The following is a 144,179-nucleotide window of genomic DNA, read 5'->3' as shown; positions in this document are numbered from 1 at the left end:
GTATTGAGACTATAATTAGTGCAGTAGGCATACGATAAAGTCTGACTTATTAAAGAAAGAATCAGTGCAGCTCAAAGTCGGCATAAAAGCTACGCAGATACTTACCGCTAAAAGTTAGAATTCAAAGTGAGAGACCATATATTTCTGAAAATAACGCCAGTAAAAGATACTCTGAGGTTTGGGAGGAAGGGTAAGCTGAGCCCTAGGTTTATTGGCCCATTCGAGATACTTAAGGTGGTGGGGTCAGTTGCCTACCGGCTAGCTTTACCACCAATTTTACTTAGGATACATGATGTATTTCATGTTTGATAGAGTTGGTGCTACTCCAAGAGGAGGGGTGAATTGGGTATTTAAAATTTATCGCCTAGGTTAACTGGTTTTCTCAACAATACAATCCAACCTAGGGTCAATCTACACAATCAACAGATAAACATACACGTGGAATAAAGGTAAAGTGCGAAAATGTAAAGAACATGCATGATATGTTTTCAGGGTCCGGCCAACAGTGCCTATGTCCCCGCCTTGGCCACACCAACACAAGGATTACCACTATAATGCTCACTTGAATGGGTGGAACAACATCTAATACAACCAGGTCAATTCAAGGGGCTGACCTCAACCAACACGCCTTAACAGGATGGCGCACCTAGCTTTCCTAACTGGGTCTAAGCCAATCTGGGATTATTCCACAGGGCTAGTCTCCTTCTTCAGGTTCGTGCCTAGAATACAACCGATGTGTATAAAATGTGTACACAGAAATTTGCTTCTAGACAAGCAGATGTGTGCACCAATACAGTTCAATCAATAATGCAAGTACGAATGATATGTAAATATGCTCAGTGCTCTAATGTGTGCTAAAAACTCAATCAAGTATAAGTTTTCAGTTCAGATCTAGAGTGTATATCCATGCAATATTTGAAAAACACTATGTGAATAATACAATATCATATTAGGGTTTCAAAATATGTTAAGCAAGCTCAAACAAACAAACTCAATAATGTATTCTAATATTCAAGGTATAATGGAGTTGTTTAAAGTACTAGCTTTTTGAAAAGGATTTTGCATACAAAATTTTGGTTTAGGTAACTTGCAACAACAATGCAAGAACCAGAACCCTCAAAGTCTTTCCATACCAGATTTATCAAATGAAATCGGTGGAAGAACTTTAATGCTAAAGTCTTAAATAAAAACAATCAAACAATAACACAAGTAAGAGATTTAGCAACAAAGATTAAGCATAGTAGCCTTAAAAAATACTCACAATGCTTGGAGAAATCAAGAATGAGGAGTATGTGAGTGTTTGGAAGTATTATTTGACTAATATAGGGTTTTGAGTGTTGAGAGAATTTTGCCGTAATCAAGTTTGCTAATTCTTGCTAATTATGACAAATGAATAGGTATATATAGGCAAGGAGGAATTTTTGACCGTTGGGGACACAATGGGTATAATTAAAATTGTTTAAAAAGCCATTAATAAAATTAACCCAGCTTACCTCATTTAAAAATTCAGTAAAAATTATTTTAATCCACAAGGTTCGGGTGTCCGACCAAAGGTTTGGGTGTCCGAACAGACACAGTTAAAAATTCAACTTTTAAAGGTTCGGGTACCTAAAGGATGAGTCGGTCAGCTAAAACAAAGTCAGTAACAATTTTTCGATAGTTCAGGTGCCCGACTCACAGTTCGGTTAACCAAACTAGGCAGTTCGGTCGTTCAACCCCTCTTTTGAATGTAATCGTTCGGTCACCCGAGTAGTTGAAAAGTGCCCTGACATAGCTTCGAGTGCCCAAGGAAGATAAGTTCAAAATAGATTCGGCTGCATTTTTGCATGCAAGTCTCTCTCTCTCTAAGTTTCATCTCCCACTCCTCTTTAGATTTTTGACTTTGTTCTTCGCTGGTTCGATGATCGGAAGCCACCATATTACTCCTGGAAAGATTCTCTACAAGTCTGCTGGAGTAGTTTGTTGGTTAGGCCAACTTGGGCACCATCCCAAAATCAGGGTAAGTTGGTTATTTTAAGTTTTATAAGGTATTTGGTATTTCTAGACTGAGAAAAATGTAGTAGATGGAATAATGCTAAAGTTATGTTGGGGAAAAACGTAAATTTTAGGGTGTTGAGCTAGGAACACCACGGGTGTAGGTTTGGAGTAATTTGTTGGCTTCTCAGTAAGTTAGGTAAGGGGATAAATTAAGTTAACATTTTTCATGAAATTATTTACGGCATTTATTTTCAAGAAAATATGTATGTTATAGAATTATGTTTGGGAATACTGCTGTTAAATAGGAAAATGGTTTGAACACATTTTATAAGAAAATATGATTTCAGAACAAATTATGAGTTTAGAAGGTTACTTACATTTGTGTGACATGAGTATAATATTTCCATGAAAATTATGTTATATTAAAATATTGTGATTTTTTCAAGATAAGCATGTTATAATATTTTTTTAGGAAAACCATAAAAACAGTACAGGAACTATGGTTTTAGAATATTATGTTAAATAGTGTAAGAATTCCATATTTATTATGTTATGAATTATGCTAGCATAGATGCCGTGATTTTTATGTTATGAATTATGCCGATGTAGATGCCATGATTTTTACATTATGAATTATGCTAGCATAGATGTCGTAACTCTTACGTTATAAATTATGTCAGCATAGATGTCGTGACTATGTATGTTATGTCAGAATTTACGAAAATATGAATATGTCAGATATTTCTATGAAATATGAAACAACTACGTATAAGTATATAAAACGTACTATATGATATCAGAATCCAGACAGCTTAGTTTAGTTTTATGAAGCACGATACCGTAGCTATATGTTCACGATTATGTTTATGTTAGTGCTACCACACATCTTAAATAGAGTGTGGGAGATGGCAGTCGATGTGGCTTTATAGGAGTGTCGTAGTTCCCATGGTAGCTCGCCACAGGTGGAACAAGCCCATCGTACTTACACACCTATGTTTGACTTAGCATGGTGGGCCAGCCATTGTTAGGTCCCGCCTACGGGCCACACAACCCTGTCATGTGGGGGGTAAGACATGACAACAACTAGCTATCTATCCTGGGTAATATTTTAGTGTGGTATAGTCCTATAAAATGATTTTCCTATACAGAAATTTAGTATGTTAACCTATGTTATGACAAATCATGTTTTATTCAGTTATGATACAAATTTCTTTTACCATATATAAACTATGCATTGTTTATATGTATAACACGAAAATAGTCATGTTGTCACACACTGATATTAGTTTATCTCCCTTACTGAAAGATGTCTCACCCTACCATTACAAACATTTCAGGATATCCAGGTAGGAAGGCGGATAAAGCCCCGTAGCAGTAGAAGTTGACCAGGCCACCCTGTCAGTAGGGTAAGTGGTTAAGCTAGGGTCAGATGGGTTTTTGGATTGAGACCCTAGGATACTTTTTGATCTTTTTGTGGATGATTGTATGTATATGACAGCTTTAGTAGAACTCGGGTACTATGTTTGGTGTTTGATGGTATGCATGTAATTTATGTTTTCCGTTGCTTAGGTATCAGAGATGTATGACAGGTATATCCCTGGTACCTATGGATCAAGGTTGATCATGACTTTGGCAGTTTAGTAAGTTATTAGAATTTTTACAAATGTTATAATATGGAAAAAATATATATGCAAAGATAGGCAGGGCGTTACTTTCATTACAACTAGAGAATCGAGGGAGATAAGCTACTCATTATGCTTGCAATCAAACATACAGAGAAGATGATCAGCACAAATGTAAACTATTAATCGTCCCACCTGGGAGTATATAGAGTCAAAGGGGGTGAATGGACTCTTTTCACATATTTGGGCTTTCTCTATGAAATAAAATCTTGGCAAGATTGCAAGCAATTATATCATAATAGATAAAATAAAATCAAGCACAAGACATAAATAAAGAGTATAGGGAGAGAAAAACTTAACACCGGTATTTAACGTGGTTCAGCACCAAGCCTACATCCACACCCTAGCACCAAGCCAAGGATTCCGCAATCCACTAAGGATACTCCTTCACCGATGAAGAAGCCTTACAACTTGGGAACAAATCCCTACCACGTTCACAAAGAACCTTCACTTTGGTTCACAAAGAACCTTCATCAAACAGTTCACAAAGAACCTTTACAACAAGAAGATGATTACAATGAAATGCTCCTTCAACTCGAGCTGATATCAAATACAATCAACCTCACACTACTCTCTCAAGGATGGATTGAATCACACAAGATTAAAGAGTAAGAGAGATTGAGCACTTGTGAATGAATAACTAAAATGCAAAGTGCTAGGTTTTGAATACAAAAGATATTTTTCACTATAGAACTTGTAAAATCACCAAAACCATATTAAACAAGTCTAAGGACTTGTATTTATAGCCAAAAACCCTTTCTAGCCATTATTGGACTGTTGGGAGCAAATCCTAAAAGAAATTATCTATTTTCTAGCCATTGGTGTGTTGTTCATGATGTGAATCGTCGACGAGTCCTCACCAGTCGTCGACGAGTGAACCTCATTCATCGATGAGTCACCTAGGCTAAGAACTCATTTTGGCTATTGGAATCTCTCGTCAATGAGTCAATACTTGGTCGTCGATGAGTCACTACCATTCATCAATGAGTCTATGACATTCGTCGACGATTTTTATCTAGGCAAAACTCAATTAAGGCTACTGGAAACATTAGTCGATGAGTGCATGGCCCTAGTCAATGATTGCTTTGTTTTTCCCAACCAAAAATCCTTTTAATTGCTTAAAACATTGTTGGACAAAAGTATATACAAGATATTAAGTTTAATAAAGATTAAAACTTGTCCAAGTGAGTTTCCCCCTAAATATAAGATATCTTCTTTATGAAATCACATTTGAAAGCTCATTTGATATCTTATATGCTTAGTATGACCTTTATGAAAATATACTTGACTTTCTTGGGCTTTAAGACATAAAGCTTGTTTTGACAAAACCGGGACAAAGTATGTAGAAGTTTGTAAAACCAAGATGTTAAAAACTTGTCCCTTATGAAAACATATTTGAGTTTAGGATTCGTTTGACAAACTCTTTGTTTTATATTTGAAAACTATAAATGTGAGTTTGTGACTTAAGTGAAAAGCTATAAAATCAAGTGTCCTAAGATACATATGCATTTTGCTCAACTCTTGCTCAAAAATCATGCATGAAACAAAACCGCAAGAGTTATGGTAGGCTCACCAAGGCTTGAGTCCTTAACTACAAAAGATAAAATTTATACTACCTAACAATCCCAAGTTCAGTAGAAAGTGGGGAAGTTCGAGTGTCGATCCTCAGAGACTTAAAGCACAGTTATTAAGCTACTCCCAAATTAGTTTACTACAGCTTTGTATAAAAGAGAAGTAAAAAGGGGGTATTTTCAATGGGTGAAATCTAACCAACTACTGGAAAGCGATTAAATGAAAGCAAGTAAATATAAATTAACCTTACTCCTACAAAGTAGTGTTTAGACATGAGTATAGTTTAGGATGTTGTTTTGCATAATCTAAGTTTAGTGAGTTTACCGTATTAAATTAACCAGAACATGGCTAAACAATCCATGGAGCCGTTCGATGGCATAGAGTAGCAAGGGTGCACCTGCCGTCCGAAATACAATCAAAAACTAGAGTATACTCTATCACAAACGATCACAAGAACCTCTATGGAATACTGTAGCCTAATACGTGAACTTGACCAAAGAAATAAAGGTGCTAATCTTGTCACTAAACATCATCACCATCCAAACAATAAATGAAAGCAGGAAAGGAAAGCAGTGTTGACCTTATAGGTCATATCCCGTTTTGATCATGACAAATACCTTGGTATTTAATGATTGATAAGTTTGTGTGTAGGATCAAGTGGGGATTTCTGTATGATGCACATGGACTTGAAGAATGAAAACCCCAGCATTCTTATCTATTGTATTTTCTATTATTGGGTCTATAATATCTAAAGTAGTATGGTCTGTAATATTTAATGCATTTGCATGCATGATAGGGTTTAAAGCTCAATGACCTTAGACTAACTTTAGGACTCTCCATACTACACATAATTTTCTCTATTGCCTTAAAATTATAACACTATATGAGTTGGGTATTTCTAATAGAGAGAAAAAAACTGAAATGCCCAAAGATGGCATGTCTGATCGACCGAACTCAGTTATACTGAGTTCTTTGGCTGACCGAACCCCCAAGGGTTGAATTTTGATCGTTCGGTTGACTGAACGAAGACCAGTTCAATTGTGCTAGTCGACCAAACTTCCACTAGTCAACACTTTGACCTTTCGGTTGACCAATTAGAAAAGCACTTCAGTGCCCTGGTCGACCGAAGCTCCTCAGGAGATGCCCCAGTGCCCTGGTCGACTGAACTTCTTAGTTTAAAGTGTCCCAATCAACCAAACCGCGCCAGAATGAAAAATCACCTTAAAAATCTTAAGTACGGTCGACCGAACTCTTAAATCATTTTTTCCTTGGTCAATCGAACCTTAAGTTCAGTCGACTGACCCTCTCGGGTTGTTGAAATTTTACCGAGAGTTAAACTGGGTTAATTTTAATTAAACTCACTTAAACTTTTTCAAAAACTACCCAGCGTGTCCCCAACGGCTACAATTTTTCCAACCTCTATATATAGCCTATCATTTGCAAAGATTAGCAAGTGATTAGGGTTTATGATTAAGAAAAATCCTTAAAAAATATTTTTGGCCAAAATCCTCATACTCCTATAATCCTTCAAATCTATTCCTAAAGTTCTACCCCTTGTGTTCATCTATCTACTTAACTTGAAAGGTAGTATTTCTTATATCTCTTACATAGGTTATTCTCTCCCTTATTTCAAATTGTTTCATGTATTGATTTTTGGAGAGATACCTAAAGTTTTTCCCATTACATTTCACTCATAAATATTTGATTGGGAAAAACCATTGAGTGGCTGGGAACCTTGCATCCTCATTGCAAGTGTTCATAAGCTTGATTTGTGTTTTAATGAAAATCTTTTGAGCAAGTGTAGAAACCCTATTATCCACTGTGCTTATTACTTGAGAAATATTATTTGAGATATGTGTTAGGGTTATTAAGATATTTTGATTAAACACATCACAAGCATATTGGCTTGACATCAAAAGTCTCACTCTCACATACACACATTGATTCACATCCTGTTGAGAGTTACCACATCGGATAACTGAGTCTCGCTAGAGCTTAATATCCTATCATTTGTGAGTGCATCATTTAGTTGAGCATATTGGTACATATTTGATTAGTGTAAGAAGCACTTTATTTGTACACAAATCTCTATATCATTTGTATTCTAGGCATGGGCCTGAAAAGGGAGACTAGCCAGGCTTAGACCCGGTTAGAAAAGCTAGGTGTGTCATCCTCATAAGGCGTGTTGGTTGAGGTCAGCCCCTTTAAATGACTTGGTTGTAACCGGTGTCGCTCCACCCTTTAAGTGAGCTTATAGTGGTAATCCTTGTGCTGGTAACCCAAGGTGGGGACATAGGCACAGTTGGCTGAACCCGATAACATTTCATGCGTGTTCTTTACATTTCCTCAATTTACATTTCTGCACATGTATATTATAGTGTGAATGAAGCATGTGATATAATTTACGTTCCTTGTATCTATATACGCATTTGGGACTGTATAGAATGACCCTAAGTTGCCAAATCATATTGACGTCTAACTTAACCTAGGAGAAAATTTTAAAATTTCATTTCACCCCCCTATTGGGATTACACTGACTCACTCGAAAAATGAGCAGCTTGGAAGCTATCCCAAGTATAGGAGTTCTGTCGTGTAATATTAAGCTCAAGGGCTAGATCATCTCCTTAGGGAATGTGTTTAATCTCAGATTTTATGTTCTTCCTCGAAATTAAAAATGCATTGAACTTGGTTCAGATTCAGGGTCTCAAGTTTGTTCAATTTCACTTTTAACGAATTAAATAACATGTAAATTGAAATCCTAGACTAACATGTATTGAACTAAAGAACAAAAACAGGAAACCCTACCCTACTCAAGGAAACTTCAAAGCACGCATTAATTAAGGATGATAACCTAGAACATGGAATTAAAAACACACAATAGAAGCTAAACCAAACACACACACGCGCAATAAAAACCGAACCTTTAACTAAAGAAAACTTCGAACCAAAATTAAACTATTAACGATGAAGACAAAACACGATAAAAATTAAATAATTAAAAATTTACCAAACTAATTAAATAATTCAAATATTAATTAAATCTATGGCAAAAGTCAACTAAGAGAATATTAAATAAACAATCAAAGTTCAACAATAATAAAACACCCTAACTAATGTTCAAAATCTAAAATTTCACTAGTTAATTAATAATAAGTAATGATAGAGAGAAGATGAGAGAGAGAGAGAGAGAGAGAGAGAGAGAGAGAAGAAGAAGAAGAAAAGTAGGAGCTAGCTGCTAGAAAAAGGCGCTGCGGAGGCTGTTCGGTGTTGCTATAGACGGGAACTGCTGGTCTGGCTTTACTGGTGTGGTGAGGCAGTTGTGGAGTGGCTTCGGGGAGCTGGCATGGCTGCTGGAATTGCAGAGGTATGGGTGGTCTCAGCAGAGGCCTTTGGGTGCTGTTGTGTTGCTGATGTGCTCGAGGAATGGAGGCTGGCCGAGGAAGAAGGAAGTTGTTCTGCTGGTGTTTTGCTGGGACTGTAGAAGACAAGCGACTGCTATAGCTTGGAGAGGTTGTAGAGGGTAGAGCAGAGGGGGCCATATAGGTCTGCTAGTGTAAGGGAAAACAGAGGAGAAGAAAGAGAAGGAGAGAGAACAGAAGGGAAAAGAGAAAGCTCGGGAGAGGAGAGAAATAAAATAAAAACAAAGGGGAAGGGAAGAGAATAGGGTGAGGGAATAAGGGAGAATGAAAAAAATAAAGGATCAAAGGAAGAGAGGGAAGAGAGTTGGTGTGCAAGGCACACCCAGAATAGGGGAAAAAGAAAGAATAAACAGGGGAGGAGGCTTGCCCTAACCCACGACCCGAATAGGAGACCCGACCCGAATTGTTATATTTTTTCATTTTTTTCCTTCTCTGTTCCTTGCAAATCTGACTCTTCTAGAGACCGTTTCTCACAAAACTCAAAACACAAAAGTTGTATATAGTCCTTTTTTCTTTCTCCAAAAATTTGAATCGTCTCAATCAGAGCTCGGACGGAAAAGTTATGCATGAAATACGAACAGGTGTCGGTTTTGGTTTCTGAGATTTTTCCTGCAACAAAAAATTATCAAAACTTCATAAATAGTGCAATAAAGTTCAAGAATGATGATTTTGGCACTTTATTAAAATATTGGACAATTTTAGACATTTAATTAAAAATATAAACTGTAAAGACCGAGTTAAGATGCCCAATTACGCAGTTTTGACACATAATCACACCCCCCAACTAACGTTTTGCTAGTCTCTAGCAAATGACGTGAATGAATCTTAGGGTGGTATCTACAACTACATACTCCAGTAATCATGAAATCAATGCATATGCGACATAATTATACCACTTCACATATAAGAACATAACTAAATTTCACACAAGCTTGTTCATATTCAATGCACACGACTCCAAAGCACGTTACTCATGCAAGTTTCATCATTTATATGTCATTCAAGAACATTATACTCACATGAGGTTAATCAGTGGCACATTCAGAGTTAATGCAATCATATAAGTTCGAGTATAAACAGATAAACTTTCAAGGTGTATTTGATGTGTGTGACTCAGTACACCTAGGATACTAGTGGACACCTACAGAACGATCGCTTTGACTCGGCCTAACTGGTATACCCTCAAGAACACTCAAAGAAAATAGGTTCACTCATCATATGTGAGGAGGAGTGTCGCGATCAAACATCCCACATATTAAAAGGAACAATGCTAAGTATATGGAGTGGACTAGTCTGGAAAGGATCTAGCCTATCTATGAGGTGTCGGGTCCTTCACCCTAGCATCTTCTCACCTACTCGCCATATCCAACTGAGACCACCCTAGATCAACTTACTCACAAACTTGTCGTGAATACATCTGAGGCATTAACCGGTTGAAGAATCTTCATACGTGGAAAATATGTGTCATGTCCTTGTGATATGTATTTGGACCGGCATTGACTTTTCATTTAATGCGCATGTGTATTGCTTATTCTTTATTTTGCTCATTCTTCATTTTCTGTCTTTTCTTGATCAATTAGGATAATCATAACACTTCTTTTGTAATCTTCATACCATCAATGGGAATTGAGCTCGAATAGGAGTTCATGAATTAAGTCTATCTCTAGGGGTGGCTCAGCCTTCACATATTGAGTAGGATACAAGACCTAGGTTTTTATCTCCCCACTAGGTGTCACCTCTAGGCTAGCAAATCAAAAATAAAGATTAGTGTACAAGGAATCATCCAAAAAAAGAGAATTGAGTTCTATGAACTCTGATTTGATATTAACACTCAAAAGGATGATAAATAGCTCAAGGATATCTCACAAGGTGTCATAGTCGCCACGGGTGTTCTCTCAGTGCTCACAAGGAACCCTAAGTGCAATGAATCACGTGAATGTGTTTATTCATTCTCGTGAGATGTCGTGTAAATATAGGAAATTATATAGTCAAATTAACATGAATGTACTACCAATCGATTCTTCATGGAGTCATAAGATCATATAGAGAGAAACTACGCATGATTGACTCAAGTGTGTCATTCTTAAGTTATACATGAGTATGTAAAAGGGTATGAATCAGTGTTAAGCATGGCATAATGCAGTGTAATTCCTCAGTGCTCCTCCTTTCTTTCTCTCTCTTTTTGATTTTTTGATTTTTTGATTTTTTAAACCCAATACCTGTACATGCACAGTGTCACATGCGAATGCTCATCCCCCCCAACTAAAGTGGAACATTGTCCTCAATGTGAAAGCATAGGGGAAATAGAAAATACTGTGCACGGGAAAAGTAAGGCATACCTAAGTGGCGAAATAATGGAAAATAAAGATCGAACTACGAGAAAATAGACCTGAAAACTAACTAAAAATAAAATAAGATAAAATAAAAGGAAGATAAGGGAAAGAAAAACATCACAATTGTCTTGGTGAAGGCTCAGGAGGAATTTCATCTAGTGGCCATAGGTCTATAAATTGCACCGGCGATTCTCCAAATTTGAGCTACCACAATCGATTAGTCGTTATACCTGCACGAAAATCAACCTCAAATGAATTAATGCTCATCAACATACCAAACAATACATGTGCAGGTCGACCCTCGTGTGTGGACAAGAAAGGTTCTTTATTCAACATTGTGTCCAAGAAATGTGCTTCTTTACGAACTAACGGTTGAGAGAAAGTGATCGGAATAATTACCTGCAGTTCTTCAGAAGCATTAACATTAAAGGTTTTACCTGGTTCTTTGAAAATTATATGCTCACCAGACTGGTCACCCTCTTTATCAGGTGTACATATCATCATACCACTGCAAGAGTCTGCCTCCACATTAGGCTCCTTAACATCTGATTCAGGTGGGAGTGACGGTTTCACGGTTTCTGCGCTCAGAGTATGAGGTACCACAAGTTGGTACTCCGTATGGGTATTAGTCTCCTCATCAACTAACTGCTCCACTTCTGGCCTCGTTTCCTCTTATTTTTCTTTGACCTCTTCTGGTTTAGCCGTGACTTCTAGTGCTGGGACAACTGGTCGTCCAATGATGAGCATCTCAGGTTGGGGGACTTCTTTCTCACTTCTCAAAGTGATGGCGGCCTCTACTGTCTCAAAGAGATCATCATGCATTTGTTGTTGTGGTTGCTGGTACTCTTGAGGACTAAGCTGAGGTTCTGCGAGCAATTCTTCGTTTTCTAAGATGTCCAACTGTGTGCTTATCGCATTAATGGTATCCCGCAATTTATTATTATGATCAACTTGAGTTTGCATGAATTGCTGGAGCATGTTCGCCATATTTATTATGCTATCCCTGAAAAGGTCTGACCACGTACAACTCGGAGGGATCTATTGTGGATGATATTGAAGTGGAGGGTTGTTTTGAAAGTTTTGTGGCTCGTATACATCACCACCACTAATTGTGCTGATAGGGTGTGCAGTTATGAGTGCCTGAGTGCATCGTGTGTTCCACTGTGGGACATTGTCAGCTAAGTAATCAAAGAATGATAATACCTAATCTGGATCCTCGCTAACGGGCTCTCCATTAGACATAGTCTGAACAAAACACTTGCAATCAGGAGTAAGAGTAGTATAAAAACAATCAGCTAACCTCCATGAGTCGAACCCGTGATGTGGACAAGTGCTTAGTAGATCCTTGAATCGCTCCCAGCAAGCCCGAAATGTCTCGTCATCTTGCTGCACAAAATTAAGAATCTGTTCTTACAAAAATTAAGTTTTCTGTGAGGGACAAAATGCATACAAGAATTCACGCTCCATATCAACCCAATTAGTGATAGAATAAGGTCTCATAGAATGAAACCAAATCAGTGCCCTATCCTACAAAGTAGCAAGAAATAAATTCAGTCTAGTAGATTCGTCAGCTCTAGCATGAGAGAAAAACATGTTGCAGGTTAACTCAAACTCTGCTAGGTGTTAATAAGGGCACTCAGATTCCATCCCGTAGAACTAGGGTAGCAATGACGTCCTCCCGCACTGCATCATGAAATTAAGCTCGTCATAAGGCAAAACAGTGGAAGAGGATGCAGTGGCATATTCAAGTTGCAAAAAGTCCATTATCGTGCGCGGTGCAGGTGCAGCCATTTTTCAAAACGCAAAAATTTTTTCTATTTTTCTTTTATGCTTTTCTTTTTCTTTTTTATAAACTAATAAAAATGATGGGAAAAACACAAAATTGAAACTAAGAACAACATTCCCCAGCAACGGCGCCAAAAACTTGACTCAATTGAAAAATGAGCAGCTCGGAAGCTATCCCAAGTATAGGAGTCCTGTCGTGTAATATTAAGCTCAAGGGCTAGATCGTCTCCTCAGGGAATGCATTTAATCTCAGATTTTACATTCTTTCAATCGAAATTAAAAATGCACTGAACTTGGTTCAGATTCGGGGTCTCAAGTTTGTTCAATTTCACTTTTAACGAATTAAATAACATGTAAATTGAAATCCTAAACTAACATGTATTGAACTAAAGAACAAAAATAGGAAACCCTAACCTACTCAAGGAAACATCAAAGCACGCATTAATTAAGGATGGTAACCTAGAACATGGAATTAAAAACACACAATGAAAGCTAAACCAAACACACACACGCGCAATAAAAACCGAACCTTTAACTAAAGAAAACTTCAAACCAAAATTAAATTATTAATGATGAAGACAAAACACGATAAAAATTAAATAATTAAAACTTTACCAAACTAGTTAAATAATTCAAATATTAATTAAATCTATGGCAAAAGTCAACTAAGAGAATATTAAATAAACAATCAAAGTTCAACAATAATAAAACACCCTAACTAATGTTCAAAATCCAAAATTTCACTAGTTAATTAATAATAAGTAATGATAGAGAGAAGATGAGAGAGAGAGAGAGAGAGAGAGAGAGAGAGAGAGAGAGAGAGAGAGAAAAGAAGAAGAAGAAGAAGAAGGAAAGCAGAATCTAGCTGCTGGAAAAAGGCGCTGCGGAGGCTATTCGGTGCTACTGCAGACTGGAGTTGGCATGGCCGCTGGCTTTACTAGTGTGGTGAGGCAGCTGTGGAGTGGCTTCGAGGAGCTAGCATGGCTGCTGGAATTGTAGAGGTATGGGTGGTCTCAGCAGAGGCATTTGGGTGCTGTTGTGTTGCTGATGTGCTCGAGGAATGGAGGCTGGCCGAGGAAGAAGGAAGTTGTTCTGCTGGTGTTTTGCTGGGAGTGGAGAAGACAAGCGACTGCTGTGGCTTGGAGAGGTTGCAGAGGGTAGAGCAGAGGGGGCCATATAGATCTTCTGGTGTGAGGGAAAACAGAGGAGAAGAAAGAGAAGGAGAGAGAACAGAGGGGAAAAGAGAAAGCTCAAGAGAGAAGAGAAATAAAATAAAAACAGAGGGGAAGAGAAGAGAATAGGGTGAGGGAATAGGGGAGAATGAAAAAAATAAAGGATCAAAGAAAGAGAGGGAGGAGATTTGGTGTGCAGGGCACACCCAGAACAGGGGAAAAAGAAAGAATAAATAGGGGAGGAGGCTTGCCCTAACCCACGACCCGGATAGGAGACCCGACCAGAATTGTTATATTTTTTCATTTTTTTCATTCTCTGTTCATCCCAAATCTGACTCTTCTAGAGCCCATTTCTTGCAAAACTCAAAATACAAAAGTTGTAGATAATTCTTTTCTCTTTCTCTAGAAATTTTAATTGTCTTGATCGGAGCTTGGACGAAAAAGTTATGCACGAAATACGAACAGGTGTTGGTTTTAGTTTCCGAGATTTTTCCTGCAACAAAAAACTACCAAAACTTCATAAATAGTGCAATAAAGTTCAAGAATGATGATTTTGGCACTTTATTAAAATATTGGACAATTTTAGACATTTAATTAAAAATATAAACCGTAAAGACCGAGTTAAGATGCCCAATTACGCAGTTTTGACGCGTAATCATACACCAATTCTAACAATTGGTATCAGAGCCTCGTTGCACTAGACTTAAACATTTTTGCAGAAAGATCGCAATGGCTCAATTTGGTGTATCCCTATTGGCCTAACTGGGCTTTTCAATCAGTTTTGGTGGTAACAAACAAAGGATATTCTAACTTGGAATGGTTGAGTAATGATGTTTCAAATTTGACAAGAAAACAAGGATCATTGTGGACCATCAAGAAACATTAATTAACAGGTGATCCAAGAGAAGCTCAAAGCAACACTAGATTGATCAAAGCATGGGAAACTAAAACCAACTCAAGCTAAACTCCAAGGGATTCTAAAGTAACCATGAAATGGAAGATTTCAAGCTTAGAGTATAAAGTTTTAGGAAGAACAATGTAAGTACTTCAAAGTTAAATATCTATTGAAATATCATTTGAAGCTCTTTAAGGGAAATATATGGACTTAGAGGCCTATTTTAAAACCTCAGAAAATATTTTACAAAAGATCAAAGAAAGAAAGCAAAACATGTTTTTGAAACTGAAATAAAGAAATCAAAAAGGATAATGTTCGGAAGACTGAAATATCAGTTCAGAAGACTGAAGTGTCAACTTCAGAAGACTGAACTTTAAGCTCAGTCATTTGAAGAATTACTTCAAAAGACCGAAGATTAAGTTCAGTCGCCTGAAGAATTATTGGTGAAACACAGAAACTGGCAGAAGCACATCAAAAGACTGAACTCAAACTTCAGTTGTCTGAACTTGACACTTCAAAAGTCTGAACCTCGAGATCAAACAACTGATCCTATGTCTAGTTCAATACTTTCAAAGCATAAAAGGACCTCAGTCGTTTGACCCCAATACTTCAGACAACCGAACACTATTAACGGGTAAATTTTTTGAATGTTTTAAATTTTAAATATCAGTTGTTTGTGCCCCAAAATTTCTAAAAACTTGGAAAATACTCCAAGTAAACTTTGGCAACACGAAAAAACTTTTGAAAGCCTACAAATACATGGTTTTACAAATCAAAAGACACCAAGAATTGAAAAATCTACTCTAAGCTCTCTTGCATACAAAGTTCCTATTTGCTCAACTACTTGCAATCTGAAAGTGCTGGCATTCTGAAAGTGTTGATCATCAATCCCTAAGTTCTACATATAGATTTCTTATCTGGATAAAAGGGAACTTGGTGAATTCTAATCTTGGGCTTCGAATTGTATTTCATTCTTGATATTTAAATTCTGAAGTATATAGATTTGAATTGTACTAACTTGCTCTGTGTGTGAGCACTCTTTGTACACATCCACTTGCTGTTTCTCTTGTAGTTATTGGACGATTCCAGGTCTGTTGGATTGTTGACTGAACGAGAGTACATCATTTGGAGAGGTGGGCTCTAGCCTACTTAAAGGAGCGGTTGTAAAGGTGCTGTTCGGCCCGGTAAAGAGAGTACTATAATGGAATCCTTTGGTGGTTTTCCAAAGGCGAGGACGTATGCTATGTTGAAGTCAAACCTCGTAAAATCTCCGTGTCTCTCTCTCTTCCTTACTTTTTATTTTCTACACAATATATTCTTATGTATGCTAAGTGCAGGTTGCAGGGCTTAAAATACATATTAAAAGAAGACTCTTGATTTTTAGAAAGAACATTTTAATTAACCGTTTGCGGAAACCCACAAGGGAGTATGTTGGTTAATTTGCGGAAATCTTGATCAAGAGAAGTGCAATACAAATTTCATTCAAAGTAGGTTTGCAAACAACTATAGGGCAGCTGATAAAAAGCATAAAAAATCTTGAATGATTGTTTAACTTTCATACTTTGGTTGATTGAATTGTATATTTAATTTTTTAGTACCTTGTGGTGTGATTTGATTGTAATTATAAATTGATTAATTTACTTTCTTGTTGTTACATTTAGACAAGAAAAAAATTAAAAAGAGGATAAATTTTTAAATAATCCAATTCACCCCCCTCTTGGGAAAGCTATTCTAATTTCAATTGGTATCAGGGCCTAGTTATAGTAAATCTTAACAAGAAGCTATAAAAAGATCTAATGGCACATATAGGTGTAGCTCCCTTCGGAGAGGGCCAATCCTCAACTCATCTACCAATCTTTTGTGGACATGACTATACTTTTTAGAAAAAACGTATGCAAATCTATCTTCAACATATGGATTGGAAAACTTGGGAAGTAGTTATGGATGGAGATCTAATTCCTACTAAGACAGTAGATGGAAAACAAATTCCTAAAGAGAAAAAGGATATGACCGATATAGACTACAAAATGCTTCAAATAAATTCAAGTGCTATAAATGTCTTATATTGTGCTTTAGATGCTAATGAATTCAATAGGGTCATAGCCTGCAAAACGGCCAAAGAAATTTGGAACAAATTAGAAGTAACGTATGAAGGAATGGTAGACGTTAGAGACAATAAGATAGATATATTAACAAGTGAGTATAAAGCGCTCAAAATGAATTCAAATGAAACAATCTCTAGTATGTATACATGATTTACTCACATAATAAATTCTTTGAGTTCCTTAGGAAAGACCTACACAACCTATGAAATGATTAGGAAAATACTAAGAGGTCTTCCCTCCATATGGGAACCAAAGGCCACTGCAATTACGGAAGGTACAAATCTAAAGACTACCTCATTAGATGAACTTATAGGTTCACTACTCACCTATGAAATGGCATTAAAAGAGAGAAATCTTGAACCTAAGCATAAGAAGTCCATTGCCTTAAAAGCATCTAGTAAAAGCTCAAGTGAATATTAAAGTAAATCAAGTGACTTAGACCAAGAAGAATTAGCATTCATCACTAAAAGACTTGGAAAGTTCTATAGGAGAAATAAAAGGTTCTCTAGAAAGTTTAGTAAAAAAAATCTGAAAAAGGGGAAACAAGTAAGAAAGAAAACAAAAGTAAAAAACGATCCTCCTTTATGTTATCATTACAAGAAACCAGGACACATCAAGTCGGTCTGCCCTTTACCCAAGAAGGACAAAAAGAAGAAGAAGGAAGTCATAAAAGCTACTTGGGATGATTCAAGCTCAAGCGAAATGGAGAATGAGTCAAGTGGACAAGAGATAGCGAATATGTGCTTCATGAAAAATGATGAAGAGGTAAATTCTTACTACTCTTCAACGAAATCTAGTAATGAGTCTTGTGATGAATCTTGCGATAGCATGCCCTCCTATAAAGAACTACAAGCTGAGTTATTTGCTTTACATAAAAGATTTATCAATGTCTCTAAAAGAAAAATAACTTTGAAAGAGCAAAATGAAAAACTAGTAAAACAACTTGAAACCTCTAAATCCATTGAAAAGGAGAAAGAATCGCGTATTGAAAAGGTAGGAGAGGAAATGAAAAATATGACTCAAGAGATAGGCAAAACACAAGTAGATGATCTAAATAAGAAGGATTTATAAATAATTGAACTTAAGAAATCAATAGAGAATAAAAAGAAAACAATTTATAACTTTATCAAAAGAAAAGAAAATTTTGAAAAAATGATTGGACAACAAAATACATGGAAATAGAGAAGGAATAGGATATAATGGAAAAACAAATAAAAGAAGTAAGAAGTTATTCATGGGATATTTTGTTAAAGAAGAAAAGCACTATGCTAGTACTTCTTCAAACAATAAACATGAACACACTACTTGCTACATGTGCAAGAATAATGGATATGTGATGTTTAATTGCCCACTCAAAAGAAAATATGTTAAAATTCAAGGTGAATGGAAAGTAAATAATAGAACTAAAAATAATTCAAAGAAATTTAAGAAAATTTGGGTTCCAAAAACTAACACTAAGAATCCTTCATTGTAGGTGTGCTTTAGGACAACACCATCAAGAGAAAAGTGGTACTGGGACAGTGGGTGTTTAAGACACATGACCGGTGATAGGACCAAGTTCACCACGCTAAAACAAAAATATGGGGGATACATGACCTTCGGTGACAATGCCAAAGGTAAAATTGTTGGCATCGGTAAAATAGGTAAAGAACCCTCTCTTACAATTGATGATGTGTTGTTGGTAGAAGGATTAAAACATAATTTTTTGAGCATTAGTCAATTAAGTGACAAAGGTTTTGAAATAATTTTTAAGAAATAAAAATCTGTTATTCAAAACCCTAAGAATAATGAAACGTTATTCCCTGCTTATAGGGTAAATAATGTATATTGTATAAATCTTGAGAACTTAGTAAATTAAAATGTGAGTTCTTTGGCTGCCATGAATGAAATGAGTTGGCTTTGGCATAGGAAACTCGGACATGCAAGCATGGACCTATTATCTAAACCATCTAAGAAAAATTTAGTAAAAGGATTACCAAATACAAAATTTATAAAAGACAAGATTTGTGATGCATGCCAAAAAGGAAAGCAAGTCAAAACAAGTTTTAAAAAGAAAAAGTACATATCAACTAGTAGACCTTTAGAACTCTTGCACCTAGACTTATTTGGTCCTACTAGAACCCAAAGCCTAGGAGGCAAACAATATGCCTTTGTGATTGTAGATGATTATTCAAGATTCACTTGGGTATTGTTCTTAGCAAATAAAAATGAAGCTTATAACATGTTAATCACTCTATGCAAGAAACTACAAAACGAAAAAGGCCATAATGTAACTAACTTTAGGAGTGATCAAGGTAGAGAGTTCAAAAAAAAGATGTTGATAAATTTTGTGATGATCATGGAATAAACCATAACTTTTCAGCACCAAGGACTCCACAACAAAATGAAGTTGTTGAAAAAAAAAATAGAACCCTCCAAGAAATAGCAAGAACCATTTACCTAAATACTTTTGGGCGGAAGCCATAAATACAGCTTGTTATATTATAAATAGGGTATCTATTAGTTCAAGTCTAGATAAAACACCTTATGAACTATGGAAAGGTAAAAGACCCAACATATCATACTTCCATGTATTTGGGTGCAAATGCTTTATTCTCAATACTAAAGATGATTTAGGAAAATTTGATGCAAAATCTAATGAAGGTATCTTCTTAGGATATTCCACAAATAGTAAAGTCTATAGGGTTTATAATAAAAGAACTCTTACTATTGTTGAATCCATACATATAACTTTTGATGAATCAAATCACTATGTCAAAGAAATAAAGAATGATGAAAGAGAAGATATCTCACAAAAAAATAAAAAAGATAATCTTCAAATAAAAGAAGAAAACAATAATACAACCTCAAATGAAAAAGAAAACCAAGAACTACCAAAAGAGTGGAAATATGTTAAAAGTCATCCAAAAGAGCAAATTCTTGGAGAACCATCAAAAGGAGTAACCACTAGAGCATCATTGAAAAATATATGCAACTATTATAATTTTTTATCTCAAGATGAACCCAAGAATATTGAAGAAGCCTTAAAAAACATTTCTTGGATTTTGCCTATGTAGGAAGAACTAAATCAGTTTGAAAGGAGTCAAGTATGGCAACTAGTACCTAAACCCAAAGAATATTCAATCATAGGAACCAAATGGGTGTTTAGAAACAAGAAAGATGAAAATGGGGTAGTTGTAAGAAATAAAATTAGGCTAGTAGCACAAGGATATAACCAAGAAGAAGGTGTTGATTATGATGAAACCTTTGCCCCTGTAGCTAGAATGGAAGCAATTAGAATGCTCCTAGCCTATGCAACCCATAGGGATTTTAAACTATACCAAATGGATGTAAAAAGTGTGTTCTTAAATGGATATATAAATGAAGAAGTTTATGTTAAACAACCTCCAGGTTTTGAAGACACAAAAAATCCAAATCAGATATTCAAGTTAACAAAAGCTTTGTGTGGTTTAAAACAAGCTCCTAGAGCTTGGCATGAAAGACTAAGCAAATTTCTACTTTATAATAATTTTTCAAGAGGAAAATTTGACAACACTTTATTTATAAAAAATGAAAATAAACACATGCTAATAGTACAAATATATGTAGGCGACATCATTTTTTGGAGCTACAAATGAAGAATTATGTAAAGAATTTGCAAATTGTATGCAAAAAGAATTTGAAATGAGTATGATGGGAGAGTTGTATTATTTCCTAGGGTTACAAATCAAACAAGACAAAAGTGAAACTTTTATAAATCAAACAAAATACATTAAAGATATGTTGAAAAAGTTTGACATGGAAGGAAGTAAACCCATAGGAACTCCTATGAGCACCTCAATAAGCCTTGATAAAGATGAAAAGGAAAAATTCATAGACACAAAACATTATCGAGGAATGATAAGAAGCCTCTTGTATTTGACATCTAGTAGACCCGATATTATGTTTAGTGTATGCATGTGTGCTAGATTTCAATCAGCACCTAAAGAATCTCATCAAGTCGCGGTTAAAAGAATACTAAGGTACTTAGTAGGCACCCTTGATTTAGGATTGTGGTATCCCAAGGAGACTAATTTTGAAATGATTAGCTATTCGGATGTGGATTATGTTGGATGTAAAATAGATAGAAAAAGTACTAGTGGCACTTGTCACTTTCTAAGATGCTCACTAGTATCTTGGTTTTCAAAGAAGCAAAATTTCATAGCATTATCCATAGCCGAAGCCGAATACCTAGCCGAAGCCAAATACATAGAATGCGATCAAAAAACTAAACCTGGAACTTCAGTTGTCTGGGAGGCTACTGACTTTTCAAATTCCAAATCTGAAAATTTTCATACGACTAAAGATAATCCTCAGTCTTCTGAAGTCGTGGAATTTAAATATAACAACTCTTTTAAAACCCTAATTTTAGACATCTGAAGTCTGGTTTATTACTCTTCCGAACTCACCTCTCTCTATTTCTCTCCACTCTGAACCAGAAATCATTCAATCCGAAGCTCATTTCACTTCTTCAAGGTCAATCTCACCAAGTCTAGGGTTATTTCAATCAAGTTCTTTCGTCTCTCCAAACATGCCTCGCACCAAACAAACAACAAATCACGGTTCTTCTTCAGGAAGGAATGAAAAAAATATTGAAAATGGCTTGTTGCACCACAAGCTAAACTTTTTTATCATACCTCTCTCAGCTCTATAGATCCTATTCTGGGTAAGGTGTTGGATATCTCCTTCCTTACTAATGAATTTCCTGAAATTCTCCCATTATTTAAAAACATAGGATGGTATGATTTCATTGTTCAACAACCCAAAGGCATCTTCCCTCATCTCATTAAAATATTCCATACAAATTTGACTTATGAAAATGGCATTTTTTCATTGAAGTTAAAGGGAAGAAAAGTCTTTTGAATTCTGAAATTTTATCTCCTATCTTCAAAATTACTCCAAGAGAATTTGAATATCCTACTCCCACTCAATCCTGGATTTTAGAACAAGGATTTACTCCTGAAACCTTTCTCCTATTAATTATGGACAACAAACCCATCTACTTTGGGCATCCTCCTTTATATAAGCAACTCAGTTTGAAAGCTCAAATTTTACATAAAATTATTGCCTATAATATTCTCCCCAAACAAGGTTCATTTGATCATCTTTCATATATGGAATGCTTTGTTCTTTGGTGTCTTCTCAAAGGTAAAAAACTAGATTTGGCCAGACTGATTATAAAATGGATGTGGGCCAAACTAGAATCCTCCAGAGTTGTTCTCCCCTATGGTGGTGTTCTCACTCTTCTCTTTGCCCATCTTAATGTCTCCAGTAGTTCTAAATTCTTCGTTAAAAGAACCTAATATGATCTTTTCAATGTTACCACCCTAAAACAAATGGGGTATGACAAAGGCAATGCAAGTTGGTACTTTAAAATGGGCAGACCTCAGCATGCTCCAGCATCCTTAGTAGCAGCTCCTCCACCTCCTACACGTGACCAAGGATCTTCCCAAGATACACCCTCGTGGTTTTTATCCTTTTAGCAATACTTCTCCACTTTTTCATCTGAAGTGCGATCTGAGATTCAGAGTATCAAGGAGAAAGTTACCTCACTTGATCAACGCGTAACTCGGATTAAGGAATATCAAGAAAAATCTTTTAGGGGTGGTGATCCCATGGACATCAACTTAGCTCCTCACAGTGAAGCTGATAGCTCTGATGCAGAAACTAAGGAGGAAGAAGAAGGATCTGAGGAAGAAGGAGGATAATAAGAAGAAGAAGGTCAAGAAGAAAGTCACAAAGAAGAAGAACACTATGAAGAAACTAGAGTAGATAACTATCTAATACTGAAATTATAAGTTATTTGTTTTGTATGCCACTATTTGAATGTTTGTTTTGAGATGTTTGTTTTTTTGCCACTTTTTGATTGTAAATTCCCTCTGTGTAACTCATTCCTAGCTGATTATAATATAAATCTCTTTCCTATTACTTGTTTCTTTTTGAATAATGACAAAGGGGGAGAAAAAATATTGTTAGCAAAGATAAATACAAAATGAAAGTAAAAAGGTAATATGCTAAAGTGAAACAATATGCTAAAGTGAAATAATATGCTAAAGTGAAATATGACACATAAACTTATAAGGATGCTAGTGAAAATAAATAAGTTATACAAATATGCAAGTAAGAAAACATACTTTATGAGCTAAAAGATTTATATTGAATAGAGTATGACATACTTGGATGATATGCTATTTGTTTACTTTTTTTTTTTTTTTTTCTCTTATGTGAAAAGGATGCTTATAGTAAGGGGGAGTCTTTTTCAAAGAAACTCTTATCTTTGCTCCTTGTTTGTCATCATCAAAAAGGGGGAGATTGTTGGCCTAATTGGGTTTTTCAATCAATTTTGGTGATAACAAACAAAGGATATTCTAACTTGGAATGGTTGAGTAATGGTGTTTCAGGTTTGATAAGAAAACAAGGATCATTGTGGACCATCAAGCAACATTAATTAACAAGTGATCCAAGAGAAGCTCAAAGCAACACTAGATTGATCAAAGCATAGGAAACTAAAACCAACTCAAGCTAAAGTCCAAGGGATTTAAAGTAACCATGAAATGGAAGATTTCAAGCTTAGAGTATAAAGTTTTAGGAAGAAGATTGTAAGTACTTCAAAGTTAAATATCTATTGAAATATCATTTGAAGCTCTTTAGGGGAAATATATGGACTAAGAGACCTATTTTAAAACCCTGGAAAATGTTTTACAAAAGATCAAAGAAAGAGAGCAAAACATGTTTTTGAAACTGAAATAAAGAAATTAGAAAGTACACTATTCAGAAGACTGAAATATCTGTTTAGAAGACTGAAGTCTCAACTTCAGAAGACTAAACTTTAAGCTCAATCGTATGAAGAATTACTTCAGATGTAACATCCTCAATCTTTTCTCTGTTTTTTTTTTTAAACAAATTACTCTAATATTTGAATATAATGGGCACCCCTATGCAGTGGAAAACATAAATCACATAACCACAAATACATGTATATACAATACCAGAATTCAGTATTTTCAACCATAGCTACATAATACATCTCTCTCTCCATTGTCAACTACCCAAAAATACAAAACCCTACACAAAACTTACCCTATAACTACGGTGACCAAGTGAGCTCTATTCGCGAGCCTGATCTGCTCCCCTAGCTGGCTTACCTAAAAAATGTTAAAGTAATGGGGTGAGTTGACGCTCAGTAAGTGGAAATATACTATTACTAGGGTGTGGCGACTGAGTCATAAAATTATAATAATAATATTTAAAACTACATGATCTCGAAATCTCTAAAACACATGTGTAAAAGCTTAAAACATTTGTATCATCTGAGTTTTCTATCATTCATACTGCTATAACATACTACATACAATAAAAACTATAAAACTGTATACATATATATAACTGTGTTCTTTCCTTGGGACTCTGTATGTCATGATTTGACCCCTTATGAAAGGGTTGTGCGGCCCATAGGCAGGACTTAACCTGGTCGGCCCTCCAGGTAGGTCACTATACTCTACACTACCTCAACCCGACCAAATTGCATACTCTCCTAGGTGCGGGACTGGCTGCTACCTCATCAAACTGGCTCCCTCCACCCAGCGAACTAGGGAGCTGCATACTCTCTAAGTAAGGTCAACGATACCCACACACTATCTGAGATATGTGGTTGCACTCTATCTGTATTAGCAATGGTACCGTGCTCTGTATTCTATATCTGTACTGTATATTTCTATAATCTTTCCACAGGGATCTAATAGTTTATATATAGATACTATACTCTTTATACTGTTTTCATTATATTTCCAAAACAACCATAACACTATATTGCTGTATTGTAAATACTGTAATATCTGTAGCATCTTGATGTTATAACTGTGTAATCTGTCTGTACTTCCTTTCTATATAATCTGTCTGTACTTCCTTTCTATATAATCTGTCTGTACATCCTTTCTATATAATCTGTCTCTACTTCCTTTCTGTATAATCTAAGTATTATGGCATTTAGGAAAACATAACTTTTTATATACACTGTATATACTGTTCTGAATAAATATATGTATGTTGATATATATATATATATATATATATATATATGCAAATTATGTCTGTATAAAATCTGGTATACATGCATATATATATAAAATTTCTAATAATGTAAGTAAATCTCCTAGCATAGCATATTTCCCTTACCTCAACTCTAAAAAGCCCCTATAAAATTTTGGCTCTATACTTGCAGGGTTCCTAACTCAACATCCTGAAAACAATATCCCCCAGAACAAAATATCAGTACTTTCTTACCTACAACATTTCTCATAACTACAAGGAAGGCATAATCTAAATAAAATACCTTACCCTGGATTTGGGATGAATTTCAAATCAACTTTTCCCACGATCTGCTCTGGTAGACTTGCAGAGAATTTTGCTAGCAGCAAAAGAGAGAGAGAAGAGAATGGCGCTGAAATTCTATGTAAAACTGAGTTTAAGCAATATTTATACTGCGGGATTCATCGACAAGCCACGTCACCTCATCAACGAGTCCTTCAAAAATTTCGTCGACAAACTTCCTCCCTCGTCGACGAATTTCAGTCTATCCCAAAAACCCTTCTCGGTATCTTCTCATCAACGAATCTTCGCTTCGTCGACGAGGCTCTCTTATACCCTCATCAATGAATCCTCTATGTTTGTCAACAAAGTTGACTGCCTCCTTCAGCTACTATTTCCATTTCCCTTCCTCTTTATTATTCAAATACTATTTTTATTATTCAGGTCCTTACATTCTCCCCTCCTTATAAAATTTCATCCTTGAAATTTACTATCTGTATTTCCTTCGATCATCCCATAAAGGCAAAATGGTCAACTTATTTTATTACTTACCCTCACTTATGGCGAAACAAAACCATGGTTACATTTATGTTCTAGGAGATTACATATATAAAACTGAAACTATCTACTCACTAGATCCATACATGTACCTGCAAAAGAAACTTATCTAACTATTATACTTTACCTGAATACCTCTATACCTCTTGGAACAATTGTGGGTATTTCTATCTGATCTACTCCTTGAGCTCCCAAGAAGCTTCCTCTATGGCATGATTCCTCCACAAAACTTTAACTAACTGTATTTCTTTAGTGCATAAAGTCTAAACCTTTTTTGTCCAAAATTTGTATTGGTACTTCTTCATATGCTAATGAATCCTTAAGCTCTATCTCTGCATAGCTAATGATGTGGGAGGGGTTTGGGACATATTTCCTTAAGATGGCAACATGAAACACGTCATGAATTTGAGCCAAAGCTGGTGGCAAAGCTAGTATGTAGGCAACTGACTCTATTCTCTCAAGTATCTCAAAAGGACCAACATACCTAGGGCTCAACTTGCCCTTCTTTCCAAACCTCATAACTTCTTTCAGAGGAGCTATGTTCAAAAATACTTGATCTACCACATCAAATTCCAACTCTCAGCGGCGAGTATCTGCGTAGCTTTTCTGCTGACTCTGTGCGGTACTAATTCTTTCTCTAATTAATTGGACTTTGTCGGACGCCTGTTGTATTATCTCGGGACCCAAAACTTGCCTTTCACCTACTTCATCCCAGAAAATAAGAGAATGACATCTCCTGCCATATAATGCCTCGTAAGGTGCCATGCCGATGCTAGCCTGATAGCTATTATTGTAAGCAAACTCAACTAATGGCATATACTGAATCCAACTACCTCCAAAATCAAGCACATAAGCATGAAGCATATTCTCTAGTGTATGAATTGTTCTCTCAGTCTGACCATCTATCTGGGGATGGAAAGCAGTGCTAAGAGCTAACTATATACCCATAGCCTCTTGAAAACTTTTCCGGAATCGTGAAGTAAACCGAGGATCTCGATCGGAGACTATGGATACCAGCACACCATGGACGCGAACTATCTCCTGAACATATATTTCTACCAATCTATCCATGGAATAGCCGATTTTAATAGGGATGAAATGAGCGGTTTTCGTTAGACGATCAACAACCACCCAAATCGCATTCAATCCCTGTCACACTAGTGGTAACCCCATAACGAAGTCCATCGAAACGTGGTCCCATTTCCATTCTAGAATGAATAGTGGCTGCAACTATCATGTCGGTCTCTAGTGCTCAGCTTTAACCTACTGAAATGTCAAGCATTGCTGAACAAATTTGGCTATCTCCCTCTTCATTCCACTCCACTAGAAATACTCTCGCAGGTCCCTGTACATTTTAGTACTACCAAGATGGACCGTGTATAGGGATCTGTGAGCCTCCTCCAGTATAGTTCTTCTGATCTTAGTATCTATAGGAACACATAGCCTAGTATGGAATCACAAAGCTCCGTTATCTAATATGCTGAACTCCTCTCCCCGACCATCCCGCACTTTAACCATCACCTCTGCCAACTCTGCATCATCGTCCTGAGCTGCTTTAATCCTCTCGTATAGTGTAGGTTAAACCACTAGACTGGAAATAACTGTCTAAGGACTCTTCTCTACCAATTCTATACTGAGCCTCTCCAAATCCATCAGAATTGAGTGCTGAATCTCCATAGTTGCCAGTACGGGTCCCCCTGATTTCCTGCTCAGAGCATCTGCCACTACATTTTCTTTTCCTGGGTGGTAACAAATCGTGCAATCATAGTCTTTAATAAGCTCTAACTACCTTATTTTCCTTATATTCAACTCTTTCTGGGTAAAGAAATATTTCAAACTCTTATGATTCGTGAAAATCTTGCACTTTCCACCATATAAATAATGTCTCCAGATCTTGAGAGCATACACCACTGTAGTAAGCTCTAAATCATGGACATGATAATTCTTCTCATATTCTTTAAGCTGTCTGGACGCGTACGCAATGACCCTGCTGTACTGCATCAACGCGCATCCAAGACCTTTCAAAGAGGCATCACCCTAACCACTGCTTTAACTCTTGAAAACTCTGCTCATAGTCATCAGTCCATTCAAATTTTACATTTTTTCTCGTAAGTCGTGTTAATGGACCTGATAGCCTAGAGAAACCGTCCACAAAGCGTCGGTAATAACCTGCTAATCCCAAAAAGCTCCTGACTTCTTGAATACTTATTGGCCTTTCCGAACTCACCACAACCTCTATCTTACTTGGATCAACTGATACTCCTGCTTTTGAGATCACATGGCCGAGAAAAGTAACCTGCCTTAACCAGAACTCACATTTCTTGAGTTTTGCATATAATTTCCATTCCTTTAATACCTGCAACACCAATCTCAAATGATGCTCATGGTCCTCAAAACTTCTTGAATAAACCAGTATATCATCGATGAACACAACCACAAACTGATTAAAGTATTGATGGAATACCTGATTAATCAAATCCATGAACATCGTTGGTGCATTAGTCAACCCAAATGGCATCACTAAAAACTCGTAATGCCCATATCTAGTACAGAAAGCTGTCTTCGAAATGTCCTCTGCTCTAACTTTCACCTGATGGTAACCCGACCGCAGGTTAATTTTAGAGTAAACCTGGGTCCCCTGGAGCTGATCAAATAAATTATCGATCCTAGGGAGAGGATATTTATTCTTGACTGTCAATTTATTTATCTCCCTATAATCAATGCACAACCTCATGGTTCCTTCTTTCTTTTTCACAAGCAGAACTGGCACTCCCCGGGCGACACACTGGGCCTAATAAAACCCTTATCCAGTAATTCCTATAAATGATCTTTTAGTTCTTTCAACTCGACTGGAGCCATACGGTATGGTGCTTTCGATATTAGTGCAGATCCGGGCAACAAGTCTATAGTGAACTCAATTTCATGATCTAGTGGCAAACCAGGCAATTCTTTTAGATATACATCTGGGAGTTCCCTCACTACTGGCATGTCAGCTTGTCCCAATTCTTATTTTGGCAATTCTTTTATGTATGCGAGATACCCCTAACAACCATCCTGTAGCAGTCTCCTCACCTGAATAGCCGACACTAGTTGTGGTGAGGCACGCATGCGTGAACCCATAAATCTAAATTCTAGCTTACCCGGGGGTCTTAAAATTACTTCTTTTTTATGGTAATCAATACTAGCGTGATAAATAGCTAACCAATCCATACCCAGTATCACACCAAATCCCTGCATATCCAGGACCACAAGATCTGCTAAAAGCACTCACTCCTGAATACTTACTGGAAAATTCCGAAGTACCCTCCTGCATCTAACCACAGATCTCATCAGTGTACCCACATACAATTCTATATCTAATGGTTGTGTCTCTATTCTAGCTATCTTCACATATCCCGCTAATATAAAAGAGTGGGTGGCACCTATATCAAACAAAACAATCATTTTATATGGTAAAGTAGTAAGACTACCTGTGACCACATCTCCAGCCGTCTTAGCGTCTCCTGGTGTCAACGCATAGACCCTCGCCGACGTAGTGTTCCTCTTCTGACCACCGTGGGGCGCCTGATATCCACCTCGAAATGGTTTGGGAGCATGTGCATAATTCAATGGCATCTGACATGATCGAGCCATAGGACTGGGCCTCCCGCATCGATAACAAACATTTTCCCCTAGTCGGCACTCACTAAAATGTCTCTGTTCGCATCCAGGACAAATGGTAGGAAGCTGTCTGCCCTGAAATCCACCATGCTCTACCATCTATCTCTGACCTCTGCCAAATCTACCCCCTCTCCAAGGGCCTCAGTTGGGACCTACCTGAAAGCTCGAGGGTGCGGTCCTTTTCTTCTAACTTTGTGTCTTAATCTCTTTCGGTAGACTCTCCTCTGCTATAATGGCCCTGTCAACCAACTCTGTAAAATCTCGGATCCTTAATACCGCCACCTGCCTATAGAAATCTAGCCTCAAATTCCTCTCGAACATTCTGCCCTTCTTTACTTCATCGGGGACGATATATGGGCAGAAACGCGAGAGCTCGATAAATCTCGCCGCGTACTGGCTGGACTGTCATCGACCCCTGGGACAGGCTCAGGAACTCCTGAATTCAGGCCTCTTTAACCAAAGCAAGATAGTATCTGTCAAAGAATATATCCCTGAAACGGGCCTAGGTCATCTGTACTGAAGTCGTCCTCTGCTCCTCCAATAGTCTAGTGGCCGTCCACCATCTCTCAACCTCCCCTGCCAGTCTATAAGTAGTGTACATAACTCTCTACTCGTCGATGCAGTGAAGTATTTTCAGGAGCTTCTCTACCTCCTACACCCAATTCTCAGCAACTGCAGGCTCAGTCGCTCAAGAAAATGCTAGCGGATTCATCTTCATGAATTTCTCTATGGTACATCCCTAAACTGGAGATGGACCTTCCAGCTCTCTAGAACTCCATGCTATCTCAGCCATAACTTGCTGAGCCACACTACATAGCACAGCATCTGAATCCCCACCTATTGCGCCCGAAGGACCAACACCATCATCCCCACTAGCGTGCGTGCTATTGCCTCCTGGGTCCATCCTGCAAACATATAGAACACCGTTTCAGAATTCTATTTCCCTACAGACCCAACTTATTCAACTAAAACTCCAAATTATCTATTAACCATCCCTCTAGATCCTAACCCCAAAATCCACTCCTGCAACCCAAACACATGACTCGTCGACAGTTTAATTTGGTTTTTCTGAAATCGTCACGCTAGGAAAAACACATAAACTACCACAAAATCTTGTATCCAAATCACAGAATAAAATGTCAAATTTTTTTCCTATATTCTAGTATTGTTTTCCGCTGCACTCTAGAGTCTACAGAACCTAGCAACCTAGGCTCTGATACCAAAAATGTAACATCCTCAATGTTTTCTCCATTTTTTTTTTAAACAAATTACTCTAATATTTGAATATAATAGGCACCCCTATGCAGCGGAAAACATAAATCACATAACCACAAATACATGTATACACAATACCAGAATTCAGTATTTTCAACCATAGTTACATAATACATCTCTCTCTCCATTGTCAACTACCCAAAAATACAAAACCCTACAAAAAACTTACCCTATAACTAGGGTGACCAAGTGATCCCTATCCGCAAGCCCGATCTACTCGCCTAGCTGGCTCACCTGAAAAATGTTAAAGTAATGGGGTGAGTCGACGTTCGGTAAGTGGAAATATGTTATTACTAGTGTGTGGCGACTGAGTCATAAAATTATAATAATAATATTTAAAACTGCATGATCTGGAAAATCTATAAAACACATGTATAAAAGCTTAAAACATTCATATCATCTAAGCTTTCTATCATTTATACTGCTATAACATACTACATACAATAAAAACTATAAAACTATATACATATATATAACTGTGTTCTTTCCCTGGGACTCCGTATGTCATGATTTGACCCCTCATAACAGGGTTGTGCCGCCCGTAGGTGGGACTTAACCTGGTCAGCCCTCCAGGTAAGTCACTATACTCTACACTACCTTAACCCAGCCAAACTGCATACTCTCCTAAATGCGGGACTAGTTGCTACCTCGTCAAACTAGCCCCCTCCACCCAGTGAACTGGGGAGCTACATACTCTCTGAGTACAGTTGATGGTACCCACACACTATATGAGATATGTGGTTGCACTCTATCTGTATTAGCAATGGTACCGTGCTCTGTGTTCTATATCTGTACTATATCTGTCTATAATCTTTCCACAGGGATCTGATAGTTTATATATACATACTATACTCTTTATACTATTTTCATTATATTTCCAAAAAAACCATAACACTATATTGTTGTATTGTAATATCTGTAGCATCTTGATGCTATAACTGTGTAATCTGTCTGTATTTCCTTTCTATATAATCTGTCTGTACCCTTTCTGCATAATCTAAGTGTTATGGCATTTAAGAAAAAATAACTTTCTATATACATTGTATATACTGTTCTGAATAAATATTTGTATGCTAATATATATATATATATGCAAATTATGTCTATATAAAATCTGGTATACATGCATACATATATAAAATTTCTGATAACATAAGTAAATCTCCTAACATAGTATATTTCCCTTACCTTAACTCTGAAAAGCCCCTATAAAAATTCTGGCTCTATACCCGCAGGGTTCCTAACTCAACATCCTGAAAACAATATCCCCTAGAACAAAATATCAGTATTTTCTTACCTACAACATTTCTTATAACTACAAGGAAGGCATAATCTGAATAAAATACCTTACCCTGGATTTAGGATGAATTTCAAATCAACTTTCCCCATAATCTGCTTCGGCAAACTTGTAGAGAACTTTTCCAAAAGCGTCGTGGTGGCCTCAGATCGTCGATCTGGTGACTGATGGGGCCAAAAATGAAGAGAGAAAAGGGAGAGGCCGTAGGAGAGAGAGAGAGAGAGAAGAGAAGGGCGCTAAAATTATGTGTAAAACTGAATTTAAGCAATATTTATATTGCGGGATTCGTCGACTAGCCACGTCACCTCGTCGACAAGCCCTTCAATAATTTCGTCAACGAACTTCCTCCCTCGTCGATAAATTTCAGTCTGTCCAAAAACCCTTCTTGGTATCTTCTCGTCGACGAATCTTGGCATCGTCAATGAGGCCCTCTTATACCCTTGTTGACGAATCCTCTATGTTCGTCGATGAGGACCTGATGATTTCCCTTGATTAATACTCCCAAAGTGCAATGTCATCGACGAACGCTTCACGTTCGTCAACAAAGTTGACTGCCTCCTTCAGCTACTGTTTCCATTTCCCTTCCTCTTTATTATTTAAATACCATTTTTATTATTCAGGTCCTTACATCAGAAGACCAAAGATTATGTTCAGTCATCTGAAGAATTATTGGTGAAACACAGAAACTGGTAGAAGCACATCAAAAGATTGAACTCAGACTTCAGTCATCTGAACTCAACACTTCATAAGTCTGAACCCCGAGATCAGACGTCTGACCCTGTGTCTAGTTCAATATTTTCAAAGCATAAAAGGACTTCATTCATCTGACCTTAATACTTCAGACAACCGAACACTGTTAACAAGCAAATTTTTTAAATGTTTTAAATTTTAAATATTAGTTGCTTATGCTCCAAAATTTCTAAAAACTTAGGAAATACTCCAAGTAAGCTTGGGCAACCCGAAAACACTTTTGAAAGCCTATAAATACATGGTTTTACAAATCAAAACATACCAAGAATTGAAAAATCTGCTGTAAGCTCTCTTGCATACAAAGTTCCTACTTGCAATCATAAAGGGTTGGCATTCTAAAAGTGTTGATCATCAATCCCTGAGTTCTACATACTGATTTCTCATATGAAGAAAAGGGAACTTGGTGAATTCTAATCTTGGGCTTCGAATTGTATTTCATTCTTGATATTTAAATTCTGGAGTATATAGATTTGAATTGTACTAACTTGCTCTGTGTGTAAGCACTCTTTGTACACATCCACTTGTTGTTTCTCTTGTAGTTATTGGACGATTCTAGGTTTGTTGGATCGTTGACCGAATGAGAGTACATCGTTTGGAGAGGCAGGCTTTAGCCTACTTAAAATAGTGGTTGTAAAGGTGTTGTTTCTCCCGGTAAAGGAACTACGATAGTGGAATCCTTTTAATGGTTTGTCAAAGGCAAGGATATAGGCTATGTTGAAGTCGAACCTTGTAAAATCTTTGTGTCTCTCTCTTTTCCTTACTTTTTATTTGCTGCACAATATATTCTTGTGTATGCTAAGTGCTGGTTGCGGGGCTTAAAATCCATGTTTAAAGAAGACTCTTGATATCTAGAAAGTACATTTTAATTAACCATTTGCGAAAACCCACAAGGGAGTACGTTGGTTAATTTGTGAAAATCTTGATCAAGAGAAGTGCAATACAAATTTCATTCAAAGCAGGTTAGCAAACAACTACAAGGCAGCTAACAAAAAGCATAGAAAATCTTGAATGATTGTTTGACTTTCATACTTTGGTTGATTGAATTGTGTGTTTAATTTTTCAGTACCTTGTGGTGTGATTTGGTTGTAATTATAAGTTGATTAAGTTACTTTCTTGTTGTTACATTTAGACAAGAAAAAAGTTAAAAAAGGATAAATTTTTAAATAATCCAATTCACCCCCCCCCTCTCTTGGGAAAGCTATTCTAATTTCAATCCCCATTCGGCGAGCGACAATCACCCACCAGTCCTCCATTGTTTTGTGGTGTTAACTACACCCACTGGAAAATTCGAATGAGCATGTTTATAAAATCTATGAACTGGAGGGTCTTGCATGTGATTGATAAGGGAATTTGTATGCTAGTAGAAAATGATATCAATTTGATGCATGCAAATTCACATGCCATGGATGTACTTTATTGTTCCTTAAATTCTAATATCTTGTTTGAGATTATTGCATGTATAAATGCGAGAGAGATCTGGGTTGAGCTGGAAAAGAGATATGGAGAGACCTAGGAAATGGAGGTTGCCACTCCAAATGTTCCATGCCGCAATCATAATCAAACTGCATTGGTAGACGATGAGGTATATGTTTCTGACTCTACATCATTTACTGAATTATGCAATGAACTATGCGGTGATTCTCATTTTAAAGATTGTAATACATTGTATGTTGAATCATCTGTTGCCTCTAATGATAGCTTTGATGATAATACATATATTGTTTCATATAATGATTGTTATGACATACTACATGATGGATCATGCACCGATAATTGTGATAGTTCAATTGAGAATGCATGTAACGGTTCTTATGCTGAAGGTTGTGACACATCATTTACTAATCCTTGTGATGATACTGTTGGACAAGCCTGCAATGATTCATGTAATAGCTATAATATATTTTATGATGAATCATCTTACGTTTCTGTTGACACTATTTGTGTCGATTCAAATTTCGGTTACTGTATTAAATCAGGTGATGAATCATCTAATAAGTTTAATGATAAAAGTATGCCTTCCTGCAAACAAATTGAAAATGACTTGAGTAAAATGCACATGCTTTTATCTAGGATGTCTAAGTAGGAAAAGATCTCGAAAAAGGGAAATGAATGTGTGGTAAAGCAATTAAAAAGCATAAAATATTATTCTGCCACCTTAGAAAAGAAAAAGATCAAAAAGATTTTGAAATTCATCTGGTTAAAGGAAGAAATAGATAATAATAAACCCTTAGGAATTAAAGGAAATAAATCATTGAAAAATGGTGTGTACTCCAAATCCCACAGTTGTAAAAATTCAAGCATCTCTTCTAAACAAAATAAAACAAATGGGCAAACCTGTTGGTATGCATGTAATAGGTGCTTAGGACTCATTAGATCTGCCTATTTCAGTGATAGTACCAGAAGGTCAAATGAAGAAATGTTGTGGATAATCTAGGTGGGTAGTTCCTCAAAGAGAGAAAAGGGAGGAAATTGAACCGAACCATAGGTTAATACTTAGTGGGGTAGATGTAACCTACAACTTAGAATGTAGTCTAGCATAAAAAGCCTCAAAATTTAACCCCCCCCCCCCCCACGGGGAAAATTCATAATTTATCCTTAAAGAAGAGTTTAGATCAAAATTGAAAAGTTGGCCAAGTTTGGTCAACCATTCTTAAATGAACTGGACCTCCCAGTCAGCCGTGGCATTGACTTTGACCGTCCAGTCGACCGACCCATTTGAGTTGTAAGACTTTGGTCGACTGTATCCCTTCGATCTACCCTTGATCAACCAAACTGAAAATCGAGTACCTTCTTCGGTCGACCACCCAATTCAGTTCAAATTTCTTCTAGTCGACCAACCAAGGAAGTTGTAAGGTCACCTTTGACACTCGGTCAACTGAACATAACTATTCTATGAAGAATTTGAAGGGACGGTCAACTGAACCTGTCCTTGGTCAACCAAACCTCATGATCTATATGTATTTCTTCATGTTCAAAAGCTCATTTTTCACTGAAAAATTTCAAAGCTTCTCCACTGCCTTTCTGAGTATCATCCTATATTCTTAAACCAGTACCAAACCCATCTGCTCTAGCATTCATGGCTCATCTAGATGATCATATCGAAGCCCAAGATATTGCATATGCTGAGGACAACTGGTTTCGGTCAAAGCAAGCCAAGATCATATATGTGCGGGAGTTTCGCCCAAAGGAAGTTATTTTGGGTAAGATTCTAGACCTTGAGTTTATGGAACAGCATTTCAGGAATATTATGGATATGTTCCGTCATCAGGGGTGGGATTCCTTTATTCCTTATCAGCCCAGTGGCAATTATCCCACCTATGTTAGGTTGTTCTATGCTAACATAGGCAACGATGAGGATGGGTATTACTCCATGGTAGTGCAGACTGATATTAGATTTGATGCAAAATAGATATCTGATACTCTAGATATTGATCGAGGTGACTTTGAATGCCCTGACTTAGTGACGTCCTAGATAAATGAACAAGACTATACTATTGCCACCTTTACTAATCTGAACATGATTGATCCACTAGCTGCTAGTCTAAATCATCCACCACAATATAGGCAATTTACCTTAGAGGCTAGGATTCTGCACCACCTGATTAGATACAATATCCTACCTAAGGCAAGATCTAGGGTGCATGTTTCTTTCCTGAATTGTTTTTTCATGTGGTGTCTATTCTCACGAAAGAAGCTTGATTTGCCCAGGCTAATGATTCGGTGGATGATGGCTAAGACCATCGAGCATAGGATTATTATGCCATATGGGGGAATTCTACACAAGTTATTCCTAGTAATAGGGGTTACCCAATCAAATGCAATCATGCTGAAGAGGAGAAGGCACTACATATATATTCTCCTCTGTAACTTTGAGATTGATGGGATATAAGCTGGTCAGCAACATGTGGTTGCCATCTGGTGCGAGTGGTGCAGTAACTCAAGAGGAGGCCCCACAAGAGATACCATTGCAGCCTATGCAACCGATGAATACTGATCTGATGGCTGCCATCACTAGTCTTACTGACTCCTTTGGGTAGTTTAGAGGATCTATGCAGTTAGACATTCGAGATTTAGCATCATCATCCAGTGTACTTCATGATGAGTTTAGACAGTTCTCGATCTCTTCTAAGAATCGGTTCAAGGAGATAGATAAGGTCATTGCGGCTAACTTCAGTGAGCTGAATGACCGAATCCAGGAGATGCAGGATGAGAGAGATAGGATGACAATGGATTTTGACTTTGATGCAGGCGATGGTGCTGCTGGCGGTATAAATGCGGGCGAGATTTAGTCTCCAGGAGAGCATTCTGCAGAATCAAGGATTGCCTTTATATTCATTATCTTTTGTACTCTCTGGTCTGTATTCATAAAACATCTTACATTAGTTTTATTTCTCTTGCATATTATTACTCACACCCACTATCTGTTTTGGTTTCTACGGATAGTTGGGTCATTTGCTGTTATTTATATCTATCGATATTTATTGACTAAGGGGGAGTTGTGGCTGCTTATTTCTTATATGTTGTATGCTCACATGATCATGTCTTTGTGTACTCATATATGTATATGCCTGGCTGATATTTTTATGTTCTCTTTTTGAATATCTTGTGATAAACAACATATGAATTATTGTCTACCTGATTACATTAGTAGTTTAAAATGCCTCCTATATGGCGGATGTAGTGGATGTGAAATTGCTTGTTGGTAGATAATTAGGTTCTCGCATGCCCTAAACTTGTGATATACTGACTGTTTGGGCATCTCTTTATGCAGCTTAATTTAGGAAATGTCCTATTTACAGACGGCATGCTGCCAAATTTTTGTTAGACATTTCCCCAAAGACATTATAATATGTTCTAAAATAATACTAGAAGTGCATGCAAACCTTGTCTGTAGCTTTTAAATTGTTTTGAGACTTGGTAGGTTCCTTATGGGATTAAATATAATTTTTAAACAAAATTCTACCAAAAATTTTTGAAAATTGTTCTTCAAAATAAAACAAGTATGCTGATGATTATGATGAAATAAAGGTTAAAACGTTTTTGAAAGGATGAGTGAAAACTCAAATGGATAATTTAATCTCATCTATGCATGATCATTAGATAATTGGAAAAGCTAAGTGTCTTCCCTATAGAAAGAACTTAAAGAACTCATACGCATCACCTTACCTTTTGGATATTAAGACTCTTATGAAATCCCTAAACATTATATCTTGTGTTTGAAATTCCATAATTTGATATGGAATGTTCTTGGGTCATGTTGTATTGCACGTCTTAATGTATATTCTCTGATGCATCTATGGTCTTTAGGGACATCTATTAGTATAGTTGTTTTTAACTATTTCAAATTGATGGTGTATACTACTAGACATGATGAAATATTTATCTATCTGGTGTGAGCAGTTCATTTCATCTAAGCTATAATTCAAATTGATAGGGGGAGCATCTAAAATTAAATATCCATTTTGTCATGCTCTCTAATATGTTTTGCTTAGATCTTGAATGAACTTATTGTGGCATGTGTTGAAACGTATTGACTTCATTCAAAATATCGTATTGAGATTTTTTATTTTGCCACTTTCATTTGTTATGTCATCTGGTCTTGCATCCATTTGTTAACATCTATATGGTGATTATAATCTGGTTATCTCTTTGTATGTGCTTTATTGTCAAAACTAGATAAGTAAAGCATGCTTTCTTTTAAAGTTTCTTTTTCAGCAAGCAACCCCCAAAACTTTTTGCAGAATATCAAAGGGGATATATATATATATATATATATATATATATATATATATATACACACACATATGATTTTTAAAATTGCATAACTAGTATCGTACTCTCATATGAAAATACATGCGAACTAGTTAGACCATGCTTGTATTCAAACCAAATATTTGCTATCATATGTCATGTGTTTTAAACTCATACCTATCACGGGTCTTGTGATATGTTTTGAATTGTAATGGTTTGCGCATCCTTTTGGTCTAACTCTACTTTCTTGTCATTTAAAACTTTAAATAACCGATTATTGTGTTTGTGCACCTAATTGGTCTTTACCATATGAGTTTCCCATTTTGATCCATATTGAACTGTTTGAGTTAGCCATTATAGATAATTGAATATTTGAACTCACTCAGGTCATTTTTATACAAATTAGTTTGGAAACTGCTTCTTGCAATTTTTTACATCTCTATATTTCCCTTATGCATAGGTTCAAGGAGAGTCTTTCATGGTTGTACCCACTTTTGCATAAGGTATTTATCATCATCAAAAAGGGGGAGATTGTTGACCTCGTAAGTCATATCCTATTTTGATCATGACAAATACCTTGGTATTTAATGATTGATAAGTTTGTGTGCAGGATCAAGTGGAGATTTCTATATGATGCACATGGACTTGAAGAATGAAGATCCCAGCATTCTTATCTAGTGTATTTTATATTATTGGGTCTATAACATCTAAAGTAGTATGATTTGTAAAATTTATTGCATTTGCATGCATGATAGGATTTAAAGCTCAACGACCTTAGACTGACTTTAGGACTCTCCATACTACACACAATTTGCCCTATTGCCTTAAAATTACATCACTATATGAGTAGGGTATTTCTAATAGAGAGAAAAAGATAGAAATGCCTAAAGATGGCATGTCCAGTCTACCAAACTCAGTTATACTGAGTTCTTTGGTCTACCAAACCCCCAAGGGTTGAATTTTGACCGTTCGATCGACCAAATGAAGACCAGTTCAATTGTGTTGGTTGACCGAACATCCTCTGGTCAACACTTTGACCTTTTGGTCGACCAACCAGGAAAGCACTTCAGCGCCCTAGTTGACCGAAGGTCCTCGGGAGATGGCCCAATGCCCAGGTCGACTGAACTTCATAGTTCAAAGTGTCCCGATTGACCGAAATGTGCTAGAATGAAAAATCGCCTTAAAAATCTTAAGTACGGTCGATCGAACTCTTAGTTCATTTTTTCCTTGGTCGACCAAACTTAGACACTTGGTCAACTGAAACCTTAAGTTCAGTTGTTGAAATTTTACCGAGAGTTAAACTAGGTTAATTTTAATTAAACTCACTTAAACTTTTTCAAAAAATACCCAGTGTGTCCTCAATGGCTATAATTTTTCCAACCTCTATATATAGCCTATCATTTGCAAAGATTAGCAAGTGATTAGGGTTTATGACTAAGAAAAATCCTTAAAAAATATTTTTTCCCAAAATCCTCATACTCCTATAATCCTTCAAATCTATTGCTAAAGTTCTACCTCTTGTGTTCATCTATCTACTTAACTTGAAAGGTAGTATTTCTTATATCTCTTACATAGGTTATTCTCTCCCTTGTTTCAAATTGTTTCATGTATTGATTTTTGGAGAGATACCTAAAGTTTTTCCCATTATATTTCACTCATAAATATTTGATTGGGAAAAATCCTTGAGTGGCTGGAAACCTTGCATCCTTATTGTAAGCTTGATTTGTGCTTTGATGAAAATCTTTTGAGCAAGCGAAAAAACCTTATTATCCACTGTGCTTATTACTTAAGAAATATTGTTTGAGATATGTGTTAGGGTTATTAAGAGATTTTGATTAATCACATCACAAGCATATTGGCTTGACATCAAAAGCCTCACTCTCACATACACACATTGATTTACATCCTGTTGAGAGTTACCACATCGGATAATTGAGTCTCACAATAGCTTAATATCCTATCATTTGTGAGTGCATTATTTAGTTGAGCATATTGGTACATATTTGATTAGTGTAAGAATCACTTTATTTGTACACAAATTTCTATATCGTTTGTATTCTAGGCGTGGGCCTAAAGAGGGAGACTAGCCCTATTAAATAGTCCTGAACTGGCTTAGACCCGATTAGGAAAGCTAGGTGCGCCATCTTAGTAAGGCGTGTTGGTTGATGTCAGCCCCATTAATTGACCTAGTTGTAACCAGTGTCTCTCCACCCTTTAAGTGAGCTTATCGTGGTAATCCTTGTGCTGGTAAGCTAAGGAGGGGACATAGGCATAGTTGACCGAACCCCGAAAACATTTCGTGCGTGTTCTTTACATTTCCGCAATTTACATTTTTGCACGAGTATGTTATAGTGTGAATGAAGCGCATGATTTAATTTACGTTCCATGTATCGATATGCCATTTGCGATTGTATAGAAAGACCCTAGGTTGCCTAATCATATTCCAAATCATATTGATAAGAGCTTCGCAAGTTGTCACAGGTTGTCGAATACACCTTGCACAATCCAGAAATCTAGGATTGTATACAGGGTTTGTTTTACAATTTCGAAAATTTTGCAGCAAATCTCACGCAGAAGATCATCACTGACCATGATAGTTATGGTGCAACCCCAAGAGGGGGGTGAATTGGGTATTTAAAAATTTGTTACCTATGTCTACATATTTTAACAACAGTGTAATTTAGCCTAGGGTCAGTCTATGCAATCATCAAACAAACATACACGTGTAGTAAATGTAAATTGCAAAAATGAAAAAAACACGCACGATATGTTATCGGGGTTCAGCCAATAGTGCCTACGTCCCTGCCTTGGCCACACCAACACAAGGATTACCACTAAAAAGCTCTCTTAAACGGGTGGAGCGACACCTATACAACCAGGTCAATTCAAGGGGCTGACCTCAACCGACACGCCTTAACAGGATGGCGCACCTAGCTTTCCTAACTGGGTCTAAGCCAATCCGGGACTATTCCACAGGGCTAGTCTCCCTCTTCAGGATCGTGCCTAGAATACAACCAATGTGTATAAATTGTTTGTACACGTAAATGTGCTTCAACACAAGCAGATGTGTGCTCCAATATAGCTCAGTCAATAATACAAGCACGAATGATATGTAAATATGCTCAGTGCTCTAATGTGTGCTAAACACTTAATCACATATATTTTTTTAGTCAAGATCTAGAGTGTATATCTAAGCAAGATTTGAAACACACTATTTAAATATCACAAAATTATATCAGGGTTTCAAATATGCTAAGCAAGATAAATCAAACAAACTCGATAGGATATTTCAATGTATAAAGCACAATGGAGTTGTTTGAAAGATTAGCTTTTTATAAAAGATTTTTGCACACAAAAACTAGGTTTAGGTAACTTGCAACAATAATGCAAGAACCAAAAACCTCAAAGTCTTCCCACACTAGATTTATCAAATGAAATCCGTGGAAAAACTTTAATGCTAAACTCTCAAAAAAAAAATCAATCAAGCAATAATCCAAGTGAGAGTTCTAGCTAAGTAGGTTAAGCACAATAGCCTCGAAATACTCACAATGCTTAGAGAAATCACAAATGAAAAATATGTAAGTGCTTGAAAGAATATTTGGCTAATATAGGGCTTTTAGGGTTTTGAGAGTTGAGAGAATTTTTTCCCTAATCAAGTTTGCTAATCCTTGCTAATTAAGACAAATTAACTGGTATATATAGGCAAGGAGGATTTTTTGACCGTTAGGGACACAATGGGTATAATTATAATTGTTTAAAAGACCATTAATAAAATTAACCCAGTTTACCCCATTTAAAAAATCAGTAAAAATTATTTTAACCCGCAAGGTTCGGGTGCCCGAACAGACACAGTCAAAAAATCAATTTTAAGAGGTTCGGGTGCCCAAGTTAAGGTTCGATTGGCTGAATCAAAGTCAGTAGCCAAAAGTCCGAGGTTCGAGTGCCCGAAGCTAAGTTCGGTTAACCGAACCAGGTAGTTCGGTCGCCTGAGCCTCTATTTGAACGTAAATAGACGGTCGTCGAGGAGTTGAAAAGTGCTCTAAAGAGCATTTGGGTGCTCGAGGAAGATATGTTCAAAAGTGGTTCGGGTGCCCGAACACAGAGTCAACAAGTTGACCAGTTTGGTCGCCCGAGCCGTTTCACACGGCCTGGGTTCGGTTGCCCGAACCCTTTCAACCTTTTCAATTTAAGAACATATTTAGCTACTTTTAATTCCCCTGATAATATATGTGATATGGGGACTTTTTTGCATTTGTTTAGAGACCTAAGGTCTTTCTATTCTACCGAAGAAATCCCTAAGGTCTGTGTAGGTACCTAAAGTCCAACTATGGTCGTTTTGAGCATACCTATCTACCATGCATGATGCAAATTATTACGAGCCATACACGCGCACAGTCCACAATAAATTACATCCCAAAATGAAGAAATAATCAAATGAATACAAAATACAACACACATATATCTTTATTCTTCGACACGAACACCTCACGCCATCATGATATGACTTTCAGTCCAAAAGTGCGCACAAGGTGAACCTACATGCAATTCTCAATACAATCATCAGTACCAAGAGTATTTGTCATAATTAAAACTAGGTGTGACCAATGTGGTCAACAATCTCTCCCATTTTGATGATGACAAATACCTTATACAAAAGTGGGTTCAACCAAGAAAGGCTCCCCCTGACTTTATGCATAAAGGTAATTAAAGTCATAAGTAATAAGAGATGAAGTATAATTAAGCACAACACATTATTACCCACTTTTGCCTCTTCTCCCTCTTTTGGCAACAGCAAAAAGGGTTAAACAATAAAGCGCGAAGGTAAAGCAAATCAATTAGATAAGAGAAGTATATTGGGAAGATTAAAAATTTCGGCAGCATGCCGTTTGAAAGTAGATTATTCCCAATCATGATTTTGTACCTAAGTGACCTATTTGGAGTTATAGTGAATAGTATATAGCATATTTCAATCAATTAACCCAAACAGAATATGCATCGAGGAAGTATAAATAGCATGTTGCACGTCAACAATCTTAATGTTCTATACTCTCCCCAATGGATGATTATGCAAGGATGAAGATTAATCTTTTTTTCACTCATCCTTTCAAAAATATTTTTAAAGTTAATTTTATCATAATCATCTTTGGTTTCCAAAACAGACAAGTATGCCCCTTCGTGTGAGTCTAACACCAATCGTTATAAATATGTGGTAGAGAAGATGTCAATTGTTAAAACAATACCACTAGTTATAATGACATATTGTTAGTTTTGAAATAACCATGATATCAAATATAAATTTACTTAGATATGCACATTGAAACCAGTTGATATTATATTTTCCAAAAGATATAGTGGTGAATGCAGGATATATTTATATATTTATTTTCTCAGAGCCTAATGATTTCAAAATAAAGGGCTCCACCTAAGAATATGCATTTTCTTTATAAATCAACTTGAGCAAAAATTCACAAATTTTCTTAGAGACGCGGTCAAGTTTTAAGAAATTTAGCATTAAGAAAATGGTATTAAATTAAGTGCAAAGCTTTAAAAAAAAAAATTGGCAGCATTTTGTCTAAAGATGTAAACAATCCATAAGAATCTGCCAGTATTCTAAATAAATACACACAACCAGCCCCAAGGAGTTTAATCAAATAACACAAATGAGACAGGCGTAAGAATTTGGATTTTAAATATAGATCACATTTGCACACAACCAAGCACATCATCTTAACTATTTTGGGCAAATGTCTACAAAAAATTTGGCAGCATGCCGGCTGTACACAAGACATTTCCCAAAATTAACCTGCACAAAAACAGTTCTCAAACAGGCAGTATTTCAAAAGTAAGGCATACGAGAACCTATAGTCTACCAGCAGGCAATTCTCAACCACTACATCCACCATGCAGGAGGCATCTATTTTAAGCATGTATTTTAACAGAGTTATCATTTAAACCCAAACACATGCAAACCAAAGTACTGCATATATATATATCAAAGAGCATAGTCACCATATCATAGTATTGGTGTGTGTGTGGTGAATGTGAAAGTCAAATAGAAATAGACAAATAAGTTGTTTTAAGTATAGGTACAGACTCAATAAAAGAAATGCATCTAAATAACATAGATGATAAAATACAAAGCTGTAGAATGACGGATTGGATCCTCATTAAGCACTCCTAAGTCTCTTTGTCGTCATGATCATCATCTCCCTCATCCCCACTCAGCTCCATCTGGTCGTCCTCACCGATATCCTCATCCTTCATCTCATGCAGTCGCTCACCAAGGATGTGAAAGTTAGCTCGAACCTCGGACCAAAAATTAGTGAACTCACTGTAAAAGGAGTCAAGTCTAGCCTGAGAAGAAGATGCCTGCTCAGTCATGGAGACTTGGAACTCTTGAAATGTGGCGGAGAGATTGGTGATGGCTGCCATGATCTCAACGGAAGATGATCATGGGGCAGCTCCTGCGGGACCTCCTGAGCTCCCAGCTCTCTCTCATGTGCAGTAGGCAACCACATGTTGCCAGTTAGCTCATATCCCATCAACTTTAAGGTGATGGAGTTGAAAACGTCGGATGGTCATACTTTCTTGATGGTGGCAAGTGGTGACCTATTCAGTCTCTTCCTAACAAATATCCTAGATAAAATCTCACCGTAGGGTAAAATGATCCTCTTTCCCACGGTTTTGACAAACATCCACTGTAGGATCAATTTAGGCAAGTCTAGCTTCTTCCTAGTGAAGAGGCACCACATGACAAAGCAGTCCAAGTAGGACACAGGGTCCCTCAATCCTAACTTGGCCAAAATGTTATAGGAGATCAGGTGGTGTACCACCTTTTCCCCTAAAGTCAAGGATCTGCAGCTGGGGGTATGGGTCAAATCAGCTACAAGACGTGCCATTATCAAGTTAGCGAAAGTACTCATAGTGCAATCCTGCTCGGCTATCCAGGTAGAGGAAGAATCGGGGCAGATGAAGTCGTCATACTGGATATCAAATGTCTCCGCTAGGTATGCATCATCGAGGTGGATGTCTGTCTCCAACACCCTGGTGTAGCAGCCCTAGCCATCCTGGGCAAGGTTGGCATAGAAGAGTCGAACGAGCAGAAGGTACATCCCCCTAGGCTGAAAGGTGATGAACTCGTACCATCCTTGATATCAAAACATGTCAAGGACATTGTTGAAGTGAGTTTGCATGAACTCGATATCCAGAATCTTTCCCATAATGGGATCCTTTAAAAGAAACACCCTCTCATATTTTATTCGCCGATGGGGTGTGGGAAACCATTGATCCAGTGGAACACCCGCGGCAACACGTCTCTCTTCTCTGGCGATGGGAATGAATCGGTCTTAAGGCTAGGGAAGGATGTGAGTGAGGAAACTAGGAAGGCTCTTAAGAAAATGGAAGAAATGAACTGAAGTTTGCGGAAAACCATAAATATCAGCACAGTTCGGGCGCCTGAGCCTTGGTTCGGTCACCTGAACAATCTTAATTATGAGGGGTCTCTTAGTCTGTTCGGCAGCCCAAAGATATATTCAGTCGGCTGAATTTCAAGCACCAATTTTGTATTTCGAGGGTCGGCCTCCTGAACAAATTTTGAACTAAATCAATCGGTCGCCCGAAAGTCTCAGTTCGGTAGCCTGAATATATATTCGGGAACCCGAATATGGTTCGGCAGCCCGAGATAATTTGAAGCTAAAGATTCAGCCGCCCGAAATGTGGTCAGCTACTTGGTCAACCTTCTGGTTCATTCGACCGAAGTACAAATGTACTGATGGGTTCAGTCGCTCGACCATGGTCTACTTGTCCTTATTTGATTTGATTCTTAAAGCAAGAGACCCTATGGATTATCTGTAGGGGTTAGGACACTGAATTGGCTTCAAGATAAGATTAGGGCAGGATTTATGAAAAACCACAAGGCTGAACAATGGGTTGAGCATTGCTTAACATAGGATGTTCATATTCGAGCAAGGGTTAAGCAAATTTAGGTATAAATGAAAGGTACTCATGCCAAGTCCATTTAGGGCAAGATTTTTACTTAATCAGCCAATGATATGTAATTAAACCAACAAGAATATTTATTCAGGCCAGATTGGTTTTGTGCTTGAATTTATGTATTGGCTTAATTCTCCAAGCTGCTTGGTAAGCTTTTGACTGGTAAAAGCATAAGATTTCATATTAATTAGCCCCAAGCCACTACCAACCTTTTAGAGAATGTTGCACCCTACAGCTAATCCTAACTACTAAGGAAGAGCTATGTGATCATGTAATTCCAGTTTGAGCAAGTCCTTCCTTTTCTTTCTTAAGCACCCATATCATTTTTCTTCTTTTTACTTTTGATGGGTTAGGAATTGGTGATTCTTTGACTTTCCATACTTGTTTGGGTTTCACACCTTTTCTTTTAAACGGATAGTCAAATTTGGTGTGCCCCTTCTTTTTACATAAGATACATGTGGTGTGAGTGTATGGACTAGAGGAGGTACTAGCATAGTGTTTTGATTCTTTTACAAAGTACCCCATGTATAGGTTCTTTCTTTTCTTATTTTCAATCCCATTATAACCTATACCTTCTTTATCTAAGGTCATTTTCTGTGCACCTAGCAGTTTATCAAATTTTTCCTTGCCTCTAGTGAACGTATAAATGATCTTAGATTGGTTTTCCATTTTATTCTCTAGATCTTGAATTTTCGAGTTTTCCAAATTTTTGCAAACATTCTGAAGTTTCAAAAGTTCTTTAGACATATTGTTTTCTTTACTTTTAAGATCTGCAATCAAGTAATCTTTACTATCATCATTAGAAATTTTAAATTTCAAAATAGTTATCTCATTTTCTAATGGTTCATTCTTGCTTTCTAGACTATTGATTTTCAAAATATTTTCTCTTTCAGCAAGAACTTTAGAGTCACATTCTTTCATGTATGCTTCATACGTGTTTTCCAAAGCAGAATATTTCTTGTTACATTTAACAAGTAACTTATGAGTCCTAAGATATTGAATTTGCAATTCCTCATAAGTAGGCATGCTTTCACTATCAGTGCTATCATATGATTCAGTATCATATGTATCATTCAAATAAGCATATGAATCATTTTCAAATTTGTCTACTAAAATAGAAGGAACTGAAATAACCTCATCTTTGGTTAAAGCTACATAACACTAGTTACCTTCCTTAAGATCAGTGGAGCCTGAGTCGCATGGAGAGATGACTCCCTTTTGCATGGATGCACCATATCTCCACTCAACTTCGTCCCAAATCTGCTTAGCACTACTACAAGCCATAACCTCACATAAAATGTTAGAATCTAAAGCATGCAGTAAGGTATTTATGGCATCAAAGTTTACCTGTACCAAGTCCCTATCATTATCATTCATTTCAAACTCAGATTTAGGAACATCAGTACACCCAATAGACTTCGTAGGCACGCAATCACCCCTATCAATGACTTTCCAAAATTTCCAATTTAGAACTTTTAAATGCACAGTCATTCTAAATTTCCATATAACATAATCAATACCACAGAATACAGGTGGGTGTGTGACTAATCTTCCCTCACATGAAGGCGATGCACTAACATGAGCCATCAAGATCTTTTAGCAAATAACTTCTAAGTCTAAGTAACAAGGCTCTAATACCAATTGATAGTTATGGTGCAACCCCAAGCGGGGTGGGGTGAATTGGGTATTTAAAAATTTGTTACCTAGGTCTACAGATTTTAACAACAGTGTAATTTAGCCTAGGGTCAGTCTATGTAATCATCAAACAAACATACACGTGCAATAAATGTAAATTGCAGAAATGTAAAGAACACGCACGATATGTTATCGGGGTTCGGCCAACAATGCCTACGTCCTTGCCTTGGCCACACCAGCACAAGGATTACCATTAAAAAGCTCTCTTAAACGGGTGGAGTGGCACCTATACAACCAAGTCAATTCAAGGGGCTGACCTCAACTGACACGCCTTAACAGGATGGCGCACCTAGCTTTCCTAACCAGGTCTAAGCCAATCCGGGACTATTCCACAGGATTAGTCTCCCTTTTCAGGCTCGTTCCTGGAATACAACCAATGTGTATAAATTGTTTGTACACGTAAATGCGGTTCAACACAAGCAGAGTCTACACCAATATAGCTCAGTCAATAATACAAGCACGAATGATATGTAATATGCTCAGTGCTCTAATGTGTGCTAAACACTTAATCACATATATATTTTCAGTCAACATCTACAGTGTATATCTAAGCAAGATTTGAAACATACTATTTGAATATCACAAAATCATATCAGGGTTTCAAATATGCTAAGCAAGATAAATCAAACAAAATCGATAGGATATTTCAATATATAAAGCACAATGGAGTTGTTTGAAAGATTAGCTTTTTATAAAAGATTTTTGCACACAAAAACTAGGTTTAGGTAACTTGCAACAATAATGCAAGAACCAAAAACCTCAAAGTCTTCCCACGCCAAATTTATCAAATGAAATCTATGGAAGGACTTTAATGCTAAACTCTCAAAGAAAATCAATCAAACAATAATCCAAGTGAGAGTTCTAGCTAAGTAGGTTAAGCACAATAGGCTCGAAATACTCACAATGCTTAGAGAAACAAATGAGAAATATGTGAGTGCTTGAAAGAATATTTGGCTAATATAGGGTTTTGAGAGGAGAGAATTTTGCCCCAATCAAGTTTGCTAATCCTTGCTAATTAAGACAAATGAACTGGTATATATAGGCAAGGAGGATTTTTGACCGTTGGGGACATAATGGGTATAATTATAATTGTTTAAAAGACCATTAAGACAATTAACCCAATTTACTCCATTTAAAAAATCAATAAAAATAATTTTAACTAGCGAGGTTCGGGTGCCCGGCCTAAGGTTCGGGTGCGCAAACAGATACAGTCAAAAAATCAATTTTAAGAGGTTCGGGTGCCCGAGTTGAGGTTCGGTTGGCTGAATCAAAGTCAGTAGCCAAAAGTTCAAGGTTCGGGTGCCCAAAGCTAAATTCGGTTAACCGAACCAGGTAGTTCGGCTACCCGAGCCTCTATTTGAACGTAAATAGACGGTCGCCCAAGTAGTTGAAAAGTGCTCTGAAGAGCATTCGGGTACTCGAACACAGAGTCAACAAGTTAACCAGTTCGGTCGCCCGAGCCATTTTACACGGCCTGGGTTCGGTTGCCCGAACCCTCTCAACCTTTTCAATTTAAGTACATATTTAGCTACTTTTAATTCCCCTGATAACATATGTGATATGGGGACTTTTGTGCATTTGTTTAGAGACCTAAGGTCTTTCTATTCTACCGACCTAAAGTCCAACTATGGTCATTTTGAACATACCTACCTACCATGCATGATGCAAATTATTACAAGCCATACACGCACACAGTCCATAATAAATTACATCCCAGAATGAATAAATAATCAAATGAATACAAAATAAAACACACATATATCTTCATTCTTCGTCACGAATACCTCACGCCATCATGATATGACTTTCAGTCCAAAAGCGCACACAAGGTGAACCTGCATGCAATTCTCAGTACAATCATCAGTACCAAGAGTATTTGTCATAATCAAAAGTGGTGTGACCAATATGGTTAACAATCTCCCCCTTTTTGATGATGACAAATACCTTATACAAAAGTGGTTTCAGCCAAGAAAGGCTCCCCTTGACTTTATGCATAAAAGTAATTAAGGTCATGAGTAATAAGACCAAGTAGCCCCTATGTCATTTTTGTGCACACCTTGGTCGAGACTCGCAGGAAATCAGTAGTTCGAATCTTCAATGTCTTCGACTGTGTCACCTCAGGGTCTTGTTGATTAAGTTGATGGTCGAGACTTGTAGCATCTTGAGCTTCAGGAAATCTCAGGAACTCAACATAGTCGCCCCTCAAAGTCTCTTGGTCGAACAATTTGTTGAGGCTATCGATAATTTTGCTCTTAGTTCTGGCTCAATATCTTGACATGGTCACCTTGGAGAGTTATTGGTCAAGGACTTGGTCAAACCTTGCAGCATCTCAATCTCATTCTGAACCTTCGAGTCTACGAGTAAAGACTTAGTTGCCCCTTATGCTGCTAGTTGCACCACATGGTCAAGCATCGTATTTTTATCCCTTGATGATCTGAAACTTTAGGAGCTTGGCTATGCATCTGGTTTGAGCTTTGTGTCCTCCAAATCCTCCTTGGCTTCTTGTAATACCTAACTCCATGGTGTTGACCTAATAGGTCACACCCAGTTTTGATTATGACAAATACTCTTGAAATTGATGGTTGTACTAAGACTTGCATACAAGTTCACCATGCACGTGTATTTGGATTAAAAGACATATCATGATGGCGTGTCATGCTCGTGCCGAAAAATGAAGAATTATGCATTGTATTTATATTCATTATTTCATTTCTTCATTCTAGGATGTAAATTTAATTATAGATTGTGCACTCCTATGGCTTGTAATAATTTGCATCATGCACGGTTGGTAGGTATGCTCAAATCAACCCTAGTTGGACTTTAGGTACCTACACAAACCATAGAAAGACCTTAAGAATACGCTGGATTTTTTTGTGCACTCAAAAAGGCCTGAAATGACCTTAGGACACTCACTCATGCATTTATATGTTTGGTCATTTGATTAGGGTGTTTGCACAAATTGAAAAGGACCGAAATGCATTAAATGTGCACACTCGATCGACCGAACTTCCCTATACAAAAATGCCTGGTCGACTGAACTCATGCAATTCATTTGACCTCGGTCGACTGAACTCCCCAAAAGTCAACTTTATTGACCACCCGGTCAACTGTGCCCATAATATATTGCAATGCTCTGGTCGACCGAGTTCCCATGTGTGGGAACCCAACTATCTAGTCGACCAAGAAGCTCAATTCAAAATGGTCCCGGTCGACCGAACCTCGCAAAAAGGGAAAATCGCCTTCGTACTTAAAAGTTCGGTTGACTGAACGTGTAGTTCATTTTAGTCCCAGTCGACCAAACCTCACAAAAAGGCTTTGGACTTACAAATCCAGTAGACCGAGCTCATAGTTCATTTTAGTCCCAGTCGACCGAACCTCAAGAACTTCGGTCAACCGAACTTGCCTCGGTCAACAGGTGCTATCGAGTTGCCCCTCATTTTTACTGCAATTAATATTTTTTAAATGGGGTTAATTTATTTAAATAATATTAAAACTTTTATAAGTATTCCATTTGTGTCCTTAACGATTATATTTTTGGGGAAGTCTCTATATACCCCTTCATTTGGAATAATTAGCAAGAGATTAGTATGATCATTAAGGTCAAAATTGTCTCAAATCCAAAAATCATTTTATAACCAATACTACTTCCAAACACTCACATACTCCACACTCTTGATCTCTTTAAGCATTGTGAGTATCTCTAAGGCTATTGTGCTTAATCTCACTAGCTAGAACTTTCAATTGTGTTATTGTTTGATTGATTTTCTTTGAGAGTTTTGCATTAAAGTTCTTCCACCAATTTTATTTGATAAATCTTGTAATACATTAAGGGTTGTGGTTCTTGCATCATCATTGCAAGATACCTAAACCTATATTTTGGTGTGCAAAAATCCTTTTCAAAAGCTAGTTTTTCAAACAACTCCATTGTGATTTGTATATTGAAATATCTTATTGAGTTTGTTTGATTCAACTTACTTAGCATATTTGGAAGCCTGATCTAATCTTGTGTTATTTACATATTGTGTTTCAAATCTTACTTTGATATACACTCGAGATCTAGACTGATTATCATACTTGATTGAGTGTATAGCACACATTAGAGCACTGAGCATATTTACATATCATTCGTGCTTGCAATATTGATTGAGATGTATTGGTACACACATTTTCTTGTCTAGAAGCGTATTTCTATGTACAAACTTTATACACTTTGGTTATATTCCAGGCGTGGGCCTGAAGAGGGAGACTAGCCCTGTGGAATAGTCCCGAACTGGCTTAGACCCGGTTAGGAAAGTTAGGTGCGCCATCCTGTTAAGGCGTGTTGGTTGAGGTTAGTCCCTTGAATTGACCTGGTTTGTTTAGGTGTCGCTCCACCTGTTTAAGTGAGCATTATAGTGGTATTCCTTGTACTGGTGTGGCCAAGGCGGGGACGTAGGCAATTTGGCCAAACCTCGATAACATATTGCGTGTACTGTTTACCTTTCCGTACTTTATATTTACTACACGTGTATTTTTATTGCATGAACTGACCCTAGGCCGTATTACACTATTGGTAAAACCAGTTAACCTATGCAATAAATTTTAAATACTCAATTCACCCCCCCCCCCTTCATGGGATTGCACCAAATCTAACACATGGTTTTAACCTATTTTTCCTAAAAAGACAAACAAACCTTGCAAAACTCTGAACAATAATAACTCTCGGAAAATACATAGTAAAATGAGGATAAACAGAGATAAATGAGGGTCTAAAATCATGCATTTTAGGGACTTATCAAGTTACAAAATAAAATAACTCAAACACACACCCATTACATATAATTAAACAAAAAGATTCCTTTGGTTGTGCTGGGGTCCTTTTAGAGTGAGTATCTACTTGATCTTTCTTACTTGATGACTACTTGGTCCAATCTTTGCCTTCGATCCAGTATTTCATGTATTTGACACTGGAACCTATACTAAACATGATCTGTAAAGATAGGAAACACTAGGAACAACAAATAAGTTAATATCATCAAAACATATAAACCATGATCATGTAGCCCCTAGGGCTAACAATCTCCCCCTTTTTAATGATGTCTAACCTATTAAGAAATTACTTAGTCTTTGCATTTGTATTTGTATTTACTATAACTAAACATGCAAAGATTAGTTCACTTAGAACCACTAATGGGTTATTATCATCAAAATAAGACATTTAAGCTCATGTTGACATTAAGGCCAACAATCTCCCCCTTTTTTTTTATGATGACAAACCATTGATGATCTTTATAGGGTATAATTCAAAGCTCCCCCTCAATCTATGCATATTCTTAAATAAGAATAAAATATGCTCCTCTTACTATATGCATATCTAAGATTTACTCCCCCTTACTTTATGCATATAAGACATAATAAATACATTCATATCGATTGGAGCTTTAACATGTAATCTATAAGGTAGAAAGCTCATGTAAGATAAGACAATAAGCAAATTGAACTTTCATATTACCAATTGCATTTCTCCACCACGTACATTTTTCCTTCTACATAAATAACACCACATGACTTCTCTCCCTTTGATCATCATCAAAAAGAGAGGTACTATCCATTTAGGTTAAAATGACTTCTCCCCTTAAGATTAGTTTTCGTGGTGGTGAGGTGAGTAAGTGCTAAACACATATGCCATTTGATGGTGCTAAAACATAACATCGGAAATGCCTAGATTGGCTTCCTTACTTACACATGAATGATGATTTAGAATGATACCATTTGTTGTTGGACCAAAGATTCATTGTAAACATTCCAATTTTCATTATGTTTTGCTTCACTGAAGCTCAACTCTATGTATGGGAGAGGTTATGCTAAACAAATATCATCAAAACAAATTTGTTTCTTAGTAGCAAGCTTTTCATCCCATAAGAAATAGCCAGCATTTTAAAAAGAAATCAATTGATAATGACATATACACAAATAAAACATCAAATTGATTTTACCATTTGAACTTGTCAATATTGGCAAAAACCTCAAAAATTCCCAGCAAAGAAATTAAACAATTGAAAAGCATAAGTTAGGATTTAATACCTTGAGCACATCTTATTCCTTTTTTGTTTTTACTTAAGTATGATTAAATCTACCTAAAACCTATTTCCTAATCCTAGGTCCGAAGGAAGCACTATTAAAAAATTCATGTGTTTCCTTTTCGTACCCATTCTTCCTTGGGTGTCAATGGGTTAGTTTTCCTTACTACCCATTCAAGCTTTCTTTCTTTGCCTCTAGCTCCTCTATAAGGGCAAAAATATCGTATGTGACACTTTCCTTCACAATATAAAAAAATTTTGTTTGTGTGTGAGGGTTTTGACTTATTAGCATTATTTTGCTTGTTGAAGCATAATTTTATGATTTACAAGAGGTTTAAAATTCATTTTGTAAGGACTATTTCTTTTAACTCCCAAAAAATTATTTTAGTTTTTTTTTTTTTCCTCTTATGGTTTTATCATGATTTTCATTTTTCTTTTTCAATAGAGTATTTTCTTCTAAAACATTTGCAATTTGATTTTTCAAATTTCCTACTTCTTCTTGAAAAAATTCATGTTCTTTTGAGCTTTTTCAATAAGCTCCTTATTTTCTCTTTTAAGGGAGGCATTTTAATCTTTCAAGGAAGAACAAAGACAAGGTTCATTTCCTTTGAATTTTAACAATTTTTCCTCCAAATTTTCTATTTTTACTTGCTCTTTTTGAGAATTTGAAGTAAGCTCCTCATTCTTCTTTTTAAAAGAATCATTCTCTTTTATCAATAAGGATTCCCTATGTTTAAATAAAGCAAGCTCTTTCTCAAAATTTTTTCTCTTCTTCTTTACCAAAACTAAATCTTCAAATAATTTAGAACAATTAGTTACTACTTCATCATAGGAGGGAATATATTCATCATCACCATTTGAATTTATTTCCTCTTCTTGTTCGTTTGCCATGAAGCAAGGATGTTCTTCTTTCTCATTTTCATCATCGGCAGCTAAACCATTGATTTTTTCCCAAGTGGCACCATTCATAGCATTATGATCCCCATTTAGAAATTTTCTTCATTTTGATTTAGGGGGCAATTTATCATGTCATGCCAAGAGTTGTTATTGAAATAATGGTGTTCAATGCATGACTCTTTTCTTTCTTTTTGTTGCATTCTCTTGCTTAAAAGTTTCTTAAGTTTTCTGGTGAAGAATGCAATATCGTACTCACTATCCTCATCTATATCTTGGTGATTAGCACAAAGTGTATCTAAGACAAGACCATTTTCAAATCTTAGGTTTTTCTAGATTTCTTGCTTTTTCAATGGTCATTGATGACTTAGGTAAAGATCAGAGAATTTTTTGGAATAAAATCTTCTAAAAAATAAATTCTACTAAGTGTTTTCAAGTTGTTTATGAGGTGTGTGAACCGAGTGAGCATGGAAAAAATTTCCTCACCTTCATTTAATTTAAACTTCTCATATTCTCTAACTAGCATGCATATTTTTGTTTGTTCATTTTGAGATGTGTTTCCATAGATGTTTTCATGTACCTCCCACATTTTTTTGTGGTTTTACATTCACAAATGTGACTATGTTCAAAATCATTAAAACCACAATAAATAATATGTTTTTCTTTAAAATTCAATTCAACTAACCTCTTTTCGCTTATTGAAAACTCTGTTAAAGACTTCATAATATCCTCATTCTTGTTGTTTTTCTTTGTGAGAGAGAAGTCTCCATTGGAGATGATCTCCCGCAAATCCAAGGTGTATGCTTAAATGAAGACGGCCATTTGATTTTTCCACAAGTGGTAGTTGGTGCCTTCAAACAATGGTGGTTGATAAATGGATCATCCTAGGGAGGAGGAGGTGTTCACCGAATATGCCATTTGATCTTTGATGAATCCCTAAAATGCATGATTTTAGACCTTCATTTACCTTTACTTATTCTCATTGTATTATTTATTTATCCATTGTTATCATTGTTTTCAGGAAATATAGGTAAAAACCAAGGAGTTGGGCATGTGAGACGCTAAAGGAGTATCTGGAGTACACAACACTTAAATTCAAAAGTTTATCCAAGCTCCCAAAGCTTCAAATCATCAAAGAAAAGAATGTATTTGTCAGACCAAGTGGCACAACTAGCAACACACAAGGGCAACTTAGTCTTCTACTACAGATTCCGAAGTTCAAACTGAGATCGAAATATGCAAGGGTCGACCAAGTGATCGACCATGTGAACCTCTAGGGTGACCATGTCGAGATACTGAGACAAAACGGAGAGCAAAAGTACCGAGAGCCTTGACGAAGTGGTCGACCAAGAGACCTTGAGGGGCAACTATGTCGAGTTCCTGAGATTTCCTAAAGATTGAGATCCTGCAAGTCTCAACCATAAACTCAACCAAGAAGACCCTGAGGCATGAAGCAGTCAAAGACATCGAAGATTCAAATTCCTAATTTCCCGTGAGTCTCGACCAAGGCACACACAAGGGAAGCATAGGGGCGACTTGGTCGACAGCGACGATCTTCTGCGCGAGATTTGCTACAAACTTTCCTAAATAGTGAAACAAACCTTGTAAACCCTAGAGCCTATAAGTATTTTCTAGGAATACAAGATTTGGGTTCCTCTTTGGCCTCTCTTAGGTTAGTGACAAACTTAAGATGTCATTGAGAGCCAAGTTAGAATAGGAGTAGTATAGATTTCTGGATTGTGCAAGGTGTATTCGACGGCCTTTGACAACTGGTGGAGCTCTTGTGTTTTCTAGTATATATTACATGATCGTTCAATTTTATTTTCTAGAATTAGTGACAGATGTTCTGATTACAAAGGGATGATCTTTTTACATGCTTTCTTTTTACTGCCTTCATTTACCACTTTCATTTATTATTTGGATGGTGATGATGTTTACAAGATTAGCACCTTTATTGCTCCAGTTAGGTACATGTATTAGGCTATAGTCTCCTATAGAGATTATCGTGATTGTTTGTGATAGAGTATGCTTTGGTTCTCGACTGTGCTCCGGATAGCTAGTGTACCCTTGCTACCTTATGCCATCGAATGACTTCTTGGATTGTTTAGTCAAGTTCTAATTAGTTTAGTACGGTAAACTCACTGAACTTAGATTATGCAAAATAACATCCTAAACTATACTCATGTCTAAACATTGCTCTGTAGGAGTAGGGTTAACTTAGATTTACTTGATTTCTTTAATCATTTTCCAATAGTTGGTTAGATTTCACTCATTGAAAACCTTTTACTTCTCTTTTATACAAGGCTATAGTAAACTAATTTGGAAGTAACTTAATAACTGCGCTTGAAGACCCTGAGGATCGACACTCGACTTCCCCACTTTCTATTGAACTTGGGATTGCTAAGTAGTACGAATTTTATCTTTGGTAGTTAAGGACCCAAGCCTTGGCAAGCCTACCAAATTTTAGCGTCGTTGTCAAGGACTTGGCTACAGTTATAAGCCAACTTCCACTTTAGAGTATTGTTGCCTTGTGCTTTTTATTTGCACTCCTTTTATTTTCATCTTTCTTCATTTTTTTTTTCATTTTTATTATCGCTGAAGTCTTGAATCCTTGTGCTTAAAAGTGTGTATGTTTGGTCTACGTTCTTTGGTACGTGAGATAATTCTCACAAATCCCGAGATTGAAAAATCTCGTAGGTCCCTCAGGAAACCTATCTCTAATTTAGAGAAAGTTGAGTCATCTGAACTGAAATTTATAGCCGAATGAAACCCACTGGTTCCCCCAGATCAACTCCCAGAACCCCATGCTCCTCACCTACCTGTGGTTGGAGAGCAACCACTTCAGCCGCTTAAGAATTACTTTGAGCCTAATGCATACACATCATCATCTTGCATCCGGTTCCTAGATGTTCAGGCAATGCATTCGATATTAAGACTTCAATCATCTCGATGCTACCCAACTTTCATGGGAACCTAACAAAAAATCCTTATCAGAATCTGGAGGAGATCTTAGAGATTTGCTCCACCATCTGCATACCTAATTTTAGTGATGACACCCTGCACCTTAGGCTCTTTCTATTCTCTTTGAAGGGTAATGTCAAATATTGGCTAACGTCCTTAGAGCTGAATTCAGTGACCAACTAGGCCACCATGCAACATGAATTCCTAAAAAAGTACTTCCTAATTGGGAAAACTAACCAGCTGAGATGGGCAATCACAAGTTTCACACAAACGGATGGGGAACTTTTCGTTGAGACCTGGGAGCATTTCAGGGACCTGCTTCGTAAATGCCAACATCAATAGGTCCCTAAGTGGCAATTAGTTCAAACTTTTTATGAATTGTTAGCTGAGAGAGATAGGTCCATGGTTGATACATCGTGCGGAGGTACTTTCCTCGCAAAGCATGAGAACGAGGCTTGGGTTCTCTTTGAAAACTTGGCTGAAAATTCTCAGTAGCACATGGTTACTACTTGTAAACCACTTAACCCACACAAATCTAAACTCAAGGGAGTTTACGAGTTGGCCACAAGCCAGGACCTAGCCCCTACTCTACACGCCATATCCAAAAAGCAAGACCAGTGCTTGTCTTTAGAACCACAGACAATGGTGTGTGCAGAGGTGTGTGCAATCTGCTCTTACCCTTCCCACTCTTGTTATAATTGTCCACATGCGCTATGTGACGACCTGCTTAATTTTCATATTTTTTTTAATATAGTAAAATCAATATCACAAATATCAACAGATCATAATCCACCTGGACCCGTTGGTACCAAGGATACATCAGAAACACATCACGGAAGCCTATGCAGTAGGAAACATAAATTATAATCACCTCATTATACCATACATCACAATACTAGAGTTACTACATTCACTGTATATACATATACACAACACTCAATCCCAAAAGATGTCTTAGGGCCATTTCCACAAAATACATCCGACCCTATCAAAATACTTACCCTTCTGGAAGGGCAGATCAACCGTACTAGATCAGCGGGGCCTTACCCACTCTCTTATCAGGGGCTCCTGAAATATTTATGAAATTCGAGGTGAGACACCTCTCAGTAAGGGAAATAAACTAATACTAGTGTGTGGCAACATGAGTATTCCGTGTTATACATATACCATACAGAACATATTCAATAACTGTTATGTCAAATCTAGAAAAACATATATATCATCAAAACATGACAGAACATATTGTATTTTCATAAATATATATAATCTCATATAATAATAATACAAAAACATTCCTGGTAGGTTAGCTGGTCATGTATTACCCCCGTATGAAAGGTGTGGGTTTTCCATTATAAAAATCCATATCATTAATACATTCCTAAAAAACAGTATTTTATTATCATTTCTACTCATGCCATATGAAATAGGTTTTTCATATATCCAACATACCATCATTTTCAACAATATTTTTCAAATATAAATCGTATATAAATATATATTTATTTCCCAGTAATCAGATGCTGTAATATTATAATACATTTTCATAAAATAACTAACTTAGTTTATCCCCTTACCTAGTTCTTGAAAAGCCCCTAAATCAAACACTCTGGCACCCGTAGGGTTCCCCATTCAACACCCTGAAAACAACATTCCCCAAAACTAAAGTTCAGTATTTCTATGCACACTACACTTTCTACAACTGTCAAATAACCAAATACTGAGTAGAAAGCCTGACCCTGGATTTGGGATGGTTTCCAACTCAGCCCCACCGACGATCCGCTCCAGCAGACTTGCAGAAAACTTTTCCAGGAGTGTCGTGGTGGCTTCAGATCGTCGAACCAGCAAAAATCTAGCCCAAAATCAAAGAGAGGAGGGTAGAGAACTGAAGGGTAAGAGAAAGGGAAGTTCTGCGTAGGAAAATGGCTGAAAAATCACGTTTAACCCTACTTATACTACGGGATTTGTCGACGAGCCACGTCACCTGAGTCCTGTAGAAAGTTCATCAATGAACTTCAACCCTCGTTGAAGAATTTCAAGTTTCCACAAATCATCTCTCGGTATCTTCTCATTGACGAATCCTATCCTCGTCTACGAGCTCCTCTTATACCCTCGTCGACGAGTCCCATGTGTTCGTCGACGAGGAGCTGAAAAATTCCTCGGGATTATCCCATCCAAAATGCAACGCCGTCGACCGCCTCCTTCTGTTCCTATTTTAATTTCCCTTTCTTTTTATTATTTAAATACCATTATTCTTTGGGTTATTACACGTTATCCCAATCTGAGCTTGTGCAAGAAGAAGCGAAGGCCACTCACCATTGGTATGATAGGCTGGCTAACGACCCATATTCCAATACATACAATCCTGAGTGGAAATAGAACACCAAATTCTCTTGGAGGCCACAAGCTCCAAGTTTTCAAAGCCAAAGACCTCAAATATCACCTAATGCAACATCCTCACACCTGAACCAAAACTCTCAAAATCCCTCTGTGCTCACCCTTTGACCATCTCCTTTTTGGCAACCAACGTCGCAACCTAAGTATGACCAAACTTTCCTAGAAAAGGTGCTCAGAGGGCTCAAGGGCATTAAGACCGATAACCAGGTGGACAAGCAATTGCTTGACTTTCACTCTTGATCTTTTGCCAAGCTAGAAGCTTCTATAGGCTAACTACCTCTTTCTATGAGCCGCAAAAATGAGAGTAAGATGTCAAATCAACCTCTAGTGCATCCTAGAGGACCAGACACTAGACCATCATCGTGTCATGAGTAGGCCCGAGCGATAATAACTTTGTGAAATGATAGGGTGGTAAACACAATGGTAAAAGAAAAGTCAAGCAAGGGTAAGGATGAGAAAATAATAGAGGTAGAGCGTAATGCTAATTTATACTCCTCCAACTGGGTGAGCAATCCTGAAGTTTCCACGACCTCCAGTAGAGAAACATTGTCACACTTTGCCTCTCCAGCACTATATCCTGCTATCCTGTAGGAAAGTTTGAAATCTAGGAGGGAAGAAGTTGAAAATTCTATGATGAACACCTTTAGGAAAGCAAAGAATAACCTTTTCCTCTTATATGTTATCAAACAAGTGCCTGATTACAAAAAGTTCCTCAAGGAGTTGTGTAACATCCCCTTTTCGGGCATTGTCACTTAACCTAGTGGGCCTTGCACCCGTGGCAATAATGGGTACCTATCAGAGCACTCACTGAGATTGAGGTGTTACGTATCACTGTCCCTTGATTCAGCAAGCCCCCGGGTAGAGACTCTTACTTCACTACAATCATTCATAAACGAGATTTTATGGGGACCGAGGATTGTACTTCCTGAAAAGTGGGGCACCGAGGATATACCTGTTCATAAATACATATCAACTGTGCAGTAGAAAACATGATATACCTGAACCTTATACACAATACCAAAGTCTTACTAACTTCATAGTTATACATATACATCTCCAAAAATCCATAGAAATATTATAGGGGCTCACACAAAATCCCTCTTCCAACTCAAACACTTGCCTCGCAGTTAGGGTAGTACTAAAACCTCCTCTATCTCGGAGCTCGCTCCACTCATCTGTCTAGGTTTCCTGAAATGTTTGAATTCTGGGGTGAGACACCTCTTAGTAAGTGGGATAGATTAGCATCAGTGTGTAGCACATGAGTACTATTATGTTATAAACATATATTGTACATAATTAACTGCATCTGATAAATCAAGCAAATATGTTCTATATAAATTTGAAGAAATCATATTTCAACCTAGATATACTGTGTCATAATAAATTTTTGTATGCATATAAATCGTCTGCTATATTTGTATAATACTAAAATTTATGTATGTATATAAATTGTCTGCTATATCTATATAATATTGAAATTTCTGTATGCATATTAATCATATGCTATATTTGTTTAATACAGAAATTCACCCCTGGATGGATAGCTAGCTGATATCATGTATTACCCCCACGTGATTGGGTTGTTTAGCCCATAAGCGGGACCTAGCAATGGTTGGCCTACCATGCTAAGCCAAAACTGACTCGTCTGTAAGTATGATTGGCCTACCCAGCCTGGTCCGGACTACCAGGGGGGCACACTACCACACTGGGCCCAATTGACTATCCATATACTGACACTTTATCTGAGACGTGTGGTGACACTAATCTGAACTGATAGCTATGGTACCATGCTCTAAAACTAAACTAAATCATCTAGGTTCTGCTAATATATAGTACTTTTCATAAATAACTGCAATATAACTATTTCATGGTTCTACGTAAAATGTGTCATAATAATGTTTATGAATAAACTGTTATAAATATATCTAATTACGGCATCTTGGCCAGCTGAAATATCACGACATTTGGGCTGACTAAAATATCACGGCATTTAGGCTGACTAAATTATCACGGCATCTGGGCCGACTGAATTATCACGGCATCTAGGCCGGCTAAAATATCACAGCATCTAAACCTGCTGAAATATCATAATATACTAAAAATATCATAAGTTCTGTACTGTTTATAAATTTTCTAAAAATTCATTATAAAAACTTGCTTGTTATGTGTAACCATAAAATAATCTGACATGTTAATATCTACAATAAAGTATTTATACTCATACCACACAAGTGAGTGCTATGCTATAATATGCTAACTAACTAGGAAGATTATATATTCTCTGAAAAATAACAATAAATCTGTTTTTAGGGTTTTCTTAGTTCAAACATCAGATTTCCTAAAAACTTACATCTAAATTAAATACTATAATTTAAACAATAAACTTTCTGAAAATACCTGACATAATCCATCCGCTTACCTATTTCCTGGAACTATGTCTGTAGGGAATTCAATACTATGTCTGCGCTGCTCGCGCAAAGCTTGTATCCATAAACCCTAATTCAATCAACTTAACCCTAGAATAACAGTCATTCAACATACATAGGCCCACATATTACCAATAATTAGCTAAACTTTTAAAAATAACCTCCTTACCGTGGTTTTAGAGTGGTGCCTGAAATGCCCGATTCACAAAATTACTCTGGTTAAACTGCAGAGAATCGCCATCTGGATCCCAAAATCACGTTTATCAGTTGATTCGGCTGAAATCAGGTGAGGAATCGAGGAGAGATAGAGGGAGAGTTGCAACCCTAAGACAGAGAAAGAGAGAGATCTAATTTTGTTTATATGAAATGGCTTACAGAACCTTACATATGAGCCTCTGCCAAGGAAAACCGTCAATGGTTTTTGGATTTTAATCAAACCTTTTCACCATTTTACCCTTAACTGTGCCACAGTAATTACAAAATCGTCGATGGTTTTCTGCTCCCTCACCAAAACATCGACGGTTTGGTCTACACCAAACAAAATTCCTTCTTTTCCTGTATTTTCTTATTATTCCTAATTTCTAGGTAGCTACATTTTCCCCTCCTTATAAAAATTTCGCCCACATATTACCAATAATTAGCTAAACTTTTAAAAATAACCTCCTTACCGTGGTTTTAGAGTGGTGCCTGAAATGCCCGATTCACAAAATTACTCTGGTTAAACTGCAGAGAATCGCCATCTGGATCCCAAAATCACGTTTATCAGTTGATTCGGCTGAAATCAGGTGAGGAATCGAGGAGAGATAGAGGGAGAGTTGCAACCCTAAGACAGAGAAAGAGAGAGATCTAATTTTGTTTATATGAAATGGCTTACAGAACCTTACATATGAGCCTCTGCCAAGGAAAACCGTCAATGGTTTTTGGATTTTAATCAAACCTTTTCACCATTTTACCCTTAACTGTGCCACAGTAATTACAAAATCGTCGATGGTTTTCTGCTCCCTCACCAAAACATCGACGGTTTGGTCTACACCAAACAAAATTCCTTCTTTTCCTGTATTTTCTTATTATTCCTAATTTCTAGGTAGCTACATTTTCCCCTCCTTATAAAAATTTCGCCCACATATTACCAATAATTAGCTAAACTTTTAAAAATAACCTCCTTACCGTGGTTTTAGAGTGGTGCCTGAAATGCCCGATTCACAAAATTACTCTGGTTAAACTGCAGAGAATCGCCATCTGGATCCCAAAATCACGTTTATCAGTTGATTCGGCTGAAATCAGGTGAGGAATCGAGGAGAGATAGAGGGAGAGTTGCAACCCTAAGACAGAGAAAGAGAGAGATCTAATTTTGTTTATATGAAATGGCTTATAGAACCTTACATATGAGCCTCTGCCAAGCAAAACCGTCAATGGTTTTTGGATTTTAATCAAACCTTTTCACCATTTTACCCTTAACTGTGCCACAGTAATTACAAAATCGTCGATGGTTTTCTGCTCCCTCACCAAAACATCGACGGTTTGGTCTACACCAAACAAAATTCCTTCTTTTCCTGTATTTTCTTATTATTCCTAATTTCTAGGTAGCTACATTTTCCCCTCCTTATAAAAATTTCGTCCTCGAAATATGTCATCTTTCATTTGCACCAATCTTAAAGAAAAACACTGAACTTAAAGAAAAACACTGAAATTTTATAAATTACCCTCACTTATGGCGGAGGAATACCGTGGTTACATATATGATTCTGGGAGATTACAATGACTAAATCAAAACTCTCCTAAAATCAACCCAAAATAGAAAACTATTACATTCAACTAATTAACCTGTACAAAAATCTATTCACATACATGATTTCTTGCCTGAACCATTACCTTTCCCTAGCTAATGTTGAATCCTACTAAATAAATGTGAGTACTTCTAACACATTTTCTCCTCTAATTCCCACGAAACTTCCTTAACTACGTGATTCCTCCAGAGTACTTTCACTAGTGGGATTTTCTTGGTGCGTAATTCCTGCTCTTTATGATCTAAGATCTGAACAGATACTTCATCATAAGATAAGGTCTCACCAATCTTCAGTGTCTCATAACTTATTATATGAGATGAATCTAGATGTATTTCTTGACATATGAAATACATCATGGATTCTGGATAGTGTTGGGGGTAACACTAACCTATAGGCAACTGTGCCAACTCTTCCCAATATCTCAAACGGTGCAATATACCTAGGGCTAAGCTTACCCTTTTTCTTAAATCTCATTACCCTTTTCATTGGTGCAATTTTCAAGAACACATTAACACCTACATCAAATTCTAGCATTCATTGATGGGTATCTGCATAGCTTTTCTATTGGCTATGAGCTGTTTTAATTCTTTCCTAGATAAACTTGATTTTCTCATAAGCTCATTGTACCATTTCTAGCCTTAATGTATGCTTTTCTCCAATTTCATTCCAATTTAACGGAGATCGACATCTCCGACCATATAATGCCTCATATGGGGCCATCCCAATACTGGCCTGGTAGCTATTGTTGTAAGCAAATTCCACTAGTGGTAAGTACTGAATCCAACTACCTCCAAAATCTAGCACACAACATATCCTCCAGTATTTTTATAGTCCTCTTTGTTTGTCCATCAGTCTGAGGATGAAAGGTCATGCTAAAAGCCAACTAGGATCCCAAAGCTATCTGTAAGCTTTTCCAGAACTAAGGCATGAAACGTGGATCCTAGATATAAATGATGGACACAAGCACTCCATGTAATCTAACTATCTCCTATATATACAATTCTGTCAATCTACCTATGGAGTAGTTAACTCTAATGGGAAGAAAATGGGTAGTCTTCGTCAATCTATCAATGTCCACCTAGATGGCGTCCTATCCATGAAATGCCAGTGGTAACCCCGATACGAAGTCCATAAAAATATGCTCCCACTTCCATTCAGCGATGTGAAGGGGTTGTAATGGTCCCGTCGGTCTCTAATGTTCAGCCTTCACCAACTGGCATGTCAACCACTACTCTACATATTCAACAATTTCTCTCTTTATACTGCTCCACCAAAACGTTATACTTAAATCCTTATACATTTTTGTACTTCGTAGATGTACTATATACAGGGAACGATGTGCCTCTTCCAAAATAGTCTTTTTAATTATGGCGTCATCAAGTACACACAAACTACTACGAAACCTCAGAGTTCTGTCATCTGAAATATTAAAATCAGCTCCCTGTTCGCTTTACACTCTATCTCTAATCTTTACTAATTCTATGTCTTGTATCTGTGCAATCTTAATTTTCTCCAACAAAGTCGACTGAAGTACCAAATGAGCAATTAATGCCTGATGACTACCCCCTACCATTTCTACACCAAGTCTTTCTAAATCCATTCTAATATGAGGTGCAGTTACTTTTGCTAATACGAACGCGCATCCTAATTTACAGCTCAACGCGTCAACTACCATATTAGCCTTCCCTAGGTGGTAATTGATGGTACAATCGCAATCTTTAATCAATTCCAACCGCCTCCTCTGCCTCATATTCATCTCCTTCTGCATTAAGAAATATTTCAAACTCTTATGATCTGTAAATATTTCACATCTGAACCATACAAATAATATCTCCAGATCTTTAATGCGTACACCACTGCAGCCAACTCTAAATCATGCATAGAGTAATTCTTCTCATACACTTTAAGTTGACGAGAAGCATAGGCTACAACTTTCCCCTATTGCATTAGCATGCATCCGAGACCATTCTGAGATGCATCACTGTAGATTACGAATCCACCATCTCCTAATGGAATAGTCAAAGCTGGTGCAGTGACGAGCTATTGCTTCAATTCCTCGAAACTCTGCTCACAATCATCATTCCATTCAAACTTAGCATTATTCCTTGTTAACCATGTCAAAGGCCCTAATAGTCTAGAAAATCCCTTTATGAACCAACGATAATATCCCATCAGTCCTAAGAAACTTTTGCTCTCCTGAACATTCCTCGGTTTCGCCCAATTCACCACCATTTCTATCTTGCTTGGATTTACAGAGATACCATCCCCAAATACCACATGGCTAAGGAATGTAACTTTCTCTAACCAGAATTCACACTTCTTAAATTTGGCATACAATTCCCTTTATCTAAGTATCTGAAGTACTAGCCTCAAATGTGTCTTATGCTCCTTAGAACTCCTTGAATAGACCAGTATATCATTAATGAAAACCACTACAAAATAGTCCAAGTATTGATGGAAAACTTTGTTCATTAGGTCCATAAATGCAGCAGGAGCATTCCTTAGTTCGAATGGCATAACCAAAAATTCATAGTGGCTATACTGAGTTCAGAACGCTATCTTGGAAACATCCTTTACTTTGACCCTCACTTGATGGTACCCAGAGCGAAGATCAATCTTAGAATAGACCCATGTTCTCTAGAGCTGATCAAACAAGTCATCAATATGGGGAAGATGATACTTGTTCTTAACTATCACTTTATTTATCTCTCTATAGTTAATGCACATCCTCATCGACCCATCTTTCTTCTTTACAAATAAAACTGGTGCTCCCCAGAGCTATACACTAGGTCAAATAAATCAGGATCTAATAATTCCTGCAACTAATCTTTTAGTTCTTTCAATTCTATTGGAGCCATTCGGTAGGAAGCTTTAGAAATTGGTGTCATCCTTTGAAGCAAAATCAACAGAAAATTCAATCTCACGGTTAGGAGGTAATCTAGGTAATTACTCTGAAAAGACATCTGAAAATTCCTTCACTACTAGAATATTGGTAACTTTCAATTATTTCTTTGGCATTTCATTTACACAAGCTATGTACCCCTAACATCCGTCTAGGAGTAGCATCCTTGCTTGAATAACTGACACTAGCTGTGGTGAGGAATGCACTCGCGACCCCACAAATCTGAACTCCTACTCTCTAAGAGGTCTGAATACCACAATTTTATGATAATAGTCGATGTTGGCATAGTTGGAAGCTAACCAGTCCATTCCCAGTATCATATCAAATCCAGGCATGTCTAACACTATGAGATTAGCTGGTAGCACTCTCCCCTGAATATCCATAGGATACCCTTTAAGTGCCCTTCGACATCTCACTACTGATCTTGGTAGTGTGGCTACTGATAATTCAATGTCTAGCAACTGAATTTCTACCCCATATAACTTGATATGCCACATAGATACAAAAGAGTGTGTGGCCCCTAAATCAAATAAAATAATGGTTTTAGTTGATAGCATAGTAACAATACATATCACCACATCGCCAACCGCCTCAGCATCTCCTGGTGTCAGTGCGTAGACCCGCACTTCCGTGGTATTCCTCTGCTGGCCACCTTGGGGTGCCTGATTGTTTCCCCGAACTTGTCTAAGGGTAGGAGCATTGCTTGGCTGCGCAAAAAAATCTCGTGCCAAGTGACTTGGTCTACCACACTGGTAGCAAACACTCCTCCCCGCTCGACACTCTCCTACATGCCTCCTACCACATCTAGTGCAAATAGGGTAAGTCTACTCGCCCTGAAATCCACAGCTTCCCATCTCCTGTATTTTCCTCTCCTCCATGGGCCCCGGCTAGTACCTATATGAAATCCAGGAGGCGTGGGCCTCTTCCTCTGACTCTGCACCTTGACACCCCTCTGCCTGCTCATCTTTGCTACGGCGGCTCTATCTACCAATTCTACAAAATCTTGCACCTTCAAAACTACCACCTACTCATAAATTTCTTACCTAAAACCTTTCTCAAATTTTCTTGTCTTCTTCACCTCATCTCGGACTATGTACGAGGCAAAGCGGGACAATTCAACAAACTTTGCCACGTATTGCTGAACTGTCAGGTGCCCCTGAGTCAGATTCAAGAATTCCTCCACTTTAACTTTTCTAGTGGTGGCGGGGAAATATCGGTCAGAAAACATCTCTTTAAACTGGCTCCAGGTCATGGCTACAAGTACTGGTCTCTACCCCTCTGGGAATCTCACAACAGACCACCAATGCTTAGCCTCCCCTGTCAGTCTGAATGTAGTATAAAAAACTCTCTGTTCATCAATGCAGTGCAGCACTGTTAGTATCTTCTCAATCTCTTGAACCCAATTCTCAGCCACAATTGGGTTTGCACTCCCTAAAAAGGTCGAAGGATTCTTCCTGGTGAACTGCTCTATAGCGCAACCCTAGTCCACTAATGAGCATCCTTGCTCCCTAGAACTCCTTGCTATCTCAGCCATAACCTGCTGAGCAACACTACGTAGGACTGCATCAGAATCACCACCGCCCATACTGGAAGGCCCTGTTGTTGGAATTGGTGTGATCCCAAGAGGGGGGTGAATTGAGTTTTAAAACATTTTGGCTAAATTAAACATTTACACCGATTCACCACATATCATATCCCATTTTCATGTGTGTATGTAAATTAATAAAATGATGAATGCAAACATACACGTGGAACATATCTCATTTAAAATAAAGGTGTGCATGAAAATATTTATAACGATATGAGAGCATACACACATGCAAAAATTTAAGTGCAGAAACATAAATGAGATAAAGACACACACACACACGCACACACACACACACACGATATTTGTTATCGAGGTTCGGCCAAACCAGCCTATGTCCTCGCTTTGGGCATACCCCCCAAGGATTATACTAAACCTGCTCACTTAAATGGACAGAGCAGAAGCCATTTACATCCTCTCCTTAAGGGGTGAGAAAAACCCCTGCTCAATTATAAGGCTGAGCCCAACTTGTCTCACTTACAGAACTAAGACTCCCTAGTTCAAATTCCGGGCTAAACTCAAGCGATTTCATTTACGGGGTTGAGACTCCCTAGTTCAATTAATGGGATGAACCCAACTACAACAAAAACATTTTTGAACATATTACATGCTTCAAACAACAATTTGAGATGTACACATTTAAGCTCATAAAATATATGCACTCTCTAATGATAAGCATTATGCTCAGTAGAGTGAGGGTGCTATCAAATAATTTTTCACAAATAAAATATATGAAAAATGAGTATTATTCTTCTCCTATAAATATTTTTTCAAATAAAGAATATTTAGAGAATCTAAGAATTTAAGCTCAAGAAAATATTTATGCTGTAAATAATTTTCTCCCAAAAATATTTGTTGACTCTATGAGTTTGATCCCATTTTGATTATGACAAAACCAATGTTTCTCACCTGTGCACTATGCTTCTTGAACAGGTCCATCCTTAGCATGCACTATTGGTAGGAACTTAAACAAGCCATACGGACTATGAAGATCAAGCTTCATTTATGGCGTCTTAAGAATCAAAAGAATGAAGACCCATTCTCTATTGTATTTGCATTCCTTTTTAATTGGTCTGTAATAATTTATATGGTCTATAATAATGTATCTGCATGCATGATAGGATTTAAGGGTCGACCGATGCCAAGTTTTTGGGCGTACTTGAAAAGACCTTAGGTCCCAACACATATGCACTAATAAGTCCCCATATTAACTTGCTCAATCAGGGGATCAAAATTGAGATAAAATGGACTTAAATTGAAAAGGTTGAGAGGGTTCAGGCGACCGAACCCAAGCCGTGTAAAACGGCTCGGGCGACCGAACAAGTCAACATGTTGACTTTGTGTTCGGGCACCCAAACCACTTTTGAGTATACCTCCCTCAGGCACCCAAACCTATGTTAGGTTCCTTTTTAACTACCCGGGCACCCAAACGATCACGTTCAAAATGGGCTCAGGTGATTGAATTGGGTGGTTTGGTTAACCGAACTTGGAACGAGTACCCAAACCCCAAACAAAATGCTACTAACTTTGGTTCAGCCAACCGACTCTAATTTAGGGCACCCGAACCTTAAAAAAGTGAATTTTTGAGTGTGTCTATTTGGGCACCCGAACCTTAGACTGGGCACCCAAATCTCGAGGGGTAAATTAATTTTTACTTAAAATTAAAAGGGGTAAATTGGGTTAATTTTTCTAAACCTATTTTTAACTTTTCTAATAAAGCCCATTGAGTCCCCAATGGTCATAATTTTGCCCTTGCCTATATATATCTTCTCATTTGCAAAATTAAGAAGTGATTAGCAAGATCATTAAGGAAAAACTCTCTTAAATTTTCAAATCCCATTTAGCTCATACTAGTTCCATACACTCTCTATTTTTCTATTCCCTTGATAGATCAAATTCCTAAGAGTGCTATTGAGTGTTTTACATTGCTAAAACTCTCATTGCTTGTTGATTGATTATTTTCATTGAAAGTTCTTAGTTAAGGTTTTTCCCCCGATTTAAACAATAAATCTTTGAGTGGGAATACCCTTATAGCTAGTGAGTCTTTGCATCTTGATTGAAAGACTCATCAAGCTTGGGGATTTTGATTTGTAAAAATATTATTTTACACAAGCTTGCATATTATCTTTGATATTGTTTTTGTCAGCTTCAATCCAAAATATCTATTGTGCTATATATTTAGAATATCCTTTAGATATTTGATTTGGATTGTGTTAAACTTCCTTTGATTATTTGTGTGTTGTATATCCTATCTTGAATCAAAGGTTGAACTCTCACATATACATACACTCACACATCTTAGAGAGTTTACATATTGGATCTCACCTAAGTATTAAATCCATATCATCTATGAGTGCATATTTGTTTGTGCTGTATTTTGGTACATATATGCTTTACATGAAAGCATAATCACTGTACTGGTTATATTGTGAAAATACTGTTGTATTCCAAGCGTGGCCTAAGGGGGTGGTAATCTAGCCCGGTAAGGATTGTTTGTAAAGGTTGAGGTCAACCCTGTGCTAATTGACCTAGTTGTTTAGGTGCCGCTCCACCCATTAAGTCAGCCTTAGTGTAATCCTTGTGTGGGTGTGCCAAGTCGGGGACGTAGGAAGAATTGGTCGAACCTCGATATCATATTCGGTGTAACTTTTACATTACCTATATTATATTTTGTTGTGTTCTTGATTTAATTTCCTAACTGAATATACTGCGTATCTAATAGACACAAAATTGCATTGAGTTGAGAAATATTGAAATTGCATTGTATGCTTTAAATATTGGTAAATATTTCATATCTGCAATTTCATATATACTTAGACTGCCCCTAAGTTGTGTAATATTGCTGCTATACTGATTGACCTAGGAAGAAATTTTTAAATACCAATTCACCCCCCTCTTTGGGTTACACAAAAACTAACAATATTTATCAAAGAAATAATGGGGAGAAAACCTAATCAATACTCTCAAAAATGTTTTTCAGAGATTAAGTGCTAAGTGAGAGTATATGCAAATAAAATGCCCTAAATAAAATACTCTCCTCAAAAATGATTTTGTGAAGTAAATGCATGAAAGAGAGTTGGAGAGATTTGCATAAAATATTTTGCCCCAAAAGAATGATTTTGATAATAAAAATGATTTGAGGGAACTTTGATTAACAAGGGGTTTGAGAGAAAATTTAGGCTAGTCAAAGTTGCTAATTTGAGTTATGGAGGGGGTATTTATAGATTTTTCCAAAAATTATGATCGTTAGAGACACGCTCGATACTTTGGAAAAGTTTAATTAAAAAATTAATGACATTTTAGCCCTTAAAAAATTTCCACTCCGAGAGGTTTGATCGATTATATCATTAAGTTCGGTCGACCATGGATAATTTGAACTGCAAGTTCGATCAATCATATCAGAGCAATTTTGAACTCTTCGTAAGTTTGGTCGACCAAGGCAAGGTTTGGTTGACCATTCCTTTGGGTTAGGTCAATTGTGGCAAAAATGAACTACAAGGTTCGGTCGACCAAGTAGTTGGGTGTCAAACACGTGTTGGTTCGGTCGACCGAGGAAGATACGTTCAAAATAGAATGGTCGAGCGTCCAAAGTCAAAAAGTTGACTTCTAAACGGTTTGATCAACTGTGGCAATTATGATGCCACAGATTCGGTCGGCCGGGCAAGTCAAACTTTTGACTCCTAGGCAAACAGTGGTTCGGTCGACCAAGCTAGTTATTATTGGTTTTGCTCGGTCGACCAAGGGCATTAACAATGAATATTTTGCCCAAAATATCTGGCATCAATCAACCTTTGTTTTCGCCCTAATTTTGACCCTAAAGCTATTCCAAAAAACTTTGTATGATTTTAGTCTTTTTAGGAAAAAAGTTTTTGGTGAAATGTGCTAGTCCCTAGGGTCAGTCTACAACCATCCTAAGCTTATCATCCATATCATGCATGAGTTGCATTATATTACAGACCAAATATAAAAACTAAAATGCATTTACAATTAGAATAAATATCTTCTTCTTTATTATTTTGTCTTCTATGGAAAACACCAGTGAATGTGAGCTTTAAGGTCTTCTAGCCTCCACTATCCTTTCCCTTATGTGTGCGCTAACATATTAATCATGCTCAAACACTGGATACACACATAAGAAACTTGTGGTTTGTCATTATCAAAATTAGGTATCAGACTCAAACAATCAACTCTACTCCATTACCCCCACCAGCATTCGTTTATCATTCCCAGGGTCCATCCTGAAAATAGAACAGCATAATCTAAGAATCCTAACTTCATAACATGACTAATACATTAATCTAACTAAGAACCTCATATAACTCATTAACCTAATGTCCTTATTCTCAATTTAAGATTCAATCCTACAATTTAGAAATAAAACCTAATGATAGTTTACCACGGTTTTTCTAAAATAACTATTTCAGGAAAACCACAATAACCACCACGAAGTTCCTGCCTCCGAGCTGCAAGAAAAAACCCTAAATTATCATCTTAACTTATAACATTGACTCACTAAAATTCTGATCTATTCCTATACTCTGGTATTATTTTTCGTTATGCACTAAAGTCTACAGAACCTAACAACCTAGGCTCAAATACCACACTATAACGTCCCCCTTTCGAGCGTTTTCACTTAACCTAATGGGCCTTGCGCCCGTGGCAACAATGGGTACCTATCAAAGCACTCACTAAGATCGAAGCGTTACATACCGCCATCCCTCAATTCAGCAAGCCCCTGGACAGAGAGTCTTACTTCACCACAATTAATCATAAGCGAGAGTTCCCGGGGATCAGGTGTTGCACTCCCTGAAAAGTGGGGAATCGGGGATATACCTGTTCATAAATATATATCAATTGTGCAGCGAAAAACATGATATACCTGAACCTTATACACAATACCAGAGTCCTACTAACTTCATAGTTATAAATATACATTTCCAAAAGTCCATAGAAATATTCTAAAGACTCACACAAAATCCCTCTTCCAATTCAAACACTTACCCCGCAGCTAGGGCAATACTAAAACCTCCTCTATCTCAGAGCCTTCACTTCAGTTCATAAAGAACATTCACCAAGCGATTCACAAATAACCTTCACCAAATGGTTCACAAAGAACCTTTACAACAAAAAGATGATTATAATGAAATGTTCCTTTAACTTGAGCTAATATCAAATACAATCAACCTCACACTAATCTCTCAAGGATTGAATCACACAAGATTAAAAAGCAAGAGATATTGAGCACTTGTGAATGAATAACTAAAATGCAAAGTGTTAGGTTTTGAATACAAAAGATATTTTTCACTATAGAACTTGTAAAATCACCAAAATCACATTAAACAAGTCTAATGACTTGTATTTGTAGCCAAAAACCCTTACTAGCCATTATTGGACCATTAGGAGCAAATCTTAAAAGAAACTAGCCATTTTTTAACTATTGGTGCATTGTTCATGATGCGAATCGTCGACGAGTCTACCTGACTCGTCAACAAGTCCTCACTAGTCGTCGACGAGTGAATCTCATTCATCGATGAGTCACGTGGGCTGAAAACTCATTTTGGCTACTAGAATCTCTCGTCGACAAGTCAATACTTAGTCATCAACGAGTCACTACCATTCGTCAATGAGTCCATGACATTCATCAACAAGCCAGCAAGCCAGAAACTCAAGTAAGGCTACTAGAAACGTTAGTCGACGAGTGCATGGCCCTAGTCGACGATTGCTCTATTTTTCCCAACCAAAAAGCCTTCTAATTACTTAAAACATTCTTGGACAAAAGTATATACAAAATATCAAGTTTAATAAAGATTAAAACTTGTCCAAGTGAGTTTCTCCCTAAATATAGGATATCTTGTTTATGAAATCACATTTGAAAGCTCATTTGATATCTTATATGCTTAGTATGCCCTTTATGAAAATATACTTGACTTTTTTTAGGCTTTAGAACATAAAGCTCGTTTTGACAAAATCGGGACAAAGTATGTAGAAGTTTGTAAAACCAAGATGTTAGAAACTTGTCCCTTATGAAAACATATTTAAGCTTAGGATTCATTTGACAAACTCTTTGTTTTATATTTGAAAACTATAAATGTGAGTTTGTGACTTAAGTGAAAACCTATAAACTCAAGTGTCCTAATATGCATATGCATTTTGCTCAAATCTTGCTCATAAATCATGCATGAAACAAAATTATAAGAGTTACAAAATAAACTACCTCAAACACACACCTATTACTTATAATTAAACAAAAGGATTCCTTTGGTTGTGCTTGTGTCATTTTCAAGTGAGTGTCCATCTAATCTTTCTTACTCTACGACTACTCAGTCCAATCTTTGCCTTTGATCTAGTACTTTATGTATTTGACACTAAAACCTGTACTAAATATGATATGTAAAGATAGGAAACATTAAGAACAACAAATAGATTAATATCATCAAAACATATAAACCATGATTATTTAGCCCCTAGGGCTAACATAAACATTGCTCTTATTGAAAATTAGAATCTTCACATAGTAGAAACGAAACTACTCTAAAGACTTTTGCAATCCAAAAACTAAAAAAAAACCAAAATCAAAAATCAATACACGACTTGACGACCAAAAGGAGATCCCTTTTATCTCCTAGAAGTTTCGATTTAATACCCCTTAGGGTTTACACGCGTTCAAGTTCAAATTAGGAGACAATCAATGAAAAAAAATCATTAAACAGATTTCTGAAATCAACCGGAATCGACCTGGTCACACCTTGGTCGAGTCATGGTCGACACAGTCTAGAAGATCTTCATGTTTAGTCAGTGGCATCATCGACCAAGTCGCACTTCCAAGGTCTCCTGGTCACGCCTTGATCGAGGATCTCTGTGAAACTACTGTTAATTCGCACTCTGGAATCATCTAGCTCGACCTAGTCACCCCTTGTGACTCTTGGTCACACCACATGGCCGATCAGGGTGATTTTTGCTGCAGTTGAGTCAAGGTCATGGAGACTTAGTCGAATTGTGACTTGAACTTGGTCGAGCCTTATGCTTCCAAATTGTTGCATTAACCCCTTACACTACATAACTCTTCGATTTAAACTTTAATTTCCTGAAACATTAAATATACCACGTGTGACTCTGAATAATAATAAGAAGTGATAATTATGGAGTTAATAGAAATATCGCATAGGTAAATGGGGAACTAAATAAACATATTTAGGAACACATCAACTATAGCATGATTTATGGTGTCTATGCTTAGTTAATTAAATTCTTAATCCATAGTGTTTTGAGTGTATGTGCCTGTGTAAGGGTTGAACCATAGGATTAGGTCGATCAATCCCATCCTACCTCACTTCTTCTTTTTCTTCTTAGCTTCTTTCTTGAGCTATGGACAATCAGGTTTTGTGTGACCTAACTTTTTGCAATTATAACATGTTGGTGGTTCAGCCTTTGTTTCTTTCTTACTAGATTCTCTTTTGTCCATTTTTGATCCTCTAAATTTTCTAGCAAATCTCTTATTATTTTTAAAGAACCTACCTAGTCATCTAGTGAATAATGCTAGGTCATCATCATCCATCTCATCATTTTCTTCCTCACTCGAGCTTTCTTTGGAAGCTTTGAGTGCTATGGATTTCTTATGTTTGCCACCTTTAGTTGATATTTCATTTATAGCCATCTCATGAAGTGACCCAATGAGTTCATCTAGGGTAGTGTTCTTTAAGTTCATGCCTTCAATTATAGCAATGGCCTTGGGTTCCCAAACAGGCAGAAGTCCTCTAAGGATTTTCCTAATCATTTTATAAGTTGAATAATTCTTTGCAAGTTCATTCAGGGAGTTCATTATATGAGTGAACCTAGCATACATACCTGATATAAATTCCTCTAGATTCACCCTAAAGGCCTCATACTCACTGGTGAGCATGTCAATTCTACTATCCCTAATATCTACTGTTCTCTTATAGGTTACTTGTAGTTTGTCCAAAATTTCCTTTGCAGTTTTACATCCCATTATTCTATTAAACTCATTTGCGTCTAATGCACAGTATAAGGCTTTCATAGAACCAAAGTTTATTTGCAATTGTTTCATATCAATCTCATTCATTTTTTTCAATTCTTTAGGAACTTCCTTGTTTACTATAGTCTTAAAAGGAACATAGTCCCCTTGGGTTATTACTCTTTAGACTCTCCAATCCATGGTTTGCAATATTCTCATTCTTTATTTCTAGAAGGTGTAATTCACACTATAGAAGATTGGGGGTTGAGAGGAGGATTACCCTTCCCTGAAAGGGGATACACCTATGTTTGCCATTACGATCTTTGTGTAACTACCTATTAGGATTTGCTACAACCTACACTTTGATAACAATTGAAAGTACGGTGTAGTCCCAAGAGAAGGGGGGGGGTGTGAGTTGGGTATTTAAAATTTTATTATGCGGAAACTTGATTTATTTTAAACTTTTTTAACAATCTCAATCACCACACAATAACTAATCAGTGAATGACTATACCAATAAGCAATCCTAAGTATATATGTAATTTGAAAAACACAATCTAAATTTTACGTTCAGCAGTTTTAAATATCCAATCTAAATTTAGACAATGAACAAATATTTATTTAAAATAAGATTCAACAATATAACTCAAGCAAGTTCTTATGCTTGGACAATCAAACCACAAAAATAACTTTACCTTAGCCAATCAAATTATCATCTAACTTTCAACTGAAAACTCAAACCATACAAAGCATTAACAAACCGATTTAATTATTCAAAATGAACCCAATCAAATCTCAACATTCAACAGATTTTTCCAATAAATTTAAAACATACACAATAGTTAATTAGTGCCGAAATTAAAGAGAGTCAGGGAAAGAAGAAAAACACAAGGATTTTTTACAAGGTTCAGCTTCCTGCCTACATTCTTACCCCAAACAACTTGCTATGAGGATTTTTCTTACTCTCTCTATTCAATAGATGGAGTTCCCTCTCTCCGTTGGAAGGTGGAGACCCCTCTCTAGCAAGAACATCCTCTTGCTAGGCAACAACTTTATCCCCGAGTCGTCAGTTTGCAAAACATCAATACAATTGTGCGTACAATCAAATAACTCCCACAGTAAAGCGTGTCTAGTCTAATGCCCATTTGATAAATATTTCCATCCATCCCTCTAATTCCTTGTTTTGAAAGTGGCATTTGAATTGTGCCACTTTCTCTTTTCCCATCTTTTTTGTCCTCAACTACTAAGATGCTCAAATAGGAGCCGTCCCACCGACAATTGAGCTAGCGGCGACCAGGGAGGGATGTCCCACCTAACGAATTCATGAGATTTTGTACAAAGATAAAACCACTATATACTCTAAACAGCAATTTGCAATGAAGCTCACAAAGAAATCAAGGGTTTTCTGATTTATGGTATGAGAATTTCAGAAGATTGAATCAAAAATCTATTTAAGGCTTTGAGGAATGCGCACAGCTGCTTTTTGGAGTATGAATCAATGTATAACGAATGTATATCAGTGTGTATTGGTGCCCTAATGTGCATATAATAAGCCTTATTAACTTAGGAAGAAATCTTACCATTTTCCCCAAGTTTGGAAACCAAATCTCTCAAAATAGGAAAGAAATTAGCGTAGTTTTTAGGTTCAAAACATTAACTTCAGTCGCCTGAACCATGCATTCAGTCACTTAAGCCATTTAAAATATGCACTTTAGAACTGGCAATAGTGATTCAGTCACCTGAACTCGTGAGTTCAGTCACTTGAACCTGTTGGGGTGACCTGAATTCCATTCAATCACCTGTACTGGCACTATTCTGATTTATTTACACTGGCAGTAGCAATTTAGTCGACCGAGCAAATTACTCAAGCACCGAAACACTCTATAACTCAGTGTATTTCCATGTTTTTTATTCTAAAACTTATTTGTATTACTTTGAAAAGAATTTTGAACTTGTAAAAATATTTTCCAGATTTATAAACAGGTCTTTAAGTCCAATATTTATTCTTAAAAGTTTCATAAAAAAATTTGAAGTTTAAGAGTACTTACATGAGACTTTCAAAATATCTAAATAACAATAAATCCTAAGTCTTTATATTTAGAAGCTTTAACTTTGTCCAAACTTTGTCAATACTTCAATGTACTTGTTTTCTTCATGACTTGTGAATTTAAGTTGAACTTCATCCAATCTTTACCAAGTTTAACCATTGTGCTTGAAGGAAGATAATACTTGAAATTTTACTTGAAAGCATAATTATAATACCTTAATTTATTATCATCAATATGAGATTAAGCCTTATTAGGTCAACAGGGTAAAATGGAAAAGTGCTTCAAGTGTGCTTTGTGAGTGTAGAATATATTTAAAATTAAAAGGAAAGTTTTATAGGATAACTATAAGACCATCTATGTTATATGGATCAGAATGTTGGGCGATGAAGAAACTGAATATCCAAAAAGTAAAAGTTGTCGAGATGAGAATAGTTAGATAGACGATTGGTATAACATTGAAAGATAAATTAAGGAATGAACATATTCACGGTAAGTTAGGTGTAACTCCTATAGAAGATAAGATAAGGGAGGGACGACTCAGATGGTATGGACACTTGCAACGTAGGCCACATAGCGCGCTAGTGAGGAAGAATGAGTTAGTTACTGTGGTGGGTAGTAGAAAGGGTAGGGGTAAACTTAATAACTTTAAAGGAGATAGTAAGGATTTAATATCCCTGTCAAAAGAAATGGTTCATGATTGCATAAATTGGTGGAAAATGATTCATATAGTCAATCCCACCTAATGGGGCTTAAGGCTTAGTTTTGCTGTTGTTGTTGTTGTAGTGAATGTCAATGTCTTTTTACCAAACCTCCAAGGAGGTCAATATATTTTACCCTAAATAATATTTTAACACTATTCCTAATTAATATTTAAAACTTTCTTACATCCAAACTAAATATATGTTAATCTTTTATATTCTAAGAAGAAAAAAACATCTCATCATCACTTGCACGGAGGGGCTTTGAGAGTAATGTAATTTGACTAAATATCCTTTTTTATTTTTATTTTAAAATTTGTTAAATTAATGTTTTTCAAAATCTCTACTAATAATTGAATAATAATTAATTATTAATTTTTATAACTATTTTAGTAAATAATTTAATTCATGACATAAAATGGTATTCTACTTGGGATGCTAATTCTATTATTTGAGGGAATTGTGATTTCTACCCAAATGGATTGGAAATTATTTCTCTTCCCTGGAATCTAATCAATTTCTCATAAATACCCTTCCATCTCCCCTTCTTCCTCCTTGAAAACCCTTACCTATGAAGCCATCCCATCCCCCTCATTCGAGTGCCATTGTGAGCTCTTGCCGCCGTAAGCAATCACCACATAAGCCATCTCATACTGTGGGAGCTACTATGCTACTTTCTTTACCGAAGAGGATTCATTTTTGAGAACTTGTCCATCACTACGCAAGCCTCACCACCACGAGCCATCGTTGACCTTTGCTACCATGGTCTCTCACCGTTGAAGCATGCATCCTCGTTATGTTCATCAGGGATGACAAGTTCCCTATTCCAAAAGCCAGAACACAATTCATCCATCTTGCAGAAGCAGAAATATTTTTAAAGTTCGATCTGAAAGGTGCTTTTTGGCAACTCGGCATTCACCCAGATGACAGATATAAAACAGCGTTCTGTATTCCGAATGAACAGTTTTAATGGACTGTTTTGCCCTTCGGTTTAAAGATCGCGCCATCACTGTTTCAAAAGGTGATGACTAGGATTTTTAATCCTATTCTGCATAGTACCCTGATTTACATTGATGATATATTATTGTTTTCAAAAAGTCTTGTAGATCACCATCACCTTCTTGATCATTTCCACCAGATGGCCTCACAGTACGGGATAATGCTGTTAGAAAAGAAAAGCGTGATTGGACAAAAAGAAATTGATTTTTTGGGGATGAAAATTTCTCACGGAACCATCTGTCCAGGTCCACATCTCGCAGAGCAATTATTGCAGTTTCCAGATGTTAATCTTTCCGTCAAAGAAATTCAACAATTTCTTGGCATAATTAATTACATCAGAGACTTCATCTCACATGCGAGCCATCACACTAGCTCCCTGTCACAACTGTTGAAAAAGAAACCACCCCCATGGGGCCCTGACCAGACATATGCTGTCAAGTATTTGAAAAAAGCTGCCAAGGATCCACCGCCTCTGACTATTCCATCCACAGGAAATCTTATCCTCCAGTCAGATGCCAGTGACCATTATTGGGGTGCCCTACTTCTTAAAGATAAGGATAACAAAAGAGCCTATTGTGGACACGCAAGTGGAGAATTCAAAGATTCTCAAAAGCACTATCACACTATGTTCAAGGAAATAATTGCGGTGAAAAATGGAATTCAAAAATTTGACTTCTACATCAGATCAAAGCACTTCACAGTTGAAATAGACAACTCATCTTTCCCAAAGATGCTTGAATTCCGGAACAAGATTCTCCCTGATCCACAGATTCTCAGACTGAAAGACTGGTTTTCTTGATATGACTTCTCCGTAAAGCATATAAAAGGTGATCATAATGTCCTCACTGATATGTTATCTCGCCCTCGGAAAACATCCTTCCTCATATCCAGACACTGACCCATACCACTGATTCTCATGGCCTCATCCTCATCATCACCACCAGATATCCTCTATCTTGGTGCCTCTACCCAGATTCATTTCCCGCCAAAAATACCTCTAGAAACCACTAATGTCTCCAAAATCAAGTTCTGTGCAAAACCCTTCGGTTACCACTATGCCCAGACTATTGGCCATCACCATACCTTCCCAGCATGTCCATTCCTCAATCCCTATGTCATCAAATCGTCATCCTTCAATACCCATGTATTATGGTATCTATGGTATCTTTCTATTTTACAGGTACATGCTGTATTCCTCCCTCTTCATGAGACGTATGCCCATCTTCATGATCCAGCCAACCAGAAGTCCCTGTTCTGGACCTTCCTCCAGCTGTTCGATCCGCTATTCACCTGGAGAAAGAAGCTGACTACCCTCATGGGTAATCACAATCTCTAGAAGATGGACCCAGCTGAAGCAGCCGCAGTACACAGTATCTTCATACTTCATAGGCCGTATTTCTACAATCCGACCAGAAGCCTCTTATGGTCCCAGAATCAAGCCTTCGAATGGGATATGCGGTACAACCTTTCTTCATGGCCAAGCTACAAACCCTCATTGCTGAACCATCTTTGCGAAATGAATGATCTAAAGTTCTGTTCCGAACTCGTCACAACCATTCCAGACGAAATTCCTGCTCCCAAGCCGCCTGACAAAGATACTCCTGATCCAGACCCTATGGATACAGATGATGAAGACAATCCATGGAAGCAGAAGACGTACTACCATCCGATACATGGACAGATCACGGATGAAGACTACGTCAACCTCAACCTCTCGCCATCTCACCGAAGTCCATAATGGCAGGCTACTTTATGTATTATTGTTACTAAAGTCCACAATGGTGGGCCGTCCTATGTCTGTGTGTGTTGTAAGTTTGTTTTTAAGTCAGTATTTGTTGGCTTGATTTGTCAAGAAGTCTTACATAATTAAAGGTGGTGGGTCACTCCCGCACAAATGCAGCCGCCCATGTGCTGTCACCTTTATCTATGTCTATGACAGTAGTTGAGTCATCTAAGTCGTCTTTTTCGATTGTTAGTCGACGCCATAAAAGTCTTCACTGACTTTGCTTTATGTCGTCGTCCGTCTTTATGTCTCTATCGTGTTTACTTTATGTCATTCTCAAGGTTTGCTTATTATGTAAGCTTCGGGGTCTCAGACCTCTATATTAAGGGACTGCCTTCCCTTTTGTAAGGTAGAACAAGTTTGGGGGGAGCTTCTCTAGTTTGAAATAAAATCCCACTTTGTGTTCTTATCCTCCATGGCTTTCTAATTTCCTTCTTCCCCTAAAGGCTATTTGCCCGAAGGACTTCTATTTTCTTAATTCTATGAGCTTGTAATGTCTCTATGATATTATGAGGGATATCTTTACAGTGGATACCCGTAACCTGCCGAGTTACTGTGCTGGCGTGAGGCAAACCTCTGGTTTAACGAAACTGTAATGGGTTCCTTAAATGATCATAGCATGGCACCGAGTATGCTCTGTGCTTGCCTCTAAGGAGGATCCTGCACATCAGAAAGGTTGTACGGTCCCTGAAGACCTCATCTGGTAAAGCATTTGGTTGAAGGATCCGAGTTCTCTGTTTGAGTGGCCGTGTGGAAGGCGTGTGTTGGAGATGTGGTCCTAGATTGATTGCTTTTCTTTGGAAGGTCTTGGGGCTCCCGACTAAATATTAATTTTTGAAAAATATTATATTTTTTAATTTTATTTTCATAATCATTTTGTGAGAAAATAATAGTATTCTTACGTTAATTCTATTCGGACTTAATTTTATTTCAATGTGAATTCCATTTCAACCTCAAATTCACTGCGCAATCCAAATGGGGTTGCTAGTCGGTTTTGCAAGGCAAAGAGAATATTATGGGCAGCGCATTCCTCGCAATCAGGAAGAAACGAAACAAGCGTAGCCAACGCAACCTCGGGGTTATGGCCAGCACCGCCTGCTCACCCACTGATATGACCCTTGGTTGAGAAGCTCTTACACCTGCACGGCTGAACTAGAAACAGAGACGCCAAGACGGGAGACAGAATGCTGATAACGGTCACAGAAGCTTCTTGTTCTCCCAACTGCTTAAACATCTCCACTCTCTCTCCCTTCACCCTCAAACCCTCATCAAGGTTCCGAAACTCCAGCTGCAGAGCTAGCTGCGCTGTCCGGAGGATACACAATTGTGGCATATCACGGAAAGCTGCCTTTGCCTGCCGCAGGTATGATGTACTCTTTTGTTTCTCTTCTAAAATCACTTCCACCTGGATAAATTGCTGATGCGGGGCATCGTAGTTCAGTCTTAGGAATCTTCTGTGAAGTGGGTCTTGAATCTTTTCCATCAGAAAAAAAACAATATCTGGGACTCGCTTGTGTTGTTGGGATGGAATTTGCTTCATTTTTGTTCTTGTTTTGTCCGACTTCTGATGTTGTTTCGTGATTCTTCTTACACTGTGTTATTTGTTATCTTTTGAATTGACGAAGATTCTTGTAGGGAAATAAATACGTTCAGGCAGGATTCGCACGTGCCTTTGTTGCTTTTGGGAGGAATTGGTTGTGAAAACGGTGAAGGAAGAGAACGAGAGATTAAGGAATCGGATTTATGATTGTAGTTTTTCTGGAGTCTTATCAGTTCTCCCCCTTCTCCTCCTTTTTGTGTGCTTGGTTTTCTTTGCTATTACTCTTTGTTGGGTGGGTCAGACGGAAGGAAATTAACCCCAATAATATTAGGATTGAAGGATTAATGCCTGCTTTTGTGGGCAGGTTTTTGCTGTGCAAAAAGCAGCTTCTTTTAAAAAATATGAAGAAGAAGAAGAAGAAGAAGAAGAAGAAGAAGAAGGATATATCGGGGAAAACATGTGGCACTTTCCAAGTTCAAATTCCAATAACAAAAGTACAAAGTTTCTTGTGCAAATCATTTGAGCCTGAAAAATGTTGGCTTGACTCCAATTTTTATTTCGCTCAAACTTGTGGGAAGAGAGGATAGGTTGAAGCAATAAAATCTCCCACATGGCCATCTCCATCTTAGTCTCTTAACTTGTGGCACTTCCCAATTTCAAATTCTTCTTGTGCAAATCATCTAAACTGGAAAATTGTTGATTTGTCTCCAATTTTCATTCTGCTTAACCTTGTGGGAAGAGAGGATAGGTTGAAGCAATGAAATCTCCCACATTGCCCTCTTCATCTTAGTCTCTTGGGACGGTTGTCTTAAATTCAATAACTTGGGTTGCATCATCATCTTCCTTTTTGCAATTGCTTTCACCTATTTAGGATGTTGTGTAGCTGGATGCCCAAAACCATGGGCCTTGGTTCTCGAAGCACTTGATTTCTGGTTGGAATATTCCGAGTCTTCCATGTAGTGGTAGCCTAAACACTTCTACCTAATAGTTTAATTGACTTCTTTCATACAACTCCATTAACAATCTTCTTAAACAAAAGGGTCAATGTAGGTCTAGGAGGATCAAGTTGCATATCCTCCTCTATTTGAGTGGCTACTAGAAGTTTATCTCCCATTTTAACAAGATGACATGCAGCAAGCTTGGATGCAATAGCTGTCTTTAATCTTTTCCTACACAAAGCAGTCATTATATTTTCTTACCATTGTGCACCTTCATGAGGAGCCAAATGATAGAAACTACTTGTGTAATAGGCTACCATCTTGTCTTCTTGTTTCAACTAAAAATTTGTAAAAGAACATGCTGCTCTTACTTGGGAAGTATGTTGGAATTGGTGTATTCCCAAGAGAGGGGGTGAATTGGAAATTTAAAATATTCCTTCCTAGGTTCAACTAATCCAATAGCAGTATACCACAACCTAGGGTCTATCTAAACACATACCAATTCAACAGATAAATTACTGAGCAAATATTATAACAATTAAAGCAGTCTTAGTATATTATTCCTTTAGAGCAGTAAATAATAACATATATGTGCAGCAAATTAAAGAATGAAAAATAAAATTGCGGACACACAATATATTATCGAGGTTTGGCCAATATTGCCTACGTTCCCACCTCCAGCTCACAAGTAAGAGGATTCCACTAATTGCTCACTTACGGGTGGAGCGACACTGTTTACAACACCTTACAGGCTGGTGCATCTAGTTATCCTAATCGGGTCTGAACCAATCCGGTGCTCTCCTAACCGGGTCTGAGCAAGTTCGGGACTTTTCACAGGGCAAGCCTCTCTCTTCCGACCACACGTCGGGAATACAACAGATAATTAAATTATTTTGTACAAACAAATGTTTCTAATACAAGCTGATGTGTAATAAACACAAATGCCCTCACGTATGATATGAATATAAGCTCAGTGTGAGTATGTGTATTTCTCAAAATGATTTTGTTATCTTTGAAAATAATGTATATGATAAGCACTTCAAAGATTCAATCCTAATTTAATTTTTCTCCCAAAAAAAATATCTCAAATAATAATAGGAGAATTTAGGATATTAGCTTTCAAATAATTTTTGCCAACAATAAATGAAATATATGCTTTTCAAAGATCTCAAAAACCCCCAAATGATATCTCCCAGATATATTCTTAAAGAAAATAAAGTGTTGGAGATTTAGGGTTTTAAGCTCCAAAATATTTTTGCAATAAAGATAAGTGAGTTTTTGGAATCTTACAATAGATGTGCAAGATTCTCAAGTTAAGACAAGTTTTCTCCGAGAAAATTTATCAATAAAACTAATAGAGAGAACTTAAAATCAACTCTCAAAGAATTTTTGAAATGAATTATATGAGAGAGTATATGTTTTTTATATTGAAAAATCAATGCCCAAAGTGAATGCTCTCTTAAAAAAAATTGAATGGAATATGTATAAGAGAAAAAAATTTTAAGGCTAAAAAATATTTAGGAGGGTTTTCTAATCTAAGCTCATAGTTTAAATTTGAGTAATGAGGGGGTATATATAGAGTGTGGAGAAATTTTGACCATTAGGGACATATTAGGTATTTTGGAAAATGTTTAATGATGTTTAATTAAAAATTAACCCTTGTTAACCACAGTAAAAACCTATCAACCCGAGAGGTTCGGTCGACCATGGCACGGGTCGGTTGACCGTACCAAAGGCGACACGGAACCCTTCGTTGGTTTGGTCGACAATGGCTTAGGTTCGGTTGACCACTCATATAGATTCGGTTGACCAAGGCCAGTTTGAACTAAGGTTTGGTCAACCTAGTAGTTGGGGTGTCAGTGGTTAAAAATTCGGTCGACCGAGGACGGTGCGTTCAATTTAGTATGGTCGACCGAGCGGAGTCAACATGTTGACTTCTAACCTGTTCGGTCAACCGAAGCGTTTATAATGCAAATCGGTCGGTCGACCGAGGCTTAGTCAAACATTTGACTTTCTGGCCTACGGTTTGTTCGGTCGATTGAGCTAATTAATACTGGAAGGGTTCAGTCGACTGGGCTTTTGACTTTGGTCAACTCCTCAGTTCGGTCGACTGTTGAAGTCCAGTTCAAAAATTGGTCGGTCGACCAAGGCTTTTAATTAAGCCCAAAAACCCAACGTCGGTCGACCGAAGTCTTTGTAAAATTCATTTTGGCTTGGTTTTTCACCTTAAGCTATTTTGAAAACCTTTGTACGAGAATAACTTTTAAGAGAAAGGTTTTTCTTGAAAATTTGTTGGTCTCTAAGGTTAGTCTATGGCCCTTGTTTGGTTTCCTATGGTCTATTTACGGTCATCTGAGCTTAGCAATTCATATGATGCATGCCATGCATTATTACAGATCAAATTAAAAATTAAAATGCATTTACAAGAAAAATAAATATATGTCTTCTTCAATGCTCCTCACTTCATGGACTATGCCAGATGTATGTGTTCTTTGAGTTTCTTTTGACTTCCATTTCCCTTTGTCTTATGTGCGTACCAAGATATAAACCTGTTCAAGCACTTAAAACACACATAAGATTCTTGTGCTTTGTCAGCATCAAAACAGGGATCAGACTAAAAAAGTCAACAAGGTACAAACTGTTCATGCATGGCTCCCTTCATATAATCCATTTTCTCATCTGACAGCATCTTCTCCTTCTAAAGATCCAATTACACCTTTCTAGCATCATTCACGGCAGACACCCAAAAATGCTTCACCCAGTCATCAAAATCATCAGGAGGACAAACACCACTAAAATTTGAGACTTCTGATTTACTTCTCCTATTCAAATGATCATTTTTGTCTTCATGCAGCTCAAAAGTGTGGGGAAGGAGAATCAATTGATCTCTTAGTCACTGCAGCATCAATTGTCAGCCAATTCACAGTAACAGTTCCAGAGCATTTTCAATATTTTTGCATCATAACAGTTCCTCCTTTGCAAACAAGTCAATATTAGTTGCCATTATTGCTGGAATTTTTTTTTTAAAGAGAAAAAAAGAAGTAGGATTAAGGAAATAGGGTGGGCTGTTGGATTTTTTTTTTTTTTTGATAAAAAAGAAGATATTTTAAGAGAGAGAGAATGCCAACAGAAGTGGATAAGAAATCCTCAATAAAGAAAGCTAAAACAGAGTAAAAGACCACCCCAAACAGAACTGTTCACTATCCAAAAAGCCAAAAAAGCAGTACTGAAGAAACCCTGTTTTAGTCCCTTTCTGTTATGGTAATAGAACACTGCAAATTTCCAATTCTCGTTGCCCCTTCTTAACCTTACTTTAATCCCCATCTCAGCTGTAACCCAAGACTGGCCGAGGACTGATCAGAGCAGTAGCCAAATTCCAAAGATCACTAGTCCAGAAGCAGTGTAACAGGATGTTACTGCAGATTCAGCTTCTATTCATCATGATTTTCCCCTTCTTTGAATTATTAGTGGTAAAATTTCTTCCCAGAGCTGCTTCCCAAGAAAAAAAAAAGTAACTTTATTTGAGGTTAGAGCCTTCCAAATAGTATTCCAGGGAAGTTAACACCACCAATATCTAAGCTAGGTTTGGGTTGTCTTGTTTCAGATAGAAGGAGCTGACCGCGAAGCAGCTATTTTTGCTTGGCCTCCACTTATGTTCATTTGGATTAGTCTGATGAATGACATTTCTATATGAGCAGTAAAAGAATTTAACAAAGGCTTCATGCTCCCAGCCTTGGGTATTTATTTCAAAAGGAATGTCCCAAAGTGTTCTGATGTTAGAGCTATCAATGTGCATACTTGTAAGTGCATCCTTATACTGGCCAAGCTGAAAATATCAGGGAATTGTGCTCTTAGTTGGCTGAGACCACAAGAAGATGCTGTCACCATTTCCAACTTCAAAGTAAAGGGGCTGCCCAGTGCACAAAGCTCCTTTGTATGCGGGGTCTGGGGAAGGAGCAGACCACGATGGGTCTGCTGTATGCAGCCTTACCTTGCATTTTTGCAAGATGCTGTTTCCATGCCTCAAAGCCGTGACAACTTTACTGTTGGGATCAAAGCCATATTTTGAAAAAATAACTTTCCTCCAAAACTGTTCCTTCCCAACCCATAAACCTCCAAAGCTATTTGTTGAGGAGGCTTTGTTGAACAAGGTCAGAGATTGCAGTCCCAAACTATCTATCTGCATAGGTTCTAGAGAAACCTCCATTAAACCAATTGGTATTAGAATTCTTTCCCCATATTTTCTCAAAGGGATATTTTTGAATATCTGCAAACCTTTTGGACACCAAGTATGGTGTGGAAGAAGGGTCATGAAGTAGACCAAGAGATTTAAGAGAGTACTTTTTTTTTTTTTTTTTAAATGGTGAGTCTTTTAATAAGGGGGAGTGGTGTAGGACAAATATTAAGATTTAGATCTAGATAGGGAATATAGAAAAGCAATGCACCAGCAGGAGGAGGAGGAAGACAGAACCAGAAATGGAGTTTGGGAAGGAAGAAGAACAGAAGGAAGAAGAAGAAGAAAGAAGAAGAAGGGAGAAGAAGGAAGCAGAAGAAGGAAGAAGAAGGAAGAAGAGGAATGCAGGAACCTGCTGGGGAAAGAGAGAGATAAAGAGGGAAACTACAGTAGTCTGAAGTCAAAGCAATAATTGTACATCAACTTGCATATCCAGCACTAATACCACTACTACAACTAACACATATTTATAAATATGACCCAACTAAACACATAGTTACAAAAAACTAAAGGAAGTCATTCAAAGAAATACAAGAAGGTACTCCACACTATTTTCTAGACCTTAAACCAATGCCTTAAATAAGTGTGCTGAATGGGCGGCATAGGAGATGTAGATGGTCCTCCATCAGTGAGCCTTCCACCTTTTGAGAAGTAATTACATTTCAAGTCGGAAGCTTTTTTTCCAAACCTCTCAACTCTTGTCTCCCAAGTGCTTTAAGCCTTGAATGTGTTCCCAAGAGGAAGTCCTGAGTAATACAAAGGAAAAGCCCCCAATTGTAACCTATATGCCCTTCTCCTGTAGCTTTTTGATGCATGAGACTGAGAACTTTTATTGCAATGATGAAAAGCAGGGGAGACAAAGGGTCCACTTGAGATGAAGACCTACAAGATCTTCGGAGGTACTTTTTGATGGCTAGAGCTTTCTGATAAGCTGTCTCTAAAGACTCTATAGAAACAACTCAACATCTTGCTTAACATCCTCTTTGAGACCATTTACAAACCTAGTCACAGTGTTAGGTGTGACCTTAACTATATCACTTGTTAGCAAAAGCTCCTCAAATCATTCAATGCAGTTAGCTATAGTAGTGGTTTGCTTATGGTTCAAAAGTTCATTGAACAACTGGCTCTTAAAGGGAGAGGGATGTACTTTTTTTCCAATCATTGTCTCATCCCCACAGGGCAATATGAGGTTCACCCAACCGTTCTAGGGTTTTTTGCATAGTTTCCAATACTTCTTTATTGGTCCTACAAGTTTCATCTTGGCAAACCGAACTTTGTCCTCAACCCGTATACAGTACCAATTAAAGAAATCTTCCATCTCTAATACCTAGTCTAAAAAGGATCTGGGGTCTAATTTTCCATCATAGGCATGCACATCTACCTTGACCCTTATTGTAACATCACCATAGTCCTCCCAACCTTGCCTAGGGGAATGTGGAGCATGCCTAGGATTAGGTTGGTACTCTACGTTATTAAACTCTTCAAGGTTACCTTCATCAAACTTAGACTCGGATTGACCTAAGGCTGGAGGGGCGGAATTGGCTGACCGGTGTGTTTTTTAGCTTGATTCATATTGTTCGGTGCTAGAGGAACCCCTAGAGTAGGAAGAATACCTTGGTCTGACCCTATTGAATATGGGGACTCATTAGGGTGCCTAACTGATGGTTCTATGTCTTCTACAGCAGGGCGTTTACCTAACATCTTCATGACTTGGTCAAACTGTTGTGTGAGATGCTCAAATTTTTGATCTACGGACTCCTGAAGAGTGTCTAGTTGGATAGACAAGGATTGGGGTATCATTTGGGGCAAGTTTAGTAGGGTTGGTCTCAATGTTTTTGTAGGTAACCATGGTTAACGCAATGTGGTGTAATGATGCTAAGGAAGACTAAACTTGACTACAAGTGATATGAATCCTAAAACTACTACGGTGCACACACATGAAGCTAGAGAACATAATGCGTATGAATGGAAATGGTTTCACATGGCATGGTAACAATAAATGAACTAGGTATGGGTATGAACAAGGATTCAAATGATGAGTTAGCTAGGTGAACTTACAAGACAAAGGGCGGATTCCACCCCCCCCCTCCCCCCCTTTAAATAGTAGCAAGAAACTTGGAATTATCGGGTTACAAATTTTCCCTATTTTTACAAATTCTAGTCAAGAAAATATGAGAATTTGGTTACCTCACCAAAGATTTTGAGGACAAATTGCATTTGTCATCAAATTCCCAATGTTAGTCAAGCAATTGTCCAGCTCCCCATCCTCAGATCCTCAAGAAAGAGCCTTCAAACAGCAGCTGGAACTCAATCTGAATTCTGGTGAGGCTTCAAAAATTCTGAAATTTGCATGGGCAGCCCAAGATTAGGCTGTATTTGACATGAGAAATGTGAACCAAGCTTGGTACTTCAATATTCACTCAAATATCTAAATTCTTGTGGCTGGAAGCAATATCTTGTGGGTCTGGTCAAAACAGGGGAAGTCCAGCAACTTGCCCATGTGCCTGGCGGGTGTGCCACCTGTGATGGGCCTCCAGCGATTGCGTTCCGGATGGCGGTAGATCAGAGGTGGGGATTCCAGTGAGGGTGGCTTTGTAGCAAGGATAATGCAGGAAATGGGAGATTGAGTGGGGCAGTAGGCTGGGGCTGTTTCAGTTGGCACATGGGTTCACACCCTTCGTCAAGTGGATGTGAAAATGAAGGGAAAGGGGTTTTCCATGGTGTATGTTCTGGATGGCGAAGGAGGTGTGATAAAATAAAACCTAGGAAGTGGAGTTTGTAACTCAGGAGCACAACTGTAATTTTCTGGGAAGTTGCAGATGAACAGTGTTCAGTTCTCTGCAATTTTGAATGGTTTCATGGTGATCGTGGTTTGCTCTGATACCAATTTGATGCAGGAACCTGCAGGGATTGAGAGAGAGAGAGAGAACGAGGGGCCGGGGGGGGGGGGGGAGGGGAACTTAGCCAAGGATGAAAGGATGGAGAGACTAGAAGCCCCACTATGGCTGAATGGGCCACGGTTGCACTTGCTGCAGCAGAAGGCTGAGTTTGTAGTTGTTGGACTGTGCAGACCAGTGTGTTATGCTTCTCTCAAGACAGTTGATGATGTATTCAAAACCTGTTGGGGGGGGGGGGGGGGGGGGGCAGATGTGCTGGAAAAATCCACTTTAAGATTACCAATAGCAAATTGTTGAACTTATGAATAAAACTTTAAGAAATGTTACAATTGATAATTGTGAATAATTCAAAAACAAAATTAAAAAAAAACCCAACTTTTGCTTGCTTTTCTTCAGTATTTAACTTGAATATATATAGTAGTCAAAGGCACAAGGTGCACCAAGGCACAAAGGGTACTTGGAGCCAAGGCGGGAGGTGAAGGTGCAAACCTCACGAAGGGGAGGCGCACAATTATTAAAATTGTGTACAATGCCTATTTGATGGGTCATTGATATGTGAACACATCAATAGGAATATTAGAATTTAAAATGCCAAAATATTATATACCAACACATAAATGCATAGATATTTTGACTACCAAGTACCAAGTTCCAAGTGAAACATAGTTCAATACAAGCAATTAAGCATGCAAGAGTTTAAGCTTCAAATTACAAAGGAAATGAAATTGCCAAGCCCAAGGCCCAAAAAAGCATCAACATAGTTAAAAAAAGTACAATAAAAGATTCCAAAGTCTAAAATCTAAAAATCTTCCTTAGTCATCACTTATCATTGAGGAATGAACATATTTGTGGTAAGTTAGGTGTGGCCTATGTTGCAAGTGTCCATACCATCTGAGTCATCCCTCCCTTATCTTATCTTCTATAGGAACTACACCTAACTTACCACGAATATGTTCATTCCTTAATTTATCTTTCAATGTTATACCACTCATTCATCTAGGCATTCTCATCTCGGCAAGTTTTACTTTTTGGATATTATGTTTCTTCGTCACCCAACATTCCGATCCATATAGCATAGCTGGTCTTGTAGTTGTCCTATAAAACTTTCCTTTCAATTTTAATGGTATTCTACGATCACATAGCACACTTGAATAAGGGACGTTAAGTTGGTTAGGGTCTGGAGGGAAAGCCTCCGAGAACTCCATTTATATGTCTTTCATGATGTATTTGTAATGGTTGTTCATGTCTTTGACACCAGATAGTAAGAAAGATTGCCGATTGCTCCCATGGATGTAGGCATTGCCGAATCACGTAATTCTTTTGTGTCTTTTGTCATTGTTGTCATATAATCTGTGTGGTTGTGTTATTCTGTATTTTACCATTGAGTGCTGCATTTGTTTGATTCAATATTCCGCTGTGCAATTCAATTTCCACAAAAAATTGGTACCAGAGCATTGTTGTAATGGTGTCTTTGGAACTTCATCTGCAAAATTTGATGTTGTCAAATTTGATGGAACCGGAAATTTCGGTTTGTGGCAGAGAAGGGTGAAGGATCTGTTAGTGTAGCAAGGTATGGTGAAGGCTTTATATGGAGTTCAACCGAAAGGCATGGATGAGGCAAATTGGAAAGAATTGGAGGCAAGGCTGTGGCTGCTATCATATTTTGTTTGGTCGATGGCATGCTATATCACGTCATGGAAGAGGATGTTAATTTAGGTGTAATCCCAAGAGGGGGGGGTGAATTGGGTATTTAAAAATTACTTGAGAATATTTTATCACTTAATTCCTAATTTAAGATTTAATAAAATAATCACAAGTTAGGGAATACTTAGATTTCAATTTATTACGCTATCTAATAAAATTAATTAAAATTAATATCTTAAAAAACTCCGTGATACCCAATTAATCCTCAAATGCACGTAATATTTAGCAACATACATACATATAAGATTGACAATTAATTGCAAGCGAAAATTAAAAGGAGATGAGGGAAGAGAGATGTAAACACAAATTTTTACAAGGTTCGGCCTACCGCGGCCTACGTCCTCGCCTTGAGCAACCCACTCAAGGACTCCACTAATCCGCTCCTTTAACTGGGACGAAACTTCCTTTTACAGTCCGCTGCTTACAAAAGGTGTAGCTTTCTCCTCACCCCGAACTGTCAATATAATTGACAACCCTAACCGTCAATATAATAGACAAATTAAGATTCCTGAAAAGCTCAGATGCTTCTCACAAGCTAATGAGTACAATAAAATCCTAATACATACTCTGATGATATAACATGAAGCTCAGTTGAGTGTATGTAATATGTTCAATGAAATCTTTTGCAATAAATGATGAATGATCGTTATATAAAAATATGTATGACAAATATGCTCCAAAGGTCTAATCAAATGTATGCTCTTTATAAAATTATTTGAACAACTAGTTTGCTTCAAACTCTTTACAAAAATATTTGAACGACAAGTTTGCTTCAAAGATTTAAATCTAATATGTTTTGCAGTAATAAAGTCGAGATGAAATCTTTGAATAAAGAATAGACGTGATAACATTCAAAGATTCAAAGCTCTAGCAAACCCTTTTCTCAAAAAAAATCTTCAAGCAATGTATATATATATATATATATATATGACAAATGCTAGTTCTAGCTCTCAAAGAATATTTAACAATAAGTTTGTGAGAAGATGAACACTTTGAGAATAAAGATTGAATATCAAGATATGATACTTTGTTTACCAAACCTCCAAGAACACGATCTTGATTGCAACAATATGAATGAATGCCCCTTGATCTTTAAAATCAACGTAGAGGATGCCCCAAAAGAGTTTTTAATCTGATAGAGTGTAGGCAGGAGTGTTCAAGAGTTGTGTTAAACTATATTTTAGGGTTTTTAGGTTTAATATTTATAAGCATGGTTGGTAGATGGGTGCATCTTGACCGTTGGATCAATCAAGATATATTTTAGTTAAGAAAATTTTGCCCGTTGCGCGCTCGAGCGTCAGTTTGCCCAACAGACTCGTCGACAAGTGCACACGTTCGTCAACGAGTGTTCATCACTTGTTCGTCGACGAGAACATTGGTTCGTCGACGGGTGGACTGTCTGAGATTTTTGAGCTCTCGAGCATTCGTCGCTGAGTGGCTTTTATGAATTCGTGAAGGAGGCCAGGAGGTTTGTCGATGAGGCCTCTATTTTTTTGAATTATTTGCCTCCAAAATGTCCATCTAACCTAGAACTAATGTAAATAGACTTTTCATGAAATGCGTGAGTCCTAAGGTCAGACTAAGGTCTTTTTGAGCTTTCAACTACATCAGATGAGATATGTAAATACAAGTAATACTAAATACCCATTACAATTGAAAACTTGAAGTTTCTTCATCCTTTTGCTTTTCTAATTCCATGGAGCGTGGCAAGTTGTATATGGTTTAAGTTCCTTATGGCTTCCATGACATCCTTACCTTCTGTGCATGCTAAGTAATGATTATGTTCATAATCTCAATGCACAGGTAAGATATTATGTGATTTATCATTATCAAAACGGGATTAGACTCACCGAATCAACAATCTCCTCCTTTTTTATGATGACAAATATATGAGCAAAAATAGATTAAGTCTATTTGCTTTAATAAATATCCTCTCCCCCTTTTGACATCAATTAAAAAGGTATACAAAAATATACAAAGTGAAATATTTCTCCCCTTTGTTAAAAGAAAATTTATCTCTCCCCCTGTGTTAAACAATTTATTTCTCTCCCTTTCTAAAGATATAGCTGTTTTGTGAAATCAAATTTCATGTTTAACATACAACAATATTTCAATCGACATGGATATAGGTAAGCAATTCAGTTCATTAAAGTCCAAAGATCATGCGCATATCAACATGTATCGTATATCCATAAAATATTTAACATACAATAGTCATTACCAAATTTTAATTTAAGTTGCTCCCCCTCAGTTATGTATTCTAATATATCTCTAGGCAACTTCTTTATTGTGCATTAGGCAGAATTCACGTCTAGTTTGGATAAACCTATCATTTGAAAGTGGTTTCGTGAATATATTTGCCCATTGTTCATCTGTGCACACAAACTCAAGTGCCACATCCCCCTTTTGCACATGGTCATGTAGAAAATAATGTCTAATTTTTATGTGCTTAGTTCGTGAATGTGATATGGGGTTCTTTGGGATGTTTATTGCACTCGTATTGTCACACTTTATTGGAACAAATTCATAGTGCAATCCATTGTCCATTAGTTGTTGCTTCATGTATAGCGTTTGAGCTCAACAACATCCAGCCGCTATGTATTCAGCCTCGGCTGTGGATAATGCAACTGAATTTTGTTTCTTAGAAAACCAAGAAACTAAGGATTGTCCTAAAAAGTGACAAGTGGCGCTCGTGCTTTTTCTATCCACTTTGCTACTAGCAAAGTCAGCATTAGAATAACTAACAATCTCAAGAGAAGTGTACTTAGGATACCATAATCCAAGTTCAATAGTTTCAATAAGGTATTTAAGTATTCTTTTAACTGCTAATAGATGTGACTCTTTAGGTGCAGCCTGAAATCTTGCGCACAAGCATACGCTAAACATGATATCAGACCTGCTAGCAGTTAGGTGTAACAGGCTACCAATCATTCCACAGTAGAGCTTAACATCCACCGGTATACCTTGCTCATCTTTATCTAATTTTGTGGAAGAGCTCATAGGTGTTCCTAAAATTTTACCATCTTCCATGTTAAACTTTTTGAGTAAGTCTCTAATGTATTTTGATTGGTTTATAAAAATCCTATGTTTTTTCTATTTGATATGAAGTCCTAGAAAGAAGTTAAGTTCACCCATCATGCTCATTTCAAGTTCACTTTGCATGCAGGTGGCAAACTCATTACACACTCTTCATTTGTTGCTCCAAAAATGATATCATCTACGTATATTTGTACTAGGAGCAAGTTATTATTTTTAGTTTTTATGAAAAGTGTTGTGTCAATCTTCCCTCTAGTAAACCCATTATCTAGGAGAAAACCGCTAAGCCATTCATACCAAGCTTTAGAAGCTTGATTCAATCCATACAAGGCTTTAGTCAATTTAGAGACATGATTTGGAAATTTTTGGTTTTCAAATCCTAGGGGTTGTTCAACATAGACTTCCTCATTAATATAACCATTTAGAAATGCGCTTTTCATGTCCATTTGATATAATTTGAAGTTCTTAAAAGCAGCATATACTAGCAACATTCTTATGGCTTCCATTCTAGCTATTGGAGCAAACGTTTCCTCAAAATCTATGTCTTCCTCCTGGTTGTGTCCTTGAGGCACTAGTCTAGCTTTGTTTCTCACTACTATTTCATTTTCATCTTTTTTGTTCTTATATATCCATTTTGTTCCAATGACTGTATGATTATCAGGTCTAGAAACTAATGTCCAAATTTTATTTCTCTCAAATTGATTTAATTCCTCTTGCATAGATATCACCCATGATTCATCCTCAATTGCCTCACTCACATTCTTAGGCTCTTCTTGTGATAAGAGTGCAAAGTGGCTAACCATATTTCTAAGTGAAGATCGTGTAGCTACTCCACGTGATGGTTCACCTATGATTTGAACCATGGGGTGATTCCTTACATACTTCCATTCTCTAGGTAGCTCGTTAACCTCTCTTTCTACTTGATTATCTTCAGAAGATGTTTCCTTAACTTCATTGCTCTTATCTGAATTATTTTCATTAGATAGTTTTTCTAATCCCTTACTTATCTCAATTTCATCCTCATCAGCCTTTTTGGAGAAGGGTTTTGACTCATCAAACACTACATGGATGAATTCAATTACAATCAATGTTCTTTTGTTATACACCCTGTAAGCTTTACTATCTAAGACATATCCTAGAAAGATACCCTCATTTGATTTGGCATCAAATTTTCCTAAGTGTTCATTATCTCTAAGAATAGAGCATTTGCAGCCAAAGACATGAAAATATGAAATATTTGGTGTATGGCCATTCCACAATTCGAAGGGAGTTTTATTTAGGGTGGTTCTAATAAGAACTCTATTCAATACATAGCATGCGGTGTTCACTGCCTCAGCCCAAAAATACTTAGGTAATTTATGTTCGTTAAACATAGTTCTAGCCATTTCCTGTAAAGATCTATTCTTTCGCTTAACTACCCCGTTTTGTTGTGGAGTCCTAGGTGCTGAAAAATTATGTAATATTCCTAGTAAGTCACAGTATTCTTCCATACCTTTGTTTTGAAATTCTCTACCCCTATCACTTCATATGTGTGTGATTGTATAGCCTTTTTTATTCTGAATTCTTCTACATAATCTAATAAAATTTTCACATGTTTCATCTTTATGTGTAAGGAACAGTACCCATGTGAATTTAGAATAGTCGTCAACAATGACGAATGCATATAATTTACCACCTAAACTTTGAGTTGGATTAGGACCAAATAAATCTAAGTGCAACATTTGAAGTGACCTAGTGGTGGAGATAACTTTCTTCTTCTTAAAGCTAGATTTTATTTGTTTTCCTAGTTGACATGCATAACATATTTTATCTTTCGCAAATTTTGTCTTAGGTAATCTCTTAACTAATTCTCCTTTAGCTAGTTTGGATAATAAGTCCATATTTGCATGTCCTAATCTCCTATGCCAAAGCCAACTAGCTTCATTTATAGCAGAAAAGCAAGTTACATGTTGAGACACAAGATTATCAAAGCTAGTGGTGTAGACATTTTTTTGACGATCAGCAGTAAACAATATTTTGTTTTCAGATTTATTCTCTACTGTGCATTTGTCATGTTCAAAGGAAACTCTATAACCTTTATCACTCGATTGACTTATACTTAACAAGTTATGTTTTAGACTATTAACAAATAACACATTATCAATAACAAGGTAAGGTTCCTTACCAACCTTACCTACTCCAATGATTCTACCTTTTGCGTTGTTGCTGAAGGTGACGAATCCTACATCCTTAGGTGTGATGGATGCGAACTTGGTTTTATCTCCGGTCATGTGCTCGAGAGCGTCCACAATCCATATACCATTTATCCTTTGAAGAGGATGATCTCAAGCACACCTGCAATGGACATTCAATTGACTAATTTTGGTACCCATATTTTCTTGGGTCCGTGGGGGTTAGTGCTAGACTCTCCTTTGACTTTCCAGACTTTCTTAATTTTAACGTCTTTGTTCTCAAAAGGATAGTCAAATTGTATGTGACCTATCCTCTTACATTTAAAACATGTAGTATATCTATAAGAATCTTTAGTTGGAACATAAGATTTCGATTCTCTCACAAAGTATCCCATGAAAAGATGTTTCTGTTTGAGGTTTTCCTTTCCATTAAAACCAAGACCTTCCTTATCTAGGGAATTTCTTTGAGCTCCAAGAAGTCTTTCAAATTTATTTTGACCCTCTGTGAATGTATAAATAATTTTAGATTTAACTTCCAAATTTCTTTCAAACTCCTCAATTTTCAAATCCTTGTCTTTTATTAAGATGCATGAGATTCATTTTGTCTTTCCAACAATTTTGAAAATTCCTTCAATTTTAATTTCAAATTAGAATTTTTCTTAGTCATTTTCTTAAGCATTTTAAGAGTATACAGATATTCCTGTTGCAATTCATCATACGAAATCATGTTATCATCATTATCAGAATCACTTGAATAATATGATGAAGTTGAACAAAAAGATTGTATCTCGTGGTCTTCGTGAGCCATTAGACACAGATTTGCAATCTGGTCGTCGCTAGATTCAGAGTCTGAACTGCTAGTGCTGTGAGTGTCCCAATCGACCTTTAGTGCCTTCTTCTTTTTGGATGCTTTCTTCAGCTGGGGGACAATCCGGCTTGATGTGCCCAACTTCTCTGCAGTTATAGCACGTAGGAGGATCATCCTTTTGCTTCCTTTTGCTTGACTCTCCCTTTTCTGTTTTTGATTCCTAGAATTTTCTGGTATACTTTCTGTTCTTTTTCAAGAACTTTCCAAACTTCTTAGTTAGAAGAGCCACATTATCTTCTGATTCTGAATAGCTTTCTTCACTGGAATTGCTTGAGGATGCTTTGAGGGCTGTTACTTTCTTAATTTTATTCTGCTCACTTAGTCTTTCATTTATTGTCAGCTTGTATGTGATAAGCAGCCCAATCAACTCATCTAGTGTCATTGTTTTTAGGTTCCGTCCTTCTGCTATGGCTGTAGTCTTTGCCTCCTAGATTGGTGGTAATCCCCTAAGAATTTTCCTGATCAACATAAGTGAGGTAAGTTTTACCAAGAGCATGCAATGAATTTGTGATGTGCATGAACCTGGTGTACATGGATTGGATTGATTCACTAGAAGACATTTTAAAAGCTTCGTATTCACTTGTTAGCATATCTATTTTACTGTCTTTTACATCTTTAGTGCCTTCATATGTGACTTCTAATTTATCCCATATTTCCTTAGCAGTTGTACATACCATGACTCTATTAAATTCATTTACGTCTAAAGCACAATATAATAGATTCATTGTAGTAGCATTTATTTGAAGAGCTTTCATGTCCTCATCTGTGTATTCATCTTCAATCTTAGGTATATTATCTTTCTCTACAATTTTCATAGGAATATGATTTCTTCTAGAAACAACTTTCCATACTTTCCAATCAGCATTTTAAAGAAAGATTCTCATTCTTTGTTTCCAGTATGTGTAGTTAACACCACAAAAGATGGGAGGTCATGTGGATGAGTGTCCTTCACCGAATGGGGTTACACTGATGTGTGCCATTCTGATCTTTTACAAAATAATGTTTAAGTCTAGTGTAATCTCGCTCTGATACCAAATGTTAATTTAGGTGTAATCCCAAGAGAGGGGGGGGGGGGCATGAATTGGGTATTTAAAAATTGCTTAAGAATATTTTATCTCTTAATTCCTAATTTAAGATTTAACAAAATAATCACAAGTTAGGGAATACTTAGATTTCAATTTTTGACGCTATCTAAAAAAATTAATTAAAATTAATATCTTAACAAACTCCTTGACACCCAATTAATCCTCAAATGCACGTAATATTTAGCAACATACATACAATATAAGATTGACAATTAAATGCAAGCGGAAATTAAAAGGAGATGAGGGAAGAGATGCAAACACAGATTTTTACGAGGTTCAGCCTACCCCGGCCTACGTCCTCGCCTTGAGCAACCCACTCAAGGATTCCACTGATCTACCCCTTTAACTAGGACGGAACTTCCTTTTACAGTCCGCTGCTTACAAGAGGCGTAGCTTCCTCCTCACCCTGGTTTACAACCCGAACCGTCAATACAATAGACAAATTAAGATTCCTGAAAAACTTAGATGCTTCTCACACGCTAATAAGTACAATAAAATCCTAATACATACTCAAATGATATAACTTGAAGCTCAGTTGAGTGTATGTAATATGTTCAATGAAATCTTTTGCAATAAATGATGAATGATTGTTATATAAAAATATGTATGATGAATATGCTCCAAAGGTCTAATCAAATGTATGATCTTTATAAAATTATTTGAACGACTAGTTTGCTTCAAAGATCTAATCAAATATTTGATCTTTATAAAAATATTTGAACGACAAATTTGCTTCAAAGATCTAATCAAATATTTGATTTTATAAAAATATTTGAACGACAAGTTTGCTTCAAAGATTTAAATCCAATATGTTTTGCAATATTAAAGTTGAGATGAAATCTTTGAATAAAGAATAGACGTGATAACGTTCAAAGATTCAAAGCTTTAGCAAACCCTTTTCTGAAAGAAAATCATCAAGCAATGTATATATATGAAAAACTCATTTTCTTGCTCTCAAGGAATATTTAACAATAAGTTTGTGAGAAGATGAATGCTTTGAGAATAAAGATTGAATATCAAGATACGATACTTTGTTTACCAAACCTCCAAGAACACGATCTTGATTGCAACAATATGAATGAATGCCCTTTGATCTTTAAAATCAACGTAGAGAATGCCCCAAAAGAGTTTTTAATTTGATAAAGTGTAGGCAAGAGTGTTCAAGAGTTGTGCTAAACTCTATTTTAGGGTTTTTAGGTTTAATATTTATAAGCATGGTCGGCAGATGGGTGCATCTTAACCGTTGGATCAATCAAGATATATTTTAGTTAAGAAAATTCTGCCTGTTGCGCGCTGGAGCGTCAGTCTGCCCGATAGACTCGTCGACGAGTGCACGCGTTCGTCAACGAGTCTTCATCACTCGTTCGTCGATGAGAACATTGTTTCGTCGACTGGTGGACTATCTGAGATTTTTGAGCTCTCGTTATTTTCTCATTGACGAGAGTAAAGCATTTGTTGCCGAGTGGCCTTTATGATTCGTCGACGAGGCCAAGAGGTTCGTCTACGAGGCCTCTATTTTTCAGAATTATTTGTCTTTAAAATGTCCGTCCAACCTAGAACTAATGTAAATAGATTTTTCATGAAATGCGTGAGTCCTAAGGTCAAACTAAGGTCTTTTTAAGGTTCCAACTACATCATATGAGATATGTAAATACAAGTAATACTAAATACCCAATACAATTGAAAAACTTGAAGCCTCTTCATCCTTTTGCTTTTCTAATTCCATGGAGTGTACCAAGTTGTATACGCTTTAAGTTCCTCATGGCTTCCATGACATCCTTACCTTCCGTGCATGCTAAGTAATGATCTTATTCACAATCTCAATGCTCATGTAAGATACTATGTGATTTGTCATTATCAAAATGGGATTAGACTCACAGAGTCAACTGAGGATTCTCCTGTGGCTGTTTGGCAGAAACTTGAAAGTCGATATATGTCTAAGTCTCTTACGAATAAAATTCTTCTTAAGAAAAAGTTATATTGGCTTAAGATGGTGGAAGGTTCATATTTGAACCAACACATCAATGCATTCAATCAAATCATAAGTGATTTAATGCAGGTTGATGTGAAATTAAAGGAAGATGACAAGGCGTTGATGCTAATGAATTGTTTACCAGCATCTCACACGTTTGAGAACTTGGTTACGACTCTAACATGGGGTAAAGAAACCCTGAATTTAGAAGAGGTAACAAGTGCATTGCTTGGCTTCCATCAAAGAAAGAAGGTCAGCGATGAAATTTCACATGGTAAAGGGCTTGTGGTGAAGGGTAACCATGAATGTAGGAAAGGATAGTTCAGGAATGGATCAAATCAAAATAAGTCTTGATCGCAGTCCAAGAAGAAAAAGGATATCCGGTATTTTAAGTGCGGTAAAAAGGGGCACATAAAATCGAAGTGTCTGGTATGAAAGAAAGGGAATGCTGAAAAGTAAGAAGGTACTTCAAAATCAGTGAATGTAGTTGAAGAAGGAAATTTAGAAATCAGTGATGGTGATATACTTTTAGTTTCATCGGGGTTGGATCGCCTCACGGACTCTTGGATCTTAGACTCGCCGTGTTCTTACCATGACACCAAATAAGGAATGGTTCAACACTTATAGGTCAGTTAATTCTGGTTCCGTTCTTATGGGTAATGATGTTTCATGTAAAATTATTGGAATAGGAAATGTAAGAATTAAGATATGTTTGATGGTTCTGTGAGAACCTCATGTGATGAAAAACACATACCGGATGGAAGAGTTTAATTTCATTAGACACTTTGGATTGTAACGGATTCAATTACAAGTCTGAAAGTGGGATTATGAAGGTGTGTAAAGGCGCTCTAATGGCGATAAAAGGGCAGAAGTTAGAGGGAAACATCTATGCACTGTTAGGCACTACAGTTGTAGGTGGAGCTGCAGCTGTAAATTCTGAATTTGATGACACCGTTTTGTGGGATATGCGGTGGGATATGCGGTTAGGGCATATGGGTGAGCATGGAATGAAAGAACGTCATAAGAGGAAACTCTTGAAGGGTATGAAAACATGCAAGCTGAATTTCTGCGAGTTATGTGTTCTTGGGAAGCAGAAAAGGGTGCAGTTCAAAACAACTAGTCACAATACGGGAGGTATTCTTGATTACATTCATTTGGATGTTTAGGGGCCGGCAAGAGTAGCATCACAGGGTAGACATATGTATTTTTTAAGTTTCATTGATGATTACTCATGGAAGGTTTGTGTGTACTTTATGCGACACAAGTTAGATACGTTGCCAAGTTTAAATTGTGGAAAGTTGAGGTGAAAAACCAGACCTGGAGGAGAATTAAGTGCCTCAGGTCATACAATGGGACCGAGTATGCTAATTCGAGGTTCATGGAGCTTTGTGAGCAGCAGGGCATAAGGAGACATTTCACTGTTCGTCAGGCACTACAACAAAATGGTGTGGCAGAAAGGATGAACTGATCTCAGGTTGATAAAGCTCGGTTTCTCAGGTTGAATGCAGGGCTAGCGAAGAACTTCTGGGCCGAGGCAATTAGTATGACTTGTTTCTTGGTAAACCAATTGCCAAGGGCAACACTAGAGGGGAAAGTTGCCGAGGAGGTATGGATAGGTAATGCGGTAGACTACTCCAGTTTGAGGGTATTTGATTGTCCAGCCAATGTGCACATATATAGTGAGGAGAGATTGAAGCTTGACGCAAAGTCTAGGCGCTGCATTTTTCTGGGGTATCAGAAAGGTGTGAAGGAATTCAAGCTGTGAGATCCAATGGAAAACAAGGTGGTGATTAGTAGAGATGTAGTTTTCGATGAGAAGGCTATGGTGAAGCGTACTCAAGAAGATGATGAAGAGAAATAGAAGCCAGAAAACTGGAGTAGAAATGAGTATGTTGTGCAGGTGGAGTTAGAAACTCAAGGCAATGATCATGGTCCCCAGATTGCAGGGAGTTCTAGCTCAGGAAACCAGCAAGTTGATGGTGTTCCGATATGGAGATCCAGACGCACTATTAGACCACCACCCATGTATGGATATGATGATCTGGCGTCTTATGCTTTCATTACCAGTTGCAAGGATCCAACTACTTTTCAAGAGGCAGTGCACGGCGAGGAGAAAATTAGATGGATGGGTGCTATGATAGAGGAAATGAAGTCGTTGCGTAAGAACCAGACTTGGGATTTGGTGGAGCTTCCAGATGGGAAGAGGGTGATAGGTTGCAAATGGGTATATAGGAAGAATGAAGCAATTTTAGAAAAGGAAGGAGAGAAATTCAAGGCACAGTTAGTAGCAAAGGAATACTCACAGAAGGAGTAGATTATGATGAAATATTCTCACCTGTGGTCAGACACACTTCCATCAGGGTAGTGCTAGGATTAGTGGCACATTATGATATGCATTTGGAACAAATGGATGTGAAGACATCATTTCTCCATGGTGATTTGGAGGAGCAGATCTATATGGTACAACTAGAAGGATTCAATCAACCCGGGCCGGAGCATTGAGTTTGCAAACTGAAGAAGTCTTTTTACAAGCTAAAACAATTTCCGAGGCAATGGTACAAACGTTTTGATTCCTATATGATCCGGATAGACTACAGAAGGTGTGACTATGATTGTTGTGTGTATGTGAAGAATCTTGATGATGGTTCTCTCATTTTCTTATTGCTATATGTTGATGACATGCTAATTGTTGCAAAGGACATAATTGAGGTAAATCAGTTGAAAACTCTGTTGAATAAAGAGTTTGACATGAAAGATCTTGGTGCAGCCATGAAGATACTTGGGATGGAGATTTGTCAGGACAGAACTGTTGGGAGATTGTGGTTATCTTAGGGCGGTTATGTGGAGAGGTTTAGCATAGCTGATGCAAAACCAGTATGTACACCTTTAGCGAATCACTTTAAATTATCTACCACTGAATGCCCAAGGACGGATGATGATATCTGGGACATTTCAAAGGTCCCCTATGCTAGTGCTGTAGGGTGTTGTATGCCATGGTATGTACAAGACCGAACCTTGCACATGCAGTCAGTGTGGGGAGTAATTTTCTTTTAAATCCAGGTAGACAACATTGGGAAGCCGTTAAATGGATTTTCAGATACTTACGGGGTACTTCTAACTATGGCATCATGTTGGACAAGTAATAGAGTAATCCATCAGTTGTGGGGTACGTTGATGCAAATTATGCAGGAGATTGGGATGACAAAAGGTCTATAATGGGGTATGTATTCATCCTTGTGCGAGGACCTATTTGTTGGAGGTCCATTGTACAATCTCTAGTGCCATTGTCAACAACTGAGTTGGAGTATATGGAAGTTGCCGAAGCTGCTAAGAAAGCATTGTGACTTACTAGTTTAATCAAGGAGCTGGGCATACAACAAGATGGAGTTGAGCTGCGTTGTGGCAGTTAGAGTACCATTTATTTGGCGAAGATTCAAGTGTATCATGCTAGAAACAAACATGTAGATGTAAGGTTCCACGAGATTCGAGAGTTGATTTCTTTAGGTGAACTTGTGCTAGAGAAAGTTCACACTTCTAAGAACGCAGCAGATATCTTGATGAAGCCAGTTACCACGGATAAGTTCAAGCATTGCTTGGACTTTGTATCCCGTTGCTAGAAGGGAGACGGTCCCAACTTAATGTCCCAAGGTCAAGGTGGAGCAACGGGTTTTTGGTTTCAGTTTCTCCTACGGGGCGTATGTTCGCCAAGGTGAAGATTGTTGTGATATGTGGCTCACATACTGAGTGGAAAGCATGCACAAAGAGAAAACATAATGTAAATCAAGATGGTGGAGTCAGCCAAGGGAAGCTGTCGATGGTAGCCCTATAACCGTCGAACGTTTGTCCTAGTTTCAAAAAGGATTTACATTCTGTTTGAAATCGTCAACGGTATGTCCTTAAACCGTCGAAGGTTTGGCTTGGGAACCCAGCGCAAATTTTTAATTTTGAATAAGGGGCGTTAAGTTGGTTGGAGTTTGGATGGAATAGCTCTAGGAATTCTATTTATATGTCTTTTATGATGTATTTGTAATGGTTGTTCGTGTCTTTGATACAAGATGGTAAGAAATTTTGCCGATTGCTCCCATGGATGTAGGCATTGCCGAACCACGTAATTCCTTTGTGTCTTTTGTTATTGCTTTCATATAATCTGCGTGGTTGTGTTATTTTGTATTTTACCATTGAGCGCTGCGTTTGTTTGATCTGATATTCCACTGTGCAATTCACTTTCCACAACACAGTAAAAGATTCCAAAGTCTAAAATCTAAAAATATTCTCCTTAGTAGATATCATCATCTTCCTCTTCATCATCAGAATTTTCTTCATTAACAGCTTTTTCCTCTTTTGTCTCCTCTGCACTGCCCACTTGGATCACATCCTTATCTACAAGTTCCAACATTGTAGTCTGGCCCCTAGCAGTGCTAGATGAAGCTCCTCCTCTAGAAGATGATGACACATTCGCACTTATTCTTGATCTAGTGCGATGCAGGGGATTATTTACTGCAACAGCTCTGGCAACAGAATCCCATGTCAAAAGATCATCTTCAAACACAAGTTAATCGTCCTCATCAATTATGCCATCTATCCTACCAATCAACCAATCATTACTATCATCAATGCCCTTTAGAAGGATGGGATCAATGCTGTCACGCTTGTTGTATCAGCGCCTCAAAGTTCGATTATATTTCAAAATACCAAATCATTCAATCATTGCTGGGCTAGTGTGTTTCTCCTTTTGCTAGTAAAAAATGATTCTAAAAATCAGTAGACTAATAATCCATGATATCCTGATGACTTACATGTTGGAATATGCTCCAATTTCTTTTGCAACCAGTAGCATTACGCGTGAGGCTATGGATTTTCACAACAAACTTTTGCAAGTTTGGAGACAATGATCCAAATGATATCCACCATTGCGCTGTTATTAAAATAAATTTCAAATGAATACCTACTAGCTAAGTAGCAAAAATAATTTTAGATAGAAAAAGGTAGTAAAAACGCCACTTTATTCGGTGCTTTATCAACCTTTGTCTCACTGCCGAATCAATTCCAAAGAGGCCACTAGCGCTAGTGTAGGTTTCCAACTCGTTTAAAACTTTATCTTACAATTTAGGGGATGGCACCGACCTTTTTGTACATACTCGCCATGATTTCTTCATCTTGCGAAATGTTGGGGTTTGAATAGTAAAATCCTGGGTTGAAGTAGTGTGCAGCTGCATGCAAAGGTTGATGGAGTTGGCATCCCCACCTCATATCAATAAGTTCAAACGCCTCCTTGAATTTATCATCTCTCTCATCAAAAGCCTTAGCTATTGCTTCCTCAGCCTTATCCATCGCTTCATAAATATATCCCATTGCAGGTTTCTTTTCCCCATCAACCAAACGGAGTAAACAGACAAGTGGGCTTGTCAATTTAAGAGCATTGACAATTATACTCTTAAAGGTAGGCATCAAAACAATACTAGCTGCTCTTTTTCCAGTTACCTCCTTCGCCCATTTACTACTATTCCAATCTTCAAAAGTAAACATCTTCCTTAAGTTGTTAGTTTGAAGGTGTATCGAATAAAGAGTGATAAGGGCAATTGCAAATCTTGTAACTTCAGGTCTTAGTAATTGCTTGCCTTCGGTGAATTGCCTCATCAAGTTCACCACACCAACACGGTCATAAATATTGCCATTCAAAAGTATTGGCATTTTCTGAGTTGTATGAATTGTAGGCATCTTCCCAATATCCTCCAATATTAAATCGAGGCAATGGGCAGCACATGGTGTCCAATATAAATGTGGCCTCTTTGCTTCCAATAACCTCCCTATTCAAAAATCAAGGAGTGAAGCCATTAAAATATTAAAATAAACAATATATAAATTATAGAATGTAGTTCTAGAAATAAGTTCGTACCTGCTACAACATAGTTTAGGGCATTATCAGTTACTACTTGAATCACATTTGATCCTCCAATTTCCTCCACCACCTCATCGAGTAATTTACACATTCTATTTACATTCTGGACAATATCAGAAGCATCAATAGACTTGATGAACATTGAACACCTTGGAGAGTTCATGAAGAAGTTTATTATGTCCTTATTAGCAACCAAATCTCTCCAACCATTGGGCATAATTGAGTGCCCATATTTTGCCCATTCCTCATGATCCTTCAACAACTCTTTCGTTCGACTAACTTCCTTCTTTAGGAAAGAAACTCTCACTTCATGATAGCTAAGTGACTTTATTCCAGGACCATATTGCCCAATCAATTCAAGTACCACTGCAAAGCTGTCCAAATGTGCATCATTAAATGGTATTCCAACATCATACATCATACATCTACCTTGAAAAATCTGCCATTGCCTTTTGTCTTAATTCTTTCTTTCATGCCTCATTTATTGATATTTGCTTCATCTTCTCTTCTTTCCTAGCTTTAACAGCTTTCTTTGGATCAGGAGTAAAAAACAAGTCTATAGGCCCCTTTTGTTTTGGTTTCTTCAAGTTGGATTGGTATGAACTTCGACTTCCACTTCCACTACTAAGCACTCTCTTGCCATGAGGGTCAATTTCCTGAACTTCATCCTCTTCATCTTCACCATAATGATCTATGTCATCATAGTCAAGCAATAACTTATTTTCTTCCTCTGTATCGTTCTGCAACGTACGCTCCCTAATATCCTCACGAACATAAACAGGGCACTTAAGAGTATTCTTTTGCATTTTGAAATCCTACAACAATATATTGTTTTGCCTGAAATATTCCTCCCTTCTACTTCATAACAACTCTAGAGTAGTATCATTTTCCTTCATCCAGCACAGGACTCATGAATTATGCTACAAAGTGAATAGAAGCCACCGCACAAGGATAACAACCAGCAGGAACCAGGAAGGACACAATCGTGGGATGACTTCCACAGAGGTCATTCAACCTGACATTCGCAGTCTGGTGAAGCATATTGGCAGTAATCTTCGGTTCCATACTATTTCACAATGGCACCAGAATAGGATCATTTTCCTCCATCCAGAAAATTCCATGAACATAATACCACATGGCCTTGGCAGTCTGCCGAAACATGACATTGGTGGGTGACATTCGGTTCTATAATATTTCTCAACTTTACAAGAATAGTATCATTTTCCTTTACCCTGTTGTAATCATCTGAGTCATTTGGTGGGGAATCTTGCAACAAATATTTGGTTTCCTTGCATTAATTTACACCTGCACGACTTGCTACTGTAGAAGATAGTTGGCAGTACCAGTCAATTTTGTTGTTGTAATCTGCACATGGACACTATCAGCTGAATGCCTGAACTCATCTGTTGAAGCCATAACAAAACACTCAATAAAGAGCAGGACATGCAAAATACGCTGCCTAGTCAATAGAAACCACCACACAGCATCATGAGCCAGCAGGAAGCAGGAAAGACGCATATGGACACAACCCAAAAATAAAACAAAATAGGGGCAGCACACAACTGTTGGCATTTATGGGGTATCAGCGATCTCCCTATGGACTCGACAAGGTATTGGTGCATAACAGCCCATCCTTCCATTGGGCTACAAGTGCACTGCGAAGTGCCTTAGATCCACCTGCTGCATGTATAGATGTGGGGCTTTGTGCTGCCATGTATAAGGAAATGGTCACTCCTCACAATTAGCTTGAGTTTTTGGTGCAATGATTGGCGCTAGATCCTAACAGCAATGGCATTCAAGAACTTCAAGAGGCAGTGACCACAAAACTTATGTTACGGAATTTTAGGAGGAACTGCTTATGTAAATGGAGTCCAATGAATCCTGTGAAAATCAGCCACAACCACATGTGACAACCATGCAGAGCTGAGCATATCACAGCCAACAATTGCAGGCATTCAAACAATAGCACAAACGGTAAAAAACAAAACTAGGCAGCAACTGGAAGCAGATGACAGGAGATTTGATAATGAAACACCAATAGCAAACCAACTAGTTCTTGATGTATGATTGCAGATAATGAATCACAAATAAACACTTTTATCAGCAAGCCACAACCAATCAAGGAAGCATCAGAGAAAAGACACAGAAGCATACAGAAACAGTTCACATCAGCAGCAAACTGTCACAAGTATGGGGGTAATAACAACTGGTGGTCACAGGCTTTAAGATGATGGAAAAGAGACTGCTTTTCACATAACAGAAATAATCAACCATGTAAAGCACCCAATAAAGGGATATGTGAGAGTGAACAGAAAGAGGAAGAGAAAAAGTGCCTTGAACCACTCTCAACCAGAGAGAAGATCTTTGATTCAAGAACTGGAGAGAAGAGGGGGGAAAAACCGAAGGGTGGAAGAAGAGACTGAACAACAATCAGATCACTTAAATTTGAATGTTTTGAGAGCTCTGATACCATGTTTATGCCTGAGTAATCTGATCAATTCGCTAAGTATCAATACAATTTAGGAGTAAGAAATAGTAAAGGAGAGAGAACACCAAATAGAATTGGTTGAGAGAGATAAGGAACTCCCAAACCAGCCGTGGTCCTATATACATATTCATAGGAAGAAAGTCCCCAGAGAAAATAAAACAGATACAGCCATTTACTAAAAAAGACCACTATTCCAACATCTTTGAACAATTCAGCAGCATGGCATAGACTGTATAGTATTCACTATTTATCTGGTTCACATGCCTTACATTTTCTATCAAACTGGGACATGGATTGATGTTAATATTCATAAGGTTTATTTCTCTATTTTTTTATTCATTTGCCCCCAGTTGTTTTATACTTATTGACTGCTGTCTATTTTAGGCCAGTCGAATAGTTAAAATCTTTTTTCATTTTCTTTCCCAGTTTCAAAGGTCTTTTTATCTTTCCTCTTAGAAATATTATTCTTAAAAATATTATGAGTGGCGCAGTTGGGCTGCTGGTTGGATTTTGCAAATTCATTAGTAAATAAAGCATTTCTGGTAGGTCTGCTTATGTTGGAGTGTATCAACTTTATCAAGAAATCAGTTAACTACTATTTAACCACAAAACTCAAAATATTAGGGAATGTGCTTAAAATACATATTGGGTTACTGCCCATCACATGCAGCTTGTTGCATATGGATATGCATACAAACAGCTAACAATACATAAATTAACTGATGGGTGGCAATGAGGTTCAAACCCAGTGCCTCCAGAGAGACAAAGCACTGAACCATGTTAAGAACCTATTAGCCCAAGATCTTAAGCTTCTAGGCAATGGGCCAACAATGTATAGCCTGTACAGGCTAACAAACAAGTCCTGTGACCTTTGTCTTATTCAATGTTTTATGTTGTTCTGGCGGGCCCAGCAAAAAGGAGGGAAAGAAAAAGTTATCATATGGCCTGCAAATTTTTAAGTTATATATTATACTGTGTTGCATAATATTAGCCGTGTCACCTTGTAATTTGGCATGTTTTACCTACTTTGGAAGTATATCTGAGCTGAGGTAGTAGAGGAACTGTTTGAAATAGTTTGATTAGATAGTGCCAAGGCATTTAGAATTAAAGCAAAATTATTCATGACTCTATACTTTGTTAGTTTCAAGGGCATAGAACACTTTGTTTATCTTATCTTTATTAGATGAGGGAGACATTTAGAGCTTTTGTCCCTGGAAATACTATTTAAAGCTTGTGTTGTAGTTCTTTTCCATATTTCGAAACAACACAAGCAATTTGTTTCCTCTGCACCAGTGGTAATTTCTTTTCCTTTTGCTAATTGGATTTCTTATCAGCTGTGAGGCTGCAGTTTTTGATCCGTTGGGTCTCAATTCAGAAAAATCTTCGGGTCCCAATGCTAATTTGGAAAGGGTTGTAAGCTTGCTTTCAAAAACATTTCAGCGTGCCTCAAGTACGAAAAAGGAGAAATCTTCCTCAGCTCGAGGGGTGGCTGGTTTGTTTCTTATTTTGTTATTATGTTGTTCTTAAGATCTTCAAATTGCAAATTATTTTTTTTTTTAAAAACTTTTAATCTTGATGGGATACCTTGACATTTACAGCTGCAATTGAGGATAGCTCAATTGATTTTGGTGACTTCTTCAAAGGCCCGCTACCGGCTAAATTTCTCAAGCTTTTGGGGTATTTAGCTCTGTCCAGACTAGGAATATATGTACCCCTTGGTGGAGTCAATCGGGATGCTTTTGCTGGCAATTTGGATCAGAACAGTTTATTGAGCACTTTGGATTCATTTTCTGGAGGAGGCATTGGCCGACTTGGGATATGCTCCCTTGGTATTGTTCCCTTCATCAATGCACAGATTGTGTTTCAGCTTCTGACACAACTTTATCCCAAGTTGCAAGAACTTCAGAAAAGAGAGGGTGAAGCTGGAAGAAAGAAAGTTCTACAGTATACTCGCTATGCTTCGGTTGGGTTTGCTATTGTACAGGTGAGGAAGTCCGTACTCTTAAGTGATCTATTCTTTGGTTTAAGGAGTTTGGGCAGTTGGCAGGATTAGTGGTTGGGTTGTTTTGCAGAAGCCAGGTGGCGAAACTGACTGGAATAGTCTAGAATTTATAGCATAGTGGGAAAAAAGTAAATGAAAGCAGTAAAATTACTTTCTTATGCAGATAATTTTGAGAGTATATTCTCTTTGTTGGAAAGCGCTGAACTATTGCACGAAGAATTACAGTTGTGTTTGTGAATAGTTTATTCAAAAACTGGTTTGAACCATCCGAATTGGGTGAATGATGGGTTGGTATAGAGGTATTCTGAATTTAGAAGTGTAGCACAAATTCCTTGATAAACCTTAAATTTTGAATATATCCTGCAAAATTTCTTGCACATGTGATACTTTTTACTGAGCTTCACAAAATTTTGTTCCATTCATTTCTAATTTTCATGGCAGGCAATTGGTCAAGTACTATACCTTCGCCCCTTTGTCAATGACTTCAGCACTCAGTGGGTTCTATCATCTGTTACTTTATTGACGCTTGGCTCAGTACTTACAACATACATTGGGGAACGGATCTCTGACCTAAAACTTGGAAATGGTACATCTCTTCTGATATTCACAAGCATTATTTCCTACTTGCCCGCATCTTTTGGCAGGACAGTTGCACAGGCATTTCAGGATGGTAACTATCTTGGACTTGTTGCCATCATCATCTCCTTTTTCCTGCTGGTCCTTGCTATTGTATACGTTCAGGTAAATGCTAATCATTTCATTATTAGCATTTTGGACTAGTATAATCAACAACTGTTAACAATGATCCCAACAAAGAGTTCCAGGAAGCAGAGAGGAAAATTCCACTTAATTATGCATCCAGATACACCAGCAGGAGTGGAGGGCTACAAAAATCTGCTTACCTGCCATTCAAGGTTTGCATTTTAGGCTCTTCATTTATGTTTCTATAGTTTTTAAAATTCTGCTTTATGATGTTCAAATGTATATGATTAGTGAATAGTAAGAACATTACTAATCTATCTGTCGTAACACTTGTTATGAAATATTTCATTACTTTCCATGGTTTTGTGGAGAAGCAGTTGAGGTTATAACACTCAGCAGAAGGTGTTATTGATGCTGCTGACCCTTGGCCATGAAGTACATCATGGTAAGATGTAGTTTTTCCTGATGGCCCAGCACTGATTTGATCCTTTCCCTCAAAACAGATTGTGAAATCGCATCATTAAGAAAAACATAGGAGGAAACATTTTTCTTATTAATGTCCTAATTTTTTCACACACAGCTGGTCCCAAGCCTGGGTAAAGGAGGAGGGTTGCGTTAGGTAGCTGACAGCTAGTGTAAAATTTGTCAGATCACTATGATATGAATCCTTACCGAATATTTGCTAGGGCGTCCCCTACGAGCGATGCATTGCACTTGTACCACCGGGGTGTAGCAAAAAATGGGCGAGGGTGGGCTAGGTCGTCACCCCAAAGCGACGGGTCGTGTCAGCGCCTAGGTACGATGTCAAATATGCGAGGGTTCTGCATCATTCTGGACGTGGGCAGGTAAAGACGTTAGTTCAAGAAACTAGAATTAGATTAGCAACTTGGAATATAGGGACACTTACGAGTAGAAGCATGGAAATTGTGGACACAATGATCAGAGGAAGAATTAATATAATTTGCCTTCAAGAAACTAAGTGGGTGGGGGAGAAAGCTAGAGAAATTGATAAATTAGGATTTAAACTTTGATACACTAGAAAGAAAAACATTAGAATGGAGTAGGAGTTATTATAGACAATATTTAAAAGATAGTGTTGTTGATGTAAATAGAGTAGGGGATTGAATTATAAAAATCAAGATTATTAGGATAAGAGATAATAAATATCATTAGTGTTTATGCTCCTCAAGTCGGCTTAGCAGAAAATCTTAAGAGATAATTTTGGGAAGATATGGATAGTATTATACAAGGTATATCAGGGATTGAGAAAATATTTATAAGAGGAGAACTGAATGGACACGTTGAAAGGGATAATAAAATTTTTGAGAGGATACATAGAGGATATAGATATGGAGACAAAAGTGTGCATGGGGAGATGATCTTAGACTTTGCTATGTTATATGATTTTAGTATAATGAATACTTGGTTTAAGAAGAGAAAAGAACACTTTATAACCTTTAAAGGTGGAAAAAATAGAAGTCAAATAGATTTTTTTTAACTAGGAGGGTAGATTGTTTATCATGCAAGGATTGTAAAGTTATTCTAGGTGAAAGCCTAACCACACAACATAGAGTCTTAGTGTTAGATATATGTATTAAAAAAATGGAAGAAAAAAGATAAAATAAACTAGCCTAAGAGAACTAGGCGGTGGAACCTAAAAGGAGAAAATATAATAAAATTTTAAGATAAAATGATCAAAATGAGGATTAGACTATAGAGGATGAGATAGATACAAATACTCTTTGGAGTAGATTAGCTAGCTCTATTAAAAAGATAGCTAAAGGGATTTTAGGTGAATCAAGGGGAGGATTCTTGAATAGCAAAGAAAGTTGGTGGTGGGATAAAGTTGTACAAAAAACCGTAAAGACAAAAAATTTGGTATAAAACGTGGTAAAAATGTAGAAACAGGGATAACTTTGAAAAGTATAAAGAGGCAAGAAAAGATGCAAAAAAAGGCTGTTAGTGAAGCTAAATACAGATTATTTAATAGTTTGTATGATAGATTAGATGCAAAAGAAGGGGAAAAAGATATATTTAAACTTGCTTAAGCTAGAGATAGGAAGAGTAAGGACTTAGGAAATGTAAAATGTATAAAAAGTGAGGATGATATTGTCTTGGTTAAGGACGAATACATTAAAGAAAGATGACAAAGTTACTTTAGTAAGTTGTTCAATGAAAACCAAATAGAAGGCTTAAACTTATAATTGTCAAATGAGGAAAAGACTAAAAATATGAGATTTATTCGCAAAATTAGAGTTAACGAAGTTAAGTTTGCACTAAAAAAGATGAAAAATGGGAAAGCTAAAGGACCAGATAACATCCCAATTGATGTTTGGAAATGCTTAGGTGATAATGGGATTATATGGTTAACTAATTTATTTAATACAATTATAAAAACTAAGAAAATGCCAGATGAATGGAGGGAAAACACTTTATACCTATATGCAAAAATAAAGGAGATATTCAAAATTGTAATAACTATCGTGGAATTAAACTTACGAGTCATACAATGAAACTATGAGAAATGATAGTTGAACAAAGATTAAGGTTAGAAACAAATGTCTCAGAAAATCAATTTGGATTTATGCCTGAGAGATCTACCACAGAAGTTATATATCTTTTAAGAAGATTAGTAGAAAAGTTTAGGGAAAAGAAGAGGGACTTGCATATGATATTTATTGACCTAGAGAAAGCATGTGATAGGATACCTAGGGAAGTTCCATGGTGGGTTTTAGAAAAAAAGGTGTATGTAGTTGGTATACTGATGTCATTAAGGATATGTACAATGGAGTAATGACTTGTGTAAGGATTATAGATACAGAAACTAGAGAATTTCCAATCACCATAGGTGTACATTAAGGATCTGCTTTGAGTCCTTATTTTTTTGCTTTAGTGATGGACTAACTGACTAAGAGTATTCAAAAGGAGGTTCCGTGGGTATGTTGTTTGCAAATGATATTGTATTAATTGATAAAACTAGGGACAAAGTAGAGACTAAGTTAGAATTATGGAGAAAAGTTATGGAATTTAGAGGCTTTAAGATAAGTAGAAATAAGACAGAATATATGAAATGTAATTTTAGTAATGATAGGAGGAATATTAGAGACAAAGTTAAACTTGATAATAAAGAAATAAATAGCACTTGTAGATTTCGATACCTTGGATCTATAATGCAAGTTGAAGGAGAAATCGAAGATGATGTAATGCATAGAGTTAAACCAGGTTGGGTAAAAGGGAGAAGTGTTTCAAGTGTGCTCTGTGATCGTAGAATTCCCTTAAAATTAAAAGGAAAGTTTTATAGGACAACTATAAGACCAGCTATGCTATATGGATCATAATGTTGGGCGACGAAGAAACAAAATATTTAATAAGTAAAAGTTGTTGAGATAAAAATGCTTAGATGGATGAGTAGTATAACATTGAAAGGTAAATTGAGGAATGAACATATTCGCGGTGGGTTAGGTGTAGCTCCTATAGAAAATAAGATAAGGGAGGGACGACTCAGATGGTGTGGACACTTGTAACGTAGGCCACATAGTGCGCAAGTGAGGAAGAGTGAGTTAGTTACTGTGGGGGGCAGTAAAAAGGGTAGGGGTAGACCTAAAATAATTTGGGAGGATATAGTGAGTAAAGATTTAATGTCCCTAAATTTGTCAAAAGAAATGGGTCATGATCGCATAAATTGGTGAAAAAGGATTCATATAACCGACCCCACCTAGTGGGACTTAAGGCTGGGTTTTGTTGTTGTTGTTGTTGTTATAGTTATCATCAAACAGAAAAGACAATAAGGTAATTTTTTGGGGATGATCCACATCTCCCTGTTTACTTCATCAATGGATATTTTAGCAGTCCAAATGGTCATATGAGAGGACTCGCAAGTCTCATCAACAATCAAAAAGTGGTCCAAGCCTTCAAGGCTTCCAAGCAAAATACAAAAATATTTGTCCAGCAACAAATCTAATTAAGGCATCCATAAACTATGCATCATCATTTCACCATCACCATCTCTAGAAAAGACAACCTCCATATCTGGTTCATCAAGTGAAAGACTCGCAATCTTAAGCATTTGAGCACCTCCAAATGGCTAATCTCAAATATCTCTTCCATTATCCCATAACTTGTTTGGTCCTTTGTTATGTTCTTTAGTTTTTCTTGATAAAAGCCGAAGATTAGGAAGCACATTTACCAAATCTTTACCACGTTTTGCTACAATCTTGTTCCTCTTCAATGATTGGATAAATGAATAGGTACTCCATACTTCAACTCCTCTCACAGCAAGAGGATAACCAAGGTTGTCCTTGAAGCTTGAAGGCTACAGATAGAAGCATGCATGCTGCTGCACGATGGAGCAACATGATTTGTACGCTTTGTAAGCCATTGTTGGTTATAAAACCTATAAAAATTTACATATGTTTGTTAGAAAAGGGAGTAATAAGCATATAATTTATGGAACTTAAAGAAGAAAAGATTACCTTGAAGTCGAAGAGTGAGCTAAGTAATGAAGTGTAAAATTTTTTGTCCATCGAGCAACTAATATGTTATACACCATCTCATAAAAGGATAATGAATCCCTTGCTACCAAGCCTTCATGCTGATATATTGTCTTCCTCACTTCTTCTATCATGATGTTTCACATTTCATATACCATGTGCAAAATAGGTTGATTAGTACTAGCTGCTCAAAGCATATCATGGATATGATTGGTGAAAGATAAAATGTTATCAACTTTTTCCCATCAAACATCATGTAAAATGATTTCCTCACATGTATAGCTTTCCTAATATTATCTTCTCTACAAGAACCCCCCACCCCCCTCTCTTATCATTAATAACCTTGGTTTGGAGGCTTCTTCTTATTAGCTTCATCCTTTTGGGCATAACTACTATAGATGCAAAGCTTATATCAACTATAGCAAGCAATTTGAGTGGCACATACTCATTAAAAATTGCTAATCTCAAGAGTGATTTGTGATGAAAGTTCGAATGAATGAAACATCCTCCGCCACATCAGTTGTCCAACTACACTTCTGATAAGCAATTTCATTTTGCTTATTATTCTTTTTCTGCACATTTATTCTTCAGAGTGATATTAAGTGTATGAACCACACATGGAGTCCAAAAAATGTGTAGATAATTAGACTCCACAATTGATAGGGCAGTGTTCATCGTAGGTGCATTATCAGTAATAATTTGAATCACATTTTATGTCCTAACATCTCTAACAACATTGAACATCATTTAGTCCATGTAATGCTTGTCCTTCTATTCTTTAGTTCCATCAATAGTCTTTAAGAAAATTGGATCCCCTCCTGTTTTAGCCATAAAATTAATCAACGGCCTTTTTTGTGGATCAATCCACCATCAAACACAATGCCCACTCCTTTATCTTTCCAAGTCCCCTTTGTTGATTGCAACTTCATCTCAACGCATGCCTTCTCTTTTTGTAAAAGAGTTGTTCTCCAAGCATTATATCCCGGAGGAGCAAAACCAACAATGCTACTAGATAATATGGATTTCTAGTAAGGTGGAAGGATAGACGTTTGGCGGCATAACTGAATGCTTGCACATAATATGGATTTCTACCAAAATAAAACATCCTTGCTGTCAAAGCCATTTCAAATAGTCCCTCACCTTCATTTGAAATGCCTTCTCCAATGAAGAATTTCTAGGCGCTTTTTTCCTCTTAAACAAAGACGAATCCAAGGAATTAGATTGGCCAAGAAGTGGTGGTAGAATTGGACAAGGCAACGAAACTCGAGTAGGCTTTTTCCTATTGACCACTTTCTTTTCCGTTCTCTGCATCTCAACAAGATACTCTATAGACACTAAGACATGCCATTATTCCTACCCTTGAAAATTTCAATAAATGAGCTTTTACTCTAGAATACGAGCCCTTGTAAGATTGTTGGCAGTAGTTGCACTAAAAATTGGAGTTTCCACCTCCCTCGCCTAATTACCCTAATTTAGGAACATAAGTCGAAATAGGGGCATTATCATCCAATGCCCCTATTGCAAATTTATTGGTGATAGAAGTAGATGATGAAGAACCCTTTGAAGCCATTATTGTCATAGAACATTCACTAATTTACTGTGATATAATCACAATCAAATAAGAAATTAAAGAAATGAAAACAAACCCCTATTTAAGTTCCTAAGTGATGTTTTCATTACTAGAAATTTAATTTTTAATTGATAATAATAATAATATTAAATTGGTGCTAGTATTGGTTGTCTTTTTTTTCCCATTAGCTTGAAACAAAGGGACCTTGGAGAGGCTAAAGCACAAGACTCATAACTAATGTCATATTATGATGAATATCATCATCCAAACATCCCCCAAGGCACCAATTAAAGATATGAGAAAAGTCACAATTTTTACATTTTGTATTTGACCATCAAATTATCAAAATAGGCACTAGGCAGAGTAAAGTAGTAGAAGTTGTAGAAGTCAGAACCATGTTCCAATTTTGTTCATCAATCATCATCCACCAATTTGACCATCAAACATTCAGTCATTCAAAGTGTCAAATTAAAATTAGTTATTGCTTATTAGTGCACCACACAACTACAAAATTACTCAAATCCTACTCCCTCTCTTTCTTGATTTCTTTTTGGTTGATGTTATTATTGGTCAATTTCTTGTGAATTGTGTATAGTTGTGTGGTGCATTGATGAACAATGACTGATGTTAATTTGAGACTTTGAATGACTGAATGTTTGATGGTTAAATTGGTGGTTGATGACTGATGAACAAAATTGGAACATGGTTTTGACTTTTGCGACTCTGCCACTTTACTTTGCCTAGTGCCTATTTTGATAATTTGGTGGTCAAATAAAAAATGTAAAAATTGTGACTTTTTTCATATCTTTAATTGGTGCCTTGGTGGATGTCTGGATGATGATATTCATCTTAACATGATATTAGTTGTGAGTCTTATGTCTTAGCCTCTCCTGGGTCCCTTTGTTTCTTTATGGGATTAGATAGTTTGATGGTTAAATACAAAATGTCAAAATTGCAACTTACATCGCATTGGAATTTGTTTTCATCTTTTTAATTGGTGCCTTGGTGATGTTTGGATAATGATATTCATTATAATATGACTTTAGTTATGAATCTTATGACTTAGCCTCTCTACGGTCTCTTTGTTTCTTTGTGAATGTTAGTGGTTATTTTAATCTTTTAGTATTATTAAGTGTTAGTGCTATGTTAATTAGTGAGAGTTAGTAAGAATATTATGGCCACTAGAATGTATTTGATATGTATTATAAATAGAGGGAGAGACCTAACTTTGAGTTAGGTCATTCATTTAATCAAAAATCTCAGCATGGTATCAGAGCAAGATCCAACCTAAGCCCTTTCACCCTACCAAACTCAACTGCCACCAGAAAACACCCTACCATCACGACCCTTCTCAAAACCAGCACAACCCTTCATTATGTCACAAAATCAACCATATAGCCAAAAACAGAACCCTCTAAACTATCACACTACAAAATCTCTTCATTGGAAACCTCCCCACACGCCGGATGACTACTGGTAGTCTCGACCCAATGTGCTGGCGTATGAGTGTTTCAAGCCACTTTTTTATGATTTTTTTTTCCCTCCAACGTGTTCTGATTCCTTTTGTAGACCATATTATCAAGCTATATGGCATGCGTTTTGCTTATAGATCCATCCTTTTTTCGACCATGCACTTTTGGTAATCTGTTAGTTGTTGTTCGTGAAGGCTATTTACGAATTTCTTGGAGCAGTGGTAGTGTTTTTAAGTTGATTTATGAGGCTATGATAGTGTTATATCAGTTTATTGGTGGTTCACCTCATTCGTGGTTGTTTCAATGGTTCACCTTGTTCGTGGTTGTCTCGGTTAGTTTTGATTGTTCTTCTTGTTTGATAGTGTTGTGGCTACTGGTTTGTGAGTGTTAGGATGGAGTCTATGAATCCCGAAAAGATGTTCCTTAGTCACCACTATAGATAAAAATTGAAAAGTTGGATGGAAAGAATTATGTTCAATGGATTAAGGTTGTTCAAGTTTATCTAGCAAAGATTAGGAAAATTTGATCACTTGCTCCAATTTGGTCCTTCTAATGAGAAGAGAAAAAAGTGTGGATTCAGGATGATGCTGTGATCGTTTCCCTCTTGTGGAATTCTATGGGGCCCCAGATGGCACGAATATGCATGCATCTAGATATATGCACAAATATTTGGGATTATGCAAGACTTCTGTACTCTAGTAATATTCTAGGTATGTATGATTTATCTCAGGAGTACTTTCAGGTACAATAAGGAGATAGGAGCATTACAAATTATTTTGGAGAGATGAAATGTATTCATGAGGAACTTAACATTGTGCAACCTATAACTGCTGATGTTCAATGTAGAAGCAAATGGAGGAGATGATAGTTCTTCGGGTACTAGTAGGTTTGAAACTTGAGTTTGAAATAGTCTGGTTCTTGGTACTTAATAGTGCAAAGTTGCCATCATTTTCCAATGTTAATTCTCACATCCTTCGTGCTTCCTTCAGCACTCATTCTCTTGCTTTTGCATTTGGCTCTATTGAACATGGTGTATAGTTTTTTAGTCCCACATCGGAATGTTAGGATAACCTCACTCTCTTGTATAGGTATATATACATCTCAAAGTTGTAAGCTAAGTACACCAAGTGATATTCACTTCCTCTTGTATAATTCTCTCTCCTTTACTTTCTTCTTGGTATCAGAGCAAGGTCGGGTTCCTTGTTTAAGGTCCGGGTTCTCAATTGAGCCATATGCTCTGCACTCACCACGTATGTGAAGCTTGTGCATTAGAAAGCTTTAGTGGTAGTAGGTTGAGTCGTATGCTCTGTACTTGGCACTTTTATTGGATCTTGTACATCAGAAAACTTAGTCTACTATTTTCCTGGTACCTTTCGGTAACTTTTGACAACTTTCCGGGGACTCCAGCAACTCTGTCGACCTCTTTCCGGCGACTTCCCCCACAAGGCGATTATTCTGGCGACTTTTCCAAAGACTCCGGCGGCTTCCGACAACTTTTTGGCGACTCCGGCAGTTCTTCTAGCGACTTCGGAAAATTTTTCGACACCTTTCCCCTGGACACTCTGGCGACTTTTGTCATCTTTTTCCAGCAACTTCCGATGACTTTTACGACGACCCCTGCGTCTTCCAACATCCTTTTCCCGGCGGATTTTTCGGCGACTTGCTTTGCTTTGCTGTGTTGGTACTTTTGTAGCCTATTCCTCTTCTTTACAATGGCTACCAAGGACGGTGATATGCCTACCAAGGACAATACATCTACCTTGTCTTCTCTGAACCTTTCACTCCCTTACTTATCTCTGCCTCATACTGCTCTTGTTTAGAAGGTCACTAGCATTCTTCTGCATGGTGGCAACTTTCATGCCTGGTCACACTCCCTTCGCTTATATCTTGGGGGCCGTGGCAAGGTTGAGTGGTTGTTAGGATTGGAGTTTCACCCCACTAATATTGATCCGGCTCACCGACAGTGGTCCATTGACAACTGTGTCATCCTGGGTTGGATATTTGTTTCTATGGAAGACCGCCTCTACAGGATGTTCATGTTTCATGATACTATTCATAGCCTTTGGTTTGCCTTGACCAAAATGTTCGCCTACACAAGGTGTGAGGCTCGGATTTTTGAGCTTTATTGGGAGCTCCACCAGGCGACCCAGGCATCTTTGGGTTTATCTGTGACTGACTTCTTTGGCCGTCTCCAGTCACGGTGGGAGGAGCTCGCCCAGTATGAGCCTCTTTCTGAGTTTCCTACTGAGGCAACAATTGTTGAGGCAAAGCGCCAGGATCGTCGACATACCTATCAGTTCTTGATGGGTTTAAAATTTGAGTTCGATCACTCCAATATCAGAATTTGAACACATCCTCGGTGCCCTCTTTGTACGAGGCATTTGTAATGATTGATGGTGATGATCGGCGACAATGTCTTCTCCCTAGATTTGCTTCTTCTATTGTTGCCCGAGCAGGTTGCCATTGCAGCCCCTACTAGTGCTAGGTCTGTTGATCCCAAGACTCGATTCTGCCAACACTGCCAACGGAATAATCACACCATTGAGTGTTGCTTCATTCTCCACCCTCAGCTACAGGAGCGTTACTACAAATAGGCCTTTTATGGTCGTGGCCGTGGCAAAGGTCGGGGACCTTTTAACATTGGAGTTGTTGCAGAATCTCTTCCTGCACCTCCGGCTTCTTTTACTCCTGCACATGCTGCTGCTCTTGATTTCTCTCAGCTCCAAGTTCCAGCTTACTCAACTTCAGTATCAGATTAGCCTCATTGCCTCTGCTGCACCAGCTGCATCCTCCTCTACAGTCACCTTTGTTGCAGGTAACTCTACTGCACTTTTAAGTAAGTCTAGAACGCCCAGTGGCACACTCGTTTGGATACTGGACTCAAGGGCGAACAACCATTTGACTAATAAGGCATCTCTCATTACATCCCCTGTCTCTTCGTTGGTTTGTATTGTCTGCATTGCCGATGGTACCTCTCGTTCCATTCTTACCCAAGGCACTGCCTGTTTATCCTCGACTTTATCTTTATTCCTTGTTTATTATGTTCCACAATTTTCCTATAACTTATTATCTGTTAGCCGTATTGCCAAACAATATAACTGTGTTGTGGTTTTCTTAGCCAACTCATGTTACGTACAGGACCTGAGTTCAAGGAAGATTTTTGGCAAGGGCTTTGAAAGGGACGGACTCTTCTACTTTGGCGATCCGCCTTCCCGTCCTGCACCCTCTTTTGGCTTTCAGGCATTTGTTTTGCCTTATGATGTTTCCGCTGTTTTCTCTTTAAAAACCTTGGATTTGTGACATGCCTGTTTGGGACATGCAAATTTTAAATATTTGTGTTGGTTGTTTTCAGAATCTAATAAAGCTTGCAAGAATTTTAATTTTCAATGTGCTACTTGCGAATTATCTAAGCATGTTCATTTATATTATCCGTCTCGCATGCACCATTCTCTTGCAGCTTTTGATATTGTTCATAGTGATGTCTGCGGTCCCTCCCCTGTCTCCTCACTCAGCATCGATATTATGTCACCTATATTAACAATTACTCCCGTTTTACCTGGGTCTACCTCATGAAAAATAAATCCGAAGTTTTCACTCATTTTCAGGCTTTCTTGCGAATGATTAAGGCTTAATACAATACCGTGGTTCGTATCTTGAGGTCTGACAATGGCTGTGAGCACCTCAGTTTTGAGTTTCGTGCTGAGTTGTCTCAATAGGGTATTCTCTAACAGCTGACCTGTCCGTACACTCTTGAACAGAATGGTGTGGCTAAACGCAAAAATCGCCACATCATGTCTATTGTCCATTGTCTTCTTCGGGGAATGCAAGTCCCCAAGTCTTATTGGCCTCTCGCCTTTCTCACTGCAGCCTATATTCTCAATCGTACCTTGAGTCGTGCATTACAGAATTCTGCTCCACTTCATTTTGTGCATCCGAACAGGTCCCTTTTCTCCCTTCTTCCTAGAGTGTTTGGATGCACCTGCTTTGTTCATGACCAGAGTCCAAGCTTGATGATAAGGTCATCCAATGCATTTTTCTAGGGTATTCCTCTATGTCTGTGGGATATCATTGTTATGATCATGTTGGTCAGCACACTTATCACTCTCTCGATGTCACGTTCCATGAGTCTACCCCCTTCTACACTGACTCCTCTCCTTCCATATCTCCACTAGTGCCATCTCCATTTCCTCGACTTGAGCCTATCTTTCTCCCATTTGTACCAGTGCCCTTTTCTCCGGTGTCCTCTTCATCTTTTGAGCCTCCCACCTCTGCACCCACTGGGCAGGACCATATCTCTCTCATTCCACAGGTTTACACTCGCCGACCGCGCCCTTTGGAGCCTCTGCCAGCATCTTCATCGAGCTCAGGTATGTCTCCTATAGTCCTTGATCCCCCTGCTTTCTCCTCACGGTATCCTTCTCAAATTCGTTGAGCTCCTGATAGACTTTCTTTAGCCTGTTCTATTGACCACCCTATCTCCCAGTATCTTTCTTATTAGGATATTTCCTCGAGTTATCAAGCCTTTTTGGGACAGGTTGATGTTATTATCATACCTCGCTCAGTTCATGTGGCCCTCCAAGACCCCAAATGGGTTGTAGCCATGCGTATTGAGATGGAAGCTCTACATCAGCAGCATACTTGGGATCTTGTTCCCTTTCCTTTAGGTGCACGCACGGTGGGTTGTAAATGGGTGTTCACAGTTAAGCACCTTGTAGATGGTACTATTGATAGGTATAAAGCCTGCTTGGTGGCCAAGGGTTTTACGCAGATTCCTGGTCAGGAGTTTTATGCTACATTGCTCTTGTGGTGAAGCTTACTACTGTTCGCCTCCTAATCTCTTTGGCGGCTTCTTTCACTTGGCCTTTATATTAATTTGATGTCAAGAACGCCTTCTTGAATGTTGATCGTACTAATACTATTTACATGGATCCCCCTCTTGGTTTTTCTTCTCAGGGGGAGTATTCTAGAAAGATGTGTAAATTGCGCAAGTCCTTATATGGGCTTAAGCAATCACCTCATGCATGGTTTCGAAGATTCAGTGCTGTAGTTCTCTCTAAGGGATTTATTCAGTGCCTGTCAGACCACACTTGCTTTATTAGGCATCGCTCCCTTGGTGCTTGCACCATTATCTCTGTCTATGTGGATGATATTATTGTTACAGGTAATGATTTGTCTGAAATTGCTCATATTAGAAAGGACTTGGGGGACACCTTTGACATCAAGGATTTGGGACCCCTATAGTATTTCTTGGGCATTGAGATAGCACGCTCCCGCAAGGGCATTTCCCTCTCTTAGCGGAAATATGCCCTAGATCTCCTTATGGACATTAGTATGTTGGGATGTCGGCCTGCTTCTACGCCCCTGGATCCGAATATCTCCCCTTCTGTAGAATCTCGTGATCTATTGACAGGCCCTTCGGTGTATCAGAGACTTGTTGGTCGCCTCATCTATTTGGCCAACACTTGGCTTGATTTGGCCTATGCAGTGAGCCTAGTAAGTTTGTTCATGCATGCTCCCTGGACTTCACATCTTGATGCCGTCTATCACATCTTATGATATGTGAAGACCTCACCTGGACTGGGATTATTCTATTCATCTGGAATACAACCAGGTCTTTCTGTGTTTACTGATGCTGACTATGTTGGGTCCAAGACTAACAGACGATCTACCTCAGGTATTTGTACTTTCAAGGGTGATCATCTTCTTTCTTGGAAGAGTAAAAAGCAGGTGGTGGTTTCATGTTCTTCTACTGAGGCTGAGTACCGTGCTATGGCGCAAGGTACCCATGAGATCCTGTGGCAACGCTCTTTCCTATTTGAGATTGGCTTTCCTATGACAAACTCTTCTTTGTTGTTTTGTGACAACAAGTCTGCTACATCTCTCTCTTCTGATCTAGTTATGCATAAGAGGACCAAGCATATTAAGGTGGATATTCACTTCATCAGGGAAAAGTTCGTTTTGGGATTCTCTCCCCACTTTATCTCCTCCAAAGGCCAAGTTGCTGATGTCTTCACTAAGTTTGTTGGCCCGGGTTTATTACAGACTGTTATCTCCAAGCTTCGACTTGTCAACATCTTCGTTTCAGCTTGAGGGGGAGTATTGAACATAGTGTATAGTTTCTTAGTCCCACATCAGAATGTTAAGATAACCTCACTCTCTTGTATAGCTATATATACATCTCAAAGTTGTGAGCTAAGTACACCAAGTGATATGCACTTCCTCTTGTATAATTCGCTCTCTTTTACTTTCTTCTAGCTCTAAAAGGACAGCCTTTGCCACGCATGGTGATTCTTATTTTCAACCAAGCAACTGCATAAGTTATCAAGGTGATTCGAGTGGTTGTGGTGGTAGAGATGGACGAGGTAGAGGCACTCCCGCAAGTGTGCTCATTGTGAATGATGTAATCATACTATTGAGCAGTGTCAAGGTCTCCACAATAAACCTTCACATGTTGTCAATATAGTCACCACTAACTCCACACCTTTAGGGCCGAGTGGGTGGCCATGTACTATATCTATGTCAGAGGAAGAGTGTTCCAAGATCTGGCAGTATCAAGCATTATAACAAGCTTTTTTTTCCCATTGCATTTCTTGCCCAAACAGGTAATCCCACAACATGCCTATCATCTAGTACTTCTCGTCTGAATCCTTGGGTTGTAGACTTTGCTGCCACTGATCATATCACACATATACCTAATTTCTTCTGTACTCTCTAGTATTTTGAAAACTTATCTCTTGTTACTCTTGTTGATGGATGCACCATTTTTGTTAAGGGAATTGGGATTGTAAATCCCACTTCTTCTATTTCTCTTCCTTGGGTTTTGTATATTCCTAAGTTCCCTTTAAATTTTATTGCAATTGGGAAGATTACCGAATCCATGAATTCTTTTTGGTAACATTCTTCCATCATTCTGTAGTCATTCAGGATTTGAAGACAAGGAAGATAATTGGTGGAGGGCATGAAGATAGTGGACTTTATCACTTTGAGCCACTGTCTCCTTCTACCACCTGCACGGTTGCTGCCACACCTCTCCAAATTCATTATTGTCTAGATCATTCTTCATTGGAAAAGTTAAAACATTTAGTTCTTGATTTGAGTTCTGTGGTTAGTCTTGATTGTGACTCTTGTTAGTTGCGAAAGCATCATTGTGTCCCTTTTGCTTAGTCTTCACTGGACATGTTTTTTGCTTGAAAACCCAATATTTTCTGACCATGCACTCGTGGTAATTTGTTAGTTGCTGTTTGGTGTTCATAAAGGCTATTTGTTAGTCTCTTGGACCAGTCGCAGTGTTCATAAGTTGATTTGTGAGGCTGTGGTAGTGTTGTATCTGTTCATAGGTGGTTCACCTAATCTGTGGTTGTTTCGGTGGTTCATCTTGTTTGTGTTTGTCCTAGTGTTGTATCAGTTTGTAGGTGGTTCATCTAATCCGTGGTTGTTTTGGTGGTTCACCTCGTTTGTGTTTGTCCTAGTTAATTTTTATTGTTCTTCTTGTTTGACAGTGGTGTGGCTGTTGGTTTGTGAGTGTTGGGATGGAGTCTATGAATCCCAAAAACATGTTTCCTGCATTGTTGCCATAAATAACAGCTGAAAAGTTGGATGGAAAGAATTATGTTCAATGGTCTAAGGCTGCCCAAAGGAAAAAATGGAAGTCACAATGGTTGGATGATCTGCTTACCATCTCTAAAAAATATGCGATGGCTAAATGAACTACCTACGATCTCTATACAAAATGAAACAATGCAATGGCTGGACAGGCTACCATTGGTTGCTTGGACTACCTACCATCTTTGCATAAAGGAAAAAATAAGATGTAGTGGCTAGAAGAACTACCTACCATCTTTACACAAAAGAAAAAATGCAATGGTTGGACATGCTACGTACCATGTCTGCATAAAGGAAAGAAGAAGACATCTGAACGGACTGCCTAGGATGTTTGTGCAAAAGGAAGCGATCTAGTAGCTGAATGCACCTCTTCTCATCTCTGCATAAAGGGGAAAAAAACAAGGAGACGCAATGGCTGGATGGTCTGCCTATCATCTCTAAAAAAGATGCAGTCGTTAAACAAGCTACCTACCATCTACATGCAAAATGAAAGAATGCAATGGCTGGACAGACTACCAACCATCTCTGCATAAAAAGAAAAAAAGAAGATGCAGTGTTTGGATAAGTAGCTTACCATCCTTGTGCAAAAGGAAACAAGCATTGTCTGGTTGGACTGCCTGCAATCTCTGCCTAAAGGAAAAAAAGAAGATTTAGTGGCTGGACAAACTGCCTACCATCTTTGTGCAAAAGAAAAGATCCAATGGCTGAACGGGCAACCTACCATGTCTACATAAAGGAAAGAAGAAGATGGCTGAACAGACTGCCTACGATATCTGTGCAAAAGGAAGTGATGCAGTAGATGAGCAGACTTCCTATCGTATCCGTACAAAGGAAAAGAAAGAAGAAGCAATGGCTGGACAATTTGCCTACCATCTCTAAAAATAAATGAGGTGGCTAAACGGACTACCTACCATCTCCATGCAAAATGAAACAATGCAATGGCTGGACAGACTGACTACCTACGATCTCTGCATAAATGAAAAAAGAAGATGCAATGTTTGGATAAGCTGCCTACCATCTTTGCACAAAAGGAAATGATGCATTGGTTGGTTAAGCTGCCTACCATCTCTACATAAAGGAAAAAAGATGTAGTGGGTAGATGAATTGCCAGCCATCTTTGCGCAAAAGAAAAAAGATGCAGTGGCTGGATGGAATGCTTACCATTTCTGCATAAAGGAAGTAAGAAGATGCAGTGGTTGTATGGACTGTCTGCCATCACTACACTTAAGGAAAAGAAGCAGTTGCTGGATGGGTTGCCCACCATCTTTGCGTGAAGGGAAAAAGAAGACACAATGGCTATTAAGCAAACTGCCTGCCATCTTTGAGCAAAACGAAATATGCAGCAATGATGGCCCGAAGCAACAATGTTTAAGGGTGCAGGAATGATGGCTCAAAGCCACAATGTATAAGGATGCACAAATGACGGCTGGAAGCTGCAAGTATAATGATGTACGAATGACGGCTTGAAGTTGCAGTGTACAAAGATGGTATAATGACGACTAAAAGCTATGACGTACAAAGATGCAAGAATGACGGTTTGCAGCCACAATGTACAATGATGCAAGAGTGATAGCAGAAAGATGCAACGTAAAAGGATGCAAGAATGATGACTCAAAGTTGCAACATGCAATTAACACACCAAGAAACAAAATTTCTTAGAAAAATGGTACATTTATTTATTGAAGAAAATAGGGAATACAAAAGATTGCCATCATTGGCCATGTGCTGGTTGGATGGAAATATTGATAGAAAGCATAATGGGAACAAAAACTGCCATCATCGGCCATATGCTAGTTTAAATGGAAATAATGATAGAAAGCATAGAAAAAACAGAACAAAAGGCCAATTGGAAGCCCTCCTTTAAGTTGTGTGATGTGGCAACAAATTCTCGCCGACTCTTGGCTATTCATTAGTTGGGGAAATCAGCAGACCTGCATCCTTGAGGCGCTCCAATCTTTCCAGAGAGTGTTCTTGAGCCCCATACTCTTTGGGATTTATACTACTTTGGAGGAGGAACGCTAATTGGTAGTGGTACCTTTGGTCATATGAGTTTGCTGTCCAAGAGTTGCTCTACAGATCGGTACAAGTCACAAGGATGGAGTGAATGTTCAATGTCTTTCATTGGTGCTGGCTAACTTGTAGCATTGGCAAGAACAAATTTGACCAACTTGTCCACTAGAGTCTGAGTGAAAAATGTCATAGGTGTGTGATTCATTGCAAAGCAATAATGTGGTTGATTCTGGGGATAGGACAGGTATCCTTGAGTTAGCAAACTAAGAACTTGATGAGAATGGTTTCAGGAAGATCTATGAGTTTGCTGAACATTTTCCACTTGCTTGTCCTCTTGGATAGGGCCTTTCTTAGTTTCGGCTTTCGGCTTTGTTGACACTTCCAGCTAGCTTTCCACTTTGAATGGCATCCTTCACGTGATTGCCAATCATCACTAGATTTGAGAAATTTGCAGTTACAGTCCCCATCATATTCTCAAATAAGGGTCCTTTTGAGGGGTTGATGAAGGTGTGGACCAATTCAGGATTGGCATGATCAGTAGGGTGGCTGCACTTGGGATGCAATCTTGCGCCAACGCTATGATAGTCATTGAATTTTTTTGTTCGCTGCAATTTCAAAAAGTAATTTTTTTCTCTCCTATTTTTTTTTTAAAAAACTTTTTGGAAAATGATTGAAATGATTAAAAAAAAAAAAAAATGAGAGGTTCTTGATATTTACAAAATGTGCTATGAATCATGAATGAATGATGCTGACAGTATGGTGGATAGATTGGTTGCTAAAAGCTTTACCTTTGATTTTCCTAAAATTGATTGATGAAAAGACACATGCCATCTTGACGAGAGAATTCAGAACCCCCTAGTGTGTACTGTGTTAAAACTTGAATGAGTGTGATTCAATTCCAAGGAGAGCCCCCTTGGTTCCCTTTATGGTCATGCATGAATTGACTCAATGAAAATTTTCCAAGGTAACTCATGAACCCCCGTTACTAACTATGCTAAAACTTGAATGAGCGTGACACAATCAAAGGGAAGCCCCCAAGTGTTCTGTGAATCATGTATGAAAATTGGTGCATATGGTTCCTATGCTATGCAAGGTGATATGATACTATCCTTGTCTAGGAGTGAAATATTGCAAAAGATCTTGGAACTTTCAAAGCTGAGCAAGGAAAGCCCCCTGATGCTATGAGAAGGTCTCACAAGATGATCCTATGGCCAACTATGTGTATGGTTTGATTCTAAACCCTAATGATAATGCACCTTGTATACATAACAAGATGACACTGCCCTTAATACATGGTAACCCCATAACAATACCAAGATGGACACACTTTAAAGATTCCTTTTTCTTTTGTTTTCTTCTTTCCGATTTTGTTTCCTATGGTCAGTGCTGTTGAATTATGTCACAAAGGGTTTTGTTTTTTTGTACTTAGCCGCAGCCGTTTTATTGTGTTACCCATGTAGTGCTTTTGCCTTGTATGATCTTCTACTTGCTTGGACTGGGGTGTTCTATCATACTCCTACATTTTATATATTTATTATTTTTGTATTTCATCATATTTTATGTTAGTCTTTATCTCGAAATTTTTTATTAATCAGGTGAACAGTTCTGGAGTGATGCCAATCATTTTTTCTGCATCAACATTGGCTCTTCCTGGGACTGTAGCACGCTTCACTGGATTAACTGTGCTGAAAAAAGCTGCTGTAGCTTTAAATCCAGGAGGTAGGGTAGCCATTATTGTAAATTATACTGGTGGGAATTGTTAATGAATGGGAATGCATAAGCTCAACAGGAACTGTTAGCTTGCTGTGGCTTTAAATCCGAGGGATAGGGCCAGCCATCATTGTAAATTATAATGGTGCGAATTGTTAATGAGAACGCATGAGGTCAACATGAACTGTTAGATTTTTCATAGTGCTATTCATTTTTAGTCCTAGTGTACTGCAGCTTTATAAATCTACTAATATGATAAAATCTTTTGCATACAGCTGATATGATGCTTGTTGGGCTTTGTGGAGCCTAGTTGTGGTTGATCTGGATGATGACCCGACTCGAATTAATGCTGCGTGGTTTTTTAGTGAGAGTTTTCTATCCTAAGGCTTAGGCCATGGAGCAAGAGAGAAAACATTGTATAGCCGCACTCTCTGTTTTTCTTCCTGATCATAGTGAAATCCCTGCAACTCCATGGACATAGGCAAAATTGCCAAACCATGTAAATATTGTCTTGTGCGTGTGATTATTTTTCTTTGGCGTGGATTGTTTCTCTATTTTGTTTCTCATAGGATCTGGGAATTTCGTGTTAATTCCCTACAATGCTGTGTTTTGAAAGGCGTATATAAAGAGGCTTATCTTAGTGCATTTTAAGGCCTAAACGCTTCAAGGAATATTTTAAAATGCATGAACCCTAAAATGCATACATCTTTGTCATGATGCACATCCCTTGACTGTAAAGGCATGTATTTTACAGCTCAGTTTTGAAGGCATATGCCTTTTAATACCCAACATACCAATACGAGTTAGGGCATGAAATGAGCTTCATTCATTCGTGCAAGCTACAGAGAAGCAAGAAAACTGCTCCTTTGATGACAGTTTGACAGCAGCTTCTCTTGGACTGATTGTCCATCTTCCTCGGGGGTGATGGGGATCAACATGCACCTCAAGTATCTTTCGTGGATAATTTAACACGTGGACAACCACCCGAAATCACTATTGATGTGAACTTTATTTGTAGCAATTGAAGCTTCTCTTAGAAGCTAGCTTGGAAATAGGATGACAGCTTGCAAATCAAAGTTGGGTTTTCAAGAAGCATTTATTTTATTTTAAGTTCGTAGACTCCACTATCATAATTATTCTAGTTCCTAAACACCTATTTTTTATGACAAACTATTTCCTAGGAACCTCATTACCTATGTTTTAAATGTTTTATTTTACTTTTGTATTTTCTTTAATCTTTTAAGAAGCCGTGTGCAAGTCATGTGCATGTAAGACTATAAATATGCCATCACTTGTATTGTAAAAGGCATCTTGCATTATCAATTAAAAAAAGAAGCTTTTGCTTGAACTTGTGAATCTTGTTCCTCTCCTTGTGAGTGAGTAGTATGAGGCTACATTTCGTCTCCCCGGAGATTGGGTGGTGAGAGACCACGACAACATCAATGTCATCATCAACACTACACACCCACACCTCTTTCATAGCTCACAGCCACAACCACCTCAAGCTTCATTCTTGTATCAAGATTCCTAAGGATCAACAAGCTTGTTCGTGGTGCGATCAAGTACTCGTGTTTCTTGGTGTTTAACATTCTGAACCTTTTGGTAAGCTCGTTTCAATTCCTTGTTTGTGACCATCTAAAACAGTCCCTAAAAGTACCTTGTAAGCCTTGAAACTCTATCCGAAGCCTTGATTGAAAAACCTTGTTCATTCTCTTTGAATCTTCCTAGTTTTTCAACATGAACATGCTTGCTAGTACCATGCTTAGGGATATTTGATTTGTACGCTAGGACTTGTGATTTAGGACTTCTAATATAATATCTTTTAAAGTGAACTTGATTACTTGAATGAAATGATCAACTAAGGGCTTTGAACCAAATCATATATGTTTTCAAAATCTCAACAACTTGTGATCATTAGAATATGTTTGTGATGTTCATGCTTGGTTAATTCAATTCTTCTCATAGATTGTGATATTGTGTGTGCTACAAAGTGGATCAACTATAGGACTAAGGCTACCTAGAACTGTGCTACATCATATTGGTATCAGAGCCTAGGTTAGGTTCACATTTGACCCTGCTTTGTGTGACCAAACACCATTCCAAAGGGCTGCCTTAGTTCTGGCCGAATCCTTCCCCAACCCCCAGGATGTCTACTCAAGTTGGGAATCCTTACCGAGGTCGTAAGACTGATGTTGAGAGAGATGCCTTGGCCCTCAATAGATGAGCTTCGAGATTAAGTTCGTAACTTGAATCAAGAGCTAGTTGAGACCAGCCAAAGACTAGATAGGTTAGAAATCCAACTAGTCCATAACCCACCCCAAGACAATTTAGGGTCGCCCATTGAGCGAGGCAATGATGATGAACAATCTAGAGAGCCACCTATGCCTCCTAGAGGAAGACCTCCTCTTCCTCCACAAGGGCGAGTGAATCGCCAAGATGACTTTGTTAGGAAACCCCCACGTCATGAGACCTATGCCTAACATTGGGGTGATGAGGACTATGACGTTGATGACTTTCATCGTAGCAAATCTTACAGTAGGGACCATCGTGATCCTTACGAAGATGTGATGAGGCAAGTGAAGATAGAGGCCCCCACCTATGATGGACAGATGAACCCTAAAGTGTTTCAAGATTGGTTGACTAAGATGGATTCCTATTTTGATTGGTATAGGATGACTGACCCTCATCGGGTTAAGTTTGCAAAAATGAGGTTGACGGGGCAAGCCAAGCTCCATTGGTTGAATGTTGAGAGGCCAGAGCCAAGGTTAGATCATAGGTCCATTGAGCATTGGGACCTAATGAAGGATAGGTTGAGGGAGAAGTATGTATCCCTTAGCTATAGAGAGGGCCTTATGGATCGGCTCTACAGTTTACGTCAGGGTAGTATGACCTTATCCGAATATATGAGTCAATTTGATGAGTTGTCTATAAGATGTGGTGTCTATGATACTGTTAGTCAGCAGATCTCCAGATTTCGCATAGGATTAAAGCTTGAACTGAGGAGAGAACTGTTTCCCCATCACATTGAGTCCCTTGAATAGACCTATAATTTAGCTCATGACTTTAAGAAAATGAATAAAGGGCCCATTGGAAAACGGTTTAATGCCTCTTCAAATGAGTCATACTCTCAAAAGGTACAGAGTTATGACAAGTCCCGACCAACGCAATCAGGTCAAGTCACCTCCCGAGGGAGCAATCCCACAGTCCAGTAGCCCATGGACAAGGGAAAAGCAACCATGACTGGATCCTCTCGCCAGAGTTCTAGAAATTCAGTGTGTTTCAGGTGCCATAAACAAGGACACTTTGCCAAACAATCTCCCACCAAGAACTTGGCACTTGATAGGGAAGATGGTGAGGACGAGCTTGAGGAGGATCAAGTATATGCTCTTGAAGTTGTACCTAGTAAGGATGAATTGTCAAGTGAGCCAAATGAAAGTGCCCAATTGAGTGTAATGAGACGCATTATGATCATTCCCAAGGATTAGGAGGACTGGCATCGCACTTCCATATTCCATACTTACATCAAGTGTGGGAATAAAAGTTGGAAGATGTTCATAGATGGTGGTAGCTGTATGAATGTTGTGTCTAAATCCATAGTTGAGAAGTTGGGATTGAAAATTGAGCCACACCCACAACCATATAAGGTAGCTTGGGTTGATGCCACCACCATGCCCGTGAGCCATAGATGTCTAGTCCCCATTAAGATTGGTGATTATGAGGACGAGATTTGGTGTGATGTCCTTCCCATGGACGCTGTCCATATTTTTTTAGGACGGCCTTGGTTGTATGATTTGGATGTCTCACATAATGGGCATACCAACACTTATTCCTTTAGGTGTAATGGCAAGAGAATTGTTTTAAGCCCACTAGAGCCGAAAGGTGAGAAAAAGAAGAAGGAAAAGACAAAAACTAGTGGAAAATCATTAAATATCATGAGTAAAAAGTAGTTTGAGCAGGAGAGTCGAGATACACAGGTAGTATATGTGGTTTTTACTAGGGAGACTGAGGCACCCCTTCCTGAGCATGAAACACCACTGGAAGTATCACCCATACTTTTCGAGTTTGAGGATGTCATCTCTGAGCCACCTAGTGAGTTACCTCCCATGAGAGACATTCAACATGTCATTGACCTTGTTCCTGGTTTATCTCTACCTAATTTACCACATTATCAAATGAACCTGAGAGAACATAAGGAGTTGATGAAACAAGTGAATGAACTCAGAGAAAAGGGCTTTATTCAGGGGAGCATGAGTCCATGTGCTTGCCCTGCTCTCCTCACTCCCAAGAAGGATGACACTTGGAGGATGTGCATCGATAGTAAAGCAATCAATAAGATCACCGTCAAGTATAGGTTTCCCATACCTAGACTAGATGATATGTTTGATCAGATGGTAGGATCCAAGATTTTTTCAAAGATAGACCTTAAAAGTGGATACCATCAAATTAGGATCAGACCGGGAGATGAGTGGATAACTGCCTTCAAGACGAAGGATGGGTTATATGAGTTGTTAGTCATGCCATTTGGGCTAACTAACGCACCAAGCACTTTCATGAGAGTTATGACTCGGGTATTAAGGCCTTTCATTGGACACTTCCTTGTAGTCTACTTTGATGATATATTGATCTATAGCCAGACTAAGAAGGAGCACCTTGTCCATTTGAGGAGAGTGTTTGAGGTTTTGAGGGAGCAGAAGTTGTATGCCAATTTAAAGAAGTGTACTTTCATGACTACACATGTCATCTTCCTTGGTTTTGTTGTGTCTGAGCATGGCGTTTCTGTTGACCCTGATAAGGTCGAAGCCATTAGAGATTGGCCTACTCCCAGGAACATACATGATGCGAGGAGTTTTCATGGGTTAGCCACATTCTACAAGTGGTTCATCAGGAACTTTAGCACCATCATGGCCCCCATTACAAACTGCCTCAACAAAAGAGAATTTACATGGTCGAAATCTGCGAGAAAAGCCTTTTTGAATATAAAAGATTTGATGACTAAGGCACCATTATTACACCTCCCAGATTTCTAGAAATTATTTGAGGTTGCATGTGATGCCTTAGGTGTAGGCATTGGAGGAGTACTTAGTTAGGAGGGACACTCGATAGCCTTCTTTAGTGGGAAGTTGAAGGAGGCAAAACAGCGGTATTCTACCTATGATAGAGAATTTTATGCCGTAGTACAGTCACTGTGACACTAGAGACACTACCTCCTTCCTCAGGATTTTGTCTTGGACTCAGACCACTAGGTCCTTAGGTATTTACGTACTTAGAAGAAGTTAGGGAATAGATATATGAAATGGGTCGAGTACATACAAGCAATACACCTTTGTACTCAAACACCGAGCTGGTGTTGAGAACAAGGCTACTGATGCTTTGAGCTGAGTTGTAGCCACCATACAAACTCTTCAGGTGAAAATTGTTGGCTTCGATAGCATCAAGCAATAGTACTTGTAGTGTAGCATCAAGCAACAGTACTCGCAGTGTAAAAACTTTTGTGATATTTTTTTAATTTGCTGCAAGAAGTTCCTAGATCTCACCCAGACTTTTTGATTCATGATGGATTTCTTTTTAGAGGGGCTAGACTGTGTTTCCCATCCTCATCTCTACATGACCAACTGATTTGGGAATTACATGTTGGAGGTGTTGTGGGTCACTTCGGTAGAGATTAGACCATAGCTATGATTGAGGATTTTTTCAACTGGCCTAGTATGAAGAGAGATGTTGCTAGGATTATTTCATAATGTCGTACTTGTCAGACAGCGAAGGGTAGGAAACAGAACTCAGGATTGTATACCCCTTTGCCCGTACCACACATTCCATGGCAGGATATCAGTATGGACTTTGTGTTAGGTCTTCTCAAGACTGTCAGGGGAAATGATTTGGTGTTTGTTGTTGTGGACAGATTTTTAAAAATGTCACATTTTATTCCATGCAATAAAACACATGATGCCTACAGGATTGCCACTATATTTTTCAGGGAAGTAGTGAGACTTCATGGTCTTCCCAAAATCATTGTTTTTGATAGGGATGTGAAGTTTATGAGCTACTTTTGTAAAACCTTATGGGCATTACTAGGTACCATGCTCAAATTTTCATGTGCATATCACCCACAGACTGATGGGTAGACCTGAAGTGGTAAATAGGAGCCTTGGGGACCCATTGAGATGTTTGGTAGGTGAGAACATCATAGGTTGGGATTTATGCCTTCCTATGGCCGAGTTTGCATTCAATAGTTCAATGAATAGTATCATAGGACTTAGCCCATTTCAGGTTGTTACGGGATATAATCCTAGGAAGCCTTTAGATCTCATTCCATTACCACTTGAGTCTAGAGTGAGTGAGCAGACTGATGCATTTGCAAAGCACATACATGATTTACACTCTCAGATAAGAATGAAAATTAATTTAAGCAATGAGCATTATAAATCTATTGCTGATGTACATCGTAGGTTGCAGGAATTTTCAGAAGGTGATAAGGTTATGGTTCGAATTCGCCCCGAACGAATTCCTTCAGGAAAGGTAAGAAAGCTTCATGCCAAAAAGATGGTACCATTCAAAGTTCTCAAGAAAATAAGTTTTAATGCTTACACGTTAGATATTCCTGATGATTTTGGTATAAATAATGTATTTAATGTTGAAGATCTAACACCTTTTCTAGAAGCTAATTCTTTTGCAGAACCTAGCCCTACGAACCCTACAGATGAACCTACTCCATTCATAACTCTAGTTGCACCAGAAAAGCCAAATTTACCTTTGCCACTACCATTAGTCCCACCAAAGAAACTTGAGCAAATTGAAGACATTCTAGATGTTAAAACAACAAACACATGAGCTGGAATGTACCAAAAGTTTCTAATCAAATGGAAAGGGAAGTCGCTATCAGAAAGCAGTTGAATTCTTAAAGATGATGTCCTTCGTCTCAACCCAGAGATGTATATCGAGTATTTTCGGCATAATTCTCCGGAGGAGAATTCTTTTTGGTCGGGGAGAGATGATGGGGATCAACATGCACCTCGAGTATCTTTCGTAAATATTGTGACACGTGGACGACCACTCGAAGTTCATCATTGATGTGAACTTTATTTGTAGCAATTGAAGCTTCTCTTATAAGCTAGCTTGGAAAGAGAATGACAACTTGCAAGTCAAAGAGTCTTGGGTTTTCAAGAAACATTTATTTCATTTTAAGTTCCTAGACTCCACTATCATAATTATTCTAGTTCCTAGACACATATTTCCTATGACAAACTATTTCCTAGGAACCTTATTACCTATGTTTTAAATGTTTTATTTTACTTTTGTATTTTCTTTAATCTTTCAAGAAGTCATGTGCAAGTCATGTGCATGTAAGGTTATAAATATGTCATCACTTGTATTGTAAAGGCATCTTGCATTATCAATTAAAAAAAGAAGCTTTTGCTTGAACTTGTGAATCTTGTTCCTCTTCTTGTGAGTGAGTAGTGTGAGGCTACATTTTGTCCCCCTGGTCATCAACACTACTCACCCACATCTCTTTCAAAGCTCACAGCCACAACCACCTCAAGCTTCATTCTTGTCTCAAGATTCCTAAGGATCAACAAGCTTGTTCGTGGTGTGATCAAGCACTCGTGTGTCTTGGTGTTTGACATACCAAACCTTTTGGTAAGCTCGTTTCAATTCCTTGTTTGTGACCATCTAAAACAGCCCCTAAAAGTACCTTGTATGCCTTGAAACTCTACCCGAAGCCTTGATTGAAAAACCTTGTTCATTCTCTTTGAATCTTCCTAGATTTTCAACATGAACATGCTTGCTGTACCATACTTAGGGATATTTGATTTGTATGCTAGGACTTGTGATTTAAGACTTCTAATATAACATTTTTAAAGTGAACTAGATTACTTGAATGAAATGATCAACTAAGGGCTTTGAACCAAATCATGTATGTTTTCAAAATCTCAACAACTTGTGATCATTAGAATATGTTTGTGATGTTCATGCTTGGTTAATTCAATTCTTCTCATAGATTGTGATATTATGTGTGTGCTACAAAGAGGGTCAACCGTAGGACTAGGGCTACTTAGAACTGTCCTACATCAGGGGGTAAAAAACTACACATTATGCCTTCGCCTTTAAAACATTGATATGATGCGGTGACATTTGTTGCTGTTTAAACTGGTCTTATGCTTCTTCAAAATCCTTGTTATGATGCATGAATCTGATGTGATTAATTAGTTTGCACTCTGCTCCCATTGCTTTTGCTAGTTTGGTGTACTGTAAGGCGATGGAAAAGCTTATAAATGTCCTTCAATCTTGTTATCTTGACTGACATCTAGATAGAGGGGTGATGTTGGGCTGTTTGCTTGTTATGTTTCCTTGTGGGAGTGGTACTGATGAAATATACGACTAAAAAAATATGTAATAATATTAAAAGCGTTGAAAGTTGAAGCTTTACAGGAAGCTTGTGGTTTATGGCATTAGTTATTGTTTCATACCCTCATGTGGTGGGGTTAATTGTGTAATTTTCTGAGGTAGAAGATAATATAGTGCTATGTAGGCTTTGTAAACAAAGGAAGGATAACATCCCTATAGGCATTTGGCATATAAAATTTCCCTTCTTTGTTTGATAAGATTTTTTATATAGTGCAAACTGCAAGTATAATGATAGAAATTCTTTTTTTCCTTGTAGGTTCTTTGTATCTCCCAACCAACATCCTATTGATAGCCTTCTTCAACTACTACTACACTTTCCTTCAGCTGGACCCCGATGATGTCAGTGAGCAATTGAAGCGCCAAGGTGCATCTATCCCACTTGTCAGACCAGGAAGAAGTACAGCCGCATTTCTTAAAATGGTAAATTTCTACCACTTTAATTGAATAAATGGCTCGTCATTGCATTATCTGGGTGTTTTCTCATGGCATCTTCTCCTTGTTGATCCATGCATGATTTGGCTTTATTCATATAAGATTCTTAGTTGCTTGTAGAGTTGTAATCTTAATTTTGGTCCCCAGTCCCCACAATCTTAGAGAATGGTATGAAGTGGTCGTGCATGTTGGCCAACTTTGATAGCATCTACCCTTTAATGTTTTTTTTTTTTTAGGCTTTCATAAGAAAATTGTGAACCTCAATGCTAAAAAAAATTTGATTACATATTGTTGTCAAGCTCTCTTATCCATTCACCTTAACTTGAGTTCAGATTTCTTGCACTGTTCTGAGGGTTTTATCCTTTGCATAGGCATTGAGTGAGTCCATTGATTTTGCTAATGTCATTTAAAAGAGACTTTGTTTTCCTTTGATTTAATGTTAATTAGTGCCCGTCAAATTTGGCTTTTAATTAGTGCCTGTCAGTATTTGGTTGTTAAGAAAATTGAGCAAAAGAAAGGAAAATAAATTTGAGATATTACCTTTTCCTCTGTTAAATTTTGATAAAAAACTTCAACTTAACCCTGCAAATAATTTTATGCTCAGTAGGTTGACTTTTTCAGATTTTTGAGAACAGGATTCAATCCCTTGTATTCCTCTGCCAAATAGAAGCAAAATTAAATATATAAAATGAATTTTTTATTTTTGGAAATTATTCACATTACTGTGTTAGTTACTCTTCAAATGCTACATTAAACACTGAACACTGATCTTTTCATTCTTCTTTTTGGGTTCAAGGATCTCATGTGGGGGGAATGGGAGGAGGATGATGAACTGCAATGTGGAGTTAAAGCAATAAATGGATGCATCCAATAAAATTAACTGCTCTAAGTTCTGTGCACACTAAAATTTTATGTTTTTACTTGGAAGTAATGACTTGGAATCCAATTTCTGCATTTATCTTACTGTGTTCCTGTTCAACATTTGCGTTCAGTATATGGTGATACTTTTTGGCTTTATAATTCTGCATTTTCTTGTGTGTGTGTGTGTTTTTTCCCTTCTGATAATGGTGTCATTTTCATGATGTATTTGCTGAAGCGTTAGCACATTTATCTGCTCCATGAATGTGTGCAACTGCTGGTCTGAAATTGTTTCTTCAGTTTATTGCTTCACTATGTGCCCTGTTATATGTTTGGCCTCAAATTAATTATAGATTCATTTGTGCCCTTTTCATGGTTGGCATACAGGTTCTTAGTCGGATCTCGGTTTTAGGTTCTGCATTTTTGGCTATTCTGGCTGCTGGTCCTGCTGTGAGTGAACAAATCACACATCTCACTGCGTTTCGGGGATTTGCAGGCACATCTGTTCTCATTCTTGTTGGCTGTGCTACAGACACTGCTAGGAAAGTTCAGGCAGAGATAATATCCCAAAAATACAAGAACATTGAGTTTTATGATCCTGACATATATGGACCATAAAAGAAAAATTACGACCCATTGTATATTACGTGTTTTACTTGCAATCCGGGCAATGCTTAATTTGTTATTTTCTCCAAATTGCAGTTTTATGGCCAAATTTATTGTCGTTTTATTTTTTCTAATAAATAATTGTCCCTATTGGCTTTCTGAGAAAGTGATCAGAAAATTATTCTTTTTTTCTTTTTATAACCCCTTTTCTAATAAAAGCGGCCATCAGGATGGTGAATCAGTTGGGAGATGATAAACTAATGTGGGGAGCGTGCTTGGAAAAGCATTCAACAGACCTAATATCTAATCGAATATAATTTGACATAAGAAAGCAAACAAGTACATTTTGTATGGAGCCATAGCTTCCCTTCCAGTCTCTCCAACCATATGGCATGTGTTGGTGCTGGTAGGGTCATTATCGAAGTAGGAATAAACCCAACTTCGCCAGGTAATATTCTTTGTAGGAGCAAATATCTTTGTGGTATCGGTTTTCAAGAATCGTAAGGTTCAACCAAGCCTGTGCAGACTAAGTTGAGAGTAAGTTGAGAGCTGACTCTGATCCCATGTTTGGATAGGTTTTAGATTTGAGTTTGTATTGGTCTTGGATAAAATGTCATACAAAATTGTATTAAAATTTGTCTACATATATTCAAATTCATTTCTAAGGTTTAAAATTCTTACTTGCAAATGCAGCATGACGTTAAATCGCCTTTTTTCGAAACATTTTTTTGCAATA

General features: G+C 37.6%; 1 protein-coding gene and 1 non-coding gene across 2 annotated transcripts; one reads left to right on the top strand and one right to left on the bottom strand.

The window, feature by feature from the left end:
* Window positions 1-58,395: 58,395 nt before the first annotated feature.
* LOC131159068 (small nucleolar RNA R71) lies at window positions 58,396-58,501 on the bottom strand. Its single transcript, XR_009137681.1, has one exon. It is a non-coding gene; the product is annotated as a small nucleolar RNA R71 (small nucleolar RNA).
* Window positions 58,502-83,687: 25,186 nt separating this feature from the next.
* On the top strand, window positions 83,688-143,609 carry LOC131157943 (preprotein translocase subunit SCY1, chloroplastic). The gene is made up of 8 exons (XM_058112411.1): window positions 83,688-84,117; window positions 112,921-113,078; window positions 113,185-113,570; window positions 114,030-114,329; window positions 114,413-114,502; window positions 133,030-133,153; window positions 141,804-141,967; window positions 143,225-143,609. Exons 1-8 carry the CDS (start codon window positions 83,939-83,941, stop codon window positions 143,453-143,455), a joined length of 1,632 nt encoding a protein of 543 aa, XP_057968394.1. The 5' UTR covers window positions 83,688-83,938; the 3' UTR covers window positions 143,456-143,609.
* The last annotated feature ends 570 nt before the right edge of the window (window positions 143,610-144,179 follow it).

The sequence above is a fragment of the Malania oleifera genome, chromosome 6 (assembly GCF_029873635.1).
Source record: "Malania oleifera isolate guangnan ecotype guangnan chromosome 6, ASM2987363v1, whole genome shotgun sequence".
NCBI classification, from domain to species: Eukaryota; Viridiplantae; Streptophyta; class Magnoliopsida; order Santalales; family Ximeniaceae; genus Malania; species Malania oleifera.
Note: the sequence above shows the minus strand (reverse complement) of the source record. Positions and strands in the feature narration are given on the sequence as shown.

Bases quoted from the DNA above. Each gene is read 5' to 3' on its own strand.
- LOC131157943 (XM_058112411.1), top strand. From the start codon at position 83,939: ATGCTGATAACGGTCACAGAAGCTTCTTGTTCTCCCAACTGCTTAAAC. The intron at 113,571-114,029 runs GTGAGGAAGTCC...TTTTCATGGCAG, and splicing joins TTGGGTTTGCTATTGTACAG to GCAATTGGTCAAGTACTATA. The intron at 114,503-133,029 runs GTTTGCATTTTA...TTTATTAATCAG, and splicing joins CTGCTTACCTGCCATTCAAG to GTGAACAGTTCTGGAGTGAT.